Source organism: Culex pipiens, chromosome 3, assembly GCF_016801865.2.
Source record: "Culex pipiens pallens isolate TS chromosome 3, TS_CPP_V2, whole genome shotgun sequence".
Classification (NCBI taxonomy): domain Eukaryota; kingdom Metazoa; phylum Arthropoda; class Insecta; order Diptera; family Culicidae; genus Culex; species Culex pipiens.
In genome coordinates this window covers 30834678-30978856 of record NC_068939.1, presented here as the reverse complement: position 1 = coordinate 30978856, position 144179 = coordinate 30834678, and the positions used below count along the sequence as shown (strand labels likewise).

At 36.6% G+C, this 144179-nt stretch overlaps 4 protein-coding genes across 6 annotated transcripts in view; all 4 read left to right on the top strand.

The window, feature by feature from the left end:
- The window catches only part of LOC120425970 (serine/arginine repetitive matrix protein 2), a 62507-nt gene extending 18144 nt beyond the window's left edge, over window positions 1-44363 (top strand). Inside the window, exons 2-6 of one of the 2 annotated variants that reach the window (XM_039590623.2) lie at window positions 16453-16590; window positions 32734-41324; window positions 41382-41769; window positions 41830-42374; window positions 42527-44363. In XM_039590623.2, the coding sequence (XP_039446557.1) occupies window positions 32751-41324; window positions 41382-41769; window positions 41830-42374; window positions 42527-42793 (9774 nt within the window). In that variant the 5' untranslated portion in view covers window positions 16453-16590; window positions 32734-32750 and the 3' untranslated portion in view covers window positions 42794-44363. Of the gene's footprint in view, window positions 1-16452; window positions 16591-32733; window positions 41325-41365; window positions 41770-41829; window positions 42375-42526 lie in introns of those variants that run through there. The other variant, XM_052710755.1, reaches the window with a different exon arrangement.
- Window positions 44364-55361: 10998 nt separating this feature from the next.
- LOC120425971 (E3 ubiquitin-protein ligase AMFR-like) lies at window positions 55362-130755 on the top strand. The gene is made up of 10 exons (XM_039590625.2): window positions 55362-56117; window positions 69986-70666; window positions 93382-93474; window positions 97850-97933; window positions 98008-98088; window positions 108665-108820; window positions 128113-128203; window positions 128404-128749; window positions 128809-129675; window positions 129738-130755. The coding sequence occupies exons 2-10, from the start codon at window positions 70205-70207 to the stop codon at window positions 129925-129927; spliced, it is 2370 nt and encodes a 789-aa protein (XP_039446559.1). The 5' UTR covers window positions 55362-56117; window positions 69986-70204; the 3' UTR covers window positions 129928-130755.
- On the top strand, window positions 123125-123769 carry LOC120425972 (uncharacterized). The gene is made up of 3 exons (XM_039590626.2): window positions 123125-123263; window positions 123326-123476; window positions 123536-123769. The coding sequence occupies exons 1-3, from the start codon at window positions 123238-123240 to the stop codon at window positions 123767-123769; spliced, it is 411 nt and encodes a 136-aa protein (XP_039446560.1). The 5' UTR covers window positions 123125-123237.
- On the top strand, window positions 123738-124611 carry LOC128093536 (uncharacterized). 2 transcript variants are annotated; one of them, XM_052710767.1, is made up of 2 exons: window positions 123738-123932; window positions 123992-124611. In XM_052710767.1, the coding sequence occupies exons 1-2, from the start codon at window positions 123784-123786 to the stop codon at window positions 124230-124232; spliced, it is 390 nt and encodes a 129-aa protein (XP_052566727.1). In that variant the 5' UTR covers window positions 123738-123783; the 3' UTR covers window positions 124233-124611. The 2 variants fall into 2 exon arrangements, with proteins under 2 accessions (XP_052566727.1, XP_052566728.1); XM_052710768.1 differs by having other exon boundaries at window positions 123784-123932; window positions 124011-124145.
- Window positions 130756-144179: the final 13424 nt, after the last annotated feature.

Here is a 144179-nt window from a genome sequence, read left to right as displayed (position 1 = left end):
GCTCGGTCCTAGGACAAGAAAGACCGAGCGCGTTCGAGGGGGATGAATTGTTTTGAAATTTGATACGAAGTAGCAGCTGAGCGGGGTTCCGACGAGTTTAGACTGCAGCGATTTATTAGGCAAGTTTCTGGTTTGGACGCGTAATTCGCCATTGGCTCCCCAAAAGACGCACTAATTGGACTCATTTCTCATGCAACACATGCACGGAACGACTCCCGGTGATTTCCCGGGGTTTACTTTCGATTAGTTTGCATACGCTGGGCGCACGATTTGCGTCTTCTTCGTTGCAGCAGCGCAATCTTGATAAATGGCAGCAATCAACGTTGACGTACGGGCGGTGCGAATGCCCTTAAGCGTTGCTATATTTAGAGCATTCCACCGCGCGCAGGCAGGCAGGCAACATTGTGTTCGCCGCCATCAATGGACGCGCGATAAGAGAGCAGAACTACAACCTGACACGGTTGGCAACACTGCTGCTGCCGCTCGAAACCGTAAACATCGCTAATCTACCACAGTACCGCGCGAGACTACACAGTAGGCGACGATAATGGCGCAACTTGGTCGTGTGATCGTTTGTTTACAAATACAGCGTCCGCGCAGCATACTACGATGGCGAAGTCGACGAAATCGGGAGCGAGTGGCGTTCTTAGTAGGCGAGTTAAGCGGCAGCCAAAAACCTCGTTCAGGGACGTTGTAATTAGCTGGATGGAAGGGGACTTGGAGTGTGGGCATTGAACCTCGTCAGCTCAATGACAGGGCCAGCCTGAACCAAGATGGCGGCGACCGGTTTTCGGAAGGGCGCAATTTTGACGGAGCTCAAAGTAGGCGCCAGTCTTAAAAAGAAACACGTTCGCTGGGGACACGTGTTGTGCAGTAAGAAACGACGCAAGCGAGAGCTGTCACCGGAGTGGAGGTCGTAGAAAACATGTCGGCACGTGCCGCCTAGGCAAACAAGGGGCTCACCCACCGAAGTATCGACCTATTTATAGCAGGCACAGTGATGTTGGCGCAGCGTTTCAGACTGCTGAGGGTTGTTGTTTTCAATTATGTTGTAGCAAGGAGAGTTTTGACACATCTAAGTAGGCTTTGTTGTAAATAGTTACAACGGTGGGCCAGGCCCACCTCTTTAAGGTTACCGCAGAGATGATTCTCCAAACACCAAGATAATAGTCTGATTTGAGATCTAATCAATTTATTTATGACATTCAAGATGTTACGGTGGACTTCCGATTCCGATTGCGTGAATGCAGCACCGTCAAAGGCAACAATTCGCACCAGCGTTCCGATGGAAACAGTCTCGTCAATAGCGGAATCTTGTCTGTGTTGTTGCCCTCATAAATAATTAAAGTCGCACTTCGTTCACCGCCGCCACCGTCGTCGTTCTCTTTTTATATATTCCCGTGTTGTATCTCGGTTGAAAATGCACATAAATTTCAATTCCGCCGAGTCGCGGTCGCTCTCCCAGGCCGGAGGTTTCCTCGTTCTTGCGCCATCTGTTGGCAGTCTAGCGGTTTGCGCGATATCTCCCTCTGTCTGTGGTGGTATAGTTTCGCGCCGCACTTTAGCACGATAACACCAATACCAAGTAGGTGTGCTGCGCTCTCTGCGTGAGAGATCGAGATCGAGTTCGAGCTGCTGCAACCGGATTTGTATAATCACCTCGGTGGTCGCCCCCCTCCCCGTCGGTTCCACCGGTGAAATCCGGAAGTAGTTGATCGCGCGCATAAGCAATTACGGCGAGCAAGTTATTAAATTCATTTCTTCAACTTCTTCGTTGTGCCACTTTTTCTTCCCACCTCGCCGTTCCGGTGCGCTAATCTGGGCGGTGGGGCATTATTCAACTCCCAAGCAAGTGAACCGGTATTTTCCAACCGGGGGTCGAGTACCGTTGCTTGCTGAAAAGTCGACCTCCATTTTGCTGAAAATGATTCAGCAAGTCTCCGAATAAAGATCGCTCGCACATTAGTCAGCGGAAAGCATTCTTCGAGAAGGAGGAGGAGGAGGAGTAAGGAGTTGGCCTTGACATTGAACTCCTGTCGCGCGACGGTCAACCGGAAGTTGAGGGCGGCGGGTTCCCATGCGTGTGGGGAATGGTAATGAGTAACGGAATCCACTGGCTGGGAGTGCGCTGTCGGTCAGTTGAAACGTTTGTAGGTGGGAAGGAGGCAATTTTCGGGCCTGTTATTGTCGGCGCGGTATCCGGAACAGCTGTTGTGGTGCCGAAAGTGTGGAACAGGTGGGTTTATTCATGGATAATAGTTTGGAAGTATAAATTGAAGGAATCCGCTCGAATATTTCATTTATTTATATTTCTAAATTTATGATTTTACAAATTTTATTAAGAATTGTTTCCCATCGGCCATGGAACATAATCAATCAAACGAAATGTAAATTCTGAAATTTTCACATGATTTGATGTAAATTTTCAGCCACCTGCATTTAAATTTACATTTTTATCATGATACCTTTTTGAGTTTGATTTATCTTGTTACATTTTTTTCTGTGTAGTTGAAGTCGATAGAAGGCAATAACAACATATTTAAAATTTCAAGCATTATTTTCAAAACAAATATCATTAAATAATGGAAAAACTGTTTTGTCTTCTTCTTTGGAATCATGTCTTTTCCTGATTTTTGTTCTTAAAGATCAAAATTTGAAAAAGCATAAAAAATCCAACTTCTATAAACGTATCTGCATCTTGAGACAGGATTGCCAGATCGTCAATACTACGGACTTGTTTGAAAGGCATCAAAAAATACATAAATGTCACTAAAGTGGTCATAACTTGAAACATGGTTGCCAGATCGTCAATTTATCTTAATTTTAAGGCAAAAATCAATCCGGCCCGCGGGTAAGATCGATTTTTCACTTGATATTTAGGCATAAAAACGACGATATTTTTCCAAACATTTGTCAAAATTAATTTCACATGGTGTCATCTGAGAACCGATTCAATCAAATAAACCATTCAAAAATGGGCAATTTTCAAAAATGTGAAAATTTAGTCAAAAAGGTTGGACAGGCCTGTTGTTAAGGTACAAATGTGGGTTTTAAAATATTTGTATTTTTGTTGGTGAAAAATACGTTTTTTTCGAATTTTGAGTACCGTAAACCGGGGTGAGATTGATAGGATTTCAATAAATTTATGGATTTTTTACAACTTATAATGTTTTTCTCACGATTTTTATTTTTAAAACATGTACTGGGGTAGGCTCCATGTCCATGCACTATTTTTGAAAAAAAATTTTTTTCAATAGTGTTTAAAAAATAGTTAATAGCTAAAAAAATTAAAGTTTGAATTTCCGGGTGACTTTGATAGTCAACATTTTTCTTGTTAAAATCAGATTTTAAGTGCTTTAATTTTATTTTTGCAATTCCGTCGTGAAACTACTTACTTTTCCTGTCATTCTTGAACGATGAAATAGCCTACTTTTCTGTACCAATAATAACAGAATCGAATAGCAACACTTTTCAAAATAAATGCTGAAAAGTTCTACTTTTCAGCACTGAAATGGGTGCTGAAAAGTTGAACTTTTCAGCACTTGTTTCGAAAAGTAACACTTTTCAACATTTTTTTGATTCAAATGATTTATTGACAAAATATATGAAATTTTTTTTCTTAAAATTCCATTCAATGGGTGTTTTTCGGAATTGCAAAAAATGTTGTATGGAACTCGTTGCAAAACTTGATTTTTTCAGCACTCGTCGTATTTATCCAACTCGGTGAACCTCGTTGGATAAATGTACGACTCGTGCTGAAAAAATCCTCTTTTTGCAACATGTTGCATAAACTACTATTTTATGTCAAATGTACCATTACAGTCAATACTGGATTATCCGAAGGCCTTGGCAAAATTTGACTTAGGATAATCAAATCACGAAAAAATGTTTTTTTCGTTGTCTTATTTTTAATTGTTGAGCGTTAATATGATCCTTAAACTCCGTAAACTACTCTTAAGTGATTAAGACATTTTTAATCCAGGATGGCGGCCCGGATTATCTTGTTGGCGGCCATGGAACTGTTACAACACCGTTTTTCTATTTCTGATGCAGAAATTACAACTTTCAATCAAATTTAAACTTATGCCGCATGCTTGGCCGAGCACACGAGAGGGAGTTTGGTTTGCCGAATTTTGGCAATCTGGGAAATATTGAGGTTTGGACAAGTTAGAGTAAAAAGTGGTCAGAATAATTAACCAAGGTCATCGGTGCATGGTTTGACATTTCGTTGTGCTTCACACTGAAATGAGTTTGGAGAAACATAATGGAACATAATGAATTGCAAAAAATAATAAAAGCAGAAAAGCAGAAAAGCAGAAAAGCAGAAAAGCAGAAAAGCAGAAAAGCAGAAAAGCAGAAAAGCAAAAAAGCAAAAAAGCAAAAAAGCAAAAAAGCAAAAAAACAAAAAAAGCAAAAAAGCAAAAAAGCAAAAAAGCAAAAAAGCAAAAAAGCAAAAAAGCAAAAAAGCAAAAAAGCAAAAAAGCAAAAAATCAAAAAAGCAAAAAAGCAAAAAAGCAAAAAAAGCAAAAAAACAAAAAAGCAAAAAAGCAAAAAAGCAAAAAAACAAAAAAGCAAAAAAGCAAAAAAGCAAAAAAGCAAAAAAGCAAAAAAAAACAAAAAAGCAAAAAAGCAAAAAAGCAAAAAAGCAAAAAAGCAAAAAAGCAAAAAAGCAAAAAAGCAAAAAAGCAAAAAAGTAAAAAAGCAAAAAAGCAAAAAAGCAAAAAAACAAAAAAGCAAAAAAGCAAAAAAGCATAAAAGCAAAAAAGCAAAAAAGCAAAAAAGCAAAAAAGCAAAAAAGCAAAAAAAGCAAGAAAGCAAGAAAGCAAAAACGTTATTATTAGATTTTTTGAAAAAAAACAAGTAAAAAGAACAAGAAAAAAATGAATAAATAAGAAAAAACACTGAATAAATTTCGAAAAAAAACAAAAAAAAAACAGAATAAAACTAGAAAAAAGACTCTATAAAAATAGATTGCACTAGAAAAATACTACAAAAATACCAGAAAAGACTCGAAAAAAAAATTGGAACAAAACTAGAAAAATTTGTAAAAAAAATCTAGAAAAAAACAGAAAAAAAATCTAGAAAAAATCCAGAAAAAAAACTTGTTAAAAATAAATGGCTAAACAAATTAGATAGAAGAGGAGAACTAGAAAAAAACTAGATTTTTTCTTGAAAAAAAAACTATTAAAAAAAAAACAAAAAACTATGAAAAAATAAGAGAAAAAAACTAAGAAAAACAAGGAAAAATTTTGGAAAATAAGTAAAAAATTAAAAAAAAATAACTAGAAAAAACTAATTTAAAGCTAAAAACATAACTAGAAACAAAAAACTATGAAAAAATCAGAAAAAAAACTTGGAAAAACTAGTAAAAAAACTTGAAAAAACCAGAAAAAAACTAGATAAAAAACTAGAAACAAAACTAGAAATAAAACGAGAAACAAAACTAAAAGCAAAACTAGAAACAAAACACCGCGCCACGAGGCCCAAAACGAAAAAAAAAACTAGATAATACTTAAAAAAAACTAACAAGATGAAACTACAAAATAGAAAAAAAAACAGATAAAAGTAGAAGAATATGAAAACTAGGGAAAGAAGGAACTAGAAAAATGTTGAAAAATAAAAAAACTGGAAAAAAGAAAAACTAGTGAATTGTGAAATTTGATGAAAAGCGATGAAATATTAAAAAATAACAAAACGAAAAAAAAACTAGACAGTACTTAAAAAAACTAACAAGATGAAACTACAAAAAAGAAAAAAAAAACAGATAAAAGTAGAAGAATATGAAAACTAGGGAAAGAAGGAACTAGAAAAATGTTGAAAAATAAAAAAAACAGGAAAAAAAGAAAAACTAGTGAATTGTGAAATTTGATAAAAAGCGATGAAATATTAAAAAATATTTTTTTTTATTTTTCGGGCAATCAAAAGGTCATATAAACATATGAAAGACAATAGCTTATAGAACCTTTTCAAAAAACAAAACTCTGGATTTGTACTCTTCATTTTGTGGAAAAATCTCAAACTTATCAAAGTCACCCCGGTATACGGCACGTCATCAAGATATCGAAAAGGGTACTTCGGATTCGTGATCAGGAACCAAAATTACCTATTAGTGCAAAGTTTCGCGCAAATCAAAGAACAGAAATCTTGGGTTAGCTGAATGTGGTTAATTTGCATCAATTAATATTTTTTATGTTATTCTTAATCTTCAACGCCAAAATCTGTCAGATCAATTACCTCAAACGCCAAACATCTCTCAAGTACATACCTTTCAATTTTCCCACATCTTCTTCAACAAAATTGCAACCCTGTCAGAAAACCCTTTTCCAGTTTTGCACAATTTCTCCGTCAGCCGTCAAAAAAGGCCTGGACGTCAAATCCACATGAGCCATCTAACCTGGAACAATTCTCCCCATTTGTGCGCCACATGTGTCTGCGGGAAAGTGCATCCAATCGATTCCCTCAAAACCCCGACACGAAAACTTCGTTAACCAAACATAGCGAGGGCCAGAACATGACTCAATTCCATGCCGTCTGATTCTTCTTCTTTTCTCTAGATCGAACAAAAAAAAGTTCGAGCGCATTTCCCAAACGTGACGAAGTCGAACTTTCTTTGCGGCAGATTTTCTCCCACACACCACAGTTCACACAAATACATAGGAGAACGTTGGGTGTATGGATAAGGGACAGACGTAGCTGGATTCGAAACAACAAATATGTTTGACCCCGTTTTTTTATTGGGTTATTCCGACTAAATTTGCTGTTTTGCAGACGGGAACGAAGTGGGACTGCTTGGAATCCTAATTTGGACGTTATTTTAACGAACGGTATCAAATTTGGCAAATTTACATGTTCAAAAGTTACCGATCCGTTACTTTACGAGTAATTTCTAAAATTGTTATCGATAACACTAAAGGAGAATGCAGCATATTGACGTAGGACTACGCTTGAACCGTAATTTTCCTTTGTCAAGCATTTTACGAGCACAGGTCATTATTAATTTCTCGCTGAACAGCGGTGAAACCTCCGACAGAACCTTGGCTATTCTCGGAAGCTCCACCCGTAGTAATTCGAAGTTATTCCGGCGAAAACCCGCGCGCACCAACGCCGGACTGACTTTTATTACCCCACTTAAAGTGGCTGCCGTCGGCAAAATCCAAAGTCCTGACCAGCCCTCGTATACCTGGGACAGCTTCTCCGTTGGGTAATAGTTAAACTTTTCGCCGATTTGGCGCAACTTTCGATTCTCGACAAAATGTGACTCTCGCTTGCGAAACCTTGATGACGCAAGCACACTGGTAATGGAAGAATTTTGCTTGTTCTGGACACTTTTTGAAATTTGCTGATGAAGTCCGTAATCGTCGCGACTTGGATTTCTGCTGGAGCAGAGGTTTTATTTCGACGTGGCGTTGCTGACCTAGGCAAATGGAATCGTATTACTTATTCAATTTTCAGACTTTTAAAAAAATCTGTAACAATTCTTTTTAACATCTAAATTCATGAAAAAATGTTGGTGTTACAATGTCACGCTATAACTTTAGATCGGTAATAGACCACCCTGGAAAAAAATCTGGACTCACAATCCAAAGGTCGTCAGTTCGAATCCAGCAGTGGATGGAAGCTAGGTGGAAAAAGAGGTTTGGACTGGCTCACCGTTTCAAGCCTTCGGAAATCTAGTTTTGAGTAGGAATCTTGCAATAGAGAACGCCAAGGCCATGCTGTAAAGCGAAAAACATTGTTTGATTTCTAACAGTTCAATTGGTATACGTCACGTGGTCCTAAGGGCCTTCAATCCCTCTCTCCACCATCGGAGAAAACCGGAGACAAAAACCGAGAGTGAACGTTTTTCGACGTCGCGTCATCGTCGGGGGCAATTAAGATGTCTATCGGAAACTGTCCGACTTGGATTGTCCCCCACCAACCAAACGTACTCACACAGACTGAACAGACCAACACAGCCGGAATCTGAGTGGGGGATCTCGATGAATGAGCTTCACGATTGGACGCGAACGAACGTACTTTGAATTTCAATTGGCTTTCGATGGCAGATGAACGTAATTAACGAAACTTTTTTTCTTCTTTTCTTTTTTCTTGCAGGTGAGGCTTAGTGAATGGATTTATTGTGATGATTTATGGTTTTAATTGGGTAAGTTGCACTAATTGATCTTTAGCACGAGGAAACGAATATTAAATCATTTTTTTAAGTTTTTCCTTAGTACAAAAGATTAAGCAAACAATTTCAAAGTGACTGAGAAACACTTATATTACCAGGAATTCCCACGAACTGTACTCACCTCAGTACAAAGCGAATACATACAAGTTTTACTTCTTACCTTCTCCACTTGAAAACTTACCTTGGAGTTAAGCTCGCACTGCACACATGTCCGTTCACTTTCACTTGCTGTTTCAAAAAGAAAAACAACAACAACAAAAAAGTTGGAAACTAAACGCTTGAGCGAACAACTTGACGTCTCTGTTTGAAGTGGTCAAGTGTAATGAGGCAGAGTCTGAATACTTTGTACAAATCTTACTTGAAATTTCAGGAAGAAATTGAGCTTTAAAAAAAAGTTGCGTTTGAATTTCAAATTTTAGGGCTTTTTTAGTCACATTTTTTTTAGCTAGTTTCAGAACTAAAGAGTTTAAATTGAATTGTTATTATTTTTAAAAGTTGCATAAGAAATAGAAACATTTATCGAAAATATAAGTTTAAACAACTGTTTATTTTCTAGGTTATATTTAATAAAGTTCATTTACATTTTTTATATATTGGGACTTTACTATCTTTTTCAAGAGTTTGGTTTAGGAATCACGTATCAGAAGAGAGGATCGGACTTCGATCTAAAAAAATCGCATTGAATCTGCAAAAAGCATAAAAGTTGAGAAGCCTTTTGTTTAATTTGATGAATTTGCTTTTTCCATGCGGCTTTGGCAATGTTTTGAACAAAAATGTGTTTTGTGGAGGTTGACTTTGGCGGAGTTTTTTTTTACCAATATTGTTTTACTAATTTCAAAATAAGTATGCAGTATTTTTGGTTAAGTCTCAGATCATGTTTTAACACATTTTTTGGCAGATTAAAAACAAATGTTTTAAGTTGTTATGAAAAATGTGAATACGTAAAAAAAAACGAAAAAGTCACTGAAAAATTGTGAAAAACAGCAAATAGGTTAAATATAACGATTTTGAGTTGTAGAAAAAAAACTAAAGAAGAATGCAAGTATAAAAAATGAAAATAATCGAAAAAAAAAAACAAAAAAACATGAGAAGGCAAGTTTTTCGTAGAACAAAAGTTGCTCAAACTGACATCCTGAACACGGAAAAAAATAAATATTTTGGAAAAATGGGCAGAAGTGCGGTTATTGCAAATATATGACTGTAGCCTTCACAGTAAAAATATTAGTAATCTAGCTGCATGTAAATGGCCTGGGTGGAAAATAAATTTTGCATTATTTTATAAAATTCTATGCAATATTACACCCTGAAACATGTAGCCCATCAGTATGGGAAACTTACTTGACCGAAATGTCATGTTTATATATGTATCTATCCTTTTCATTTTTCATCGGCCTGATGGCCGAGTGGGCTAAGGCGCCAGTCCTTACTGTTGGTGCTGGGTTTGAATCCCGTCGGTTGCAACTTTTTTAGTGTTTTAGCTTGTAATTTGAAATTTAAAGATCTATCATGTATATCTTTCACCAAAACCAACAGGTTTTTGTATCACAAAAACTGAAAAATATTTTCAAGAATTCCTTAAAATTTGAAAAAGAATTGTGGCTAGAAGTTTTAGTTAAGTTTTTAACCATGGTGAAGCCTAAATAACTTAACATAACCTGCTTTAAATCTGTTTAGTCTTCAGTAATAATTTTATCAATCTTTTATTTGTATGTATGTAAAATTATCACATAAATCCGTAAAAACTTAAGATATCATAAAAACTTGATATTTTGAAACATTGACTCAATTCAAAGGGCAGAATTACATGACAAAAAAAAAAATATTTTTTTCCGAATTTCGTTAGGGTGGTCCCATACACTTTTCATTTGAAAATTAGTCGTTTTTAGATTCGGATATTTCGAGTTCAAAGAACGCAACGTTCATTTGGCCTTTCTTGATTTATTTCAGTTTTAAATTTGCATCTATTTTACCATAAAATGACTGTAATGTTGAGCCATAAGTCCAAATTGACATATTAAAAATTGTAAATGTTTTTTTTTTAAATTCTCATCACTTTTCTGAAAAACTTTCCACGTTTAAAAAATATATTTTCACAGTTTGCAGAAGACAAAAAGAGTCTAAAAATATGCCTAGAATGTTAGATATTCAAAAACACTCTAATCGTGAACTACCCTAATTTTCAGCCAAAAGTTGCCCTTCCCTTTTGCAACATCTCTTCAATAAACAAATAAATTAAGCAAAAACTTGAAAATTGAAAATTAAGACCTGTAACGTGTTGCATAAAGATAAAAGCCTCGCTATAAAACTTGTAAAATCGATGAAAAAAAAAACTCATTTCAATCTCGATCGTAGATCCCTACACAACAACCCTCTAATTAACATTCCTGAACACGCGCTGAACGCGCCCCGTTCGGTAATACGGTTCATCGCTCGGATCGAGTCACGATCCAGTTCCTGTACCCAAGTCGGCCCTTGCGAGATTAGATCACTGTCAGTTTGTGAAAAAAAGAGAAAAAGTAAGAGGGCCATCGATACTTGACCCTTAAAATTGAGAGGGAAAAAACTCACGAAATAAGAGTTAATCACTTTCGGAGGTTTTTTCTCCTCTCTTTCTTTTCAAAAATGATCAGAAACTAATAGTGGAACGAATTGGGATTAAGAAAGGGTCGGAGGGAATCACCGTGTTCGATAAAAGCATGGAATTAAAAACAAAAGCATATCTTGCCGAGCAGTTCGTGGATCGAAAAAAAAAAACAGTCGGACACCACAATATCTGGTCTCGACTTGTCTGGACAGTATAATCCACTGTGTGCCAGCTTGCTGTTGAGTCGCGCGAAGAGAACCGGTCCCAGTCGATGAAACTTCAATCTTGCTTACCAGAACCTCCTCCTCGCGCCATCCGGTTCTCCAGCTTCTTCTTCATCTTCCTCTCTAACCAGCCAGGCTGACAGAGCCCGAGTGCGGTAGATTTATAACGTTCTCTTTTGGCTTTCGGCGCGTCGTGACCTCGTTTTTTACCTCCTCCATCATTCCTCCAATCGGTTCTTCTCTTTACAGAGTTCGGCTCGCCGGGCCGATGTTGTCTCGGAAAAGTGTACGTTTTCTTTGCGCGTTTTTCCTCTTATTAACGAAATTTATCTTCTTTTATTGGGCGACCGGTCCAACCGGAGTTGAGGTTGAGCAAACTTTTTTTAATTTTTATGAGCTGGTTTGGGCTCGAGAAATTAATGGCCGGGTTGAAATGAGTCGTCGTCGTGATGGGACGATGGCGGAAGAAAGTGAAAATTATGGCGATTGGTTTGAGGTGGGAGCGCCGCGATTACCTAATTGTGAGTTTTTTGGATACACCCAAACTAAAGATCTGTGACATTCAATTCGAATAGCTTATTATAACACTGATTGACAGCTGATTTGGCATCAAGCGCTCATCATTCTTGCAGTCACCAATACAGCTACACCCGGTGTCGGTAAATTGAGTATCTCTGCGTTCTGCCTCTCAACTACCGCCAAGTTATCGTGGTGCCTTGGCAAAGAGACAGTGAATCAATCAAAGAGCTCGGGCTTGAGCCCCGTTTCAGCCATAATGTATTTTTTCTTTGCTTTTGGTTTGGTTTGCTGAATGAGGTTATAACAAAAGCGTTTACTTATTTCGCAAATTTTCCCATTCTATGAAGCTCTATAAATTCCGGTCGTTAACCTCCCTCAAAAAATCAGCACACGCCTCGACTTTCTTCGCTAATTTATGTGATTTCGCTGCCGGCCGGCATTCCGTCCCCGAAAAGTCCCACCCATTACTCATTATTAGCATACCGCGAGCTAGAACTGCCAAATAAACCAACAATCCCTCTCTCGCACAGAACTTCTATCACCTCATTCCGCGGTCGCGGTGGCCGTGGCGGCGAAAGTAGGTCACTTCGTCAACAATTCTGCCTCGTCGCCGGTACGTTTAAAGCCCACGTTGGCGTTGTGACCATCTGTCGAACTGCTTAGAACAAAGTTGATGGCTTACACTCTTTCTCTTCATGATTTTTCACGTGACTTGTCTTGTCTGGTTGTTTTCACCTACGCAAGCACTTTTCTCATAGTGGAATATTACAATTTTTAAGAAATTTATATTTGCTTTTCATGTCGCAACTATTTGTGACAAATTTAAAACATTTCATCAGTGAAAAAACTCACAAGCTAAAAGAGGTATTAGACTATGACAAACAAATAAACAAACTCGCACTTTTCCGTGTTTGACAGTTTGCCAAACTCGCAAACAAATAAAAATGTATGCAGTCTGACGTTTCTGCAAACACATGCAGGTAAACAAACAAAGCAGGCTAACTGTCAAAGAGGTTTGTTTGTCATAGTCTAATACCTCCTTAAAGCGAGCCTACTGCTCACTGGCGCAACGGACGCTGTCACTAATAAAGGAGAAAACCGTGACGTCAGAAATGAACTCAAATCACTCAAAGTTCATTTTGTGAGGGACTTCAACAGTTTGGCCTAGTTTGACAGCTACATTGTCCCCAGTTTTCTGTGGGAGAGAAAAGGAGGCGAATACTTTATGAAAATCATACCTGTCAAAATTCCTAGCCTCAAAATTTTGTCGCGAGTTGCTTTTCTCCTCTATACATCTTTATTACTGTCGCGTAGCATCTGTCAGTTGTAACGGCGGGGAGAAGCGCTGAATGTTGCACCACTAGTGCGTGCATCCCGGGAATTCCCGGGACAAAAATCCCGGGATATTTCCTAAACCGGGAATTCCCGAATCCCGGGATTTTCTATAATTTGTCCCGGGAATTCCCGAAATTGAAAAAAAAAATCATATTTTGGTCTGGAAATTCAGATTTGGTTGTGAAAATAGTAGAACAATAAAATGAATTAAAATTTGTATTCAGCAAATCTCAGCATTAAATTGGCATTTAAGGAAAAAATATTATAATTTGAATTACCAGGTCCGCAAAATGCCTAGTGCTTTACATTTTTTTCTCTATTATTTTATTTTTTTGAAAAACTGGATATATTTACGTATATTTTCGATTTTAAATTAAAAAAAACAATCTCATATCAAATTATTTATAATCAAACACCGGCATCTAGGGCAAATACGTACAAATGTAACGAATAAATACAGCTATTAAAGCAAAAAATATTTGCATGACGTTTTGGATTACTTCGGTTGCAACAGTAACAGAACAAAACAATTTGTACTTCCAAATGTATTGCTCTAAAATCTCCTGTACCTATTAAGACTGTAGTTCTGATTTTCCCTCGGTTGGCGGTAGTAACTTGAAGATAATTTGTAAAATATGTTTTATATAAAACAATGAATTCAAAACTTATCTAAAATTTTACATTGACTGGTATCATTTTATTCATTGTCGTTGTTTGTTTTCTAGCTGTTTTAGTCATGTCATATAAAATATATATAAAAGAAAAAAAATATGAAAGAATTCCAAAGTTTTTTTGAATAGGTCCTATAAACATATTGAAAACAAAAGCTTATTGGACCTTTTCAAAAAAAAAAGAACTATGTAATTTGATTTGCAAATAAAAAAATGATTAATTATACTGGAATTAAAAATAGTAGTTGATATAAAATCCTAAACACCACTAAGACAAAAAAAATCTTTTAGGCTATTTTAAAACTGTCGTCTTTGTTTAGATTGAAGTGAGGATTATAACCATTTGATATTATTATTATTATTAGATTTTATTACTGATTCAAAAATTTCCCGGGATCCCGGGAAATTCAAAACCCGGGAAAATTGGACGCCCTATGCACCACCAAAACGTACCCTGTCAGTTCAATTCGTTTTCTGAACTCGAATTTGATTCGAATTGTGTACGAATTCGAAATTGAGTTAAATTTACTCAAATCATTTCCGAATAGGTTCGGTTTCGCCAAAAACTGAGTGATGTTAACTAGCGTGTAAAAGAATCGGTAATTTTCCGTTGCCAAGAAACTGACAGATTGCGTGTTTCGCTCAAGTCGTTCCTCCCGCACTGTAAAGTAGCGGGCAGCAAAAGGTCAACATCTTCGACGCCGGGTTCATCTCGGAACCGGTTATGTTCTTCCTGTTGGGCTCTCAATTTGATTCAGTGGGGGAGTGTTGAAGAAAGAAGATCAATGTACGCCGCAACAGCAGCTGCCAGGACCGGTTCGACGGACGGACTAATTGTACCGTGAGTTCCGAAAGAAACAATCATAATTTGAACAGAAATATCTTTCCAGAACGAATAATTATCGTAACGGGACTCGCTACTCACGTGGGTTCTTAAATGTCAGTGCGCGCGAGTTTCAACTTTGTTTTGCATTTGACAGGAGAGTGACCTTTTTGGTTTCAGAGGATTTTCATCGTGGGCGTCAGTGACCTGCAACCTTGCGTGACCACTTCGCGAAAACGAGGTTAAAAACTTTTTCAGAGTGTCGATTTGTCACGGAGAAAGGTTCTAGCAGTTTTGCACGCTATTGAGTGCGGATTGAGTGAACTCACGACGCTACCTAAATGTACATGTATTTGTGCAAGTGATCAGGTATCAAAATTGTGTGTGTTAACTCTCATTGAAAGCTGCTCGCAACACCTTTTCGCCGATTGAATCGGCCTCCTAAACCCCACCATTGCACAACATTTGGAAAGTTGAGCTCCAAATTTCTTCCGCATGAATCACCGCACGACAGATCAACACTCACAAATTTCACATGTTCAAGGTCTCAAGTGGCACCATCATAAAACCGATCCAAGTATGCCAAGTGAGCCGTGGTAAGCCGTCAGGGCCTACTGCTGCTGCTTCCCATTCAGACGACTCCGTGTGGCCATACAAGGAAGTGACCATCACATTCCTCATTTCGCGCTGTCTTTCTCTGTCTCTCTTGACCATTCCTCCAAAACCGGTCCGAAAGATAATTACGCGAAAGGTATATGGTTCCACCATACGCAATCGTGCCGTGTTTGTTTACCTCTTGTGTTTGTTGTTGTTGTTGTTGTTTTTGCTTCGCGCTTGAGCGCGCTGGCGAAACTGCTCGGACAGTGGAGAGTTCGCGACGATTCGTCGCATGGCGACGGTAAATGGACCCCGGTCGGTTTGGACCGGTGCCAACCTCTCGACTGGGTGGATGTTTGTAAAGTTTTTTTAATGGCTTGGCAGACGTAGTCCTACGTCAAAGCATTTAATTTTTTGTGTCAATAACGACGATATTGACACCTGTCAAGTCCTTGAGTCTACACGCTCATCTGACACCTGTCATAGCTTGTTGACACTTTAGTCTACACGCTCAAGAGAGATTAGTAAACTGTAACTTCGACAAAATGTTTAAAAATTATCTCGTTCTATTAGTTTCCACTGCTCAGGTCCCAAGGTATGTGTGCTCAACAGGAAGTCACATCGACTGAAGCGAACATGATAATAATAACACCAACAACAACGTCAGTTGTAGCGAATAGCAAGCCAAGCGAAAAAGAAAACCAACAAACTTGCCTCGCTTGGAGAGAAATTGGGTGAAAGTTTTTTAAATGAAACGGTTTGCAAAAACAACAACAACTGCAACTAGCTTGCAAACAAAAACTGTTTTTTGACGTTCACAACGTTTACTGTGCAAACTGGCAACCTTGAACGTTGTCGTAGAGCTATCGATTGCGCTTCCTTTCCCGATCGGCAGAAGGATATTGGAGGCCCCTGGCCTTGGGAAAGTTCGCAACGCCACCTGTTCAAGGTTCGGTAATGGTCGCAGGAAATAAATTTCGCGTTGACATCATCGACGCCATAAATCTACGACGAGTTGCTGTCCGCAGTGGCAACACTGCTTGAAAGTGAAATCGTAGCAATCGATGGCCGGTTGACTAAGTTGACATTGATATTTTTGAGATGTTGTCAATATACGTTATTTTGTTGATGCGTATTCCCACGTCAAAAATGTTTGAAGTCTGATACAAATTATACTTTTCCATAACTTCAATGTCGGTCATGTTTCGAACCCTACAATATATTCAGAAAGACTTACTTTACCGGTTTGGTTTTACTATCTGTGACGAAAATATCAACGTCGATGACGTTCGTCGACCCGCAATAACGTAAAAAAAAGGTAACGCACTACTGTCAGGCGATTTTTGCGAAACGTGCCATGTCTAATTGAGTTCTGTCACGCAAACCCATCTGTCTCCGCATGTCGGTTCTATTTTTTGCCAACTTTGTGCGCGTTTTATCCAGCGACGTGTGTACTTTTGTTTACCATACTTGTTCTCGGAAGTACACGTTAAATAATTCGTTTATTTTTGTTTTGTCTCTTTTTGCAGAAAACTCAACCGACTTCTTCCAGTGACAGGCAACAAAGCAGGCCGACCAATGCGGTATGAGGAAGCCATGTGTAACCGTAGCAGTAGTGTCAGCTTGGAAACCGTCGTGCTCCGCATTAGTAACTGATCTAAAGTTCGGTAAGTAATTTTAGCCCTACACGGCCATTTAAATCCAGCTTACATTGAGTTTAGTCTACTTTTTTGCTTCATGGGCTTGATAAATTGCGTTGTGTTTACTCCGACCTTCGTGGAATTGTTTCGCCAATCTTCCACATGGGAGGAGCCACTGATTGCGTCACAGTACTGTAGCGATATTTTTAGAGAAACTCCAACCCTGTAGGCACCACTGTCTACACATGAAACGACACAAAACCCATTTGAAAGCGATACATTTTCTCGGAACCCATTCTACGCCGTAAATTGCGTCGAAAGCATATCGGAAAATGGTTGTGTTAGACAAAACAACTCCGGAGGTCGTCGATCCTCCTGGAGAGGTTAGATTTAGACCGTAAATGTCATCGCCATAGACAACAGCGCGATGGTGGCGCCGCACGTGGCACAATTATGCAACACGAAGCGATGTGTTGGCACTACGATGACTTCATTCTGTTTGCAAATTGATCCCTACTTACACTGTCGACTTTCCTCAAAGTACCTGAAATAATTACAGCAACAATTAAACGGCCCGTCAATGCCACTGCCGCAGTTTACGTTTGCACGTGTGTGCAAGATTGGTTTTATCGAGCCCTTAAAACCTGTACTCGAACGAAGTGTTATGGGCTGTTGTAAACAAACAAGTTATTATTTACTAGTTTGGCACGTGTGCCCGGTTGCAAACCAGCTCCTGGTTGCACACAACAAGCCATCGCAGTTGGCGTTGGTCCAACCCGGTTTTTGCGGTCTCGGTTTGGATGAGATAACGCGACGCCGTAAACTGTCAAACCGCCATAATGGCGTAGCTGTTTGCGATAAAATCGTTATGACAAACCGTACGCCATAATGGTGCAGCTGTCACCTTGCCATAATGGCAAACTCTATGCATTCTTTTTAGCCAGAACTGTCGGGCCGCATGAATCAGGGCGTTTTACTACGGCCAGGAAGCCCCTCAAGTTACGGCAAAACTTTATCGACCGTGAAACAATATACTATTTTCTCTGTATAGACAAAAAGCCCCCCTCCTCGTTCCGTACTCTGTGCTGGTTCTACGGCTGAGGATGAGAAACTGGAACGCCCCCCGGGGGTTTGCGCAGCAAAGAGATCTTCGAAACGATGATCATCTTCATCAACAGCGGATGGTTTCTATGCCACGTCGAGCATGAACAGCAAACCCCGGGGGATGTTCCGTTAGGTTTTGCTACCTGCGACCATGGTGCCACGCGATTGAAGAAGATCTATTTTGTTGAGGCTTGGATGAAGTTTGGAGCAACGGAAAAATTATAGAAACCTAACCTAGATTTATTTTGACAGTTGGCGAGTCAATGTTTTGTAATGTTCAATGTAAATCAACATTGAGGTAACGTAATTTCGGTCAATTGTCAAATAAAGCACCCCGATCAAATTGTCGTAAGGAAAAACAAGAAAAGGATCAACAGTTGGGTCATTTGTTCGAAATGGACGCAAAATGTGCCTTTCATTCGTTCAGCAGTATCGTACATGTGAAATACGCTGAGGCAACGTGAGTCACATGAAGATGATACGTGAATTTTTCTGAACCCACGTAATGAATATTGATGTGATAGCTTTAGACTTACAGAATAGAGTACTGACGGTGCTATAAAAACTCTAACGTCAAACTCGCTGCACGTTAAATATAAAACACTCAATCCTGAGATTAAGCAGCTTTGCTGCATGGGCAAACACTCTTAAAAATGCATCATTCTTTATCTTCCGACCTCAGTTGGGGACAAAAGTGATAAGCCAAAGTGGTGTACGGTGCAATATCCCAACGAGAGACACTTCCGTTGATGCATATCCCGTATCTATTCCTCGAAGAATGCAACAAACAGAGTCATTACCAGCTATATCACTGTATTACGACGCCCTCGTCCCTCACTTTTAGTACAAAAGAACTTCCCCCATACACGACTAACAAAACCCAAAGAATACACGTACACACCTGCAGTGTGGGGCACATGTGTGTAACGCTATAAATAAATAACCGACACTAGACGAACGTCGGGGAAGCGCACCTCGATGCAACAAAAACAAAAATAATCTCCTCGAAAAGCAGCTACTCGACAAGCAGGAAGAAAAATCGCACCATTCGCACAAATACACACACGTGCCATCAAACACGAGCAAAATTAAGCTAGTGTCCAACCCCTTGCTCCAAGCCGAAACGTCACCTGTCAAAATTCCACAGCCTACTATCGGTCCCTTTACCCTACCTAAATACGTGTCGTTGACAGGGGGATGCTAACGGCAGCCATCTTGGGTGATTGAGATTGATAACGCGCGCAAACTGCGCACAGTGAAAACAAAAATATTTCTTTTTTTAATAATTCAATTTTTGTTATAAGAATTACTTTAGTAAAAGTCAAATTACACAGTAGTTAAGTTAAACGTTTCATGTGATAAAAGTACAACTTTAAATGAGGTCATCGGCCCGATGTGTGCTTAATAATCCCAACTTTAGTAGTTTATTTTGCAAAAAAAATGATAAAAATCACCTCACATACATACACTAACTCTTAAACGTACATTGCGGTAACATTTTACATAGAAACAATAATTACTTTATTTCCATTTTATGCCTGCAGTTTTTGCACTTTTTTTACAGTGCGCAGTTGCTTTGTTTTGGTTCCGTAACGAACAGCTGTTCTTTTGTGCTGGAGCCGAAGTTGACATTTCCCTTTTGTTCTGGTGCCGAAGTTGACAACTTGTGTTGGCTGCGGGCGAGCTGCCTGTAGTGAGATATAGATGTCGCCCCCCTGGTCGTTGACGTCGTTCGAAAAAGGGGGAGAAGGGATCCCAAGGGGGTGGACACCACCAGGAATGCATGCAAATTATCCCCTCGAAACCGAGGGGTACAATTGGGGTAAAACAAGTACTAAAAATTTAGGTAACGCCCCTCGTCGAAACTCTCAAATTCACTTTTTTTCGTGTCGCAGCGTCGAGCCATTGGATTGCTCGATTATTTATGCACGTAAACACATGCAACCCTTGAACTTTGGTGTTACCGCCTGGGGGGCTAAATAATAAAGGATAACTTCACCCCAACAAAAGCAACGGCGAGCCGAGCGAGCGAGACCGTAATAACGCAAACAAAAAAAAACAAAGAAGCGAAGGAGCATCATCGAGAATCGTCGCCTCAAAAAACACGAGCGCACACAGTTAAGAAGAGACTAAAAAGAGCTGCAAATTTAGGTCAACGACCTTGACAATACGTTTCAAGTTCTGTCTGGGCAGAGTGGCAAAAAGGAACGAGTTTTTACCTTCTTCTTCTTTTTCTGCAAACAGCCGTTGCATTTGACGTGACGCCACCTTTAGCGCTCTAATGCCTTGGCGGTGACGTTTTGCGATGCGCTGTCACGTGTGGTGTTTGTGTATACTAATTTGCGCTGATAAACAGCAGAGCTATGTTTGGTGTTGATTTGAGCGATGGCAACACGGTTGTCTAAAGGTTTGCTTGTGGTTTGTCGAGTGTCGTCTTTGATTTTTTTTTCACGAAAGTGAGAATTACCGTGGCTCATCGCGAAAAAAAACTAAAAAATCCTGGATTTGCAGTTTCAACCAGTTCCCAAAGCTGGAAATCCTGCAAAAAAAAAGATATTTTTTTTATTTTCATGCTTTCATAAATGCTGTCAGTTGTCGCAAGCCGTTGATTTTAACCAATGATTTTGGCGCTGTCAATCCCCCTTCAATGATAGGGCTTTAAAATTTAGAGCTTCTTTTGTTAACTTTATTTTTGAACCAATTTTTTGCGTTCACCTACACAATGTTTTTATGCGGAACTGAGATTCTTCTTCCTTCACCATCCCATTATTTTTAACCTAGCCTAAAATAAAAATTCTTAAAATATTTAAAATACTTAAAATACTTCAAATATATAAATACTTAAAATACTTAAATACTTAAAATACTTAAATACTTAAAATACTTAAAATACTCAAAATACTTAAAATACTTAAAATACTTAAAATGCTTAAAATACTTAAAATACTTAAAATACATAAAATACTTAAAATATATAAATACTTAAAATATATAAATACTTAAAATATATAAATACTTAAAATACTTAAAATACTTAAAATACTTAAAATACTTAAAATATTTAAAATACTTAAAATACTTAAAATACTTCAAATATATAAATACTTAAAATACTTAAAATTCTTAAAATACTTAAAATACTGAAATACTAAAATACTAAAATAATAAAATACTAAAACAATAAAATACTTAAATAATAAAATACTAAAATACTGACATACTAAAATACTAAAATACTTAAATACACCATCCCATTATTTTTAACCTAGCCTAAAATAAAAATTCTTATAATATTTAAAATACTTAAAATACTTCAAATATATAAATACTTAAAATACTTAAATACTTAAAATACTTAAATACTTAACCCCTTCCCGCCCAGAGCAAAAACGAGATTTTTTACGTTTTTCTACATTACTCGTAACTGGATCAACCAAATTGGATGAAATTTTAATGGATATATGTTAACATTCTATACAAACTAATGCAGGTTGAACCAGGTTGAAAAATTGCATGGTTGCAGAGAAATTTCATTTTGAAGACAAAAATTAGTGGTGCTCTGGAGTAACCATGGGCGTTAGAGGGTTAAAATACTTAAATACTTAAAATACTCAAAATACTTAAAATACTTAAAATACTTAAAATATTTAAAATACTTAAAATACTTAAAATACTTAAAATACTTAAAATACTTAAAATACATAAAATACTTAAAATATATAAATACTTAAAATATATAAATAATTAAAATACTTAAAATACTTAAAATACTTAAAATACTTAAAATACTTAAAATACTTAAAATACTTTAAATACTTTAAATACTTTAAATACTTTAAATACTTTAAATACTTTAAATACTTTAAATACTTTAAATACTTTAAATACTTTAAATACTTTAAATACTTAAAATACTTTAAATACTTTAAATACTTAAAAAACTTAAAATACTTAGAATACTTAAAATACTAAAAATACTTAAAATACTTAAAATACTTAAAATACTTAAAATACTTAAAATACTTGAATACTTAAAATACTTAAAATACTTAAAATACTTAAAATACTTAAAATTCTTAAAATACTTAAAATACTTAAAATACTTAAAATACTTAAAATACTTAAAATACTTAAAATACTTAAAATACTTAAAATACTTAAAATACTTAAAATACTTAAAATACTTAAAATACTTAAAATACTTAAAATACTTAAAATACTTAAAATACTTAAAATACTTAAAATACTTAAAATACTTAAAATACTTAAAATACTTAAAATACTTAAAATACTTAAAATACGTAAAATACTTAAAATACTTAAAATATTTAAAATATTTAAAATACTTACAATACTTAAAATACTTCAAATATATAAATACTTAAAATACTTAAAATACTTAAAATTCTTAAAATACTTAAAATACTTAAAATACTGAAATACTAAAATACTAAAATAATAAAATACTTAAATCAGGGGTGCTCAAAGTTTTTGGAGGCCGGGCCAATTTTAAAGCTCAAATGAGCTTGCGGGCCAAATTTACAAAAAAGGTTGTTAAAAAAATAAATTACGTTATTTTAATGTAAAAGATTACATTTCTGTTATTTAAAAAAAAAGTGTATTCAAAATAATAGAAACCACAAAATAACTGGTTTCTATCGGTATTGTTGATTTTGTTGTTTCTGGTATTTGAAAAAAAGTGTTTAGCTGATTGTACTTATGTTTTCAAAAAAAAAATAAGTTTTGTTTTTATATTTCGAAAATGGTGGTGACATTACATGTTGAACAATTCATCTATAAGTTAAGTGTGGCTAATGAAAAATCGTTGAGATCCAGAATTTCAACATTCAATTCGAAAATTTACTAAAATTCAAATTATTTTCAATAAACCCAAACATGCTCAAATGATTTTAAATGCAAAGGAATGCATATATAATTAATTTCAGCTAAATGCACTTAAATTTCATTTTTTTAAGTTTTTCGAAAATATATTTTTGCTCCTGGCTTTCGAGCCAATTTTTTAATAATGGTGGAGGGGTGGGTTTATCGACGAAAGCTTTGTAAAATATTTGCTGCAAACTTGATTCTCAGATTTCCACATTTTGTCTGCCTGAGTCAGTTGATAGTCAATCAGATTCGTTATCTAACTGTAATGAGTTCGAATCCCTAAGGAAGAACAATGTAAGTTTGAGGGTCAGTTCATAAAAGGGTCATTATGACTTGCAAATTAATAAAGAAAACTTTTATTTTTGCAACTATTACAGAATTCTACCTAAGACAAACTTGAACGTTTTTTTGATATTTCTAAAAATGTTTGATAATAGTTTTGACGATATTTACTAGTTTCACACACATTGAAACGTGTGAAATTGTTTTAATTACAAATTATTCCCTAAATACTATAATTATAATCCTAAAGTGAGGATCAAAATATTGATAAATCATAAGATATTTTTTATTAACCAAAAAATAAAAAAGATTAGCACAAAAAAGCTCAAAATAAACCTTAATTTTGAAAACGTATATAATCACTTTACAAGTGGTCAACGGGCCATTTTACATGATCATTCAAAATGGGTCCGCGGGCCACAAAATATCACCTCGCGGGCCACGTTTGGCCCGCGGGCCATACTTTGGGCACCCCTGACTTAAATAATAAAATACTAAAATAATAAAATACTAAAATAATAAAATACTAAAATACTAAAATACTAAAATACTTAAATACTAAAATACTAAAATACTAAAATACTAAAATACTAAAATACTAAAATACTAAAATACTAAAATACTAAAATACTAAAATACTAAAATACTAAAATACTAAAATTCTAAAATACTAAAATACTAAAATACTAAAATACTAAAATACTAAAATACTAAAATACTAAAATACTAAAATACTAAAATACTAAAATACTAAAATACTAAAATACTAAAATACTAAAATACTAAAATACTAAAATACTAAAATACTAAAATACTAAAATACTAAAATACTAAAATACTAAAATACTAAAATACTAAAATACTAAAATACTAAAATACTAAAATACTAAAATACTAAAATACTAAAATACTAAAATACTAAAATACTAAAATACTAAAATACTAAAATACTAAAATACTAAAATACTAAAATACTAAAATACTAAAATACTAAAATACTAAAATACTAAAATACTAAAATACTAAAATACTAAAATACTAAAATACTAAAATACTAAAATACTAAAATACTAAAATACTTAAATACTAAAATACTAAAATACTAAAATACTAAAATACTAAAATACTAAAATACTAAAATACTAAAATAGTAGTAATATTGGTAAATTAACCTGATTTTTTTGCGGATTAAACCAAAAAATTAGTCGTTCAACCAATTTTAAGCCAGCTTATTTCAATTGGCCAATTTTTAGATGGTACTCCTTTTCATGTACGTCATGTTATTTAGTGTAAAATGGCCTATTTATGTTTGGGACCATCTATAAACCACGTGGACAATTTTTTGGGAATCTAAAAAAAAAATCTTTTTTGTATGGATCGTGGACAATTGCTTACCCCCCCTAAGGTGTCCACGTGGTTTATGGATGGTCCCTTTGCACTGAATTGAATCAACAAATTGAATTGTTAGCGGGAGCCTTTTCCAGGAATTTCTTGCCACAGCATTCCCGTTGCTCCACCTCGCAAACAAACGGGGACACGTTGAAGCGCGAATGGCCTCGAGGCCGCGGAGGCTTATCTTATCAGCAGTTCCCGGGGTTGTACCGATGGTCCACCTTATATACCATTTAATTATTCGCTTCGCCAATTTCTCACGTTTCGCACACACACTGGCCGTAATTCGTTCTGGAAATTGCCTGGCACACTGATGATTACTGTTTGTTTTGAGGCGGTGGAGGTCGACAATGTTTGAACTAGATTCCCGAGACTCTGCCCCGGCTGATAACGGGAACCTTGACCTTTATTCACTACTGTGTTGGAGGAGGAGCGGAGTTCAAAAATAGATGACCACGAACCGCAAGGTCCCGGCCGGATCAGGTGGCGCAGGGTGTTTGATCCAACGCACGTGACCACATGATGAATAATTTAGCAATCGAGCTCGTTAAGCTGCGATGTGTTCTATATTGGAAGTTGAGCCAAACCGGTTCCAAAACGAGCCCGGACTCAGTGGTTCAGCGCACTTTTGACAAGCGGTTGAAGATGGCAGCACTGCGGGCGGCAACCTTGAGCGGATCGTGTTACCCGAGACTCTTCAACAACCTCTTCTAGACAGCGATCTTCGCGTCATCTTCGTCGGGTATCTCTCGACATTGTACGATGATGGAGAGGTAGACAGAAACGCTCGTTGGGTTTCTCTTCTTGTTGTTGTTTTGTTGTCTGTTGATGATGTAGCACACTCCGGCGAAGGTTGATCCTTTTGAACGACCCTTTTCCGTATCGTTTGTCGGGTCGCGTAGCCCTCTTTGCGAACCCAAAGCGGCGAGCGAACACGTTTTATAGCAGTCGCCATTATGGCAACTACGTTTGACAGCTACCAGTTGTCCTTGAAGCAGCGCTTCCAGAAATTCAGTTTCTCTTTGTTCAATCTGTCAAACAAAGCATCCTCGATATCCAATCCGCAGACTCGCTACGAGTTATCGTCCCCAACGTGCGATTCTCAAAAATCCATTTTTCATCTGTTTTTTTTCCCCTTCACTCTTTTCCTTCTCACTCAACAACAACCGCGGGCTTCACCCCCCGTCGACCTCCTACAACCCGTTTTCCTCCACGGTCTGGGGCGGTTGCATCGTGTACTCTGCGCCGCCGTTGCCGCATCCTTCTATTTTGCCTCAAATTAGAGGTCATTGATCTTGGATGCACCGCGCGCGCACACACACACACACACCGGTGCTCGTGGCCCGCACTCTCTCCCAGGGCGTTCCGTCGGTCGGTCGGGGTTTCGGTTTCGGCATTTGCGGTGTGGTCGGGCTTGGGTGGAGGCCGGCGGGACACACGGTGATGTTGATGCGTCTGGCCACCAGGCCGTTGCGATGCAACCGATCTCGTCGACGGGGTGTTTCATAGAGCGATTTTGTTTGTACTTTTTTGAAAGTTACCTTATACATTTAAGGACCTTGATGCGATCAACAGAACCACAGTCAAAAATGCTAAAGGTGCGCAACTGTCAAATGTATGACGTAAAAAAAAATTCTCCAACAGTGCTCTGTCTTTATCGTCGTTCTATGGTGCAGTGTTTGTGCAGTTCTGATGCAATTTTTCGTTGCATCGGTGCTCAAACAAATGGACAAACATCTACGTAGAAGACATCGAGTTAAACAACAAAAAATCTGCATCCCCTGAAGTTTGATGGCGAGCCACAGGCGAAATTAAGTGAAGCGGTAATCAAAATGTTTTCATAGGAAGCAAAATTGAGACTGGTTGAATTTGGGCTATTTGATGCTGTTTGCAGCGCAATTTCCAAACTTCGGAAGCGACACATTTAAAAAAATTCTGATTATTCATTACTTTAACAAATGAATTGCTACGTTTTTTAAATCATCGGAACCATTAAGGAACGTTTAATTTTGTTTACTTTAATATTTTATTAAACTTTTAAGCCCTGCACTAAAAAAAGTCAATTCTTGAAATCGTGAATCTTGTTCATGAATTTGAGAACCACGAAGTAATAGTAACCACACGTTCATAGTGCAAATGCACCATACTCATGAATAAATTCCTTCGTGGTTCTTCAATTCGACGTCGTCGTGCTCTCTTTTCGCAACCGCCATTTTGACGTTCCGAGAAAAACGCGTTTTAATGTTTGACCTTGCATAAACAAAAACGAAAGCACGCAATGTAAACAATAACAAACACGTTTTGTTTGGCTGACTGTTAACTGTCAAATCGGAACCTTGTTTTTGTTCGTCAGACGCAGCAAGTATTAGGTTTTACAGCGTGACGTCACGAGCGCACACGCACACACATTTTTACTGAGACACACGTGCAAAAAATGTAAACAGTGCAGCCAAGCTGTCAAATTTCTAACCTCAAAACCGAGTCGGCGTAAAACCTAATTGTATCGAGAAATTAAATGTGAGAGTGTGTGCAACATGGAGTTAAACTTTCTGTGAAGTTGCTGTGAAGATTACCATGGCACTTTGAAAAGTTTAACTCCATGTTGCACGCACACACTCTCACATTTAATTTCTCGATACTGAGAGGGAGAAGTGAAGAGGACTTCTTATTGTTATTCATTTTCTTGTTTTTGTTTTTGTTTTTTTTTTTTTGTGCAAGATAATTTCTCTTCCCATATAAATTTCCAGTCAGTCGTCATCTGCCTTTCTTGTCAATTAAAATGTTCTTGCAGCACATTTCAAAACAGTGCTCAAGATCGTGCATGACTCATGTGATGTAACTTTCTCTGCCAATTTTATTTTTCATTCATAACATATTTTTATTAGGTCCTCTTCCGTGCTCAGACCAGGTTAGGACCAGGAATCATGAAAGTTACTTGATCTAATGGGTCTTGTTGAGTTTCAACTGGATGCTAAACTCGTTGAAGATCCTCCACAGCTCAGCCGAGCTGTAGAGTACCGCCTTGCCTTGTTCCTTCGTGGCTCCACAGGCGGGGGGGGGGTTAGTATTTTCTTTGCTGCTTCCTGCCTGTCGAGGGCGATCCTTTTGTTTCTAATCCGGAACCGCAACCGACAAAAAACAAAACTCGAGCTGTGGAGGAAGTTAAGAGCGAGTCCACGAGCAAAGCATACCCATCTCGCATCGACCTCACCAATCTGCCTGAAATTTTCAGGGGTTGTTTGTACATATAAAACTAGCATCTGGCCAAAATATGAGCACTCTAGGTCAACGGGAAGTGGGGCAAATCGGGACACAAAGTTTGAAGGTTCAAAAACGTCAAAAATCGTTAAAAGGCTGTAACTTTGATAAAACTCAATTTAATTTAAAAATTCAAAATGCATCTGAAAGGGCTTATAAAATGCAACAAAATGCAGGGTAGAGCATCCCAATTGGTTGAATCTAAAGGGAGTTATTGGCATTTTAGTGAAAAAATAGCACAATTTTCAAACTCAAATAAAAAAGTGTTCCATCCAGATATCAACTCGGTTCGACCTGCAGCTTGTAGGGGACATCTGGGACTACCATCTGAGACTGAGAACGCTTTGGGTAAGGCAGTTTAACATATTAAATAGACACTTTTACTTTTAGTGAATTTTTTGGTTGTAAATTTTTGCTCGGAGGACCCCTTAGATCCCATTTTCTGATGATAATTTTATCATATTCGTGTTCCTGAGACAATTTCACAATATAAAAATGTTTATTTTCATCCATTTTAACCCTTTGAAAAAAGAAAGTTAAAAAAAAATTAGATGCTGCTTTTTTCTGGTGTCATCTAGTATCCTTGGAAACGAACTTGAATTTCAATAAATGTGAATCGAAGATTTTTTTTAACTTTCTTTTTTCAAAGTGTTAAAATGGATGAAAATAAACATTTTTATGCATGTTTCTATTGTGAAATTGTCTCAGGAACACGAATATGATAAAATTATCATCAGAAAATGGGATCTAAGGGGTCCTCCGAGCAAAAATTTACAACCAAAAAATTCACTAAAAGTAAAAGTGTCTATTTAATATTTTAAACTGCCTTACCCAAAGCGTTCTCAGTCTCAGATGGTAGTCCCAGATGACCCCTACAAGCTGCAGGTCGAACCGAGTTGATATCTGGATGGAACACTTTTTTATTTGAGTTTGAAAATTATGCTAGTTTTTCATTAAAATGCCAAAAACTCTCTTTAGATTTAACCAATTGGGGTGCTTCTCCCTGCATTTTGTTGCATTTTTTAAGCCCTTTCAGATGCATTTTGAATTATGAAATTGAATTGATTTTTGCCAAAGTTACAGCCTTTTTAAGATTTTTTACGTTTTTGAACCTTCAAACTTTGTGTCCCGATTTGCCCCACTTCCCGTTGACCTAGAGTGCTCATATTTTGGCCAGATGCTAGTTTTATATGTACAAACAACCCCTGAAAATTTCAGGCAGATTGGTGAGGTCCAAACGACTTCCCATACAAAGGGGTATGCCCTGTTCGTGGACTCGCTCTTAAGTGATTTCGCTGTGACGTGATCATTTCGATCATTGAAAAACGGTGGCTTAAGTTAAATTGAACGAACCGTGAAACACGGTGGCTTACGAAAACGTTCCGCTTCCTTTCTATCCGTGTCAACCTCCAGCTCGCCGTTTTTCCCCTCATTGTTCCCATTTTCACCCAGAGAATTTGCGTCACTTCCCCCAAAGCTCGGGTTTTATCGAACGATTTAGATAATATTTACGCCGACTCGATTTGGAGGTTAGAAAGGAGTGCACTGTTTACATGGACTTCGATTAGGTCGTCGATTTTGTTCGGGGAAATTCTTCGACAATCGACGAAGACCATGTAAACAGTGCACACGAGCTGTCAAATGACGTCACGGTGTAAAACCTAATATTTAAACACATTGACTAACTACTACCAACCTAAACATATTTTAAACTGAATTTTAATTAAGAAAAATAGCAAAAAATAAATAAACGTTAATTACCTATTTTTTGCTTCTTTTGCATTTAATGAATTGTCTCAGTCCAAAAATACATTTACAAATTGAAAAACTTTTTTAAATTTATTTTCTTTCAAATACAATACTGCTCCAACCAAATAAGAACAGTAACAAAAAATGAAGGCGGCTCTCACTGACAGTACGCAAGTGGCTGACACTGACAACTAGGTGTATTCTTCTCCGCCAGACTCAGCGATTTTCAATAAAAACATACCCGGCAACAATGCCATGCAATTCGAAGAAGAAAATCAACAAAAACAAAACGCGCAGTATGGGATTTGACAGCGCGCATTTGCCGAAAGTGCGGCGCGTCGTTTCGAGGCTGGTTTGCCGCGTGTCCCTCTCGGGAATACGCGCAATAATTAAACATTTGTTTATTTTGAATAGCAGTCAGATACAAAATCTGTTGAATTCATTGAGGACTCGGCAAAATCACATTTTCTGAAACATGAATGATTATTTTGAAAAAAAGCACCGTTTTCAAGTTACAGTCACTTTCAAAAATATCTCAGTAGTTTGGGAACTGATTTTCAATATCAAAAATGAATGAAAATGACTTTTTTTTTGTAATTTGCTGATCTTTACGAAAAACAAATGATATACTAATTTTAAATAGATTTGCAACAAAAATCCAATATTATGCACTCTACAAATGTAGATCTCGATTTTAAAATTTAAAATGTTTTTTTTTCGAAAAGATCAGGAAAGATCTCGATTTATTCATTTTTTTGACATTTTGAGGTCCGGATTATTAGTTTCTGCGACATCTGCTATCGAGTGCTGTTTTTATGACAGGATTTAAATTTAACTGTTTCTTTTTACATTTGAGTAAAACTACCAATCTACAATGTTTTTAAAACGAATTTATCATGGATATGTATAAAAGTTAGCCAGCTCTTTGAAAAATATTTTCTGAAATGAGCACTTATGGGCAATACTTTTCAAAACAGATTTTTTTTTTTAAATCAAACATGGCTATTCAGTCCGGCCCAGATTAATCAAACCTTCAGATAATCGAATCACCGAAATTATTATCTTTTGTCTTTCTTTTGATTGTCGAGATTAAGAATGACCCCTTAACTACTCTAAAATGATTTAGGATTTTCAAATCCATAATCTGCCGTTCTACGCATAATTGTCCCATGTTCAAAAAAGTGCAACTGAGAAAAACGCGATTGAAATTTTTCGACCGATTTCTGTGTTTCTACGCATAATTGTCCCGTGGGTTCCTATTCGCCCTATGTGTCCCTAATCGCCCCAGTTAGCAGTTTATTACCCTTATTTGTGATCCTCTTGCTATACAACAGGTAAACAAGGCATAATGCTTAGTAAAACTAATGATTGCGTGTAAGAAAATACTTGGTGGGACAATTATGTGTAGAAGTTCAACGATGGGACAAACAGACTTGGTGTTGTTTTTGATGAGTTTCCGAACAAAGTACCAGATTTTATGTGTTTTTCTTAAAGTACACATCAGACTAAACTTAAAAATGGCATAAAGTCAAAATCGTCAAAAACTGACATGGGACAATTATGCGTAGAACGGCAGTAATGGGCAGTCAAAATGGCGGCGATGAAACATTAAAAACTGTATTTTGTAGTTTATTAGGCACTCGACCACTCGATCATTCGGCCCTGTCTATATATTTTTGAAAAATTAAAAATTCGCGTGTTTCTGAGGACCCCAAACTTCATGATTCCCCTCGAGTTGAGGCTGCGCAGTCATTTTTGTCAGTTTTTGTAGGTCAGTTGTAATCGAACTTCGGACAATCGAGTCTGGGTTTGATTTCAAATCAAACTTTGAATAAAAATTGCCTTCGGATAAAATAAATTTTTCAAAAGTGAAACTGTTTGATAGAGCTCTAAAAATGTCTAGAACAGCACGTTCCTCTAGAACTTAACCCTGAATTGTAAGGTTTAAAAATATGTTTGAAGGTTTGCTCTGATGCGACGGATTAAATTAGTCGCAGAAGACGTAGATTGCGAGATAAAATGTTGGTATCTTGGACAAAGTTGCTAGAAGTAGCAGTTAACCCCGACAACTTTCTAGATGAGAAAGAAAATTCCAACAATATTCCTAAAAAGTTGGATGTTCTAAAACACCCTAATCGTGAACCACGCCAATTTTCAACCATGCAAAAAGTTGCTTCTTCCAATAGGCAACAACTCTTCTAAATACATCAAAGCTACAAACCTTCCAAAATTTTCGGATAATCAATTTTTCACTAAATTTTTCGATCTGGATCAATTTCTTTTGAAGGAATAAAAATATTTAGTAACATGAAATATTAAAAAATCATGAAAAAAATATTTCTAAAAAAAACATAAACTAATAAAATACCTTGACTGTTCGAATTCGTAAACAGTGTTATAAATCAAACAACCTTACCAGCTGACATAACACACCCCCGCGCGCTGCCGCATTGCTTAGCTTTGCGTGACTTCCTCTCTCGTCAATGAATTGCCAGCCACGGTTGATTGAACTTGCATTATTATCGCACAAAGAGTGTTTACGGCGCCATTGAAGCCAGGCCGGGCTGCCCGTTTTTTGTTTTGTGTATTCTGATGAAGTTTTTTTTTTTTAATTTTCAATTTATTGAAACCTAGTCAAATTAAAGTTGCAAAAATAACATCTTCCAGGTAACTACTTCTTCGCACTTGAAACTCTCGCTCCGCTTTTCCCCTTGGGGGACTTGCGACATTTATTACGTGTGCGCATAAATTTTAAGTGTACAGGGGCTGAACTTTGCGCTACCACCAGCTAGACTGTTTTTGAATCAACTCTTCTACTCAGAGCCAAGTGAGAGCAAAAAAAAGGTGGGGGCCGTAATGCTAATTGCTTTTCCTCTTCTACATGAACTGCTGCGAATCCAACAACTATACACAACTACGACCCAGCTTGAATGAAGTAACTTTGAGCGCTTGCATAAAAGAAAGAAGAAGAAAAAAAACTCAACCTAACCTCACTTCAGGTACCCGAGTGCAATTGCTGGGAAACTTTCTCTTTTCGCTGCGTACAGGTTCAGCCTGGTCTCCGCACGGTTATCAGCACTATATTGAACTATGCGTGCTCTTCGTTGACTTTGCTGGTGATAACACCAGCCGATAGTAGTTATAGTAAACAGTTCAACAAAAACAATGCGACGTGATCGTGCTATCTTGACGCAAGTCGCTTTTTGACGTTCCGGGAAAATCGTGTTTTAATGTTTGACCTTGAATGGAGCACGCAATGTAAACAATAACAAACACGTTTTGTTTGACTTACCATTCTGTGCATTGTCCCAAAATTTGATCGAAGTTTGTTGCCGGATTCTCGAGTTTCAATCAAAAATGTTTAGAGAAGTCGGGCATGCACGTGTGACTAATTCTTATAATTAGTAAGGGATGTGGCAAAATATCCTTTACTCATTTCCGAAATAATGATATTATCATGACTAATGGGTGTCAATTTTTCTCCGTCCCCGTTCACAGAACAAACCAAATGAACCATGGAACCGACGCAGGACGTAGCTTCCCCGCAAGATCAGTCACAACCGGCGACGGATCCGCTGGCGATTGAACAGCCCGGTCAGCCGGAACCTCCGCCACCGTCGGCACCGGAAACGCCGTCAACTACGGGTGTCGTCGACCCGCAACCCCAAACCCCGCAGCAGCCCGCAGAAGCTTCCGCCCAAAACGAGTCGAGCCCGGTCGAGTCGACATCCGGCGAATCAGCCGACAAACCGGCAGAACCACCAGCGGTAGATCCGCTGGCGGACGACAAACCATGTGAGTCGAGCGCGGTTGGACCGCCCCCGGAACCGTCGACGTCTTCGACGTCCGATCATCAAGACAACAGTAACACCGGCGTGAGCAGCAGTGATGGACCGGTTGAACCGAAGCTGCCGGAACCAAGCAGCAGCGAAGTGCCGGCGGAAGCTGCTGTGCCAAAGCCAACGACGGCGAACGATACTCCCACGAGTAGTAACAACAGCTACGTTGGCAGTAGCAGTAATTGCATCAAGGACCCCGTAACTGGTGATAATAGTTTAAAGATAAACGGTATAAGTGATCTTAGCATACTGGACGTTACCCAAGGTAATGACGCCGACGAGATTGAGGTTAAGGTAGAAGGCGGCAGCCTGATGCACAAAGTGATCAAGTTCTCGCTCCTGAACGGGATGCAGGACAGCAGCAAGCGGCTGGAGAACAGCCGGCTGATCATGAGTGGGGTCAGCAGTACGAAGACGGCCAACGGTGGGGAAGCCACTCTGGCGACCACGTCTTCGCTGAGTCTCGGTGGAGGTCCACTGCGGCAGGATGATAAGGCAAAGGAAGAAGGCTTCAAGGGCGGTACACTGGACAGTAAGACAACTCCGCCGGCATGTAGCAGTAGTGGAATGCGACCGGAATCCGTGGAACCGGGTTCATCGTTCAGCACAAGCAGTAACAGTAGTGACAGTAGTGGTGGTAGCCCCGCGAACAACGGTAGTGAAGAGGTGAAACCAAATCGGACAGAAGAATCGCGGTTACGACACTCGGTCGACAGCAATCACAGTGCCGAAAGTGCCACGCCGCGTGAAGAAAGTGCTAGTGATACGTTCGGTCGTAGTGCTTCGCTTGACTTTCGGGAAGCGACCACGGCTGCGGTAGCGCCCAAACCGCCAACCCCACCAACCAAGGAGACTGAACCCGCTGCTCAACCCCCGCAGGCGGAAGCTAAACGGCCTAAAGCGGCAATGTACTACGCAGAGCTTCCCGACTTTAGCAAACCGATGTTCTCCGCCGCCCCGTCAACGGCATCGACAACGTCGACGGCGGCGTCTACCACAACTCCCAGTCCACAACAGCAAGGTCGAAGTCTGAGCCAGCTGCAGATGAAGACGCCCGACTTTAGTCGGATTGTCCAGGCAGCAGCCCCACCATCAGCTCCACAATCGTCACAACCGAGCAGCAGTATTTCACCGGCACCAAGTGTCTCAACCAGCGGTGCGCACCGTTCGCACGAACTCCAAATCGCCAATCCGGACTTTTCCAAAAGCTTCGGAATGGCTTCCAAACCGTCGTCCAGCGAGCAGTCACCGTACAACATGCATCCGACGTCGTTTGCCGAACTCAGCAAACAGCGCAACTACATAAGTGATCTGCAACTCAAGAACCCGTCGGATCCGCATCCCAGCGTTGTCAAGTCAGGACCGTCACCCCCGTCGGCGTCATCCGGACCAAGTTTGAGCAATTTCCGAATTGAGAAACCTCAAGTTCCAAAGCCTTACCCGCCGTACCGACAGGAACCGGGACCAGCAACCCAGCAACTGGAGGAACCCAAAGCTCACGTCATTCACAAGGCTTCCACGTCGTCCACGCCACATCCCGAACCTGCCAAACCTTGGAATCCAGCTGTCGACTACCGAGCAGCAGACAGGAGCCGGTACCCACCCCAGCAGTACCAGAAAGGTCCTCCTCCACTAACCAGTGAGCCACCTCATCCAGGACCGCACAGCTTTCAAGGTTATCCTCAATACCCGCCCAGCAAAGGCAAAGAACCTCCAACGCAGCAACAAACCCCTGTCGCGGCTCATCCCGGAGGAATCATCGTGAACAACGTCAAAACGTACTATCCGGAACCACCCCAGCAGCAGCAGCCGCAGCAGCACCAACCTCCGAAGTCGAAAGATGCCGAGTTCCGACTCGACTACAAAGAGAAGCAACTCCGCCAGGAGGGCACGATCATCACATTGAAGCAGAACGAAAGACAACCACCAGCGCAGCACCAGCAGAGCTATCCTCCGCAACCCCACTCATCGTACCACAGGTCGCGATCACCTTCGGCTGAACGACGCGAAGCCCAGATGATGGCCTCCTCGCAGGAGATTCTCTACCGTGACTTTAAGCTCAAACAGTCGTACGAGATGCCCCCCTCGCCGGCGTCTTCATCGCGATCGCCAGCACCGGTCGCACCCCGCGATCGCTCTCCGTACGATCCGTACTACCGGGGTGGTCCTCCCTCAAAGTATTACCCGGAACAACAGCAGCACCACCAACACCACAAACAATCCCCAAGTCCTTCAGCGACACCCTCGCCAACTCCGATGCACAGTCGGAACCCGAGTCCGGTGTCCAAACCGGTGCCCCCACCGCCCGGTCAGATGCATCCACCCTCGAGTTGGCCAAGCCAGGGCCGAGTAGTGGCGAGTCCACACGGCGGTGGCAGTGCCAACTCTTCGCCTCAATCGGCGAGTCCGAACCACTACCACCCTTCTCAGCAGAAGAACTCGCCGAGTCCAGTGCAGCAGCAGCAGCACGCGTACCAACAGCCACCCGGTCAACACTACAAATCGCCTAGTCCTTCATCGTCCTCGTCGCCATCGCCGTACGGTGCTGGACCTGTTCCGCCAGCAGCTGGACCCGTCACCAAATATACTCAGTACTATCCGAGCGTAAACGGCGAGCGGATCGTCAGCATCGAAGTCGACAAGGAGCAGTACAAGCCCGGGTACAAGGGCCTGGACTTCAACATGGAGCAAAAGTTTGCCGAGGTCTACCAGGCGCATCAGATGAAGGAGAAGCAAGGTAGCACCTCCAGCGTAAGACCACCCGGTCCGGAGTACGCGAGACACCCCCCGGGTGCCCAAGGTCATCACGCGTACAAGCCTCAACAGGATCACAAGCATCAAGATCAGTACCGTGACGAGTACGGTAGATCGAGAGCGCCGATGGTTAACGCACGATACCCACCATCGCAGGAGAATCTCGCTCACTACAGCCAACAGTATCAGCAGTATCCGCCGCGGAGTTTACCGGAAACGGATGTGAGAAAAGCTGAACAACCTCACATGATGTACCCCAAGCCTTCAAGTCGCGATCCTTCACCGGGTCACAAATACAATCCCAGTGAGGTGCCAAGACATCTCGGCTACCCACCGTACTCGCATCCGTCGAGCTCTAAGGCTCCTCAACATCCGGCGTACCCACCAGGACCGGGACCGGCCGCAGGAGGCGAACCCTCGCAGTACAGTCTACCAGCGAAAAGTTCCTACTCTCCGTACGATCGTCCACCGGATAAGCAACAGCAGCAGCACCATCAACAACCGTCTGTGATAAGCAACGCCTACAGCAGCAGCAGTAGCAGTAGTAGTAGTCGTGACGAGCGAGCAGGTCCTCCGCGGGCAGTCTATCCAGAATCTCGCCCAGCTGAGCATTACCCACCCGTTTCTCAATACCAGACACCACCGCAACCAAAACCCTACCCTCAACCGCCGAGAGATCCAAACTGGCACTACCAACAGGCACCTCACCATGGTCAACCACCTCAGGCGCCCCAACCTGGTCCCTCAGGTTACGGCCCCGAGCGACCTTCGATGCGAGACGAACGTCAAGCTCCGGTCATCCAGCCTCCAATGAGCAAAAACATCCCCGTCAAGGTGATCGCAACCGCCAACTCCGTACCGACAGCACCTGCCTCATCAACGACGATCGCACCGGCCACGAGCACAACGAAGCGAGAATCTCCGCTGGATCTGTCGGTCAAGACGGTCAAAACCAAAGCCGATTCCACCGCTAGCGATGACTACGGTCACAGCAGTCGAAGTCGCGAAGTTGTACCGAAGGTCAACTTTAACCCCAACTTTAAGAAGCACATTCCCGAGAGGGCTCCACCAGCGCCACAACAGGCGCAACCAGGACCATCACAGTCATATCATGTTCCGCGTGAGCCACAGCCGATTCCACCGCCGCATCATCCCCACCCGCACTCGGCGAAGGCCCCTTCGGGTCCACCACCACCCGATCATCGCCAGATGCCGGTCATCAATCCGGCGATACCACCCGGTTATGACAAGAAAACTGACGCGTACATGTCGGCCAATTACCGAGCCGTTGGAGGATCGGTTGATGCGCGGTATCCTCACGATAGTCGGTACGCTCCACAAGGTCGTGAACACCCGGTTCCGTACGGAATCCCACCGGGTGCTTACCCCGGTCCGGGTCCCTACCCACAGAGGCTACCCCCCGGTGCACCGATCCCACAACATCCATACCAACTGGGACCAGCACCACCCAAGTCGGAGCCGTACTACCCAAGCGGAGCCAAGCAAGCCCCTTCGGTATCCAGCCGGAGTGTTTACTACCCGCCACACGAAACGGCTCGTAGCTCAAAGCAACAACCCCCAGCTCAAAAATCCCACATGGACGATCCTCGCATCGAAGATCGCAAATTCGTCGAGAGCATGCTCAAGAAGCAGGCTTCACCGTCTGCTGAGGTGATCGCCGATCTGCAAGCGGGCAAGTTCTCCACTCGACTCCCGTCAACGCTTGCCCCAGCTAAGAAGCGACCCGCAGAGACCGTGCCCAAGACATCACCAACGAAGGTTGCTCGAGTCGAGGAACCTTCGCTTCATCGTCCCTACGAGAGCAACTACCGACATCCACAATACCCCGGTCCGGCCGCTCCACGGGATTACTACCCAGTCCCAATCAAGCACGAACCCGCAAGTCCTCAACCCGCCGGAACGTACTACTCGGCAGAAAAGCGTCCGGAAATGCCATCGATAACGCGGGGTGTCCTCAACACCGCACAAACTCATCCTTCCGTTCTCCAGCCGAACGTCCAGCGGGTCGGGTCTCACCCGATCGACACCCATCCTTCGGTCATTACCAGCTATCACGCTGCTGCGGCAAGCAGACCGATCGAGGAACACCCGCGCCCCTCCTACAGCCACCTGGAAGAACGCGGGCAGCCCTTTCGTCACGGTGATCCGAAGTACTACGGAGCAGGGCCGCCACCAACATCCGTAGAAAAGCCTTCGCCTCGCCCGGCCGACCGACCAGACGTCGTCAATCAGACCTCGGTGCTGCAGATGCAGTCTCATATCCAGTACGGTGGACATCTGCCACCGCAGCAGCAGCAACAGCAACAACCGCCGATGCAGTACAAGCGACCGGAAGTTGTTCAGCAGCTGGTACGACCCACGAACATCGTGGAGAACCACCAGGCACGATCGTACGAGAACATCCCAAGGTTGATCAGTGACGCACCCAAAGTGAGCCCGGATCAGAGACCGACTCCGCCGTATCACCACTCCAGCCAGGAATCGCTTAGTCCTTCGGGTCCGTCTCCGCAGCATCGTGGCGCCGATCAATCCGTAATCTCCAAGCTGCGCAACAGTCTGGAACTGAAGGAACAGCGGAACAACCAGCTGCGCAAGCAAACCAGCTCGGAAATGTCCGAAGAGGACAACAAGCCGATGGACCTGAACGCATTTCCACCGTCGCATTTTCGTTCCAAAGGCGCCATGAAAGCGTACACTCCTATTCCGGCCTTTGACGCGCCTCTGGAACAGCCGCAGGAGCAGGCTCCGAAGCCACCTTCTCCGGTCAAGCAGGAACCAGTGGAAATCCCGAAGGAACCGATTGAACCACCGGCGGACATTGAAGGTGCCTCGGCACTGGACATCCTCGATTGGGGCAGTGCCTGCAACGAGTTTGTCGAACAGCTGCAGACCGGCAAGAAGCGAGGTCGACGGAAACGAGGCATCGGCGCTAAACGAGACAACGACGCCGCAGCCCTGAACGATGGGTTTCGTGCTGACCTCCCGGGAACGGCCAACAGCACCCTGTCCGAAGTCCCACAGGAAGTGCTAAGGTCAGCGGCACAGGAAATCGGTGACTTTGCCAGCTCCAGCGATGAAGACAAACCGCTGGTTGTGCTGAAGCAGCAGCAGCAGTCCGGCACGGAGGATCAGCTGCTCGCCATCCGGAACTCGACCATGGAGAAACTGACGGAGAAAATTGCTCGCAACATGCGGGAGAAGCAGCGGCTGGAGCAAGAGCAGCGGCACGAGGCAAAGCTGGGACGATCCAGCAGCTCGGAGAGCGAGTCCGACAATCGACGAGTGGTTCAGCGTGCCAAGATGAGAGCGAGGAAGCTGAGAAATCGGCAGAGCGTGCCGCTTAAAAGTTCAGACGTCAACACCGACGGTGAGGACGAAGAGGAGGAGGAGGATCAGGCTCGCGATCTGCGCAAGCGCAAGAAGCTGGACCAAACGTCGTCGGAGTCGGAACCGGAAGCGCAGTCAAAAAAGTTGAACCGCTGCCAGACGCAGCAGATCAAGCAGGAAAACGGAACCGACATGAGCACGGACGAGGAAGATCCGAAGACGCAGTCGCCCGGCGGCAAGAAGGACAAGCGGCTTGAGGTGAAGTCCGAGAGTGTGAAACAGGGACGAACCGCGTCGGACAGCGAGTCGAACGACGTCAAGACGAACGAATCGGCGGGGACGCAGGCAAAAAACTGCAAAGCGGAACCGCAGTCGAGCGGGTCGAGTGAGTCGGAGAAGAGCGAGGTGAAGCCGAAGAAGCGAGGGCCGAAAAAGTTTGCGAAGCCGAGGACGACTTCGCGATCGAAGGTGGTGGAAGAATCTTCGGAGAGTGAGGAATCGTCGGATGAGGCTGAAACGATGACCCGGTCCAGGAGTAAGCTGGTGCTGGAGAAGCAAAAGTCGAACAGTAAGGTGCTTCGGAACGATAAGATTGTGGGGAATTTTGTGAAGGATCGCAAGCGGCACGACAGCGTGACCCCGCAGAAGGGGAAGAAGGGGATGGTCAACGTGAAGCTGGAGGCTAGCAAGAAGAGAATTCTGGACAGTGACAGCGATGGGAAGTCGGTGGCGGGGAAGAAGCGAATCAGGAAGACGTCTAAGCTGCAGACAACCTCGGCTTCGGACAGCTCGGAAGAGAGCGAAGCTGGCCATCGGTTGAGGACGCGGAAGCAGAAAGCATCGGAATCATCGGCACCGTCGTCGGCTACGAAACGGGGAACCAGCCAGGATGGGAAGGGGAAGGGGCTGGACAAGAAGGGTGTTAAGAGTGAACCACCGAAGAAGCGGGGTCGTCAACCGAAGAAGACTTCCAAGGATTGTGCTACGGAGAACACGAGCGAGAACTTTTATCCGGGGTGGGAGAAGGAGCTGTACGAGTTCAAGCGTTCGCTGAAGGTTCCACCGCAGCTGATCACGATCGGTGGTCGACAGTACGTGCACAGGATTTCGGCTTCGCTGCCGGATTTGGACTCGCACCACAGTGGGGATGAGTCGGAGACGTTCTCGGAGATTGTGAAGAAGATCAACCAGAAGGACGCCGAGCGGGTGGGCAAGAAGGTCAAGACGAAGGCTGCGGCAAAGCATGGCGCGAAGAACAAGGAGCAGCAGGTTGAGGAGAGAAAGATCGAAGGGAACATGAAGTTTTCGTCGATTATTGAGCTGCTGCATGAGCGGATGTTGAGACAGCGGAAGTTGATGGCGAAAGGCAAGAAGGGCAAGAAGGGAGATGATAAAGACGCGGTGAAGGTAAAGTCGGAGTTTGAACTGTTGCCGACGCCGGGAGCGGAGAGTGAGGCACTGTTCAACCGGAAGAAGAAGTCGCTGTTTGATACGGCGATCTTCAAGTCGCGAACGAGAACGGAACAGAAGGTCATGCAGAGCAAGGAGATCATACGGGAAGTGTTTGGAGGGGACGATGAGCGGCCGCAGTCGGCGCCACCGCTGGGCTGTGTGAAGGATCTGAAGAATGTAACGTTCGACGAGGTGTACAATGAGATGTTGAACAAGACGGAACATGTGGCGTCGTTTCTTGCGCAAAAGAAGCTGCAGAGGGACAAAGCGGTCGCTTCGACCAGTGGTGGACAGTCGGCGGTGAAGGTGAAGATTGAAGATCTGGACGATGAGACGCAGGACAGTGTGCTGAAGGATTCTGGGAGGGTGACCGAGGAAGGCGATACGCCTTCGGTTGTTTCTGAGCGTGATCTGGCCACGCCGGTGTCCTTTCGTGGCATCGGGAAGAAGAAGACCCACAAAAGCCGCCGTAAGGGGAGTTCTGGCTTCGACTACATCCGGAAGAAGAAGAAACCGGTGCCGGTGAACAATGGAGAGCACAGCACGCCGGTGGTTCCGAAGAAGAAGATCATTTCGGCGTTTGAGAATCTGCAGACGAAGGACGAGTCGCACATCAACAAGGAGATTCGAAGCTGGGTGCTGAACAAGGGCGTTGGAGAGAGCGTGATGCACAAGGCCGCAAGGTTAGGTTACACGGTGAGTTGTTGGGGAAGATGAGGGGTTGACCAACTAATCAGAAACTCTGAATTGCAGGATGTGATCGTGTACTGTCTGGAGCGGCTGGAGATGGATCCGGATCTGAAGGACAACGCCGGGTACACTCCGCTGCATGAGGCTTGTGCCAAGGGTCACCTCGATATCTGTAACTACCTGCTTCAGTACGGTGCAAGCCACTCGGAAACGGCGCCGTCGGGCATTCGTCCACTGCACGAAGCCGTCGAGAACTCGTTCATCGAGGTCGTTCGACTGCTGCTTGCGTTCGGAGCGGACCCGATGCTGGCGACTTACGCCGGTCAGACGCCGATCCAGCTGGCAGAGAACAACGAGATGGCATTGTTTCTGGAGAACCACCTGATTGACATCCAGAGCTTGAGTTCCACCAAGACCGGCTGGAAGATGGACGGATCGTGGAAGGCGCACGGTAAGTGGAGATGTTTCTAATTGTTGAACCTTAAAATCCTAACAAGTTTGTCTTCTCCAGATTTCGAAGAGAGCGGCTGCGATCTGTTTGCCGACATTCCGGACTTCCCGCACGACGAATCGCACAACAACTCGACCACCACGGAGCGCTCTTCGCTGAGCAGTTCCGGCCAGTCGACCTCGGACCACTGTCCTCCACCGCCACCACCCCCTCCTCCGTCGTCCCAATCCGCTGCGAAGCGTTGCGACTCCAACTCAAACATCATGAACTTTGAGGTGCCCTCGGTCAAGTCGGACGAGTACGGCGAACGCAAGTACAAGGACTGCGCCGTGGTTCTCAACGACATCCATCTGAACGGAGCGACGCCGACCGCAGCACCGTATCTCAACGGGCAGACCAAGCAGGTCAACGGGCGACTGAGCGAGGAGGAGAGCGATGAGGATGGCGAGCTGGGCGGGGAGTTTGTGTTCGAGTACGAGGAGGCGGATCGTCCGCTGCCGCCGCTGTACCTGCTCAAGGACGACACCGCCGGGGACAAGTGGGTGCTGATGACGGATTTGTGCAACTTTCTGAAGCTCAAATCGAAGGAGGCGGTCATGAAGCAGGTGAGTTTTGGCAACACTGACAGCTATCATTTGAAAATGTCAACAACAGCTTTGTTGTTATCGTCATTCATATTGTGATTCGTTCTTGTTCGACCATGGCGAGCGTCTTTTTCCGACCTGTGTAAATAAATCGTACCTCGTATCCGTTCCAGATCTGTCCCAACCCGCCCGCGAACGCAACAACCAACGGAACCACCACCGCCATCAGTCCGCCTAGCAACGGCACCACCACGGTGGTGTCCTCCCGCGAGCTCATCCGGGAGCTCAAGCTGGAGGACTTTCTGACGCGGGCCAGCTGCCTGCAGCTGCTGTGCGCCGGCGAGAAGCTCAACATCCACTCGAACAAGGTGGTGCTGGTCAAGTACAACGACAACGTGCGCAACCTGCTGCAGGTGCAGTCGCACGTCGCCAAGATCTGAACAGGGGGAGGAGAAACGAGAGGAAGGAATCAGACTGAACGGGAACGGAAACGAAACGGATAAACGAACGTCGGAATATGCCTTATTGTAGGAGAAGGGAGAAGCAGGAAGGAAGGAGTAGAAGAGTTGTTTCAGGAGAGAAAAGTGATTTTATTAGGAACAAAAACAATGGGAAACAGGAAAGACTTACCGGAAGTGGGAAGTAGGAACAAAACTTGCTCAGGTTACGATTTATACAGAACAAAGCGAAGCGAAGTGAGGTTAGCCCTCAAAGGTTGAAGTGGTTTTGTTTGCTCGCGCAGCTGTCCGGTTTTAGTTCGCGCTCCGGGTTTGTTACTACTACGTGCAACAATCGTTACGGAAACGGTTACGTCCATTAGCCTTAGTTTTGCTCTTTCTAGTTTGGCTTAGCGTGGCTGAAACGAGACTGACTGAATTTAATAGGAAGTAATAGCAAACTATCACCGCAAACACTCAACGCGCTCAAGAAAAAAACAACCAACAGAAACACGAGAACCGGTGCCTTGTTCCGGAAACACACGTTGCTGTTTTGTTTTTGCTGAGTTTCGCGCAATTGTTTCCTTTTTTTGCGAAATCGACAATACAATTTGCAAGGGGCAAGACACTCATTTTATTATTCTCATGGACGTTTGTAAATATTGCTTTGTAGGCAGACTTTTAAACTAACATATGTTTTCTGTAAATAGCGCAAGAATAGTTTAATTTTTAGTTGAAAGTTTCCATTACCTTTTAAGTGTTCTGTTTAGTGTGATTCGCTTGGCAAGAATATTTATTTTTAGTTCAAATTGGCTTGTTTTTAGTTAATGATTATACTTTAGTTAGGAGCTGTAAACAGTTTTACCGCACTCGTGTATTTTATTACGTTTAAATGTTAAATAAAATAGCAAGTTTTATTTGTTAGTAATGCTTCTATCACCAACTAACCAATGTTTAAATGCAAAACCGACTTTGGAAAACGATGCGCGAACTAATCGCGACTAAAACTAACTAAACCTTATCTACAATGATTATGTGCACCAAGTGCAACAAATTTAAGTAAAAATCTAAAAAAAAACTCTGATTGTTATCAGTTACGAGAGTATCCGCGTGCAGCAGCAGCAGCAGCATTGAATAGAATTAAATTCACTCCATGTTACTTGCGGCCAACTTGCGCCGCCAAACCTAACTCAATCTAAACAAACAAAAAAAATGAGACTTTCAATTTAAAAAAGAAAAAAAAGTTTTGTTCGTGAAAGGATGGTTTCGTGGCTAAGAAAGATAAGAAGGAGGAGGGACAAGACACTCGTGTGCAATCGGCTTAAACTCAATTTTTGTAAAATGTTACTGCTAAGGTAAAACGTGAAAGGTAAACGGTATGCGTGTGTGGAGACAGTAATGTGTAAAATATTGATAAAAATAAACAGCAAAGAAATGTGATTTTCGCAAAATATACAACTTATAATAAAAAAGAAAAACAAAAACTATGTGAGAAAAAGATGGATACAAACGGAAAAAGCGTATGAAAAGTATATTATAATGCAAAATAGAATAAAACTCAAATTAATTACAAGCTGAAAACTGTTTTTATTTGATCCGAAAATGATTTCCTAGTAAATAAGTTGCGAGTTTGAGTTCTTTTCAACTGTTGTTCACTGAATCGTTCAACGTAGATTTTTTTTGCAATTCCAAGAACACTTTTGAATAGGCTCTTCCAGTTAAATCAAAACAGTGTCGAAAAGTATTACTTTACGATACAAATGCTGAAAAGTTGAACTTTTCAGCACTGCTGTTTTTGGTGATGATCAGTAGGCCACTTCGTCAATCAATCATAATCAATCATAATTTTGAGATATTTTAACTATGAATTTGAAAAAGAATCATCCGTTTTGCTCTGAAGTAGCCCTCTATCGGGGTCTAGCGAAAATGTTTCAAAAGTTTCACTTTCAACCCATAGAGTTATCTACGTGCGCATGTATTGCGTGTACGTACACGAAAAAGATTGAGGTTAAATTTTGTACCCTCCAGCAAAACAAATGGCGTGCTAGTGTGCGTGAGATCGGGCTTAGATAACTCTATTCCTTTGGATGTGCACAGACAAACAGACTGGCAGACATTTTTAAAACATGTAAAAATATAAATTGCAAGCTATAATTTCAACATTTCGACGTCGTCGTGCTATCTTGTCGCACCCGCCATTTTGACGTTCCGAGAAAAACGCGTTTTAATGTTTGATCTTGAATATTCAAAAACGAGAGCACGCAATGTAAACAATAACAAACACGTTTTGTTTGGCTCACCATTCTGTGCATTGTCCCAAAGTTTGGTTGAAGTTGGTTGCTGGAGTCCCGAGTTATAATTACAAATGTTTACGGTAGTCTAGCTTGTACGTGTGACAAACGCATACTGACTTTCCTGGCCTCAAATCCCTTTGGCCTTTTGTCGCACTTAACTAAAATTTTCATGGAGTGACAAGATAGCACGACAAGATTGAAACTACTTTCATATGTAAAGTGACAAAAATGCACGGAGTTTTTTCGTTTTTTGTTGAATATCTCAGGATTGAAATCGAATTTTGGGGATCTGTGAAGGTCAAAAGGTGAGGCATTGTGAGCTGCACAAAATGGCGTTCTTAACTCAATTTTGCCCAAAATGCACGTACGACAAGTTAGCACGATGGCGACGATTTGAAATGAAAAATCTGTTTTAAATTCTTTTGAGTTGTTTTGCAATTATTAGTTCCCAAAATATCTAAGCATTGGCGATATTTTTTGGTTGAGATAGTTTTTGCGATGTGAATGTGAAATATTTTTAAACGAGCTTAAACATTCCTACATTTGCAGAATATTGCACTTTACATTGTTTGCGGTTGATTAGACTTCTATTTTCATCAAAATTTTGAAGTTTTTAAAATTAAACTTTTTGAACCCCCGATTTTTCGGACCAATTTTGAAGGCGTAGATGAATAAATCTTTTTCCCAAAGGTTTTATGTTTTTTTCGATGTCAATTTCAAACTTTTAATGTGAGTGAATTGTTTTTTAAATGTTAGCCAAATGTTCATCATATTTCAAGGTAATGTGTTACCAAACGCTCAAATTGATGAATGTAGAATAATGTCAAAGAGTACAGAAATAGAAAAATCTAAACCATATCGAGAAATTAAAAAGAGAGATGTGAGCCGGTAACATGGAGTTAAACTTTCTCAACTATCATGGTAAACTTCACAGAAGCTTGACAGAAAGTTTAACTCCATGTTGCACTTTTAATTTCTCGATAAGTTCAAATGTCACAATATTTTTTTTTCTAACTCGGGATTCGAACTGATGATTACGATTGGATTACGAGTCTGAGTGCCTACCATTTGATCCATCAAAACCTGACCTGGCTTTTTGGTTTTGTTGATTTATCTAAATTTCAATCAATTGGTAGAAAAAAAAAACTGTAAACTGTTGGAAAATTGTTATTAGGTATCTTTTCTCCAGTATTGGAAAGGCGAAAATATCCAACATATACTTCAAACATAAAAATAAAGTCTGTTTTTAGTTTTCTAGATGTAAATAACGTAATTTCATATTTTTTAAATAAATTTGGCCCACAAGTCAAAAATATTGAACACAATCAATTCTAGAGTTTTTTTTTAAAAAAAGGTCCAGCAAACCAATTGTTCAGTTTTTGCTTTTTGGGTGTTTTATAACACCCCTGACCAAGGGCATTTCAGTGAGAAACTCTGGGAGTAACTCGGAGTAACTCTGAGTTTCTCAGCTTCCTCCCGAGTTTTTCAATTCCCACCCGATTGTCGATACCTTGGTAAATGCAACCATGACTACGTCAAACTTGCGCCACACTGTTGTTTACTGTTTACATGTTTTTCCCGGATTAAGGAGTTTTGGTTTTCGGGTCTCCTGAAGAAAATAATAAGAGTTTTTGGTCAAAGATCTACGATTCTAATCCTGGAGGGTATTCTATAAGACGGATGCAAAAAGTGATAGAGGTTGAGGGAACCGTTTCATTGCAGGAAGGAACGTGAATATCAATACATTCACACAATTACATGGGTTGGCAACTTAGCATTGTTCACATAGTCCTTGCCGTTCCGTTAGTTGTCCCGCGAGTTCCAGCACATTGTAGTCACTGAGCTCTAGTTGTAGACAACTTCGCTCAGCTCCGGAGAGAACCGGACCGCCACCCACCCACGATCATCGCCACATTCCTCCAGCTCAGTCTAGTCCGCCTAATCCAACAGGGAATCAAGCAGTTGTTGAATTACATTCACTGATCCCTCCCGGGTCCTCTTCATAATAACTCGGTCCCACAGCGGCTTCCAAAAGAAAGACAAGTTCCTTCCCATAATAATCGATCCGAATCATCAAGGCGTTCCTACAGTCAGTAGCAGAGCAGGGAATTGAGAAGATCCCGGCGTTTCTACCAGAACAAACGAAAATTTGATATTTTGTTTTTACTCCGGTACAAATATCGTTAATGTGGAATATGAAACTCGCAAAGTTTTTATTAAATTTATATTAAATACAATTTCACTATATTCTAAAATGCTTCTCCGATGAACTGAGGGGTTGGAATTCCACCAACATCAACGATGAGGATACTGATGGTTCTGGCCGGTATTTGAAGACGATGCCTTTCAGGAGCGCTTGCATTTCGGGAACAGATATGTGGGTTATTGAATGCTGTACCGGCTGTTTTCTTGTCCCCCTCCCCGACGCCGCCGCGGTCATTCTGGAAGCCCAGGTTGTCGGAAACATGATAGACTTCATTCTTCAGCACACAGACACGACTTTTTCGGGATTGGCAGTTGCATTCGGCCGGCACCAGGATCTTCTGTTATCGGTGAACTTTTCCTGGTGGTTTCCGACGGTGCACTTGACCACGTGGTCAATTTCCACAAAATGTGTGAAAGCCATTTTCGACCGAAGGTCCTTATTCCGGACATTTTTGTCCGTAAACGTAACGGATGTACGGCTTCTTCCGAAACAGACTTTTTCTTGGATTTTTAATCAAAACAAACAGCCTTAGCAACGGCCGGTTGTTAGGCCTGTTGTTATTTCTTCAAACACAAGGTACATATATGTAGGTGGGAATGGTGAGAATCAATCGGAGTAACTCGGAGGAACATTGAGAAACTCTCGTTACTCTTGGCAAAATTGAGGAACTCTTTTGCTCACTGAATTGCCCTTGCCCCTGACTCAAGGTGGTTTCAAAAACACCCAAAATGCAAAACTGGAAATTTGGTTACTTGGATCTTTTTTTTAAAAAAAAACTCCAGATTTGCAAAATTAAACAAAACAAAATATTTTCTGGAATTTATTTGTTTTTCCTCATTTTTTTTTTGAATTTTGGATGGGGAGACAAATCTAAAATTTTTAAAACGGGTTTAAAAATTAATTTTGAATAATAACGCAAAAACTATTATCAAGTCAGCAACATGCATTTCCCGGGTACTTGCTCATCTATTTTCAATGATAATGTTGAAGACATTAATTTTGTGCCTTGTGATTTCTAAGCTATCAAGGAAAATTATACAAATCTAAGCCAATGTAGGGAAATAATAAAAATAAATCAAGTTTAAGTTCCAATTGCGCCAATCGTTATCGACTGTAAACTCAAACCTAGACTTGGGCATTTAATTACAATGTATATATTTACATATGGATTCGTTTCAAGTGCTGATAATAAAAGTCGCGATGTAATCTAGTCATGTAAGCCATAATTTTATATTGATAGTTTGAGAGTATGACCTCACGCTGGGTTTGCTGGTTCAGCAGCAAGGGTGGAGCCAAGAGTGAGTCATTGTTGCAAGTTTGTACAGATGTTTGGTACATCTATAGAAACATTTACATTGCTCTAGGTACATCTCATGAGTGTTTTGGTTTTGATTTGCTAGAATGAAAATGGGTGAATAATGATTAATAAATTCTCAAACAGACAAATTTTTCAAAAACACCCAAGAAGTAGAAAAAAATAAAAAACAAAAAAAAAAACAGATTTTATGAAAATTTTAAACGGTCTTTTGATTAGAATAAACGATTTTAATCAAATTTAGAAAAAAATTGTCAATGTGTAAGTACAGTTAAGTATAAAGGGACAAATTTATTGAATTATTATCAAAGTTACCAACTTCGACAAGTCCAAATACCAAAAAAAAGGACCATAAAAAACTTTACAACTTACATTGATCAACTGGCCGAAAGCCAAAATTTCGCTAAGTTTAATAAATCTAATAAAATTAAGCAAAAAACTCGTGATGATACGGATTCTGCAAATTTTGTAAGCGCCACAACGATTTGTTGAGGTGTATGTTTCGACTATTTTCCCGAAATGTTGGTTCCAAACAAATATAAACTTCTAAATAATTTGTCATGTTTCCGAATTCCCAAAAATCACTGAAGTCCCCAAAAATAATTTTTACTGTGAATTTTCCAAATTCAATACTTTCTTTCGTGACAAAAACAACAGTAGGCTTTAAAGAGAAACGCGATGTACTTTATTTTAAAATACACAGTCAAACATATTCAACTCTCAACGTTTTTCGACGGTTCGGGAAAAGTCTGAGTGACTAGACTCACTTCTTTCCTTGCTGCTCGTTGGTCTTCTGAACGGCGGTCCTCACGGCTTCAGCACGGGCTTCCTGATTTTGCTTGCCAGTCCCAACCTGCTGGACGGCCTCACGGATGTTTTGGGCACGCTCGTCTTTCTTGTCCATGGTTTGTTTTTTTTTTTTTTTTTTGCCGAGAAGTTGAAAGTTTTCTTAAGAGAAAAAGGGTATAATGTGGAAAATTAGCTCTGATCGACTTCGATTACAGTTAGTGAATGCGATGCATCTAGCTTCGTTGGTTTGAAGAAACCTCTTGATTGATGACTAATCTATCACAAGGGTACATTTGAGCAGATAAGAAATTGAAATGTAAGGGATGTTGATGTGTACTAAAAACTAAAAACTAAAAACTAAAAACTAAAAACTAAAAACTAAAAACTAAAAACTAAAAACTAAAAACTAAAAACTAAAAACTAAAAACTAAAAACTAAAAACTAAAAACTAAAAACTAAAAACTAAAAACTAAAAACTAAAAACTAAAAACTAAAAACTAAAAACTAAAAACTAAAAACTAAAAACTAAAAACTAAAAACTAAAAACTAAAAACTAAAAACTAAAAACTAAAAACTAAAAAAAACTAAAAACTAAAAACTAAAAACTAAAAACTAAAAACTAAAAACTAAAAACTAAAAACTAAAAACTAAAAACTAAAAACTAAAAACTAAAAACTAAAAACTAAAAACTAAAAACTAAAAACTAAAAACTAAAAACTAAAAACTAAAAACTAAAAACTAAAAACTAAAAACTAAAAACTAAAAACTAAAAACTAAAAACTAAAAACTAAAAACTAAAAACTAAAAACTAAAAACTAAAAACTAAAAACTAAAAACTAAAAACTAAAAACTAAAAACTAAAAACTAAAAACTAAAAACTAAAAACTAAAAACTAAAAACTAAAAACTAAAAACTAAAAACTAAAAACTAAAAACTAAAAACTAAAAACTAAAAACTAAAAACTAAAAACTAAAAACTAAAAACTAAAAACTAAAAACTAAAAACTAAAAACTAAAAACTAAAAACTAAAAACTAAAAACTAAAAACTAAAAACTAAAAACTAAAAACTAAAAACTAAAAACTAAAAACTAAAAACTAAAAACTAAAAACTAAAAACTAAAAACTAAAAAACTAAAAACTAAAAACTAAAAACTAAAAACTAAAAACTAAAAACTAAAAACTAAAAACTAAAAACTAAAAACTAAAAACTAAAAACTAAAAACTAAAAACTAAAAACTAAAAACTAAAAACTAAAAACTAAAAACTAAAAACTAAAAACTAAAAACTAAAAACTAAAAACTAAAAACTAAAAACTAAAAACTAAAAACTAAAAACTAAAAACTAAAAACTAAAAACTAAAACTAAAAACTAAAAACTAAAAACTAAAAACTAAAAACTAAAAACTAAAAACTAAAAACTAAAAACTAAAAACTAAAAACTAAAAACTAAAAACTAAAAACTAAAAACTAAAAACTAAAAACTAAAAACTAAAAACTAAAAACTAAAAACTAAAAACTAAAAACTAAAAACTAAAAACTAAAAACTAAAAACTAAAAACTAAAAACTAAAAACTAAAAACTAAAAACTAAAAACTAAAAACAAAAAACTAAAAACTAAAAACTAAAAACTAAAAACTAAAAACTAAAAACTAAAAACTAAAAACTAAAAACTAAAAACTAAAAACTAAAAACTAAAAACTAAAAACTAAAAACTAAAAACTAAAAACTAAAAATTAAATAAAAAGTTACTGTCTTCTTATCTTTTGCCTTCACTTTCCAACTCGTTCCCCACCAAAACGTCAAAATTTTGAATGAACGTCACCTTTCCCATCAATGAATGAACTCCATTCACCCTGCCGCCATCTCACAACGACATTCACACGCGCCTGCTGGCGGTAGTGACGGTAAGTAAACAAACATCCACCGCGCGTTCACCGGACGACATGTCGCCTTCTTGGGAGGGGGTGTTTCAACACGGGACTTGCGGGAAGGTTCATTCATTCTGTGTTTTCCTCGTGACCGCGACGGTCGACGGTGTGCGAAATCTTCTTTCTGGGGAGATTTTAAAAGGTTTTTTTTTTCCTGTCCAATTTGCGCACTCACTGTTGTTAGGCCAGTTGTCATTTCTTCAAACACAAGGTACATATATGTAGGTGGGAATGGTGAGAATCAATCGGAGTAACTCGGAGGAACATTGAGAAACTCTCGTTACTCTTGGCAAAATTGAGGAACTCTTTTGCTCACTGAATTGCCCTTGCCCCTGACTCAAGGTGGTTTCAAAAACACCCAAAATGCAAAACTGGAAATTTGGTTACTTGGATCTTTTTTTTAAAAAAAAACTCCAGATTTGCAAAATTAAACAAAACAAAATATTTTCTGGAATTTATTTGTTTTTCCTCATTTTTTTTTTGAATTTTGGATGGGGAGACAAATCTAAAATTTTTAAAACGGGTTTAAAAATTAATTTTGAATAATAACGCAAAAACTATTATCAAGTCAGCAACATGCATTTCCCGGGTACTTGCTCATCTATTTTCAATGATAATGTTGAAGACATTAATTTTGTGCCTTGTGATTTCTAAGCTATCAAGGAAAATTATACAAATCTAAGCCAATGTAGGGAAATAATAAAAATAAATCAAGTTTAAGTTCCAATTGCGCCAATCGTTATCGACTGTAAACTCAAACCTAGACTTGGGCATTTAATTACAATGTATATATTTACATATGGATTCGTTTCAAGTGCTGATAATAAAAGTCGCGATGTAATCTAGTCATGTAAGCCATAATTTTATATTGATAGTTTGAGAGTATGACCTCACGCTGGGTTTGCTGGTTCAGCAGCAAGGGTGGAGCCAAGAGTGAGTCATTGTTGCAAGTTTGTACAGATGTTTGGTACATCTATAGAAACATTTACATTGCTCTAGGTACATCTCATGAGTGTTTTGGTTTTGATTTGCTAGAATGAAAATGGGTGAATAATGATTAATAAATTCTCAAACGGACAATTTTTCCAACTCAAAAAACACCCCATAGATGTAAGAAAAAAAAAAAATGAAAAAAAAAAAAAAAATAAAAAAAAAAAAAATAAAAAAAAAAATAAAAAAAAATTTTATTCATATAAAATATTTTTATCAGATGGTTATGATCATTGGTTTACGAGGACGGGGATGTCTTTTTGACGTAGGAAAATAACGATTTTAATCAAATTTGGAGTGAATAAAATAAAAACATTGTCAATGTGGTATATTGTGGAAGTACAGGTCTGTGATGGAGTTAAGGGACAATTTTAGGGAATGGTTTGGAGGAGCTTATGGGTACTAACTCGGCGTCTTAGTCCCTATTACCTTTATATTTTTTTGGACCGTTTAAATTTCTGGGTACAATCTTACTGTCTGGGTTCATATGGCCGAATGCACCAGCCCCTTATGTCTCTATTTGCGGCGATGTTGTATTGATTTGCTGAGTTTATGGTATAGCTATTAAACACTTCTCTCGTCGTGGATGGTGTTGTGAGGCGGTTTAGGCGGAGGTTTGTAAAGCGCCACACGATCTTTAGGTTGAGGGGGTGGTGGTTGGGTCGTCGAGTGGCCCGAACAGTTTGGTGGGTTGTCCATACAAATTGTAACCTTCGAAATACGTTTGTCATGGGGGTTCCGGAAGTTCGACCATTTTCTACGGTAGGTCCCCAAAAACTTTTTGTTGGGGGTAGGGGCTTGGGGCATTTGGATCCTAGGGAGGGGCAGGTATTTCTTATCCGTGACAAAAACAACAGTTGGCGGGTTTAAAGTGAAACGCGATTTCGATTGTACTTTATTTTAAAATACACAGTCAAACATATTCAACTCTCAACGTTTTTCGACGGTTCGGGAAAAGTCTGAGTGACTAGACTCACTTCTTTCCTTGCTGCTCGTTGGTCTTCTGAACGGCGGTCCTCACGGCTTCAGCACGGGCTTCCTGATTTTGCTTGCCAGTCCCAACCTGCTGGACGGCCTCACGGATGTTTTGGGCACGCTCGTCTTTCTTGTCCATGGTTTGTTTTTTTTTTTTTTTTTTGCCGAGAAGTTGAAAGTTTTCTTAAGAGAAAAAGGGTATAATGTGGAAAATTAGCTCTGATCGACTTCGATTACAGTTAGTGAATGCGATGCATCTAGCTTCGTTGGTTTGAAGAAACCTCTTGATTGATGACTAATCTATCACAAGGGTACATTTGAGCAGATAAGAAATTGAAATGTAAGGGATGTTGATGTGTACTAAAAACTAAAAACTAAAAACTAAAAACTAAAAACTAAAAACTAAAAACTAAAAACTAAAAACTAAAAACTAAAAACTAAAAACTAAAAACTAAAAACTAAAAACTAAAAACTAAAAACTAAAAACTAAAAACTAAAAACTAAAAACTAAAACTAAAACTAAAAACTAAAAACTAAAAACTAAAAACTAAAAACTAAAAACTAAAAACTAAAAACTAAAAACTAAAAACTAAAAACTAAAAACTAAAAACTAAAACTAAAAACTAAAAACTAAAAACTAAAAACTAAAAACTAAAAACTAAAAACTAAAAACTAAAAACTAAAAACTAAAAACTAAAAACTAAAAACTAAAAACTAAAAACTAAAAACTAAAAACTAAAAACTAAAAACTAAAAACTAAAAACTAAAAACTAAAAACTAAAAACTAAAAACTAAAAACTAAAAACTAAAAACTAAAAACTAAAAACTAAAAACTAAAAACTAAAAACTAAAAACTAAAAACTAAAAACTAAAAACTAAAATCTAAAAACTAAAAACTAAAACTAAAAACTAAAAACTAAAAACTAAAAACTAAAAACTAAAAACTAAAAACTAAAAACTAAAAACTAAAAACTAAAAACTAAAAACTAAAAACTAAAAACTAAAAACAAAAAACTAAAAACTAAAAACTAAAAACTAAAAACTAAAAACTAAAAACTAAAAACTAAAAACTAAAAACTAAAAACTAAAAACTAAAAACTAAAAACTAAAAACTAAAAACTAAAAACTAAAAACTAAAAACTAAAAACAACTAAAAACTAAAAACTAAAAACTAAAAACTAAAAACTAAAAACTAAAAACTAAAAACTAAAAACTAAAAACTAAAAACTAAAAACTAAAAACTAAAAACTAAAAACTAAAAACTAAAAACTAAAAACTAAAAACTAAAAACTAAAAACTAAAAACTAAAAACTAAAAACTAAAAACTAAAAACTAAAACTAAAAACTAAAAACTAAAAACTAAAAACTAAAAACTAAAAACTAAAAACTAAAAACTAAAAACTAAAAACTAAAAACTAAAAACTAAAAACTAAAAACTAAAAACTAAAAACTAAAAACTAAAAACTAAAAACTAAAAACTAAAAACTAAAAACTAAAAACTAAAAACTAAAAACTAAAAACTAAAAACTAAAAACTAAAAACTAAAAACTAAAAACTAAAAACTAAAAACTAAAAACTAAAAACTAAAAACTAAAAACTAAAAACTAAAAACTAAAAACTAAAAACTAAAAACTAAAAACTAAAAACTAAAAACTAAAAACTAAAAACTAAAAACTAAAAACTAAAAACTAAAAACTAAAAACTAAAAACTAAAAACTAAAAACTAAAAACTAAAAACTAAAAACTAAAAACTAAAAACTAAAAACTAAAAACTAAAAACTAAAAACTAAAAACTAAAAATTAAATAAAAAGTTACTGTCTTCTTATCTTTTGCCTTCACTTTCCAACTCGTTCCCCACCAAAACGTCAAAATTTTGAATGAACGTCACCTTTCCCATCAATGAATGAACTCCATTCACCCTGCCGCCATCTCACAACGACATTCACACGCGCCTGCTGGCGGTAGTGACGGTAAGTAAACAAACATCCACCGCGCGTTCACCGGACGACATGTCGCCTTCTTGGGAGGGGGTGTTTCAACACGGGACTTGCGGGAAGGTTCATTCATTCTGTGTTTTCCTCGTGACCGCGACGGTCGACGGTGTGCGAAATCTTCTTTCTGGGGAGATTTTAAAAGGTTTTTTTTTTCCTGTCCAATTTGCGCACTCACTGTGGTGACGTTTCGCTGTGGGGAAAAGCAGTATTTTTCCACATTTGCCGGAAAATTAAAACGGGAAAAGTAGAAATCTTGGGTGTTGCAGTTTGTCAAGTTCTCCTCTCGCAGTGTGCCATTGCTGGAAATTGCAATCTTGGCAAGAGGATTTGGGAAGTGTTTCAGTGTGCAGTGGAACGAAACGAAATTAAAAAAAATAAAAGCAAAAAATAAGACGTGGATAAATGAGAATTGCGAAATTGCCTTCGTTTTCTTTCGGAAGTGTGCTAAAATATTACCTAATTTTGCGTTAAATTGAAAAAATCGTAAACAGTGCGTAGTAAGCGATTGGAATAATAATAAACAAAACAAAAAGAAGCCAAATTAAGGTGCGCAAGCAAAAAAGATTCACAATAATCAAAGTGTGACAGGTGAAGTGTTTTTTTTTTTATTGTGGTCAGCAGGCTCTGCTGACACCAGGGGAAAACGGAAAATTGATTTTCTCTGCCTACTGCTGAGGCAGCTGCTTGCTAGCTTGGCTGGAAGAGCCGCCGAACGGGACCTGCTGTCTGTGTACCGTATGGGAGCAGTTGTTGGATCGATACGGGTTTTGGCATTGACTGGTGCGTGTTACTACGGACGGTTTTTTTTTCTTCGGACGCAGATTTTGGATTAATTGGTGAGTCCTGTAAACGATTTCATTTATTTAAGTTTAAGTTAATTTTTTTACCTGGGATAATCTTTTATGTTTGGCATGTTAAGGACTCCATCCTGGTTTCGTCCAATTTGCCCATCATTTGACAATTTAAACAAATTGATTTGCTCCCCTATATCGTGGGTATTTTTTTTTCTTTCGTTCCATGTTTAATATTTTTCCTTACATAGGCTTTTAATGAAAATTTCAAATTGAATTTTGTTCTTTTTAAGGGGTTTTTGCTGAATCAATAATACCGATCTTCGAAAACATCAACTAAAGTAAATAAAATTTAACTTTTTTCACTACTAAAAGTAAAAATAATGGAATTGTAACTATAGATTAATTTGCCTTAAAGTCAGCAATTTCTTGGAATTTTATTTTTTGTTATTTTACTTTCCTGTTTTTTTTAAGGGTTTTCTCTAGGAATTGTAGTTATAGGTAAGAACTATTTGTGAAAAAAGTGATGTCCAACAATTTAGTTAAACCCATACCGTTAACTGGGGCCTATTGGGACAGCAAGTTTAACCATATCAGAGCACAATATTTTTTAATTTTCTGGTTGGTTTCGGATAGAACAGACTCAGGCCAACAAAATGTGTACCTCCATTTCCAAGTTTAAACCCTGTAAGTGCCCTAAACACTGCTGTCCCTATTCAGACTGTAGTCCTGGTTCGCCCCAGATGACAGTAAATTCTTAAAAATAACATTTATTTTGCAAATAATTTTCATATCATCCCCCTTCAAAATTAGTCCAAAAAATCAGGGGGCAAAAAATATTTTTTTCAAAGTATATCAAAATTTCAATGGAAATAGAAGTCTAATCAGGCCAACAAAAAAAAAATCAGAGTCGAGGGACATAAACTTCAAAAAATATATGCAACGGCCTAATTTCAACACAATTTGTTTTCGCAAAAACATAATTTTTGTAATTTTGTGTGTGTTTTAGAGGATAAAACAGACTTCTTTTGAGCTATGACCCTGCAAGGTCAAAAAATATTATCAGCATTGCCAATTTAAAAAAAAAAAACAAAAACATGTTATTAGAAAAACTTGGGAAAAAAGGTATAAAAAATTGCTTAATTTTTAGACGTAAATCCGGTTATGAAATCAAAAATTACATTACAGAAATGTTGATAAAGTGCACTCTTTACTAGGTTAATCCACATAAATTTGTTTTTTTTTTGCATTTTTGGAGCTGTTTTTCAACAGTGCTAATGGAAACGTCAACTTACTGTAGATTTTGAAACTTTCCAAACCATACGTCAAGTTTCTAATTTGATTTCCATTGTAGAAGATCAGATTTATTTCCATTGATTCAAATTCCTAAGCTAAGTGCAAATTTCTAAGTAAAGTCTTCTTTTCAACAAGTTTGAAAATTTCCTTTAAAAATTATTTAAAAAACTTTAAAGATTAGAAAAAGAAATAGGAAATATATAATATTTTGTGTATCACTCAAATTGTACTCAACTTTTAAATGCCGTGATCTCGGCAACTATTGATCTGAATTTTGATGTCAAAAAATGAAACAGTGTAAAACAAAGTTATTTTTTCAAATGATAAAATTTCAATCGTTTTTTGAAAGATTCAAAAAAATATGATTTTTTTCTCAAATTTGTAACAATGCCAAATATAATTTGCCCTTGCTGAGTCATAGTTCTAAAGTTAGAACAATTTGTCACATTCATATTCATTCACGTTTAAATGACAAATCTAATCTAATCAAACACAAGCGCAGCCAGTCCGAAGAGAGCATTCTGGAAGATCTTGAAGTAAGATTACGCCCCAAGTTCTTTCTTGTCATTATTGATGATTGAAGCAATTGCAAGATCACCCGAAATGTATTACACTCATTAAAGCGGCCAGGCTTACTGCGTTGCATTAGCCGCAGATAGGATTCTGTAAACGGATCACATTTTACAGAATCTACAGGGTAGGAAGGATGCGTGGACATACCGTACCAAACGCTCCGAATCAGTTATGGTGTGGTGTGTCGTGAGTGAGTGTTGTTTTAATTGTCAATGTTTTATGTCATTTGATTATTGGGGGTATGGTAGCAAATGGGAGATGAGGGATAGGATAATGATGGTATAGGCGTTGAAGGAGTTCATATAGTAAATGAATAAATAAATATAAACAGCAAATTTAAAAGTGAGCCCTAGCAGCTGTGGAATACATAATAGACGATCCAGAAGGTACCAATGCTGTTAAGGAATGCTTATCAAATATAGTTTTATTTAAATTATGTGCTGAGTGGTAAATCTGAGGGGTGGGAGAGTAACGTTTAAATGACAAATTGAAAGCAAATATGTGTAGAACGGGAGTGCAGCTGATTTTTTTTCAAGTTAGTTAGTTGTCTTTATTAACGAGCAAAACTCCTTGGAACAATATTGATATTCAACATAATTTTCTTATTTCCATTAAAAATTGAGAAAAGATTACCAATTTTGAATTTAAGTAAAAAAATAAAAAAAATACTCCAGGATTTTTATCCAGATGAATATCTTTCAGTATTAGTTTTTTGGGAGAGATCATTTAAAATGTATTTGATGATATTGAATTTTTTAATTAATTTGCTTATTCTACAGTCATGTTACCAATCAAAGCTGGTTGTCTCTTCTTGGATTTTTTTTTCATCGAACGAAGAATGTCAATCAAATTGACTCCCCTGCCTCTTTAATGGTTTCATTGTTCTGCAAGAATGTCGCCAGCACTTTGACCCGTTTCAAAGGCACCAACATCGAAAAGAAAGCAAAAAAACACGAATAAACTATCAAACAATAGACACTTAATTCCGCCATACAATTTAAAGCACGTCTTTCGTTCCTATAGTCAAGTTCTACGTTGTATTGTAGCAAAAAAAATAAATTAAAAAGCACCACCTTCACCAGAGCGTGACACGTCACAATCGCACAGTGCTGTCCTATCTTTACGATGCGGTCTGTTTAGTATGCTATTCTAGTTGATAGCGCAGCGTTGGCATATAAATAACAAGTCAATACAAGTCAAATACACATTCTCATTGATTGTCTTCTTATCAGCTGGGTTACGGCGTTTTGGCGGCCCATGTAATAGGCTTACACTTACAACAAGCTCACACTGTGCAGAGTCGATAATTGGCTTAGTTCTCTAGTGTGGGGAGCCACACCGTGCTAACCTTGATCCACCACACAGTGAGCAGGTTTCCCCCCTTCAAGCTCCTTTTGTTTCCTCATTTTTTTGCCTTTCACTTTGTCGGTTTTTTTATTCACGAATATTCCTCAAATTCTTAATTTTTTTTATTATTCTGTTTACAAGTGCATTCACTTTATTTGCCGCTTTAAAAGTTATTTTTGGAAGCAAGGAAGCTACCCCTTTACCCTGGTGTAATATCCCGGTTTGTACATAGTACACAACACGGTTCAAAACAAACCGCTATAAACACATATACCTACCCGCAGATAACTGAGCAAGGAAAAAAACAAACTTTATTTTTAAAATTTCGCGAGCATTCTCTTTCTTCCCTTCTCTTACAACCCACTTTCACCGCCACACTCTTGTATCACAACCCTTTTGCCAGTCAGTCGCGCCAACTCAACAGTGTGCTGCACACCTTCACAGCCCAGGTTCAGTGGCTTAATTCGCGTTTATTGACAGGTTGTTGATGGTTTGCTGCTGGTTCATCAACTCACGAACACGAACTTGCGAAAAATTGCAGTCGTTACAATTTTGCTGTGCTTCTTTCTGGCTTGATTTGCTGCTGTTTGCAGATTTTGTGTTTTGGTTATTTAAAAAAAAGCAATAATGATTTTAAATTAAATTGGAAGCTCGTATGAATGCTTAAATCAAAACTATGTATTTCATTTAAACTGTGTAATTTGCTTTGAGATTATGCCGAGGATTGCAACTAGATTTTTATTTTATTTTTTGAGTTAAAAAGTATTTTTTAGGTAAGACTATATTTTTTTGTCGTTCACAACTTTTGTGGAGCCTTACGTGTTAAAGTACACAGAAAAAAATAATGTAAATTTGGAAGCTGTAATTGTTGAAGGTTGAATATTACCTCTTTCATGATGTAATTTTACCTCTTTTATGATGTAATTATTCGAAAATCTGTATCTTTTGAAAGAATTCTCTAATCGATTTGGTGTCTTCGGCAAAGTTGTAGATCTGTTCCGAAAAAACAGGTACTCTGAAACAATACCGACTTTTGGAATAACGTGTTTTAACAGAAAAAAATATTTTCCAAAATCCATATTTTTTAATTTTCTATTTTTTATATGTTTTCGGAGACTAACCCTACAACTTTTGAGCTATAGTGGAAAACGGCCAAATAATTTGCCACTGAGATAAAATAATGGAATATCATATTTAAACAAATAACTTCGCTGCATTTTTAATGCTAGATCGAATTTGCAATCCAAAAGTAATTGCACAAATTTTATTAAAGTTAATAATTTGCTGTACAAATTTCATTGTTTAACCCTATACAACCTAACCTCGCCTTTAGACGGGCTTCGATCTAAAAAATCGCCAAAAATCAATTTTCCAACCAATTTTTGATTTTTTAAAAGTATTAGAAAGAAGAACTCCTAAAATTTTAGACAATTTAAGGGTTGGAGGTTTAACTTGTTTTGTGTGCTTTGCCAATGTTTTTAAAAATGTAATTTTTTAGGGGTCAACTTTTGCTGTGTTTTTAATAACATTTCCTATATTTTCAGTAAAAAGAAGTATGCAGTATTTTTTGTTGTGTCCCAGACTATGCATCTACGCATTTTTTGCAATTTAAATGAAGATTTAGCAGAAAACGTGAACACATGCAAAAAATTTAAAAAGTGACTGTAAAAAGTGAAAAATTAGATAGGCAAAATGCAATTATATTAGGTGGTACAATAGGCCAATTACTATCAAAAACAATAAAAACTAAATAAAATAAATGCAAATTAAAATAGTAAAAATAAAACAAGAGAAGTAAAGTTTTTCGTAGAACGAAAGTTGCTCAAAATGACCTCCTGAACACGGGAAAAATAAATATTTTCGAAAAAAAATGTGGAAAGCAGAGGGTTAAAAAATTCAACAATTGTAAAATTTTCAGATTTTTTATAACAAAAATCACGCTTCTTGCAAATAAAAGTTCAAATTTCACGATATTGGGAAATAGATTTACTGTGAAAAAAAATCAAGTGGTGGGTTGTTTGTGTAAAACTTAGAAAACTTCAATTTTCCTGTTTCTTTTTCATTAAGCCGCTGTATCTCAGCAACCAGAGGTCCAATCTTCAAAGTCGCTTAGACAATTTCATAGATTTTTTTTGAACTTTTCGAAAAAAATATTTTTAGAGATTGTCACTCATAGTCACTTTTTTTAAAAATCAACAAACTGCAAATATTTCGCTTAAATCAAACCGTCGGTGGCTTTATCTTGAAACCGGAGCCTTTTATCAAAAAAATCTGTTAAGAGCTTTTCGATTGCAAATTCAATTTTACATAAAAAAAATGTGGTTGAATTTTTTTGCATAATTTTTTATTTTTTTTCCAAAAATCACTAATTTCAAAAAAAAAATCATAACTCGGTGTTAGATTTTTTGACCATAATTCTTTATAATTCAAAAGTTGCGGGTTTTTGTCCTCTAAAACATATCAAAAAATCTCCTAAAACAAAAAATACCTATTTTGGGAAATTGAGTTTTTTGTGAAAATAATGTTCATAAAAGAAACAAATTGCATTTTTTCCGTGTACTTATTTTTTTTCGTGTACTTATTTTTTTCCGTGTACTTATTTTTTTCGAAGACACCAAATTGATCAGAAAATTCACTCGAAAGTTACAGCTGATTCTATATGTACGTACCATTTTTGTATGGACAGCTTCCAAAATTGTATGGAGACTAGTATGGGTGAACAAAGCTAAATGAGCTAAATAAAAAAATACTAAATATAAAAATGGTCGAAATCGGCCGATTTCGTAGAGAATTGCTCATTGTTTTTTTTAGTAATGAAAATATTTGCATCGGGCTAACTTAAAAATTGAATTTCAAACTCAAAAATCATAAAAACTCATAGAAATGGCGTATATTTTTAGTTCAGTGTATTTTTTTAGAAAGTCTTTCAAATTTCCGAGATTAAACAATAATTAAAGTGTGTATCAAATGTCATTCTTGAGTGCAACTTGCTCCATATAGACAAAAATGGCTTATATAAATAGGTATATGAAGTTCTGCCTATTTTATCGAAAATGAAATTCAAAATTGAGATTCGGAATACCCACAAACAAACAAAAAACCGCACTTCAATACTATTTTATCCAGAACAGCAAAACACTGTCTCCAAATTGCCTTTTCCATAATAGGGTCCTAAATCCCTATGTCAATTTTCATGTACAACGGTAGAAAACACACGATTAAAAACTATTTGTGATCACTTTGTTTTTTTCATTTAAACGCAAAAAAAAAAAAAAATTACGCGACAACATTTTTTTGATGGATCAACAATGGTCCCCTTGGAACAAGCTGTCAAGTAGAAACTTTTCTGTTAGGAGGGCCAAGTTGTTACTTTTTTGTTAATTGATTTAAAATTCAATTTTAAATCCTTAGCGGTCGTACAAAGAGTCATTGTACTCAGGACAATAATCTTTATTTTTGTGAACAATAATATCTCAAATTTTAGCTTCATTTTAGGACCCAATTGTGGGATGTTATTGTGCCTCCCACAATTGTGAAACACCTGAACTTAACTGATATGAAAAAAAGTTACCATGCCATGCATAAAACATCACTTAGTTTGAGTTTCCATGGTTTCAGTGTGTAAAGTCATTATTTTCATAAAAATATGTACTCCAAGAGAGATCCAAAGTTTGTTAACATCCTTAATGTTCCGAATTTGTGAATTTCAAGGGTCAATGTTTTTCTTCAAAAACTTGATATAAAACTTAACCAGTTACAACTGGTCGATACATCAATCGAAAGATCACAAGAAAAAAAATATCTATAAACTGTTCTATAAACTGTGCCAAATATGTTGGATGACTTTAGTCTTATTTCCAAACAAAAAAAAAACGTTTCAAATTTCGATATTGGCTTGACAATTATAAGGTTGAAAATAAAATTAAAGAAAACAAATGGCTTAACAAGAAATGTTGATTTCGGCTAAATTGTTAAACACAAAATTCAAAAACTGGACGTTGTCGATGGCGATGTCTGGGTTCGTTTGCAAGGCTTTCATAATGAATTGCCCACGATTGTCTCCTTCTCCGCGGAGCCAGCCCAAGTGGGGGTGGAGCGAAGCGCCCTTCTTCTCTAATTGTGTCAATGAAATTATGGCCAATTGAAGTGGGGTGTACGCGACTGCCCCGACCAGGGTACAAGCGAATTGGCAATTCAGGCCTGAACCGCCTGAGGATATTTTTAGCACGGTGATTTAACCTAATTATTTTGTTTTTTGCTTGTTCGATTTTCTCAAGCAAAACGAACCAATTTAAGCTTCGTTTTCGAGCGTATTATTTTTGTGGTTTACGTTTTGCTTTCCGGTTGAAAGTCGTTATTCCGGCTGCGGTGAAAGCTTTCACGTTTTTTAAGATTGGTTTACATCTGCACAAACGTACCAATTATGGTAATCCCACTTTTTTTAAATAAGGATTGAGAATATTCCAGAAAAGTTGAATTTCCAGTTCTATCTCCACACCCAGTCAAAATACGACCTTGATATTTGCATAAGAAATTAACCACTGACGAAAGATCGGTTCTTAACCATCTTCTTGGCAGAGTTTTGTTCCGATGAGCTTTAGTTGGTGGAGGCGATTCAACCTAAAACTCCCAAAGTCGGTGAAGGTGAGTGAAGGCGAAGGATGCTTGACTTTTTGGCGCTACCGTACGGTTGAAGGTGGACCGGTTTTTTTTCATTTCCATGGCATTATCAGGGGGATTCCAAAAAGAAGTTGTATAATCTAACGAAATGGCTGAATAAATCTGATGCAATCGGAAGTTTGCAAAAATTATAGATTTTGCGTTTTGGAAGCCTTCGAGACTTGATAGATAGATTTTTAACTTGATTTGGATTCGGTTTGAAAGTTGGCTCAAGATTTGTTTGTTGCATTTCCTAATGATTTGAGTTGTGGAATCTATTTATTCATATTTTAACCAAATATTTTACTTGCTAGATTTATCTTCATAGTCCAATTTTTTTTATTACGTTTGAAAAAATAAAAAAAAAGTGTGATCCGAATTAAAAACATTTCAACTATTTTTTATCTTAATCTTTAAAGGGATTATTCTGCAGAAAAAACAGCTAACTCAAAAAAATGGAGGAAAAAATGCAACTTTTGCTAATGCACAAGTTGATGGCCATGGTTTTGTTCAAGTTATGATATTTTGAATAAACAGTGATTTTTTAAGATTTATCAAAGTGCACAGATTCTAGTTGTACACACATTTAGATCAATTTTCTCGATGCAAATGTTTTTTTCCTCTTGAACAAAAGTAATAATTTCCCAAAAACCTTGATTTTTTTTGGTTAATATCTAAAAAATAAAGCTTCAAAGACATTGATGCTCGGATCAATTTTAGCTTAGATACAGATGGAAAATTGAGGTTTTATGAGTTTTGTCAAATATTGGCCAATTTTCCAATGTGGTCAATTGCATCGTAAAGTAGGGAGCGTTTAAACGACTACGATAAACTCCAAATATTATTCCTAGTTTGTCACAAAGAAATTAGCTTTATTGCTTTTTTTTTCTTTTCTCTTTTCTTCCTGAGCAGTTCTCTCAGATTTCGGTATTTTTTCGTTTTTTTTTGTATTTTTTAATCGGACAGAAACTTTTTTGGTGCCTTTGGTATGCCCAAAGAAGCCATTTTGCATCATTAGTTTGTCCATATAATTTTCCATACAAATTTGGCAGCTGGCCTTATAAAAATGATGTATGAAAATTCAAAAATCTGTATCTTTTGAAGGAATTTTTTGATCGATTTGGTGTCTTGGGCAAAGTTGTAGGTATGGATATGAACTACACTGGAAAAAAATGATGCACGGTAAAATATTTTTGGTGATTTTTAATTTACCTTTTTGTCACTAAAACTTGATTTGCAAAAAAACACTATTTTTATTATTTTTTTATTTTTTTATATGTTTTAGAGGACATCAAATGCCAACTTTTCAGAAATTTCCAGGTTGTGCAAAAAATCTTTGAGCGAGTTATGAATTTTTGAATCAATACTGATTTTTTTAAAAAATCGAAAAATTGGTCGCAAAAATTGTTCGATGTAAAATCAAATTTGCAATCAAAAAGTACTGTAGTGAAATTTTGATAAAGTGCACCGTTTTCAAGTTATATCCATTTTTAGGTGACTTTTTTGAAAAAAGTCAAAGTTTTTATTTTTTAAAAATTAGTGCACATGTTTGCCCACTTTTGAAAAAAATATTTTTGAAAAGCTGAGAAAATTCTCTATATTTTGCACTTTTGAACTTTGTTGATACGACCCTTAGTTGCTGAGATATTGCCATGCAAAGGTTTAAAAACAGGAAAATTGATGTTTTCTAAGTCCCACCCAAACAACACACCATTTTCTAATGTCGATATCTCAGCAACGAATGGTCCGATTTCACAGTTCAACAAAAAATCAAATGTTTCTTGTCTCTGAGACGAGAATATGTGTTCCTAGTAGATTTTTGCCTGCTGAATCCGAATCCGCGTCCAGAATTGCTCAAAATGGTCCCAATTTTGAGATACACCCGTTTGAAATGTTACTTTAGGCCAAAATTAGCTACTTTGTCGACTATTTTACAAAAGAACTATTGAATAAACAAATAAACCAATACATGTATCTTAAAGTTCACGTTCTCCCCTTTCTGAAACACCCCTGGTTTTTAAAATTTGATTGTTTCTACGCATATTTATAGACATTTTAAAATTAGAATTTGACTTGCATGCAAGTTGGAAAAAATTGAATGAGAACCAACTGAAAATATAATTTTGAAATGGCTATAAATATGCGTAGAAACAATCAAATTTTAAAAACCAGGGCTGTTTCAGAAAGAGGAAAACGTGAACTTTAAGATACATGTTTCGGTTTATTTGTTTATTCAATAGTTCTTTTGTAAAATAGTCAACAAAGTAGCTAATTTTGGCCTGAACTAACATTTCAAACGGGTGTATCTCAAAATTGGGACCATTTGGAGCAATTCTGGACCCGGATTTCGATTCAGCAGGCAAAAATCTACTAGGAACACATATACTCGTCTCAGAGACAAAATCTTGTTGGACTGTGTTTTCAATGTTAAAACATGAAACATTCGTGAAATTTTTCAATCTTTTCGCAAAAAATATTTTCATAAATTTAAAAAAAAAAATATAACTCGGTCAAAGATGTTTGCCCATTCCGGAAATTTCTGAATAGTTGGCATTTGATGTCCTCTAAAACATATCAAAAAATAAAATCATTTTTGTATGGCCAGCTGCCAAATTTGTATGGAAAATTATATGGACAAACTAATGATGCAAAATGGCTTCTTTGGGCATACCGAAGGCTTGGTGCCTGAAGTATCAGTTGGATTCAAAAATACAAAAATTAAAATTTAAGAAAAAAGACCGATTTCGTAGAGAACTGCTCTCCTGTATTTTTCTTCATTTCTTCCTTTTCTCTTTCTTCTTTCTCAAACATTTTTTTTATTATACAAGGTTCAAGTAATGACATTTTAGACGAAAAAACGAAATTGAAAAAATGTCAACCTGATGTAAATTTAGCAGAAACTGATGAAAATTCACCTGTTTTTGGTGAATACTATACACAATTTTTGTGACCAAAAATCCCTGATGAATTTTACCATCATTTTTTTTTTGTCTGTGTTGTACCATAAAAGGAAGTGTCTTCCTTTTATGTACAAGGACTTTGCCCCCCTGGGCTCCTAAGTATTTGAGTTCGGCACGGAGCGAAAGCGCTGGGTACCGATATTAACGCTTTGAATATTAGAGCGCCCGCCGCGGGATTCAAACCAGCAACCTCTGGATTGTGAATTCAAAGCGCGATTTGTTTGTTTTTTTTTTTAAATAAGCCTTTTTTCCAAAGATTTAAATTCACATCATTTGGTGCCGTTTTCAATATACTGAACTACGTATAATTCAGATTTTTTTTCTTCAGATACTTGAATTTGAACGAGACAAACATTAAATGAAAAGTGCACCCAAAGGAAAAATATATCTCAAAATCTGCAACTGTTGCAGTTACAGTTGATTTGCTGCAGAAATTGTCACATTTTATAACATTTTTTGCAGCAAGCCCGTAGATCATTTTTGCCCGCGTGTAAACATTTCAGCGATCTGCAGTTCTCACCAACAAATATAATGCTGGCCCGTCCCCAAGCAACACTACAAAGTGAAGAATATGTTGGTGTTCTTTCACTATCAAATCATCAAGCGTCCATGGCGTGGTGGTAGCGTGTCGGATCAATAACCAAGAAGTTGGTGGATCAATTCTCGTTCTATTAAGGTTTTTTTGTGAAATACAACCAACAAGCCGTCGGTAATGTCGATAATTGTCGGTAACAGGCAAAAATGTCATACCCCTATATTGCAAAAAATGCATGAGGACAGTTTTCATGCAGATTCTGATATACTTTCATGCCGCCATGCATCACAATCATGCGACCGCCGTTTGGGTGTATTGACAACCGAACCAATTTTTTAGCTAGAACTGATTTTTATTTTTCTATCGTTAAACATTTCTCTCAACAGAAAAACTTAAATACATTACAGCCGTTGAATTACAACACCCAATACAAAAAACACTCACTAGTGAATACCGACGATGACTAATCGCTGCGGCTAGTACCGAACCAGGTGCTGCTGCTAACACAAACAGACAAATTTCACCTTGTGTCATTTTGTACCTTCGGCGTCGCAGGCAAAACAAAATCTACTACGCAAATTAGTCGTCGTCCCGCAGGTTAAACTTTGTAGTAGGTGTTGTAATATTGGCTCTGCTCGATAGGGGAAGATAACCAGTTTAGTGATAAAAGAGTATTTTTCGGGTTGGGGGTAAACATTTGGCTCGAAAATTTCCGACGATATTCACGGTCAGTGGAATATGCCTTCCCGCTGGATTAATGGCGTTGTTTATGGTTTAAGCTTAAATGGTTCTTTTTGTTTACGTTTCCGGTTGGCAATAATTCGACATTTGCCACCTTCTGAATCTTGTATTGGCTATTTGCCTTTGTAGCATAGAGATTTGATCATAGTAAGCCGTTGTTACATGATCATTGTTACCCAAACTAATTACCAGTTAAGTTGACATTCTGGAAATGTTACATTGGCGACGAGGATGAAGAAAATGAAAATTCGTTGAAGCACTTGAAAATTTAAAGTCAAATACAAATGAATATTCGTAGAAAAGAACTCCCAAAAGTTTTAAAAGTGAAATAATACTTGAATGAAATATTTCTGAAAACAATTTCACGGCATTTTGGTGAAAAAAAAAACGGAAAATGAAGCCAATTTTGTCAAAAATAATATTATCCATGTTGTGATTAATGATTAATCTTTATTTTAGCAAACTAGGAACTAGGAAACTTTATGCGACTCGGAGGACTTATTTAAAAAGCAAGTTGCACAATAAGAGGTTGGATCAAGTTCAAGTTTAAAAACACCTTCATATCGATTTGAATAATTTGGAATTTGATAAAAAATTTGAAAACCTAAAACTGTAAGTAAGGTGAAAAACAATATGCTGGTATATTGATCGATTGTTTAAATTGGTAAACTGTATTGGGAAGAAACCAATTGTTTGCTGCCTTTGTGATAATTTAAATGATACATTCAAGGAACCATTCTATATTTGTTGAGATTTTCCTGTGAAAATTAAAAGATAATAAAATTGGTAGAGTGCAAATGAATGTCTGCAAACAGAGTAAACAAAGACAGTTTTACCAGGATAAAACATAATTACAAGAGGTAATTGGAAAAAGTTTTGATTAAACGGTAGGACTCCGGTCTACCGGGGTTGAAACGTATAGCTCGTTTGACCTTAACTGTCGAGACTCCGGTCTGACAAGTAAATCGGTAAGACTCCGGTCTACCGGGACTGGAACGATCCGTCGTTCAGTCTATTTTGTTGAGGCTCCGGCCTGACAAAGAAATCGGCAGGACTCCGGTCTGTCGGGATTGAAACGAATCCGTTCGTTTGATCTATTTTGTCGAGATTCCGATCTGACAAAGAAAGCGGTAGGACTCCAGTCTACCGGGATTGGAGCGATCCGTTCGTTCAATCTAATTTGTCGAGACTCCGGTCTGACAAAGAAAATCGGTGGAACTCCATGTTCATCGTGCCAGATCGATCCGTCGATTGGTGTAGTTGGAATGATCAATTCGCTCAACAGACATCGATGGAACTCGATTTGTTAATAAATTGATTAGTAAATTGATTTGATGAAGTTTCAGTATATGAGATAGATTTGAAATCGAATAAATCGAATCTTTTCTTTTGTTTACTTTTTTTTCGAACCTCTAAACTATAACTTCATATTGGTCTAGATACATTTCTTTAATTTTAGAAGGAAAGAAGAAAGATTATCTAAAAGGATTCCAAAATCAAAAAGAAAATAAACAAAAATATGCGATTAAAAATTGATAGTCAACAATTAACAACCATGAAATCAGTTTTCGGATGAATATGAATCTTAAACAAAAGTATGTACTAAAGCAATTCAAATTCATTTCAAACAAGGAAGAGATGTAGCATAGAGATTTGATCATAGTAAGCCGTTGTTACATGATCATTGTTACCCAAACTAATTACCAGTTAAGTTGACATTCTGGAAATGTTACAGCCTTATCAGAATGTTTGCTAACTGCTTGACTAAACTGTTTGTATTTTTGTTTATTTTTTCATTGCAGAAGCTGTGTACGCGACGTTACGGTTGGCGTGTTCTAAGTGTGCTAAGTGGTGAGAAGAATTCTGGCTAAAATGTGTCTACTTAGTTTGGCCAAGTGCGGTAATATTTTGTGTTAATGTTCCTATCGCGGTGGACCGAACAGGTCGTTGTCAAGTGAGCTGTGTGTGAGAGAGAGAAGCCAAGTCTTCAAAAATTTAGGAAAATATCAGTGTTCCCGAAAATGCCGGTCGTTCTGAACGGGTCGATTCCGTTGCCCAGCATCCGGGTGTACACCAGTGCCAGCATCCTGCTGGTTTCGATATGTCTGTATTACGCGTGTTCCGTAACTAGTGATCCCTTCTGGAGGCAGCAAAGCAATGCCACCGCAGCGGCGGCCCCTACAATCCTGGCCGCCGGAACGGCCACCGCTGGGGCAGCTGGTGAAGCGGCCGCTGGAGCAGCAGCGGCCGGACCAGCAGCCGCAGGTGGCGTCCCCGGCGTCAAGCTGGACTCGGTGCTGACGGTGAAGGAGATTGACGATCTGGAGGAGAAGATCCTGGCGGCGACCGACGCCGACCTGCAGCGGATGATGGCCGATGAGGCCGAGCTGCTGGAGAGTGCCGTCGCGAACGATTCCCGCTCGATCGGGGCGCACCTGAAGGACATTGCGTCCTTCATGGGCAGCGAGCCGGTGTGCATTTGGGTGAGTACGGGGTGGTTTGCGAAATTTTAAAATCTTTAAAATGTCGGTGACTAGGCACGGATTTACAAGAAAGTTAGGCATTTTAAATTTCATTGATCCACAATTCTGTCCGAGAATGTAACAAAACCATCCAATTGAAAAGAACAACTTTAGACATTTTCAACCAAAGCAACACCCGACCATTAAATGTTTGAAAATCCCGATATCTCAAGACATTGCATTCACACCTTGTTACTCATTAACATTTGGTACAGTCCAGACTCGATTATCCGAAGCCTCGATTATCCTAAGTTTCGATTATCCGATATTCGATTATCCGAAGGTTTGTATGGGACTTCGGATAATCGAATCATGAACAAAAATATTTGTTTTCGTGTTTTTTTTTATTTTCTTGATTAAATATTGAAAAAATGCATTTTTTAATTTTATAGGCAATTAACCAGTCAAATTCTAATTTGATGTTAAAAAATTAGAATTTGACTGGTTGATTGCCTATAAAATTAAAATAATGCATTTTTTCAATATTTAATCACCGCCATAAAAAAATACAACAAAAAAATATGACAAAAAGACAACGAAAAAAAAATTATACGTGATTCGATTATCCGAAGTGAAATTTTTACGAGGCCTTAGGATAATCGAGTCTGCGCTGTATTCAAATACCTGTCCAACAATTCAATGAAATGTTTTTCCTGAAGATTATCAATATCACTTTATTACTTATTTTAGTCAGGGTTGCCAGATTTTCAAAAGTAACTTAGTTCATAGCACAGTTTTTAAGTACTTCAACAAACGAAATTTTTTTTAAACAGATATATGGGAAAAATCTCAAAAATGATAAGGAATTTTCTTTTCATATTTTGATCATCAGGTTATGCCGTTTGTTTTCAAATTTGACTGTCAAAGGGAACAAGGGTTTGCGACTTTTTAAACAGAAGTTCTTTTGAAAGAGAAACTTTTAAGTCTTTTGATGTTAAATGTCTTATATTAATTTTTTGCAATTCCGTCGTGAAACTACTTACTTTTCCTGTCATTCTTGAACGACGAAATAGCCTACTTTTCTGTACCAAAAATAACAGAATCGAATAGTAACCCTTTTCAAAACAAATGTTGAAAAGTTCTACTTTTCAGCACTGAAATGGATGCTGAAAAGTTGAACTTTTCAGCACTCGTTTCGAAAAGTAACACTTTTCAACATTTTTTTGATATAAACGATTTATTGACAAAATACATGTGTTTTTTGGAATTGCAAAAATGTTGTATGGAACTCGTTGCAAAACTTGATTTTTTCAGCACTCTTCGTATTTATCCAACTCGGTGAACCTCGTTGGATAAATGTACGACTCGTGCTGAAAAAATCCTCGTTGCATAAACTACTATTTTAATTAGTTATTCAGAACTTGAAATAAAATTTGTACTACCCTAATTCTATAATATGAAATGAGGAAAATAATCTATTTGCAGTACTTTTCAAAAGTTATGCTTGTTTTTTTTAAATTTTGAAGTTATTCTTATAAAAAAGATCAGAAAATTTCACAAAAGTTTCTTTATTAACAAGTGAAAATCGAATCGAAATATCTTCAGTTGAAAATTACTGTCTTATATTATGTAACTTTGAGAATAACTAAATAACTAAATCTTCAAATCTAATTGTCCAATTTTCAAACTCTCAGAGAGAAAATTGTTTTCAGCTTTTCAGAAACATTTTTTTCGGAGCTGCATTTTTCTCAAGTAGTATTTTAAGCCCAAAAGTTGCTAAAACTTGACGGTATATTTTATCAAAACATATTTTTAAGTGCTTTTTATTTCAAATTCGATATTAAAACTTTTTTAAACCTTATCTTCGGAAACAGATACTGCACCATCATGCCCTATGGCTTGAAGGATGACCTAAAACATATATAAAAAAAAATCAAAATTCAACAATAGATTTTGTGGGAATTCAACTTTGTGTGAATTTTTTTTCCTTTTGTCAATTTTTTTCCTAAAAGTACTAATCATAACCTACAACTTTACCCAAGACACAAAATCTATCAGAAAATTCCTTTTCAAGATTTATTATTTCATACATTTAAAACCAATTTTGTATTAACAGCACTCAAAAGTGTATGTATGACTTGGATGGAAGAAAATATTGATACAAAATGACTTCTTTCAACATAGGGAATACAAGGACGAAGTTTTGTCCAAATAAAAAAAAATACAAAGAAAAGTCGATTTGCGAAATTAAAGAGATACTCAATCGAAACTTGAACATAATTTTGGAAATCAAAATTCGTAATGAGTAGCAAACATTTTACACCCAGTTAAATTTTCAGCTATGGAAAAATTAATCTTTTTTCAAACAAATATCCTCAGCAACCTACTTTTAAACTTTCACTAATAAAACTAATAAATGGTACAACATCATGAAGTGTGATTACAGCAGTGCAGAGAAACCAGATTGCTTCTTTTTCTGTTCGACCCGGATTTGCATCAGTTGGACCTTTTTGCGTGTTTTACGATTAAGCATTACGCAGCTATTACCACAAACCCTAAACCTCCTACCAAAGCTTCAGCAAAGGATCCAATATTGGCACTTTTTATTAATTTCCGCCAGCCCAGAGTCAACAGCACTCTCAGCGGCCGCCTTTCGTCATCCACCCATGGGGACACCATACTATTGCGCAATCGTTGCCATCGCGTCAACAACGCGTCCTCTTGAGCTTGAGTTGGTCAAAAAGTTCAACTCTCGAGCGTGCAGAAAAAAGAAAACAATTTTTACATAACGCTCACTTTACTTAACTTTTCTCCCTCAACTTTCTTCACCGGGTTTGCCTGCCTGGCGCACGGAGGAGGACCGCGGAGAGGACCGCAAACCTGTTTGAATGGAATCCCCACTCGGGTAGTACACCCAAACGAGGGAGTGCGAATCTTTGGATTGAAGAAACCCGCTTACAAAGGATGTGACTTACACAGCAACAAAGTGGTAATCCAGCTGCCTGTGCATTATTTTATGAAACTTTTTGTAATATTACACCCTAAAATATGTAGCCCATCACTTCAGAAAACCAACTTGACTGAAATGTCAATCTATATGCGTTTATCTTTTGCATTCTTCTTCGGTCTGATGGCCGAGCGGGTTAAGGCGCCAGTCCTTACTGTTGGTGCTGGGTTTGAATTCCGTCGTTAGAAACTTTTTTTTTGTGTTTTCTAGTTGGTGGTGATATCTTTGGCTGGCAGATATTTTCGGTTTGGGTGTATGTTAAGGGTGCCCCTCTCAGGTTTGGTGAATTAGTGACCAAGTGCGAAAAACTCACTGCAACTCACTCTGGTGTGGCTGTTCTGTTGACAAGAGCAGCACTCACATAGGGGAAATCTACCCATTTTAATCCTAATAAGCGGTCGTGTTTGAATGATGCTGGATAATCTAGAGTCTCCCTTGAATTTTACTAAAACCAAGTACACCAACGAGTAGAGCAAGTTTTTGTGAACATTTCTGTTTATTTTCACTTTCACTAAAAGTTATTCTATTTCTTTACCAAGCATTTAACAAAAAAAAATTCCCAAGGGTATTCTAATCGAAGCGAATGCATTGGGCCACGCCCATTTTTCTAATATCGGCTTAGCTCTTTTTTCTTCCAACACTCTGTCGAGTGTTGCCATTTGCGCTGACAGTTCAAACGAACACTCACGAAAAGTGGCATTTATAGCGAAAGTTTCCTGGCATCGCTGGCTGTGCTGCTGATAGTGTTGACGGCCAGCCTTTGTTCTTTTTTGCCTTCGTCTCTCGCTCGGTTTTCTTCAGCCTTCGATTGGAATGCAAAGTGAAAATTGAAACGTCAAACGACTTGGCGCGTTTGTTTTTTTTTATGGCGCTTGCTAATTTATTACATTTTTCGGGATTATTCTTCAAGTGAGTGCCTTACTAATGATCAAAAGAACATGTTGCCGGTAGTTGGAAGCAATTTCATATCTTAAGCGCCGTGAAAAAGTAAGCGAAAGTGAAAAGTTAATTTTGGCGATATTCATTAAGCGTTTGAGGGATTCTCGTGTGTGTCACTGTGTGTGGCAACAAAATGATGAGAAGTGGTCTCGCAAAATACAAATTATGATCAAAAGTGCATTAAATGTGATCTTTTTGGCCAGTAAGTGGCATACATTTGCGTGCTTACTCGAGGCGGTGCTGTTGCTGGTAAGTTTATAGCCCAAATAGTATTTTTGGAGCTTTAATCGAGCATCAAACTCTCCATATGACGAAGATAGGTGTTTGATTGGAAAGGGTAGATTTCCCCTACACACGCTGTGGCTTCGAGAGAGAAAGTAAAAGCTCATTTCGTGGAAGCCGTAAATGTATGGTCAGAGGCGCAAATGAGAGCTTAGTGACTGTGCTGAAAGTTTTGTACCGGGCAGAGTGCGGTTGATTTGACATACTTTTTTATGTGAAGCAGTTTTCAAAATATGCCTATTATGAAAAAATATAGTTATCTTTTCCTTATTTTATAAGAAATCGGTCGATTTCGTGGAAAATAGCTCAGATAAAATATTACGACATAACATTTAGGGGACATGTAGACTCCCAAAACAACCTAAAAATTTTCACAACAGTAATATTGAATGTTTGGCCCTTTTGAAATGTTAGTCTTGATTTCAAATTTCCAAATATTTTTTTTTCGAAAAGATCATAAAATTTTACAAATGTTTCATTTTTTAACATTGATAATTGGACCATTAGTTGCTGAGATATTGGTATTAGAAAATGTGGGAACGTTTGGAAGAGGCTTAAAAAACATCAATTTTCTTGTTTCTTTTTCTTTTATTCGTTGTATTCAGCAACCAGAGTTTCAATCTTCAATGTCTCTTATGCAATTTCATTGGAATTTTCTTCAACTTAAAAAACATATTTTCAGGAATTGACAATCAAGGAAACTGTTTGAAATAAATCGAAAAACGGGATTTTTTCAGTTCAAATTAAACTTTATTTGGCTATATCTTGAAAACGGTGCACCTCATAAAAAAATCTTTATAACAATCTTATAATTTTCGATTGCTTACTTAATTTTGCATTGAAAACCAGATTGAACGAATTTTATGGCTAATATTTCTATTTCTTCCAAAAACTTTTTTTTTCAAAAAAAAATTATAGCTTGGCGGAAAAATTGTAGTCTATACTTCTCTATGGCTAAAATGTTGCGGTTTATTGTCCCCTAAAAATATAAAAAATCAAAAATTAAATTATTAAAATTAAAAAAATCAAATCTTTGAAAAAAAAAATCGGAAAAACAATATATTCATGTATCTTTTTCTCTGAATGGTCCTCATCAATACCTTCAATTTTGCGGAAGACACCAAATCGATCGGAAAATTCTTTCCAAAGTTACAGATTTTCGAATATTTACGTACCATTTTTGTATCAACAGCTACCAAAATTGTATGGAGCCTTGTATGGGTGAACCAAAGTAATAAAATGGCTTGAACCAAATCCTAAAATATAAGTAAGAACCTTTTCCGGTTTTGGTGGAGAATTGCTCATATTTTTTGAAAAAATTAAAATAGTTTTTATTTTCAATATGGATATCAAACGATGGTATTATTTTAACTTAATACGAGTTTTTTTTCAAAATACAAAAATTTTCATAGAACTCGATATTTTGTAATTTTTTTAGCATTTGATCAATTCCAACTCAAATCAGGAATTTTTCTGGTAGGTACTTTTGTACCCGACCCTCTCCGATTTCAATGAAACTTTTTAGACATGTTATCCTAGGCCTATATAAGCCAATTTTTTGTATATGGAGCCAATTGTACTCGAAAATGTCATATGAGAAGGGCATAAGCAATTAAAATATTTTTGTGTTTTTTTTTAATTTAAAAATTACTGTATCTCAAAGCTGTTGCATCGTATCAAAAAGTGGTCAAAGACAAACTTGTAGGAAATTGGACAGGCTTTTTGAGAAAAAACACACTGAAGGAAAAATACACGTCACTTCCATGAGATTTTTCAATTTTTAAGTTTAAAAGTTAAATTTGAAGGTAATGTCATGATTTTTTTTCGCTCAAAATTTTTGAGGAAATAGCCTAAGATGTTTCAAAAAGACTCACGAAAAATGCAGGATGGTATGTCTCTCCTAAAAAATACAAAAATCGTTTACTAAGTTGTTTTTTAAAGTGGTCTAAACGTCAAAATTTTCAAAAACCGATAGTGGGAATCGATTTTCTAGACAATTTGACATAACAGTCTTCATATTGACCATTGTCCAATCCTTGTGAAGATACAGCGGTTTTAAAAATAAAAATGTTGAAAAAATAGTTTTTTGATGGTTTTTTTGCAATTTCTAAAATACAGACTTGATTTTCCAGTCACGAAAATTTTTTTTTACCGGAAAGCTCGTCCAATTTCCTATAAGTTTGCGAAATTTATCAGATTTTTAAAAGTAGTTTATGCAACAAGATGCAATATGAAGAGTTTTTAATATTTGCAAAGAGTTGAATTCAACATATTTTAAAAAATACTTCTGAATATTATTTTCCTGGAAATCGTTTGTTTCCAGGCTTTAGTTTAGCATTCGAATGTTGGTTCAATTCAATAACCAATGCAGCGACAAAATGTCTTCTTTTATTCAAGTGTTGAAAAGATTAATTTTTCAGCACTGAAATGAATGCTATTTAATTTCATGGTACGCCATTTCGTCACTTTAAAATGACAAAAAAATCTGTTTTCAAAATAACATAGAAAAAATAATTTAAAATGATTACTAAGCAGTGTACTGAAAGTTGAAGTGAATAAGTCTTTCATCTGTCAAATATTTGTTTTTTTATTATGTGATTCCGTCAAGTCATCTTTATTTCCGAAAATAGCGGCGATGGTGGCCCGCCATAAAACTTCTTGCGCAGTGCGACAAACTCGCACCCAAATTTGTTTTGTTTGTTTGTTTTTTCCTTCTTATTAAAGAACACGGTAAAAAAAGTTTGATGTCGAGGGTTGAGCAATTTAATCGTTGATTTTCGATGTAATTTTACCTTACCTCAGCATCTGAAATCAAATAACTCTGTTTACCATGTTTTGATTTCAAAGTGAAAGCTTTTTTTGGCCTTTTATTCAGAAATGTTAAACATAAATTACTACCCTTTATTTTGAATAAATATTTCTATCTTTAACTCTTTTTCAAACCATTCGCTCGAGCTTCCCTTTTTGGCTGGCAAGCATTATTTTATTCGGGTGATTCATTTTCCTAAAATGCCCATATATTAAACAGAACCCCGGCGACCTTGACCTGGGACACCCAAAATCGTTCTCTTCCATTCCGGCCAGACCCGGCGAGACAGCCCTGTTTTTTTTTCGTTTCCCTTTTTTGCGCCAAATTTAACTGCCCCCTTCTTCTTTGACAACTTCAAACGAGCAGTTCTGGTGCTGATTCTGGTAAGCTTTTGAAAGCTTGGCAAAAGAAGGGGCGTTTTTGTGACGCATTGTGAATATGAATGAGGTGGTTTCGTGGGATTTTTTTCTGAATTTATTTTTTTGTAATAAAGTTGCAAGTGTCAGTTTTTGCTTTTTGGTCATTATTTGTAAAATAAATTTTGAATGTGGAAAATTTACCCGAGATGTTTTATACTTGTTTATTTATGTTGAGCCTAGATTTTTTTGTTTTATATAAAAATGTGACACAACCGATCACTTCTGCTTTCCGATCACGTTTCGATACGTTAAAGTTGGCGGCCAAAACTTTGTTCTCCACCGCAAAACCTTGAACGTGAGCCATGCCAGGAGGAATAGCACAGTTAAGGTATCGATCAATTCAAGTATTTCTGGCTTTGCTTTCCGGGTAACATTTTCTCGTTTTGACGTAAATTCTGCGGTTCGTGACACTCTCAGTGTAGATTGTATACCACAGGAACAGACTGAGAAGCCTGAGCCTAAGTATCTCCTTTATCAGTGCATTGCTCTGGTTTGAATTTATTAACCGGATAGTGCACTCCTCTCCGCGTTGTCACAGACAATCAAACAAAACAGTAGCCCTCGCAATTTGTGAAAGAAGTCTGTTTTTTGTTGTCCCAATTATTGTTCCTCGTTTTGTCTGGGATGTTCTACGCCGATTATCATTGCAACGTTTTGTGACAACCGGTTTCGTCGGCGCCGATTCCTATGGAGCAGGACGGTTCAACGACTTGGGTCCGTTCACTTTGCTTGACGGAGAATACTGCACGTACCTTCCACAGATATCTGTGCAAAATTGCAACGCAGAAATCAGAAATGTAGAGGGCTTAGTTATCTGAGAGCTTGAACTAAGAACATAGTTACAAATGTTATTTTTTAACAAGTAAAAATAATTAGGTGTCATTCCAGGTCAACTGAGTTCACTTTTGGACTCGATCTTCATCGATTTGGACCAAACTTTTAGGGAACGTTTATCTATCGATAGTTATCAGAAATCCCAAGTTTGGAGCTTTTTGAGCCGTCCCACTATTTTTGACACCGCCCTCTTTTTTTGAGTATTTTTTCTTCTAATCATAATATTGTAACTATTTGAGAAAAAGACTTTCTACAGGTTGCATTTTATAAAAAATTGTCCAAGGAATTTCACAAAAATAAAATTTTAACCCTTGAATGCCCCCTAATATTATATTTTGACGTTTTAAGTTTAATAAATCACTTTTGATCTATTCCTTATATTTTTATTTTTTTTATCATCATCATAAAAATCAACTTAAACTTCAAACTAAAATGAACTATTGGCGAGAAACAGTGATTTTACTGAAAAAGTTTGATTTTGCGCAGCACTCTGTCCAATAAATTCAATTCCGAAATAAGTTTCCCACATTTAAAACCGAACTATGCGGGATTCCACCCACTTCTGAGTGCTGCGCAAATTCAAACTTTTTTCAGTAAAATCGCTATTTCTCGCCAATAGTTCATTTTAGTTTGAGGTTTACATTGATTAATATGAGCAATTCTCTACCAAAACCGGAAATGGATTTTATTTGTATTTTTTGATTTGGCTCAAACGTTGTGGGGGCCTTCCCTATGACCAAATAAACTATTTTGTGTGATTGGTTCATCCATACAAGTCTCCATACAATTTTGGCTGCTGTCCATACAAAAATGGTATGTAAATATTCAAACAGCTGTAACTTTTGAGTGAATTTTCTGATCAATTTGGTGTCTTCGGCAAAGTTGTAGGTATTGTTGAGGACTTTTGAAAAAAATAGGTACACGAAAAAAAAATTTGCAGATTTTTTTATCAACTTTTTTTTCACTAAAACTCAATTTCCCAAAATATGTATTTTTGGATTTTCGAGATTTTTTGATATGTTTTAGGGGACAAAAATCCGCAACTTTTGAGTCATAGAGAAACCTGGTCAAAAAAATCTACCGCCGAGTTATGAATTTTTGAAAAAAATAGTGATTTATGGAAAAAACGAAGTTACATGCAAAAACAAGTTTGACATTATTTTTTAATGCAAAATTGAATTGATTCGGATCGCAGTAGTCGGTGTGATCGGAAGTGAAAATTTTTCGCCGCGTCGCGTTTTTTCAACTTTTGATAGATTTGAGATATTTTTGAGGAAAATCTTTAAAAATTTATGTGTTTCAGTTAAATTAGTGATTTTAATTCCAACGATTATAAAAGTTTCAATGCGTAGTGCCATAAAAGTCAAAAGAAGAGACTATGGGGAAGTGGCGTGCATTTGCAATCTTTTCGTGTTGGTGCCGTTGCTGTTCGGGAAAAAAAATCAATTCGGTGTTGTTGAAAAATCATTGTTAAATGATAGTGAAGACCATGGTGCTGGGTTAAGCTGCTTGATGGATTTCCAGCGACGAACAACCTCACAGCTGGACACCAGAACTCCGGTGAGAAAGTTCCATTTAGAAACTTGTCATACAACAACATGGCAACAAAGATTTTTTTTTCCTTTTTTCAAATTATGTCAATGTCATGTTTTCCATGGCATGCTTGACTTTTTGACTCACACAATTTGTGGGTAGAATATCAATTTTAATTTGGACTGTTCATGATTTTTCTCATATATTTTGTCAACAAAACTTCAAATTTAGAAAAGTAGTAGATCATGGTAAACATAATTTTTATAATAGTTTTAAAAAAATCATGGTATTTTTTTCTTTGAGGAAATAATAAACTTTTCCTGCTATTTTCGTCTTTCATAACTTCTATATGTCCAAAATGTTAGTTTAGTTTCATATCTTTTTCAGTTCAAAGCCAGCAGTGAGGACCCGTAGTTAATTGTTTTGTTTGCTGATATATAATTGTACATGTCGAGCTCCATAATTTTTCTTAAAAAAATATTTATTATATATTCTAACATTCATACATATTAATTAATGTCAAACAATTATTTCAGCGCTGCTCCTAGCCTCATGCATATTTTTTATTTACATTTTAAGTTTACTAAGTTTTAGTTTAATTTCAATACTTCTAGCTTATAAAGCTTACGGCATTTTGAAAAATATTACCTAGATCCTCAACTAATCTTAATTTTTCAAATTTTGAGTCCAGTTTGTTAGCTTAATACTTTTTTCAGTTTTTCATAAACTTTAGTTTGATAAAGAATTTATTATTTTCGGATCCATCTGGTGTCATCATTTAATGGATATTCTAAAGATCTTTGTTTGGTTACATGTATAATTTATAACATTGAATTTCAGGCCCAAGATTGGAACCATCTGGATGAATCCAAATTTTTTGTTTTTCTTTTGTTATCTTCCAATTTTGGCATCAACAATATTTTTTTATTGTAATTTTACAAAATTAAACTAATAATTTAAATGAATTGTGCTTTTTTAATTGCCAATAGTAACGTATTGTGTTCATTCATTCAGTCGTTCTAATTTTCTTAACAATAAATTACTATAATTGCTGTCAAAATCGGTACATATTATTGAAACTATGCCTTGACAGCTGTTTCGAAGCTTTTGTTCTCTAGACTCCACAATTCCATCTGAAAGAGTTTTGTTTTCAGCCGTGGCACATTTTTCTGTTTGCACTGATATTTTGGTTTTTTTTAATAAAAATTTATGATACTCAAAAACAAATAAATTTTAATTTGCGTTTATTAGTATTATTATTCCATGTTTTATTGCGCAATTCTCACTAACTTGGACTTCGCACTAAATTATTGCTATCGATCGCACTATTGCTCGACTCGTCAAACTGGCTTGGGAAATTTTAATTTTCTCAAAAAATGATCAAAGCGAGCCGATGTTGCTCACCTGTCAATCGCAATTTTAAAGTGCGAATGTCCAGTTTGGTGGAAACTGCGACTGGAAATGTAAATAAACAACTGCTGGTTGCCTAGTTATTGGATTTTTTTTTGTCAAAAGTGCGAGAGAAAAGTGCGGGCCAAATCCAAGTTACAGTGCAAGGATCAATACTAAATTTATCACAATTGCACTATTTTTATTTTATTTCCTTGAGTTTTATAAATTTTAACTGCTAAAATGAATTCTGGCAAAATTATGTAAAAATCAAATGTAGAATGAAAAGGATTCGATCGTTTTATTGCGGTGTAATGGTATAGAAATAATTTAATTGTTATAAGTATTATTTTGTTGCTCCCCTCCCACTAACATTTACACACAAGATCCTCTGTAATTCTTTAAGAAAAATGTCGACTCGGTCCTAACCAGGTCCCAGCACCGAAAAGGACCTAATAAAAATAATTCTATGAAAAAAAAGTATTATTTTGTTGAATAACATTGATTTTTCCAACATCTTTGTATTTTCCAAATAAAAGAATAGAAGCTTCGAAACAACTTGTTGAGTTTTTATAGTATTGTGATATTTGTTTGATTTATTCTCATAATACATTGATATCTCTTATAATTATTAACATTGATTATACATTTTTTAACCATATATGATTATATTTCAAACGCCTAACCCCCCCAAAAAAAATACTAACCCCTCTCAAAAAATATCCCAGGGCCTTCATATATTTTATGGACTGGATGAGGGAGTCGTGGATCGCCTGGCCCAAGTCACATGAATGTCATTGTCTATTTAATCATATCATAACAAATGGTTGGATAGAAAATGATAATCTTTTAAGGTCCTTAAGATATAAGTCGGTTACTAACCAAACCGTCTCAGTTGAAACATACTGTGGTCATGGCCAAGTCCTGCCAAGACGGGGGTACTAATACATACATACATACATACATTTTTTAATGCAAAATTGAATTTGCAATCGAAAAGTACTTTACAGATTTTTTGATAAAGGGCTCCGTTTTCAAGATAAAGCCACCGAAAGTTTGATTTTAGCGAAATATTTGCAGTTTTCAATTTTTTAATATAGTGACCATGAGTGACCGTTTCTAAAAATATTTTTTTTTAAAGTTCAGAAAATTTGCTATAAAATTGTCTAAGAGACATTGAAGATTGGGTCTCGGGTTGCTGAGATAGAGCCGCTTTGAGAAAAAGAAACACGAAAATTGAAGTTTTCTTAATCTCACCAAAACAATCCACCATTTTCTAATGACCATATCTCAGCAAATAATGGTCCGATTTTCCCAAAAAAATATTTTTAGAAATGGTCACTTATAGTCATTTTTTTTTAAAATTGAAAAACTGCAAATATTTCGCTAAAATCAAACATTCGGTGGCTATATCTTGAAAACGGAGCCTTTAATCAAAAAATCTGTAAAGTACTTTTCGATTGCAAATTCAATTTTGCATTAAAAAATAATGTCAAACTTGTTTTTGCATGAAACTTCGAGTTTTTCCAAAAATCACTGTTTTTTCAAAAATTCATAACTCGGCGGCAGATTTTTTGACCATGTTTCTCTATGGCTCAAAAGTTGCGGATTTTTGTCCCCTAAAACATATCAAAAAATCTCGAAAATCAAAAAATACTTGTTTTGGGAAATTGAGTTTTAGTGAAAAATTTTTTTTCCGTGTGCCTATTTTTGCTCAAAAGTCCTCAACAATACCTAAAACTTTGCCGAAGACACCAAATTGATCAGAAAATTCACTCAAAAGTTACAGCTGTTTGAATATATACATACCATTTTTGTATGGACAGCAGCCAAAATTGTATGGAGACTTGTATGGGTGAACCAATGACACAAAATAGCTTATTTGGACACAGGGAAGGCCCCCACAAAGTTTGAGTCAAATCAAAAAATACAAAAAAATGGTCGAAATCGGCCGATTTCGTAGAGAGTTGCTCATAAGTAAAATTGTCCGGGGAACACGATGGTGATAAAATAAAAAAAAATATAAGGAATTGGTCAAAAGTGAATTTTTAAACTTTAAACGATTGAATATAATATTATGGTTAAAAAAAAAAAAATTTTTTTTTATAAAATCGTCAAAAAGAGGGTTGATCTGGAATGACCCATAGATGGTTTAATAAGTTGGAAATACCATCAAAAATACCTTTTTTTCTATTTGTTCTTTAATGGAATGTAATAACAGTGATAACCGTTAGTTATACCGTCTTATTACCAAACAAAAAAGAATCAGGAAGTACTCACGCACTCCTCTTACACGAAAAGCTACCCCTTAACACTATGAATTGGTGATTAGCTGCTTCCACTCCTGAAACTAGGTAGAACCCGGAGTCCAAAATACCCTTCTCGCGTACCATCATAAATTGCTCAATGTCACCCCGCGGTCGTCCACCGCGAGCAAGAAGCGGGCGCCTTAACAATTAGCACGCTCCCCCACACGCTCAGCCGGGTGTCCAGCCAGTCCAAATAAGATTGCCTTTCAAGAAGCTCGTCGTCACCTTTTGCGGAAGTCAGCTCTACCTTTAGGGTGGTTCTCGTTCTAATTTATTGCAAGCTTTTACCGACACCATTCGCAAGAATAATATTATAAATAGCTCAAAATCAACCAGTGGAAAGCACTTCATGGCCTATCTACAATCACTTAACTTAGAAAATTTCACTTAGCTTAGGAGTTTGAATCAATGCAAATGAATCTGATCTTCTACAATGAAAAGAAATAAAATTAGAAACTTGACGTATGGTTTGGAAAATTTCAAAATCTACGGTAAGTTGACGTTTCCATATCAAAGGTAAACAAACAACTGCATAGCAACGTATATCAGCCCAGCAAATTTTCTAAGTTGATTGTGGATGACGGCCGTAAGTTGTGTACATTTTCTAAGTTTTACTTTACTTAACTATTCTAAGCTAAGTGATTGTAGATAGGCCATCACCCTTTAGTACGAAAATACTTCCGCAAACTAGGTAGCAACCAAGCAGGCGCTGATATTGACTTGCATGAGGCTTAAGCGTTTTCCCCCCCTCTCTTCCAAACTCAGTATAGTTGTTGGCCGTGGTCCACCAGTCAGTGCTGTGTGGCGAGCCCCAAACATTTCAAAGTCAAGTTCAACCTCTAACCAGGCCCGAGTCCGTTGCTACCGCGCCGGGCCCATTATCGGTATGTGTGAGGTATAAATACCGCGCAACAACCGGCTTAGCTTGACCGGTGAAGTTCAAAACTCGCACACTCATTGTGAATGTCAGCCGGTCTAGTTTTTTTTTTGTTTTTGGTGTTTTTTTTTCTGGCCAAAAATTGCAACTTTTAGTAGTTTTGAGGAAAAGCGATTTGATGAAACAGATAAACGCATAAATTACTGCTTTTTTACTGGCAAAGGGGAAAGCAAGAACTTTAAGTTCCCCAGAGAAACGTGCACTTCGAATTTTTAAATATTTAGACATTGCCGAATGGGGTTTCTTCAACGTGTTTAAGGATAATTAGGGCGGTTCGTCACTGTTGCATAAAATTCAAGACAGAAATTTTGTTGGTCGTTGTTATCTCAACATGGCGTTTAAGTCACTTTATCATATCAGGGCGAAGTACTATAATTGTCTTGCATTTTTTCATTTGCAGTTTCATTTCTATTTCCTATACAGTGATGCCTCTTTTTACGCGAATGTTGGTTCGCGTAATTTTGAATTTCTCGCGGTTGCCCCTACACCACGGTATCGTTCTTTTTTATATTCTATTTAAATTAAATTAAATAATGGGAGACACTAACCCTAAAAAAATATGTTATTTTTTAAACAGAATCTTTGGAAAAGGATTTTGTCAGCATTTATTCCTCTGATTAAAAAAAAATTGAAACATTTTTGCCTGCTTGAATCAGATGTTAGTCAATTAGAGGATGGTGCGTTAAAACTTTTAAATTATTATGGAATACCTATGTTTTTGCTATACTTGTTTCCTACTTTACTCAATTTTAAATGTTTTATAACTCATTTTCAAAAATCTTTGATGAACTTCTTGACGAAATAACAATTTTCAATAACATTTAAATTTTTGGGACCAAAGCATTGGTAAACCTTTATTTCAAATTTCCAAAAATTTTTTTTTTTTAAAAAGCTAAGCCTTAATTTTAAGAATAATAAAATCAATTTACAGATAAGTCAAAGGGCCTTTTTTCATAATCTTTCAAAATGGGTCCGCGTGCCACGTTTGGCCCGCGGGCCATAGTTTGGTCACCCCTGATCAACCTCATCATTTGAAAAGTTCCCAAACACTTATTTTCAACCATATCAAATGTTGGGGTCGGTGCTTGCGAAATTTCGACTTTGTTTGTGATAGGTGACAGAACACCCCAATCTTCACCACGACGACCTGATTTTTACATTCTACTTTCGTTCGTTTCACACACAAAGGAATGAGTGCTACGCAAAGTCACTCACACAATCATTGACTTCCCTCCTCGCTTAGAGAGCGGTCGTTTGACATTCTACCGAGATTCCGATCATCTCTCCAATGATAGCAATCATATGACTTCTGTCACCACGCAGCATACACTAGGAAGAGAGAGAGAGATAAAAACGAGACAAAGATAAATAGCACGTTGTCTCGTTCGGGCGGCTGCTTGAGTGGTGCTCATTTTTCGTTCGTTTCGTCTTCGTGTTTACGTTCACCGACCGTCGCCAAGCAATGACGATCATGATAGGCGTTGTGTGTCAGCGATCAAAAATCGTTTTGGGAAAATATCGCTGACAGAAAGTTCTATCGAATGTCGAGCAGTCCCATTCAGTAATAGATCCCTTTTCAAGCATTGGCTAGGGTTGATAAGAAAATTTTGTAAATAATTTTATTCGAAAGATCGCAAAATTTTACAATGTTTTTTTTTACATTTAAAATCGGATGCATGTTTGCTGACTTTTTATCGTTTCTTAACAACTTGATGATATTTTAGTAATGTAGAGAAAACTTCATTTTTTTCGTTCGCTTTTCGTTTAGAGGCTATATCTCACAGTCAAAACTTAAGTCAACACAAATGTTCGACCATTTCAACCATTTTCAATAGTCATGATTTATTCGTAAAATTTGCAGCGCTGCACAGTGGGCAAAAACGGGTGAAAAACGGAACTTTTGATGCCGTCAGTTTCTGCCTATCAAAATTGTCATTTTTAATGTAAAAAATTACGAGAAATCGATTGGTGGTTTTCTCATTAGCGGCAAATGAAAAGTGGTCCATTTTACCCAATTTAGCCTTTTTAGGGTGTTTTTCTCGATTATTTTCAACTGCCGTAGTTTGCCGCACTTCTAAAGTATCTTATTTTATGTAAAAAATCACGAGAAATCGATTGCTGTTCATGAGATTGCACCAATAGATTCTACGAGATTTTCTGTATAAAATAACTTTTTTTTTTATTTTGAGAAACCACGGCAATTCAAGATATTAAAGAAAATACATAAAATGGGGTAAATGGTGCAAAACGAGACTTTGCCATCGTTTGACGCTTATGAGAATACCACCACTCGATTCCTCGTGATTTTCTACATAAAATAACATACGTTTAAACTGTAGGAAATTATGTAATTTCAATATATTTACGAGAAACACATTAAAAGGGTTAAATGGGGCAAAATGGACCCATGCCGTCATTTGCCACCAATGAGAATGTCACCAATCGATTTCTGGTGATTTTTTACATAAAATAGCATATTTCAAAGTGTAAAAACACCGGCAATTAAAAATATTGACGAAAAACACATAAAATGGGGTAACTGGGGCAAAATGGGTCCTTGCTGTCATTTGCCGCCAATGAAAATGTCACTAATCGATTCCTCGCGTTTTTGTGTGTGTGTGTGCAACCAACCAAACGGGACCACGCGGTCGCATCTTACAAATTGAGTTGTTTGCATGTGTTTTAGATTTCCACTCTATACATGCAAATAACTCGCACAGGCATTTGGGGTGTTGTTAGCTCTGCCGAGCCTCGGTGACCCATTTCTACGTAGGCTAGCCGTACGCGAGGTACCTCAGCTTGAACCGACAAGCCCCGCTCTAAAGAACGTTTGCATCAATCGGATACAAACGTTTTGAAGAACTTCCGATTTCTTATATGAATTGCAATTTTGTTGGGTGAAAATTCCTATAAAATAAAAAAAAATGTATTTTATAGTGTAATTTTTTCTGAATATATTTAACCTGGGTGATGAAAAGAGAGACGTTCTCGCCTTCAACTTTCTTAAGATTTCTTGACTTCAACTCAACTTCAACTTCCTCAAAAGCCACACATTTTTCATTCTTGGAAAAAAAACAAATTTTAATAACACAGTTCAACAAAAAATCTAATGTTTCTTGTCTCTGAGTCGAGTATATGTGTTCCTAATAGAATTTTGCCTGCTGAATCTGAATCCGGGTCCAGAATTGGGTCCTAAAATGAAGCTTAGATTGCTGATATTATTGTTTACAGCGATAAAGCTTATTTTTCTGAGTACAATGACCCTTTGTACGACCACAAAGAGTTTAAAATGGATTTTTAAATCAATTTTGAAAAATTAACCTCGCGGTCCTTCTTGACAGAAAAGCTCCTACTTGACAGTTCGTTCCAAGGGGACCATAGTTGATCCATCGAAAAAATGTTGTAATGTCAAAAAAAATTTTTGCATTAAAATGAAAAAAAGTGATCAGAAATGGTTTTTAATCGTGTTTTTTACCGTTGTACATAAAAATTTACATAGGACTTTAGTACCCAATTGCTCCAAATGGTCCCAATTTTTAGATACACCCGTTTGAAATGTTAGTTTAGGCCAAAATTAGCTACTTTGTCGACTATTTTACAAAAGAACTATTGAATAAACAACTAAACCAATGTATCTTTTAGTTCACGTTTTCCCCTTTCTGAAACAGCCCTGGTTTTTAAAATTCGATTGTTCCTGTATACGCATATTTATAGCCATTTTAAAATTATATTTTCAGTTGGTTCTCATTCAAGTTTTTCCAACTTGCATGCAAGTCATATTATGCTGGGATATCAAAAATAAAAATCAAAAATGCTTTGCAGAACGTTAAATAAGTTTGTCTCGGTAATCTAATTGATCATATTTCATGTATTTTTGTCTGCTGAATCCATTCCCATCATTAGATTTTTTCAAAAAGGTCAGATTTTTGAGTAAAAATTGAATTTTCGATGATTTTTTCAAAATAAAATCTATTTTATGCTAAAGTATGACTTAGAGATGACTAAATGTCGATGTCTCGTCAGTCTAATTGATCATTTTTAATGTATTTTTGTCTGCTGAATCCATTCCCATCATTAGATTTTTTCAAAAAGGTCAGCTTTTTGAGTAAAAATTGAATTTTCGATGATTTTTTCAAAATAAAATCTATTTTATGAGCAATTCTCTTTGAAATCGTCCGATATCGACCATTTTTATTTGTTATATTTTTTTATTTGGCTCAAACTTTGTGGGGGCCTTCCCTATGACCAAAGAAGCTATTTTGTGCCATTGGTTCACCCATACAAGTCTCCATACAATTTTGGCAGCTGTCCATACAAAAATGGTACGTAAAAATTTAAACAGCTGTAACTTTTGAGTGAATTTTCTGATCGATTTGGCGTCTTCGGCAAAGTTGTAGGTATTGTTGTTGACTATTGAGAAAAAATGTACACGGAAAAAAAATGTTAAATTCTTTATTAACATTTTTTTTACTATAACTCAAATTCCCAAAACACGTATTTTTTATTTTCGAGAATTTTTGATAAGTTTTGGAGGACAAAAAAAAACCCATTTTTTTGAGCCATAGAGAAGTATGGTCAAAAAATCTGCGAGTTATGAGTTTTTGAAAAGGCAGTGATTTTTGGAAAAAATCGAAATTTCATACAAAACAAAATTTGACCTCATTCTTTAATGTTAAATTTAATTTGCAATCGAAAAGTACAGATTTTTGATAAACGGCTCCGTTTTCAAGATATAGCCACCCAAACATTCAATATTACGCCCTTTTAAAATGTTAGTCTTGATTTTTTTTGAAAATTTTGTTTTTGAATAGATCGGAATTTTCGATTATAATCGATAACAACACTCTCTACTTTTGGCGATCAGTAAATTGGTTCCACTTTGACAGTTCAAAATTGAGGCCGTTTTGCGAACCACTATTCAGCACCCAGTATTTAACTATAGAGCAATTCAAGCTCAAATCAGGAAATTTTCTGGTACTTTTGTACCCGACCCTCTCCGATTTCAATGAAACTTTTTAGACATGTTATCCTTGGCCTATATAAGCCATTTTTGTGTATATGGAGCCAATTGTACACTCGAAAATGACATTTGAGAAGGGCGTAAGTAATATAAATATTTTTTTTTGTAATTTAAAAATTACTGTATCTCAAAGCCGATACATCATAGCAAAAAGTGGTCAAAGACAAACTTGTAGGAAATTGGACGGGCTTTCTGAAAAAAATACACTGAAGGCAAAATACAAGCAAACTCCATGAGATTATTCAATTTTTAAGTTTAAGAGTTAAATTTGAAAGTTATGTCATGGTTTTTTTCGTTCAAAATTTTTTAGGAAATGGCCTAAAATGATACAAAAAGACTCACGAAAAATGGATGTCTCTGCTAAAAAAATACAAAAATCATTTACTAAAACTGTTTTTTTTAAAGTGGTCTAAACGTAAAAAAATTTCAAAAACCGATAGTGAGAATCGATTTCCCAGACAATTTTGCATAAAAGTCTCCATATTGACCATTGTCCTATGGCCAATCCTTGTGGAGATACAAGGGTTTAAAAAAAATGTTGAAAAAATAGTTTTTTTGTGGTTTTTTGCAATTTTTTTAATTACAGACTTGACTTTTAGTCTCGAAAATAATTTAACGGAAAGCTCGTCTGATTTTCTATAAGTCTGCCTATGACAGCTTTTTAATTTGACTCGTTATAATATTCACGTAAGCTTATTTACTATCCAGGTTTCTACCACACTGAAAAAATATACTATACTCAGTTATGAGCAATGTAATTAGATCATATCTGGAAGCCCATACATCTAATTCAAATGCTGTTAAAAACAAACTTATAGGAAATTGGACGAGCTTTCCGGTTAAAAATATTTTCGAAACTGAAAAATCAAGTCTGTCATTTAGAAATTGCAAAAAAAAACATGAAAAAACCAAATTTTTCAAAAAAAATATTTTCAAAACCGCTGTATCTTCACAAGGATTGGACATAGGACAATGGTAAATATGGAGATTTTTATGAAAAAAATGTGTGGGGAATCGATCCTCATCATCGGATTGTGAAAATTTTGACGCTTAGACCACTTTTCAAAAAAAAAAAAACAGTTTCAGTGAATGATTTTTGTATTTTTTTTAAGGAGAGACATACTATTCTGCAATTTCCGTAAGTCTGTTTGTACATTTTAGGCTATTTGCTCAACCATTTTGAACGAAAAAAATCGTGACACCATCTTCAAATTTAACTTTTAAACTTAAAAATTGAATAATCTCATGGAGTTGGCGTGTATTTTGCCTTCAGTGTATTTTTTTTTCAGAAACCCCGTCCAATTTCCTACAAGTTTGTCTTTGATCACTTTTTGATACGATGCATCGGCTTTGAGTAACAGTAACTTGAAAAAAAAAAATCAAGAATATTTAAAATACATAAGCTCTTCTCAAATGTCATTTTCGAGTACAATTGGCCCCATAAACACAAAAATGGCTTATATAGGCCAAGGATAACATTTCTAAAATGTTTCATTGAAATCGGAGAGGGTCGCGTACAAAAGTATCAGAAAAAATCCTGATTTGAGCTGGAATTACTCTATAGTTGCAAAATGAAATCTGAAAATGCAAAACAAAAAAATCCTTGTCCGAAGTCTCAGAGTACTGCTCAGCACATAAGTTTCAATTCGTTTCACTCTTCAATGTTCCAATAGCCGTGCGGGCTAAGGCGCAGTCTGTGAGTGCTGGGTTTGAATCTCGTCGTGTTCTATTTCTCACAAAGGTGATGTGCATGTTTTTGCATGCGATTTTAACATCGGTTTTGTTAGTTAGTGAGGATCAAAAACGCTTTTATTTCAATGTTTCGTTTTCGTTTTTTGTTAATGTTAAATTTAAATTTTCTTAATTACAATAAATCTAGTTTATTTTTTCGAAAAGTGCCATCAGCATTTCAAAAATGTACTCTAGAAATTATATTTTATCCCAACTCTCTCCTTATGATTTATGTTTTCCTCCGTTTGACTCGCGGGCGTCGGATCTTGTTTCTGGTTCCGAAAATGATTGGCACAAAATATGTACATATTTGGGCCCGGCCAATCGGCGTTTGCGAAAGCCCCAAAATTACAGCTTGTTGTGCGGTTACTTTGGGTGAGCTTGCTGTTTTTTTTCAGTTCACAGTTGAATGTGGATAAACAGGTTTTTAATGTCAATTATCGGTATCAATTTGAATCGCTTTTTGCCGATCACGAAGATTTCATCATGCTAACATAAGCACTTTTTCAACGCCATCATCGCCTGTTACACGGCGGGAATATTCCAAGTTCACAGGAAGTACATGTCGGTGGAACTGGTTTGAGTTGCTGAGTTGTGGAAGCTTCATGAGCTGCGATGAATATTCTAATTTCGTAATGATTTTCATCTCGAATGGTTGATAAAAAGTCTGGAATAGCACTTTCCCCAAAATGAAATTTATTTACTCATAAAAATTTCATAAAACCTTAAATTTAATGGTCTTGAGTGGACCAACATCAGTGGCACAAGATCCAGTACGAATAGCGGGTTTTTTTCCCCACTCTGCAGTTTGCTTACATGACACATTAACGGGAGAAAGCTACTTTTATGACATGCAAGACACGATTTCCACGTGGTTGTCGTTGCCGTCGACTTCCATCGCAGATGCGTTAATTAAGTAAAATGCTCTGGAAGTTTTGGAAGTTTTTATAGATTGTCGAAAGGGCGTATGTTACGAAACTCTATTCACATACGCCATATGTGTTTAAATAAATCTAGAGTGTAAAAATTGATTTTTAAGGTCAACTACACCCACAAGAAGGAATTGCTACAGAAATTGCCAAACAACTCTTGCTACACTAAATTATAGCACATCGATTCTATGCAATCCCCAGTTGGGTGTAGTGTTTGAACGTTTATTGTATAGTTATAGTGAAAAAGAAGTACTTCCTATCATAAACAAAAAATAGTACTTAAATTCGCTTAGTTTCACCTTCAATTACCCAACCTAGCCATCCCACTAAAGCCATTTATGTTCATCGCTGGTCATAAAATGTATCACTCCAATCGAATCACCTTGTACTTTATAGCGGTGCAAATTACTATCAATTTGTTGCCATCAGCAGCAGCAGCAGCAAAAAACGTCATCACAACCATAAAAAAGTTCCAATTCCTGTTCCTCCATCGACAAAAATCTAAACCAAAAGAAGAAAATAAAGTGATGATTGAATCTATTATCGTTATCTTAATAGTTTCTTTTTTCGTTCTCAATCTTTCCTCCAATTTCAGACACTAATCAACATGGCGTATTGCTGCTTGATTTTGCTCGGGAAATCCATCCAGAAGGTCGTCTTCGGGGAGCTGCGAATATCTGAGCAACAGGTGAGTTCAAATTTTTTATCAAATGGGGATCAAAATTAAATTTCAAGATTCTTAAATAAATCTTTTTTTTTTTTGCGAAACATGATCCCATTCTAATCCACTTATAAAGCTGGTCAAGGTTCCACGTCAGATTGGAAACCTTATCTAAATGATTGATTATAACGTTTGTTTCAAATCTGCCAAAATCAAATCACCCCTCATAACAAGGGTTCCAGTTTGCGGTGGTTTTGACACTGAACTTTGACAAGGACATCGACAGTCGTGAATCATGTTCGGTTCGGCTCAGCATTTTTGTTTTTTGCTAACTGCAGCAAAACTGTGCTACTTAAAATAGAACCCGGTCAGCCGTAAACGCGCTGGTTTTTATTGACCACAGCTTTTGGGCAAAACATTAAGCTTGAATGGCCCCTTAAGCAATTGACGTTCACGCACACACTTACACATGATTGCAAAAAAAGCTTCCTGCACAGATTGTGAGATTTAACTATTGATTTTTTTAAATTTTCGAGAAAATAAAAATAAAATTATTGTTATTTTTCTTATTTGACGTTTATCGCTGAAGTCGCTCCCTCAAACCACTTAACTCAATTTCGTCATAGTTGTTTGCAAGCAAGATTTTCGTGCGTAAATGGAACCGATCGAGTTTGATTATCAATAGTCGCTGGTTGGGTGACTTGTGCTGGTGAGACCACTCGATGACATGGCACAAAATAGGTTCACATGGCCCTCAAATGGGAACGCTTTGGTCACTTCCCTGTTAGGAGATCAGTTCTTGTGGGTTTTGAAATATATCGTTCCAAGTAGGGCAAGGTAGACTTGTGTAAACAATCCTACAAAGAAAATAAAAAAACAGAATAGCATCAAAAATAGATATTTGTTATTTATTCATAGCTGAAAATCTTGCGATCTATTTTTACATGGCTGTGGCTTCACACACCCACAATTTTAAGCCGAGAAAACAGCACTTCCAAAATCAAATGACAGAATAAACCTCTCGCGGGTGAACCTCCACTAAATTGTGTTCATTCGTTCGTTGAAACAGTTCATCCCATTGAGTGGCTTATATCGGCAAATGACCATCCCATATTCATCGAACCGTGGTGGCCGATATGGTGAAGGCGCAGACTTGATGAGTCAAAGGTCTTGGATATGATACTCGGTATCGGCACTTTTTTGAAAAGAGTTTTTTTTAAATGAACCCATGAGAATAACGCTCTCAGCAATCTCGGGAATTATTCCCTGGATAACCGCAGAAAGGAACTTACTTTTGCTTCAACATATATTATTTAAAACTTAGTTGATTTTAAATTAATCATTTATAGAGTTTTATTTAAAAAGCTCTAGGTTAGAATATTTCACTCAATTTTGATCAAAATCACTTTTCTGTCTTCTTATCTTTTAGTGGCTGTTGCAAATATGGAAGTTTTTGGTCCAAATTCATAGAAAATTCGCTACTGAAAAATTCATTAGAAAGATTGGAATATTTCAGAAAGGAAGACAATCTTATGGGAAATTGGACGAGCTTTCCGGTGAAAATATTCATGAGACTGAACAATCAAGTCTGTCATATAAAAACTGTCAAAAATAATCAAAAAATCATTTTTGCAATTCCGTCGTGAAACAACTTACTTTTCCTGTCATTCTTGAACGACGAAATGGCCTACTTTCTGTACCAAAAATAACAGAATCGAATAGTAACACTTTTCAAAATAAATGCTGAAAAGTTCTTCTTTTCAGCACTCAAACGGGTGCTGAAAAATTGAACTTTTCAGCACTTGTTTCAAAAAGTAACACTTTTCAACATTTTTTTGATTTAAACGATTATTGACAAAATACATGAAAATTTGACATAAAATTTCACTCAGTGTGAGTTTTTCGGAATTGCAAAAAATGTTGTATGGAACTCGTTGCAAAACTTGATTTTTTCAGCACTCTTCGTATTTATCCAAAAAAATCCTCTTTTTGCAATTTGTTGCATAAACTACTATTTTATCTACATTTTTATTTTTAAAACTGCTATAACTTCACATGGCAGTGGTCAATATGGAGACATTTATGTAAAATTGTCTGGAGAATCGATTCTCGTAATCGGTTTTTTTTTTAAATTTTGACGTTTAGAGCACTTTAAAAAAAAAAAATAGTTTCAGTAAATGATTTGGAATTTTTTTAGGTGAGTTGCTCCAGCCTGCATTTTTCGTGAGTCTTAGGCTATTTTCACAAAAAATATGAACGAAAAATAATCATGGGCTCATCTTCAAATTTAACTTTTAAATAATAAAAAATAATAATTTTAAGAGAACATATATGAATTTTTTCATTAAACACTTATTTTTTGCTAAAATTTGAAAATTTTCCTTCATATAAAAAAATCAGTTGCAGGTAGATGTAACATTCTTAACCATCACAAATTAAAAAAAAAATGATTGTAATGATTTCAAATCCTCAATACTGGATGAGGCACCTGTTAAGGGGTTACATACATGTAAATCACCAAAAATGTCAGAGGTTGGTTTGAGAACTCAAACATTTTAAATCTGTTTTCAGGACTTTTAAATATACATTTTCAACTATTAACAAAATAAATTTGAAGACATCATTGCTGAGATACAGTTATATGAAGTTAGCATTTTCGAAAAACGGGTGCCACGATATCTCAACACTGCCTTGACTAAATCGGCTCAAAATTTTGGTGAAGACTCGTTAAACCGGTCCTGTGTGCATGACGAAGGCCGATTTTCAAAAAGTTTATTTGAGAAAAAAGATAAAAATATGTTTATGTTTTTCATATAAAAAATCTAAAGTTTTTGATTGTTGTATTTTTAAAAAATGCAAAATTTCAAAATCGGTCTTGCGAGTCTTCACCCCAAATTTCAGCCAATTTGGTCTATCCCATCTCGAGATATCGTGGCACCCGTAAATCAACTCGGTGTTCAGAGAAAAACGCTCGCAAAGTTTGACAGTTCGCTTTGCGCATGGCAAAAATTTCAGCTTAAATCGTCTGTAACTTACTTTAATCATGAAACTTTCAGGAGGGTTTGAAAATCATCTTTTAAGTTGATTTAACAAATTTTCTGTAGTATGAAATTTTGTGATTTTTACATGTATGTAACCTCTTAAGTTTTATTTTTAAATTCAACAGTTTTGAAACAATCTCCATGACAATTATAAAAAAACAAATCTTTTAATTAAATAATTAAACTGCAGCGCTTCATACTTGAGTATCTATCTTGTAGTTCTTCAAGTTTAAATCAGAATTTAGAATGAATCTGGCAGAGTCGTTTATAAACAAATATTTAATTTAGTCAAAATTGAAGTTTTTTTATCTCTTAGATGCTTGAAAAAAATTATAATGATTGCAAGAGTTTTTTAAAGTTTGTTTTATGAGTAAAACTAGTTTGCAAAGAAAAAATGAATTAAAGGTTACCGCTTACATTTTGAAATTTATTTTTATTTAAGAAAAGTTATTTTTCACTTTTTTCCAAATTCGTTTGAAACAACAAAAAATTATGAAAAAAATGATTTGTGCTTGAAAACGGTTTTTTGTTATGCAAAGCTCACATAGCTAGATATCCTTAAATTTGTCAAATAAAAAATACGAGACACATTTTTCAGGCCAAAATTCCTCCTGATCAATTTTAAGCCATTTTGAAATTTTAAGTTCCAATTATCGTATGAAATTGCTGTACTATTTGGAATGTTTAAAAAATTATACTTACTTTTTATTCATTAGTTGTTCGCGAAATAATATTTTTTGAAAAAAATGTCTTTAACAAGGGAAAAGCTGCTAATTCCAGCGTGCCTCTAATATTGCCATATCAGCACTTTGACGTTCAATTACAGCTCATAAAACGCGTTTTCAACTGAAATCGAGTGAAAAATAGCTAAATAGGAAGTGAGCCAGCAAGTTTCTATCGAAAAATTCACAAAATACGTTGTTTAAATAGCGAAAATCAGCAATTTCGATTGAGTTATGTGCGAGTGCGTAACCTGCCAAACATACGTGAATTTCTCCTAAATAATAATTTTACTCCTTGTCAAATTTTTCCTGTTTGTATATAATCGAAATATTTGGGCTGCTCAACTCACACCCACCCACCACTGATTCAGTTGCCCTCTTACACCTGCAACAATAAATGTCCACAGAATCAGCTGATAAGCGACCGTTTAGACCGACTGACTCCGCGCTGTTTTGACTGTTCAAACCACCCAAATCAATCGAATCGATTCCTTTGACGACACCAGAGGTCGGCTCCAAGGCTTTAAAGATACGGTAAATTTGTCACGCAGAGCTGAACTTTGACCCCGTTTTTTGTTCGAGTATCGAAGGAAGAACGCAATTGATTATTAACACTTTTTATTCTTCTTTTATCCGCAGCACATGAAGGACAAATTTTGGAACTTTATCTTCTACAAGTTCATCTTTGTGTTTGGCGTCGTTAACGTGCAGTACCTTCACGAGGTGAGTACCTTCAAATCATTGCGTTTGATTGAATTCAATAAGTGAAGCTTTACCGTTTCTGCTTGTTCGCACAGGTCATCCTATGGGTGTCATGGTTCTCCGTCCTTGGGTTCCTCCACCTTCTGTCGCAGCTGTCCAAGGATCGCTTCGAATACGTAAGTACCTTTAAAAAAGTGTCAATTGCGTCTTACCCCGAAAAAAAAACATTATTCAGAGTTTCGATCAATCATTCTCAATTACCCAAGGTTTGACTTTTTTGTTGTTTGGAATATTCCACCTCCACCGTCGTCAAACTGTAATTATCTCGGGAGTCATCGTCGCCGTGACACCTCGGCTGCGTGAGTCACTCGCAGTCATACGGGAAGATCGTCGACGACAACGCCAACCAACGGTTTTATTAGAGGGCTTTGTTTTGATTGCTCACACACATCATGGCACAGGTAAACACTCGCGCTGGACAAGGTGGATCAACGCGTCATTTCTGACTGTACGGTTAAGCACCTTCTGGGCTGTCGAATGTGCACTTACGTCTTGATTAAGTGACGCGTGCCTCTTCTTGCTGGATGGTTTTATTGGGCTAATGAGGAGGTGTCTTATTGTATGCTAAATTGGCTTGGGTGGGTGGAGTTCATACATAATATGTGAAGTGCTGGTATTGTTCAACAGTTGCACGTGAGATAAGACAGCGAGCTTGCGAAGAGGTTACTAGAAAGGGCGCAACCTCAAAAAGTTTAACGTATCGTGATGATGGAACTTGTAATTTTAGTGTTGAGATAATTGTGAATGAACAAAAGAGGTCACGCGTTCGTGGATTTATCAAGTCCCATGATGCCGAGTGTAATTTTATTTTACGTGAGAATCTTCAACTGTCTAAAAATGGGGTCAGCACACTCTTCAGCTTGAAGTTCCAAAACGTTTGATGGGCGGAACTGATTATGACTGACCTGCAGCGCATATTGCGATTAAAAGTGTCAAATTTTGGCACTCAGCTGACACGGCTGCGAATTGTGGTGAGTTAATTCTTGGACTTTGAAAGATGTTTACGACGCATTTGTGATTAAATTTTCTTTTAATGCAAATGATGCATGGTTCGACATAAATTAATGTTTTGTAATTTTCGGATTAGTTTTCAAAAAGTCGTAAGAGCCACCGTGACCTCTGACACTAATTTTCGTTTTTTGTCAAAAATAAAACAAAATTTCATTTATTTTTAGTTTGGGGCACTTGAAAGACATGTAGATGAGCAATCTCGAGCATTTTCGATATTGGTTTTTCGTAAGTAGGTCGAGTACCGATAAGGCATTCTGTTTACCAGGGTTGTTAAAATATCAAAATATCTGCTCTCAGCAACAACAATTATCCCGCCTGAATATTCATGCCTCAAATACAACTGCTCTTCTCTCCTTATCAAAACTCTCAGCGCCGAAAATAACCGAACACGTTTTCGTGTTTACGCACTCGCGATTGTCATTTTCCCTTTCTCTCTCATTCCCACTTCCACGATCATCCTACCGCAACAGCCTTTACCCACAAAAGCCGCCACAAAATCAATTTCGCCAACGCAGTTTAACAGGACGTCATGCGTGGTCGGTTCCTAATCGCCATCTCGCGTTCTTTCATTGCCGTTTTCGGAGAGATTGATGGACTCAGCGGTGAGTGCGCAGAGTCGTTGAAAAGAGAAGGAGTGATAGAGAGAGAATGCCATTGCTGGGAATCACGAGACACAAGAAAAGATCTCACATGCTATTGAGAGATTCGACAGAAACGTGCACGCATCCTGGTGGCGAGTAGAAGCACTACGCAACGATGTTCGGAATGACAGCTTGCTTGGAAATATTATTTTTTTTTTGCAGTTTTTGATTTTTATTTCCTTCAAATATTTTTTAACGTCGATGAAAGTTATTGTAAAGTGTGGCAATCGCATAAACGAATCGAATGATGTATAAATATCATAGGGGCTGAGTTAATTTTTCATGTTTTTTCCTCAAATTTACCAAAAAGATCTTTTGAAAAATTGATTTTAATAATATTTATTTGATTGATAATGCTCCTTATGTGTGTATTATTGATAGAACAAACTATTACAGTCATATTACAGCATAATTACAATAATTTTCTCAAAAAATTGCTAGTTATTCGAATTTTTCCAAAAATTTCCAAAAAATCACCAAAATGCATTTTTGAGGTCAATATTTTGGTCAAACGGGAAGAAAAGTAAAGTTTAAACACTTTTACATAATATTTCATCATTACTTTTAACTTTTGCAACATTTAACTCAAGTTATCCAAAATATCAATCATCTTTTTAGAAAAATCGTTTAAATAAAATACCAGTCACAATTAATCACTACAAATCACCACGCATTATGATCGTTAGCAAAGTTGCCACACTTTGCAATACCCCACTTTTCTGAAAATGCTTTATTTTTCATTATAAACGCGATTTTTCTCTAAAAACTGCTCAAACTGTATGGGGGCTGTCATTCCGAACACCGCTGGAACAACAGCGAACCTAGCGGAAAAAACGTCGTCGAATTCTTCAATAGTGATGGTCGCGGTACTCTCAGATTTTTTGATGCAAAGATAATCAATTGATATCTTTTTCATCACTCATTTGCAGCACTGCTGTTTATCAATGGCTCTTACGGTTTTTTGATAACTAATCCGAGAATTTAGATTTATGAAAAGTTGAACAGGCTAGTAATCCAGCAAATTAGATTTTTTTTTATGATTGTCTAATTGGTTCAATTTGTTGGTAAATTTCTAATAAAGTCCGATACAAAAATATATGGTATAAAACAAGGATCGATAAAATTATCGTCGATAATAATAACGATAATGGTTATCGTTATCGTTGGGACGATGCGTATTTTGAAAATGTGAGTATTTTCATCATTTGCGTTTCTCTTTGTTTCGTCGTCGTCGTCTGTCGCGGGTGGCAATGAACGGCCATGATCGACAACGACCGACTCCTTAAAATCAATGGTAAAATCACTATATAACTCGTGTTGGTTACAAGCAAACCCCATATGTTTATGTATCAAAATTTTTGTAATTGTCTGCTCTACAACTTTCTATAACATTGCTACACTCTAAAAAATAATCCTGCACGAAATTTTAAAATGAAAATTTTTATTTTAGATGAAAAAAATATCCTTTTAGGTTAATGTGGATTCGAAAAGCACATTAAATTTCTCTTAAAATGAAATGTTCCGAAATTTTTTACAGTCGAGTAACGGAAAATGGCAGAGTTAAGAAATTTTTTAATGTTTTTTCGATGAAAAATACGTTTTTTTTCGAAATTTTTAGTACGCCATCAAATCAAGCGTTTGATTTTACATGAAGGTCCCTTTGACACCAAATTTCCATCTCATCACCATTTCAGGTTGCATATTATTGAAAAACATGTCCATGTGGTCAAAAATGGTAGGGGTCGTACCGCCCCTACGTCACGAGATATCAAAAAACGGACCTCGGATTGGTGATCAGGGACAAAAGTTACCCCTTAGGATAAACTTTCACGCAAATCGAAGAGGGGTCGGGGCAACTTTTTCCGATTTCGTGTGAGTTGGAAGAGAATTACTCATTTAAAAAAAACTCTAATAATGTGAAAAGCATGCAAAATTTCGCTTCGTTTGAAACGCATTTTGCAAAACTTTCGAAAAAATACGGTATCTTGTGAAAATTTTAGAATAATACAAAAAAAAAATAAAAAAAACATTCAAATTTTTGCTTTGTTTGATACCCATATTGCAAATTATGAAAATTTGAGTATTTTCGGAAAAATACGTTTTTTTGTGAACAATTTGGAGTACATATTCATCCCCCGAAAATTGCTAAATTTTCAGAAAATATATTTTTAGTGTAAGCATTGAAATTTTGCATGATATGGTTGAAATAATCGATTTCTGAAAGATTTTAAAAATAAGTTTTCGCCCATTATCCATATGATAACGATATATTATCCTAATCGTTCCGACGACAACAGCAGAATTATCGTTATCGTTATCGAGCCTTGATAATTTTATCGTTTACAACCTTGGCAGAAAAAATTAAAAAAAAATGATTTCTAAATAAATTTCTAATAAATGTGAATCAATTGTACAATTTAAAGCCGTAATAAACTTACTACTTGTGTTTTTTTTAATTGAATGTTAAATTTTATCACACTTACTTTCAAAATGCCCCAAAGATCCTGATATTTCAGATTTTTAAAATTGATCAAATTTGAGTTGACTTAAAATAATTTAAAATATATTTTGCTGTTTTTTTACATCTACATTTTAGCGTCAAATTTAAAAAAAGTAATTTAGACTTTAAGAGCTTTTTGCCTTCCTCACCTTACTGAGGAAAGGCTATAAAATCACTCGAAAAATGAACTTCTTAATTCGACCTCGTAGACCCACCTTCACGTATACCTATCGACTCAGAATCATGTTCTGAGCAAATGTCTGTGTGGATGTGTGTAGGTGGGTGGACAAAAAAATTGTCACTCGATTATCTCCAAACTGGATGAACGGATTTTGACCGTATTAGTCTTATTCGATCCGTCTTGGGGTCCCATAGGTCTCTATTTAAAATCAGCAAGTTTAGTTAAGTACTTCAAAAGTTATGCTAAAAAAACGATTTTGGCGAATGTCCGGAAGATTGTAAAAAGGGTGGTTTTTGCAAGAAACCTTTTCATGTTATACATTTTCAGAAAGGTATTAAAAAGACCTTTCCAATGAGCCCAAAACAATGAAGATCTGACAACCCTATCAAAAGTTATTAGCACTTAAGTGTTATTTATACACTTTTTGGAGGCCGGATCTCAGATATTTCTGTAAAAATTATGTCCGGGTTCATCATGCGACCCATCGTTAGTTAGATAATTGAAAGACCTTTCAAATGAGCCTAAAACATCAAGGATCTGACAACCCTATCAAAAGTTATTGGCAATTAAGTGTTATCTATATATACTTTCTGGAGGCCGGATCTGAGATATTGTGATAAAAATATTGTCTGAATCTTCCATGTGAACTTTCGTTGGATAGGTTTTTCTTTTTATCAGACCTTGCCGATGAGCCAGAAAAATTGAAGGTCTGCGAACCCTATCAAAAGAAATCAGTAATAAAATTGATTTGTTAAACATGTTAAGGGAATGTTGCTATTTTTACTGAATGTATTGACTTTATGAATGTGAGGAAGGCACCAACCACCTAAAGGTGGATTAAGTATCGTTTTTATTCTTAACATTGTTTTTTTTATAAATAAAATTGTCTACTATCTTATTGAAGTTTTGCAGCGCGACTGTGTTTCAAATGTAGGTGGCGCCAAAATGAGGTTACTTGCCAAAAATCGTATTCCTTTCTGCTAGATTGAAAAACAAATTCGCTTATTTCTCATGATTCCCTGCATCAATCTTAATGAAACTGGTTGCAAAAGACGAGAAAATCTTTTTGCTTTAAAATAATGGACATCAATTTTTGGGCGCGCAAAAATTTGTGACCTTGTTCTTTAAAAAACATGTTTTGGAATACGAAAAAATGAGTTTCCCCGTATATATTAATGAAAATAACAGTTATATAGTTGATAACAGATGTGTTAACGTATATTCAACAATTTTTATTGATTTTAACAGACTTTCTTGCCACTTTTTACTATCTTTTTCTAAATTTACAGTTTTCCATAGAAAAATCAAACAAATATTGGAAAGTTGTACACCAAATTGTTGGAAATAATTATTCTCATATGAATCCGGAATAAGTTTTATAAAAATGTTGATTTTGAAGGAAAAAACAAGTTTTTTTTCAAAAATTATAGGTTTGCGCTATTTGTTCATAGGTGGCGACATGTGTCTTTCAGCTTTGCTGCAAATCCTCTATACTTCAGATTTTTAAAATTGACCAAATTTTAGTTTACTTAAAATCTGGGTGCTGAATAGTGGTTCGCAAAACGGCCTCAAGTTTGAACTGTCAAAGTGGAACCAATTTACTGTTCGGCAAAAGAAGAGAGTTTTGTTATCGATCATTTAAAAGTTTTGTTAGCAAGAATGAAAAATATGTGGCTTTTGAGGACCTAAAGTTGAAGTCGAGAAATTCTAAGAAAGTTGAAGTCGAGATAGTCCTCAGCCAGAAAATTTATCTGCGACATCGCAGAATGACACTCTCGCCGTAGTTCTTCGTCACCCGTAAAAAGGAAAACCCTCTTCTAACCGTTCAATACTTGAAAACACACGCAATTTTCCAGCAAAAAATGTAAAAAACTAGACAAAATAAAACACATTCTACTGATTATAAAACAGCTCATTTATCAGTAAGAAAAAAGTCATGCTTGTGCTTGAACATCCTCCTTCTTTATAGATGTAAACAAAGTGGGATCATTCGAAAATCACGTTACGCATTCTCTCTATTCATCACCCAGCTTAAAATAATTTAAATCATCATATTACAAAAAAAATACGGATAATTTTTATATGTTTAAAATATAGTTCATTCAAAAACAAAAGAAAAACATTAAAATTGTGTTAGCTGGAAATGGAACGGAAATTGTGTAATCAAAAATAGGGAAGAAATTAAATTTGATTGTTCTAGCTCTCTAAAATATGTGAATAATTTTATTTTTACATCTAACAAACAACTACTTTTATATGGTGTTGATGGTTTTTTTTAAACTTTTAAAAAATAACTATTGATAGGGTTGTCAGATCATCAATCTTTTGAACTCGTTGGAAAGGTTTTTTGAACACCTATCTAACGACAGTTGGTTAGACCCGGACAACGATTTCATTTATTTCATCATTCAATTTAAATACCGTTCTTAAAATGTATTATATGATACGGTAATTTGTGAATATTTTATTTTTTTCATAAAAAACTCTAATAAAGTCAAAAATCATGTAAAATTTCGTTTTGTTTGATTTTTTTTACCATTCTGAAAATGAATAACATGGTGGGTTTTCGTATAAAAATTAACCTTTTATCAATCTTTCGAACTTTTGCTAAAATCGTTTTTAGCATAACTTTTGAAGCGACTTATGGGACCCCAAGGCGGATCGAATGAGACCAAAACAGACAAAATCGGTTGAGCCAGTGCCGAGATAATCCAGTGCAAATATTTTGATCAATATCCCACCACACATACACAGAGACATTTGTTCAGAATTTGATTCTGAATCGATATGTATACGTGAAGGTGGGTCTAGGACGTTAAATTTGGAAGTTCATTTTTCGAGTGATTTTATAGCCTTTCCTCAGTAGGGCGAGGGAGGCAAAACAACTGAAGATGTCTAGCTAGTGAAAGGGTTTTGTGATAAAATGTTAGTTTGAGACCTTTTTTTGTGTAAATATTTTTTGACTTCAAATATCTATAAGAGCTTGTAAGTTAAATAGAAGAAATTCCGATCCAACAAAGCTTCAATTTGTCATTTCAATGCTTACCAGCCAAACTATTTATTTTTTGTCCCGTTTGCACAAGGTGCTAATCTTCGCACGTATCTTTTTCGCACCTCAACTTTTCACATGCACCAGCTAACGCGGACGTCAATTTTCTACAATGTCTCAGCATGAAACGTTACATGGAAGACTCCTACCGGCATAGAAAAAAACTTCCTGTATATCAGCCAGAGGGTGGTGATGGGCCTCTTTTCACCTTTTCTAGATTGTCTAGCTAGCTAATCATCATCCTTTGGTCTAGTGGCTTTAGGCTGAGTAGTTAGTTGTACTTAAGATCAACAGTAACATTTGAAAAGAAAGAATTTTGAATTCTAAAGTAACATTGGTTGAACACTGAATACTGAGGATACTAACTTACTAACAAGCGGCATCGCGAAATTGTTTACATTCGAGCAAGCCTTTGCTGCCGCAGTGCTACCGACGTAAATAGTGGCATTGAAAGCTCATCATCATCATCAAGAGGGCTGTTTATATATAGGTATGGAGAATGGAGGTTCTCACACTGGACATTCCGAACAATACTTGTTATTATGACTAAAGTGTCTAAAGATTTGTGTATTTACAGAAATTGCCTTTTTTTCTTAAAAATACTTAATGTAAAATAAATAAATAATTGTCGTTGTTTCAAAATTAAAAATAATCAAACTACGCAAAATTACCTACTTTTTACCTCCGTGTCAATTCGTCTGGCAAAATGCACGTAAAACACGTGGACGCCGACCGGCAGCATGATGCCGGCTGTTCACGTGCACACGTCCCGAAGCCTCAATCATCGAGGCTTGCAATATGTGGGGTGGAACAATCACCCGGTGATTTCAACTCCTCAAGATATCGGATGTCAAAAAGCACTAAGCTATTCAGCGAAGCAGTAAAAATTTCGTTTCGCTTGTTAAGCTGGAAGAAATCTGCCAAGCCGTTTGTCTCAAGAATTAGATCACAAATCTCACAGAACAAGTTGACTTAGGGCAGAAAGCATGCCGGAAAGGGGCAATGAACTGGCTAGTAATGGAAGTGTCTTGTTTTTTTTTGAGCTCGACCTTCGCAACAGGTTTGTTGAACTTTATTCGATTGACAGGTTGGTAACAAATTCGTCCAGGAAATCGCTCAATAACGTTTTTTGTTTTGCCAGAACGGGTTTAAAAAATCTTGATTCTTGATTGAACTTGTTCGTTCAATTGCTTAGATCAGTTGCTCCACTGAAGCGATAATCCTTTTTGAAAGGTATTAACATGATTAACATGATGTGAATCAAAAAAAAAATCAAACCATCCACATTAACGACCCCCGGGTCTTTTGTGATCTCTATTGCAAGTTTCTGCTCGAACCTAGGAGTCCGAAGGCTTGAATGGGGAGAGCACCCAAAACCTCTTTTTACTCCAAGGCCACCCCCACCCCAGTGTTCGAACTGACAACCTTTGGATTGCGAGTCCAACCGCCGCCAGCGATTCCACCGGAGTAGGCTTGGTTTGGTGTGTTGTTTGTGCTTATGGCATGGAGACAACTCCTACACCTGGAATGACTTAACGGTCTAACAACCAAGGCCGGGACCGACATTTTACTTCCTCATCCGATGGAAAGTTGCAGCAGATGGGAATCGAACCCAGGATCATCAACTTACAAAGCGGACAGCGTAACCATTCGGCCACGCACTGCCAACATGATGTGACAAGGTGTGAAAAAATAAAATTCAGGCTGAGCAATTCTCTGCGATTTTGAAAGTCGATATTTCATTGTATTTTTTAAATTGGATTGTCCATCGATTCCTTATGGCCATAAAATTCATTTTGCATAATTGATTTTTTTACATAGCCCTTAGATTCATACAAAAGTTCAATTACATGTAAATTTTATATCCCATTTAAAAATCCTTTAAAAGAAAAAAGATTTTTCTAAATAGCCCTTAAGTCCATACAAAAGTGCTATGTAAATTTACATACAATTACATGTAAATTTTATATCGCATTTAAAAACATTTTAAAAGAAAAAAGAAGTCGAAAAATGATATTATTTCTTGACAAATTCGATAAAAAAGGCAAGTGACAGATTTTCCAATGTTTTCATATAATTTTTATAAGGTATGCTCTAAAAATTGTCATGTCGACGTCGTCGTGCTATCTTGTCGCACCCGCCATTTCGACGTAAAACGCGTTTTAATGTTTGACCTTGAATAAACAAAAATGATTGCGCACAATGTAAACAATAACAAACACATTTTGTTTGGCTGATCACTCTGTGCATTCTCCGTAAGTTTGGTTGAAGTTGGTTGCTGGAGTACCGAGTTATAATTACAAATGTTTACGGTAGTCTAACTTGTACGTGCGTCAAAAGCGTTCTGACCTGTAATCCCTTTGGCAATTGTCGCACTTGCATCAATTTTTAGGGAGTGACAAGATAGCACGACAAGATTGAAACTACTTTCATATGAAAAGTGACAAAAATTTTCGGAGCTTTTTTGGTTGTCATTGAATATCTCAGGATTGAAATCGAATTTTGGGGATCTGTGAAGGTCAAAAGATGAGGCATTGTGAGCTGCACAAAATGGCGTTCTTAACTCAATTTGGCCCAAAATGCACGTACGGCAAGTTAGCACGATGGCGACGATGTTGAAAAAATCAAATCATTCATCGTTGAAATCAAAAGAACAAAAATGATTATCCCTTTTTTGCGAGTAATAGAGATCTACTCAAATTGTGGTCACTATGAACTGGATTGGGTTTTTGACATTTTCCGCCTAATTTGTTTCCTTTGTCTTTCGTAACCAGGAACAACCAAATAAAAGTTTATGATTATACTCGCAAAATAAAACAATCTCACGATACCTCCATCTGAACTAAGCTCTCCAAGATGGAATACCGTAGACACGCAAATGTCCTCAGGCAAATTTCAAGTCTGAAGCCGCTAGTATCGAGTTTGACATTGAACTTGAGCTCGCACAGCGCTTGCCGCGCACGTTTTGCCGCCAGTTTAGTCTGGTCTCTACACTGTCTGATTTAGTTTAGGGTTCTTTTTGCCGAGACACACCTCCTACACACCTTTGCCCAGCCTATTGTTGGCGTTTCACGGTGCTGTAGATATTATCTCCGCGTCCGTTCATTTCGGAATCCCATTTGGTGTAATTACATCATGAGTTGCTAGGTAGAGCGACTAGCTTAAAGGTTAGGTTAGAATCGCATTAGCTTAAGTTAGACATGGATACCTATAAAGGAGTGGGATTGATTGATCGATCTTTGGCTCCAGAACTCACCGTAATCAAATCATTTTTTAATAAAGATTGCTTTTCTTCTCCTCTTCCCCCCAGCTGTCCTTCTCGCCGACGACCCCGGGATGGTCCCACTTCCGGCTGATCGCGCTCCTGTCCGCGATCCTGACCCTGTCCGGCTTCATGCTGATCGTCTCGATCGGAGTAGGCGTCTTCGTCAGTGGCGTCAACACGTTCGCCTTTATGGCCGCCGAGGTAAGGCTAACTAGATGGATTGTGCTGCTAACTAGACGGTGGTGTTGGTGTGTGGAAAAGTAATAGTTGGTTGGGGCCTGTTCGTGAAGCACGTGGTTTGAAAAAAAAATCAATAGTTAATTTTTATCATTTCATGATATTTTGCCAAAATTACAGAAAATGTGTTTTTTTTGTTAAGAAATTACATAGATTATGGATGGCCCCAAGTGGGTTCTGTTCACGCAATCGTTGGGTTTAAGCAAGGTTTAACTTCCTACAAGTTTTTTTTTAAATGACGATGATGACGAAACGACGAGTGACCACTAGATCGTGAATGACTGGTTTTTCTTTGAAGTTAAACGACTGACCATCGATTAGAAGGGGAAAGGCTTCTAGACAGGTTTTTCTTTCTTTTAGGGTATTACCTGTTAAACTGGACTTTGTGAGTTAAGTTTTTTTTATTTATACTGATTTGTTCAGTTTTTTTTCCTCTGAAAAGCAAATTATTAACCTCTCCTTGTAACCTTCTGTCACAAATTCCTGTCTAAGAATCATTGTTATAAAATTTCTTTTCGGATCAAATTCAATTTTGATTTAAAATCAGTTGCTTTTGATATTTGATCATTTTTAAATATTCTCTTGCATAGGGGAACAGCATCTAATTCCAGCGTGCCTCTAATGTTGGCAGGTCAGAACTTTGACATTCAATTAAAGCTAATTAAAAGCGTTTTCAACTGAAATCCAGTGATAAATAGCTCAATAAGAAGTGAGCAAGCAAGTTTCTATCAAAAGTTTTGCAAAATTAGTTGTTTAAATAGTGGAAATCAGCAAATTGGATGGAGTTAGGAGCGAGTGGTTAACCTGCCAAACATACGAGGATTTCCCCTACATATAAAAAAATCTCACAAAATAATGTATTTTTAGCTTTGTTAGTTTCCCATTCTATAAAGATCATGTATTCTTGTTTAAGTATTCTTGTGAGTATTTCAATTCTTTTAAACATAAATCAGAGTTCAGTTATCTCATGTAAAAAAAAGTAATTTTTTCCTGTGACCCATGAAGACTATCGCCTTCCCTATGGAGTCAAGATAAGGTCCAGCTTGTCATGATGAACTATCTTCCCTTTACTAAGCAATCGAATCCAGAAGAGAAAAGATCACCAGTTGTGTTGGTCCGAGCCGGGATTTAAACAGCGATCTACTGCTTACGAGGTGGAAGCGTTACCACTGGGCTACGTGGCTCGGACTTAAATCTTATGATTTTTTTTTCATTTTTTTTTAACTTAAACAGATTTTTTATTTAGGAGCAGTTCTCTTAGATTTCGGTCATTCCATTTTTTGTATTTTTTAATCCGACTGAAACTTTTTTGGTGCCTTTGGTATGCCCAAAGAAGCCATTTTGCATCATTAGTTTGTTCATATAATTTTCCATACAAATTTGGCAGCTGTCCATACAAAAATGATGTATGAAAATTCAAAAATCTGTATCTTTTGAAGGAATTTTTTGATCGATTTGGTGTCTTCGGCAAAGTTGTAGGTATGGAAATGGACTACACTGAAAAAAATGATACAAGGTAAAAAATTTTTTGGTGATTTTTTATCTAACTTTTTGTCATTAAAACTTGATTTGCAAAGCAAAACACTATTTTCATTTTTTTTCATTTTTTGATATTTTTTAGAGGACATCAAATGCCAACTTTTCAGAAATTTCCAGGTTGTGCAAAAAATCTTTGACCGAGTTATGAACTTTTTAATCAATACTGATTTTTTCAAAAAATCGAAATATTGGTCGCAATACTTTTTCAACTTTATTTTTCGATGTAAAATCAAATTTGCAATCAAAAAGTACTGTAGTGAAATTTTGATAAAAGGCACCGTTTTCAAGTTAAGGCCTTTTATAGGTAACTTTTTAAAAAATAGTCGCAGTTTTCCATTTTCAAAAATAAGTGCACATGTTTGCTCACTTTTGAAAAAAAAATTTTTTTTTAAAGCTGAGAAAATTCTCTAAATTTTGCTTTTTAGAACTTTGTTGATACGACCCTCAGTTGTTGAGATATTGTCCAAACAACCCACCGTTTTCTAATGTTGATATCTCAGCAACTAATGGTCCGATTTACAATGTTAAAATATGAAACATTCGTAAAATTTTCCGATCTTTTCGAAAAAAATATCTTCAAAATTTTTAAACCAAGACTAACATTTTAAAAGGGCGTAATATAAATTAGGTATCCCTTCAAAAAAATTTTTTTTATTTCTGTGATATTTTTCAGAGTTTTTTTTCCATTAGTTCAGACAGTAACAACTCTTCAAAAAGTCTTTAAACAAATTTAAATTAAAAAAAAACGGAGATGGATTTTATTAATGTTTTCCAATTTGATTCAAACTTTGTGAGGGGCCTTCTCTATGACCTAAGAATTCATTTTGTGTCATTAGCATTGGTTCACCCATACAAGGCTCCAGAGCGTCCAAATTCCCGGGGTTACAAATTTCCCGGGAAACGGGAAATTTTCAGCCAATTTCCCAGGAAATCCCGTGAATTCTCGGGAAATTTTAAATTTATTGAAAGTTGTTATGATCTTGGTTTTAATTAATATAATGCAACAAAATTGTATAGGACATCAACATCAATGGTATTAACAGCTTGACTGCATGTAAAAATCATTCAACTACTAGAAAATGTTTTTTTTTCTATTTTTGATGATTAATTTTAAGCTTGCCTCTGTGACCAGTTTATTTAAAAAGAGAAAAAAAAACATACAGAAATTATGTTTTTCATGACAACTACTGATTTTAGCTCTTGAACAAATGGTAAAGCTTTTCAGTGTTGGTTTTACTCCAAACAACCCAATGTTTTCAATAATTTGAAGCAAGCTTTGAATTTATTTTTGCATTTTTTGAGAACAAACAATAGAAAGTAATTGTTCAATGATTTTTTTTTCGATTATTATGCATCATGATTTAAATTATACGATAAATTAACATCATTCCACAAAAAATCTTTTATTTTTTTAATTTAACCCTCAAACACCTGTAGTTGCACCAGTGCTCCATTGTTCTTTTACTTCAAATAGTAATTTCTATAGTACTAGGTATTCAACCAATTGAATTAATTATTTTTGCACAAATTCGATTTTCAAACAAAAGTGTAAAAAAAATCTCAATTTTAATTTGGGGGTAAGAAGTTAATATTGTTTTGATGAAATAACATCAATCTGTTAAAAGCTTACCTGTTTGTAATATTTTAATACTCATTAAGCAAGATCTATTCCCTGGTGCTTCAAAAATAAATATTATCCGAAATAATTCGATATCATAATTTCTGATAATTTTATTAATTATACCAAACAATACATTTAATTGAAAAAAATCATGTTGAGTTTACTCATTTATTATTTTTTCAGAGCAATTTCTACAAAAAGTTCCAAAAATTTAAGAAAATGTATACTTCCGCTTGAATTTCGGGAATTCCCGGGAAATTTACAAATTTCTCCGGAAACGGGAAATATATTTTTTCGGGAAATCCCGGGATTTTTTCCCGGGACGGGAAATTGGACGCTCTAGGCTCCATACAATTTTGGCAGTAAAAAAATAAATGAATTGGAATCACTTGCCCACCCAAAGGAAAAATATATCTCAAAATCTGCAACATTGGATTTGCTGCAAAAAATGTCACATTTTATAACATTTTTTGCAGCAAGCCCGTAGATCATTTTTGCCCGCTTGTAAAAATTTCAGCGATCTGCAGTTCTCACCAACACATATAATGCAGGCCCGTCCCCGAGCAACATTCCAAAGAGAAGCATATGTTGGTTCTCTTTCACTCACTTTTCATCAAGCGTCCATGGCGCGGTGGTAGCGTGTCGGATCAATAACCAAGAAGTTGGTGGTTCAATCCTCGTTCTGTGAAGGGGTTTTTTTTTTGTGAAATACAACCAAAAAGCCGTCGGTAATGTCGATAATTGTCGGTAACGGGCAAAAATGTCATACCCCTATATCGCAAAAAAAGCATGAGGACAGTTTTCATGCAGATTCTGATATACTTTCATGCCGCCATGCATCACAATCATGCGACTGCCAGTTGGGTGCATAGTTGCTAAATTTCAATGAAAAAAGTATTGTAATATGCATTGAATATCAGTACAGTTGTTTTACAATCTGAAAACATTTTTTTTGCGGATTTGTGCATCGAAATTTTACAAACCTTAAAAATATGTTTAATCTTTTTCAATCATGTTCAAGGTGATTATCAATGCAGGGAAATGCATGTAAAATTGTTTTCAGTTAATTGCACGTCTAATTTCATGAAAATTTTGAAGTTTAAAAAAAATCCCCCCTGCAACGGTCTTTGTATCTAAAAAAACCTCTTTTTTAAAAAAAAAAACATGATAACTCTCAATGGCTCAAAAGTTGTGGATTTTTTTCCACAAATACATATCGAAAACTTTCAAAGTCAAGTTTTTTTAGAAATTGTTTTTTGTAAAAAAAATCAATAAAAAATCTTTTTAAAAATTCCAGAAACCTACTTATTTTTAATAGTTTTCCACATCTTTACCGAAGATACCAAATCGATAAGAAAAATCCTTCAAATGTTACAGATTTTCGAATATTTACGTACCAAAATACAGGTTTTTTAAGGCCTCCAAAAAGTTTGAGCCAAATAAAAAAAAATACAAAAAAGTAAAAATTGATGAAATCAGTCGATTTTATAAAGAGTTGCTTACCTTTAAAATCAAAATCATCTCTATCATTTTTTGTGAGTTTTTCCATGCCTTATTCAACAACCTAGTTGGTAGTTTTTTTTTTTCATTGAAATTTATTTCATTTAAAAATTCTGTTCAGTTTTTTCTAGGTTTTCTTTGCAAAAAAAAAAACCATCAAATATCCCTGCTTAACCCTTTAGGGTCAATTTTTTTTCCAAATGAAAAAATGTTTTTTGTTTAGGCGATCGTTTTGAGACATTCTCTTGTTTTATGTTTTACTTCGTTAATTTTTAGTGTTTTATTTCTATGTATATTGTTAAGTTTTTGATTTGTACTGGTTGTATAAGGCAAATGCTGCACAGACAAAAAAAAGTTTAATGTTGGAAGGTTGAAATGTAGGTTGGTTGGATATTACCTCTTTTTTGAGTAATATTACTTTAAAAATCTGTAAAAATTGAGCAATTCCAGCTCAAATCAGGAATTTTTCTGGTACTGGTACCCAGAAAAAAAAATGATGGAAATATTCATCAGGAAATGGTGACAGATTTTGTGGCTAAAAAATGATTAATTTTACCCCAGAAAATGATGAATTTTCATCAGTTTTTGATGAATATTCATCAGGTTCACATTTTCACACATTTTTGATGTAACATTACTCAAAAATAAGAGGTTATATTCACCCTACCAAATTTTCAACATTCCAAAATTTAACTTTTTTTCTGCGTACCATCATATTTTTCTGTGTGCAATATTTTGTCTATTTGCTGTTTTCAATAATTTTCCAGCTAATTTGCCGATTTTTGTCTGTTTTCTATTTTTATCATGTTTCAAAATATTGTCTGGCACAACACACAAAGCCACATAAATCAAGTAGACCACCAAACCCGTAATTTTATTTAAATAAAAGAAGTTTTTCTTTCTCATGTGTTTTGCAGATTCAAACCTGTTATTTATACCGAGAACCTATACGGTTTAAAAAACAATATTTGATTATCAAAAAAGAAAGTTTTTACGAATAAGTTTATTGAGGCTGTCAAATACTAAAATGAGCCCAAATCCCAAATATGAGCTTGATGAGACGTTACAGGAGCTAACTAAACTGTTGATACATCTTTTAAACTTCTTCAAATACTCGATCCCCGATCTTGGAGAGGTAGTGTACATGTCACGAAGCGTAAAATTTAATTTATTTCAATCACGCAATTTTTCGTTAACGTCGCCGTCCGCTGACGTGCTGTCCAGTCAGTCGCGCATCAACCCACGCACGAACCTGAAAATAGGGGTGGTCAAAGTCACGGGAGCACGTGGCCGGAATAAATCGTGTGTCTATAAGTCTCTGTAAGTCAGGAGTGCGATTTTGACTTTACAGACAGGGCTAAAAATATTTTAAATGAAAATTTATTTTAAAAATGTTCACATTCAACTGAAAAAAAAATATATGCCACAAATTGAGTAATTTTCCAATATCAATGCTTGAGTCATTTCCAATCAGCACACTGCCCCATTTAATGACATCGTTTTACCAATTCAATGTCAGTGTCTAAAGCCCCTTTTGACGACCTGCGCGCGTTGGGCGCAAACTCCTCAACCCCGTTCAAGGTGGTGTAATTATCATTTGCACTTGCGGTTAAGGTTGCAACGCGCGCACACGCCTCAGACAAAAAGGGAAAAGAAAAGACAGTGCATTTCTTCTGATTTCTTCCCACCTCGGAGACGTGCAAAGCCTACTTTGAGGATTTCCTTGTTTTTTTTTCTCTCTCTCCATGACCGCCTTTTTTCATGCTGGTTGCTGCTGGTCATGTGGTGTACCTCCTGAAAAGGGGTCACCAACAAGAGAGGAAGGAATGCAGCATCGAAGCAGGCCACGACGAGCCTTGAACTTTCGCCAAGACATTACCATCAGGGGAGGAGGGCGAGCTGCATGTCGTGCCGCCATCTTTTGCCTTGACGTGGCGAAAAGGAAGAAAAGAATTTCTCGGGCACTGCCGGCTCATTACACTGGATGGAGATGAATTTTGGATTTTGAATTGTAAAAATTGTAATCAGCTTTAATGTATCTTTTTTCTTTGCTTAATGAAAAGCTGATTAAATTTGACCAAACCTGTAACTGGTTCAGCGAAAAAAAAAATCCTGTCTGGCAGTGCAGTTCCGCTAGAGCAAGCCATTTTTTCCAATTTCAAGCGGATTTTTATTGACTTACGCGTTGGAATAGTTCACTTTTTTTATTAACCAGCACATTTGAACTCATTCAATGTCACTATACCTATCTACTTTACATTTTTGCTGCAATATAAAAATTTTATTCTCAAGAAAAAACCTGTAGAGTTCAGTCAATTTTTACTGACATGAAAATGACAACTGTCATTCTGTAGTGACACGTCTAGTTGATTTCTTGCAAGAGTAGCAAAAAATTAAGCCAAGACGACAAAATATAGCTAGATTTCCTGTTGTCAGATCGTCGTTGTCGTGATATCTTGTCGCACGCGCCTTCTTTAATGTTTTTTTCTTCTATTTTTTACTATTTTTTACATTTATTACTCAGAGTAATAGAATCAAAGATTTGAATTAAATTAAAGTTATTCTTATTTAAGTTTTTTATTAAGAAAATTTCTAAAACTACTTTTATTTTGTATTTTTTGTTTACTTTTTCAATTGTAATTCTTCAAGAATTCTTTTTATTTTTTTATTTGGATAAACATTCGTCAAAAGAAGTAATTTTGCATCATTATATTTTTCATAAAAAAACAAAGCAATCCTTTTTAACGACCCCCGGGTCTTTTGTGGTCTCTGTTGCAAGTTTCTGCTCATTTCTAGGCGTTCGAAGGTTATGTGTGGTGAGTCACTCCAAACCAAACCTGTTTTTTTTAAGAAAAATGTTAAAACGGACAACAGAAATTGAAAAATCAAATCAAATTCACATTTTTTTTATTTAATGAGCTGTATTCAAGCTGTTCCGTTTTTTTAAGTACATATTTTTCTTCGTTTTTGATTTCAAAAATGCTTCTTGAAAGAAACCATAAAAATATTTTTGAGAAGCTGAGTAAATGAAATAATAAAAATATTTTTGCGAAGCTGAGTAAATATTAAACAATTTTCTCTATGAGACTATGCAAAATGGAGAATAAGTTCTGAGATAAACTTCACAAAAAAATTAATCGATGAATACTATTGTTTCGATTTGCAATGTTAAAAAAATGATTTTTTTTATCTTTTCATTAAAATAAACTCAAAATTCATGCATAACTTTCCAAATTTCTTTTTTCTCGCATACTTATTCAAAAGGTCCTACCAACATAGGAAACCCATGGCGCATTGGTTGTTTTGAACAAGTAATCTAGATTTCAGACCGAATTTCAACATTATGAAATTATTTGTATTGAAAAGATTTCACAAAAGTTTCATTCTTTAGCAATGAAAATCGAACTAATATTTTTAGAGATTTTCTAATTGTCCGATTTTTAAAGTCTTAGAGAGAAAATTTGTTGGAACTTTTTTCAGTTTTCAAATAATGTTTTTTTTTAAGAAAAATGTATTTTCCGAAAACTACAAATTAAAAGGAATGATAACTCCAAAACGGTGCACTTTATCAAAAAATCGGCGAAGTTTTTTTTTTTCGATTAGAAATTAGATTTTTAATGATGTTTTCGATGTTGTTCAAGATTATTTTCTTTTATGAAATTCATGGCTTTGAAAACATACACAGCAAAAAATCCGATAGTAAAATCGCATGCAAAAGCATGCACATCACCTTCGTCAAAAAAAATACTTAATATTACACACTGCATGTACAATTTTTGTAAACACAAAATAATGTTGCAACCGACGGGATTCAAACCCAGCACCAACAGTACGGACTGGCGCCTTAGCCCACTCGGCCATCAGATCGATGAAAAATCGAAAGGATAAACGCATATATCAGCTTGACATTTCGGTCAAGTAGGTTTCCCATACTGATGGCCTACATATTTCAGGGTGTAATATTACATAGAATTTCATAAAATAATGCAAAATTTATTTTATTTTATTTTTAATTTTTTTTTATTTTTTTTTATTTATTAATTTTTTTTTTGCTGTGTAGTTTGTACCGTCATGCACTATGACTCAAAAGATGTTTTTATTAGTCCCATAAAACATTACAAAATTAAAAAAAAGAAATAATTTGCGAAAATCTATTGTCAATTAACGTTTATAAAACAATTAATTTAAAGTGAAGGCTTTGAGATTTTTTGCAATTTTTTAATGAGTTTTCATACACTTTTTTAGTTTTCAATTTTTTTTGCTAAAACTCTTATTCCAATTCTCGTATTTCAAAAACGCCACTTTCGATTCTCTAGAATTTTAAAATCACAGGGTTCATTGCTCTGTACTTGCATTATTTTATTATTTGCGGTATATTTATACAGCAATTCCATTTGAAAAGAGCCTAAACCGAAAAAAAGTTCTCGATCGGGCCCAAAATTTTTCTGGGGGTTCCTTGGCCTAAATAATTAGACCCGTATTTTTTTTGTTTGGCCGTTAGTGTGACCTACATCGTGCTAAGGTGGTTCAAAAATGGCAATTTTCGTCATTTTTCGAAAAAACCTCTTTTTTTTCGAAAAGTCATATCTCCGCGCCATTTCATCCGATTTTAGCTGTCGTAGACGCAAAAGAAAGGTGATGAGTTTGGCTATTTGAGAAAAATGGTAAGAAGTTTCAAAAATCTAGCTTACCATTTGAAAAAGTCGCATGAAAACTTAAAATGGCGTTTTCACCGTGTCTGGACCTAAGAGCCTATGTCTGAAAATATTTTTATCGGATTCCTCGGAAAATTTCACATAATTTTTCCAAAAATTGGCGATGTCGAACCATATGTTTCGAAGATATGATTTTTTGAAAATAAAAACTGAGTTTTTCGACGCGCCACGCGCAAAAATGGGAAAATGACGAAATCGACAAAAAATCAACTTTTTCAACTAAAACTGCGATAACTTTAAAATTTCAGCGAGGACCTATAGATGTTATGGTTCCAAAATTTGCGTCTTTCAATAACGAAAATTTTGATACCCAAACATCCATAGGTCATCGCTAAAATTTTATCGCAGTTTTAGTGAAAAAAGTTGTTTTTTTGCCGATTTCGTCATTTTCCCGTTTTTGCGCGTGGCGCGTCGAAAAACTCAGTTTTTATTTTCAAAAAATCATATCTTCGAAACATATGGTTCGACATCGCCAATTTTTGGAAAAATTATGTGAAATTTTCCGAGGAATCCGATAAAAATATTTTCAGACATAGGCTCTTAGGTCCAGACACGGTGAAAACGCCATTTTAAGTTTTCATGCGACTTTTTCAAATGGTAAGCTAGATTTTTGAAACTTCTTACCATTTTTCTCAAATAGCCAAACTCATCACCTTTCTTTTGCGTCTAAGACAGCTAAAATCGGATGTAATGGCGCGGAGATATGATTTTTCAAAAAAAGAGATTTTTGCGAAAAATGACGAAAATTGCAATTTTTTGAACCACCCTAGCACGATGTAGGTCACATTAATAGCCAAACAAAAAAATTACGGGTCTAATTATTTTGGCCAAGGAACCCCCAGAAAAATTTTGAGCCCGATCGGAGAACTTTTTTTCGGTTTAGGCTCTTTTCAAATGGAGTTGCTGTATACAGCAATTCCCCACGAAAACAGCATGGAAAAAAAAACAAAAGTCCTCGGATCGGGCTCAAAATTTTTCTGGGGGTTCCCAGGCCGAAATAATTAGACCCGTATTTTTTTGTTTGGCCATTAGGGTGACCTACGCCGTGTTAGGGTGGTCTGAAAAATGGCCATTTTCGTCGATTTGCGCAAAAACCACATTTTTCGAAAAATCATAACTCCTCGCCATTTTAACCGATTTCAATTGTCTTATACGCAAATGAAAGGTGATAAGTTGACCTTTCAAAGAAAAATAGTAAGAAGTTTCGAAAATCTAGTCTAACATATGAAAAGGGCTTATGAAACTTTAAAATGCCGTTTTGACGGTGTCTGGACCAAAGAGCCTATGTCTGGAAATATTTTTATCGGATTCCCCGGACATTTTTACATAACATACTACAAAATTGGAGGAGTTCATTAACGGGATTCCGAGATATGATTTTTTGAAAATAAAATCCGTGTTTTTTGACGCGCCGCGCGCAAAAACCGGAGAAAGACGAAATTGGCAAAAAATCAACGTTTTTCACTAAAACTGCGATAACTTCAAAATTTCAGCGATGACCCATACATGTCTGGGTACCAAAAGTTGCGTCTCTTAATTACGAAAATTTTGGTACCCAAACATCTATAGTTCATCGCTAAAATTTTAAAGTTATCGCAGTTTTAGTGAAAAAAGTTGATTTTTTGCCAATTTCGTCATTCTCCGGTTTTTGCGCACGGCGCGTCAAAAAACACGGATTTTATTTTCAAAAAATCATATCTCGGAATCCTGTTAATGAACTCCTCCAATTTTGTAGTATGTTATGTAAAAATGTCCGGGGAATCCGATAAAAATATTTCCAGACATAGGCTCTTTGGTCCAGACACCGTCAAAACGGCATTTTAAAGTTTCATAAGCCCTTTTCATATGTTAGACTAGATTTTTGAAACTTCTTACTATTTTTCTTTGAAAGGTCAACTTATCACCTTTCATTTGCGTATAAGACAATTGAAATCGGTTAAAATGGCGAGGAGTTATGATTTTTCGAAAAATGTGGTTTTTGCGAAAATCGACGAAAATGGCCATTTTTCAGACCACCCTAACACGGCGTAGGTCACCCTAATGGCCAAACAAAAAAATACGGGTCTAATTATTTCGGCCTGGGAATCCCCAGAAAAATTTTGAGCCCGATCCGAGGACTTTTGTTTTTTTCCATGCTGTTTTCGTGGGGAATTGCTGTATATTAATATGAGTTATAATAACTTATTTCGAGCATACGTGTATTTAAAAAAAATCTTGACCTGGTAACGATTTTAATCGATTTAAAAAAAGGAATATTCATATTTAGAAAAAAAAGTAAATCTCAACACCCTGATGAAAAAAATGCGCTAACCAGTGTCGCCGCGACGATCACATAAATTTCCGCACCGATCTCACGGGCCAAAGTTGAACCGCGGCGCTGCTGGAACTGCCAGGGAAGTTAAAGAAAAGAACCTGAAGCAACTGTGTGTGATTATCGAGAAAAGGTCAACCTTGTGGCGGGGCAGCAAACAGAAAAAAGTGGCAACCTCTCAAGAACCGCGGGAAATTGATGGCGTTCCGGAATTAATTCTGCGCGTGCATTTTCAATGAGGTCCACGCGAGAAATGGAGGGCAAAAGGGTCACGGACTGCGGCAGGTCATCTGGGACTCACGTGTGGTGGTGCTTCAGATAATGATCTTCAGAAATGTGACTTGGAGTTGCGGTCGTAAAAGAGCATTGGCGGTACCATTTGTAAGATTCCTTATCTCTGCAGTGGGTACATAATTTACCCATTGTTGGCGTGGTTGGATGTGGGTTACCTGGTTATTCCGAGCCAGACTCAATTGTGTATGCGATCTGTCGTTTGTCCTTTTATTTGTGGGCCAGGAACGAAACGAGGTCGTTCTGTCTGGCGGACTGCATCCATAATTTAGTGATCCCATTCGCTTTCAGGCAGTTTTTTGAAATTTTAATTTATTTTTGTAAATTGCTACAAAAGTAATAAAAACAGATAACGATTTGAATAACCAGTTGAATTCAGCCAAGAATTCTGCACCAGCCGGTATCAACCAGCTTCTCTCTAACAGTATCTCGTCTCGTCACGCCAGCTCTGACTGACCGACAAGTCAACTCGATAACTCGTTTAACGATGACGATCATTTGAATAGTGAACGAGTTTCACCGGTCGACAACGTGACGCGCGTTGCGTTCCAGGGAGATCAACTAAGTGCCGACCACGAGAGCCCTAAACTCCTTGAACAAGTGCCGATTAGCTTACTCAATTTGTTCTTGTTGTTGTGCAATGACATTTGGAGAGAGAGAGGGGAGGCTTAAACTTGACGAGAGTGAAGTGAGATGACTTAATCCATCATTCTGATGATGGGGGAAGTGCTTTAAGCAGCTTGCGTAACCGTACTTAAGTAAGATTAGCGTTGACCCAGCAGGGGCGGTTCAACGCTGTTGGATGATACCGGCTGGCTTGGAGCCTCATTTGTCAACAGAACAGAGGGCTTCCGGACTCTTTCGATGGCTAGAATCAACAGCAAAACTGACCGTTTATCACCTAACAGTCAACGAACTAACACAAAATCGAGTTAGAGCTGAGATTTAAATCTGTTGAATAATGCATTTTGCTTTTGTTTATGACCAATGACCACCCCTCTAAGGGAGATTGGTGACAAATGAGAAATAAACAACAATTCGATTGGAGCGTTAATTTAAGGTTGTAAAAGGTATGATTCCGTTAACACTGGAACGCCCAACGCATGTCCAACTTACACGGACGCCCAAGCCTCCCAAAAAAGTTGGAACGGTAACTTCAACTCGCTGGTTCTCGGGCCTAACTCAACCAATCAAGATGATTCTTCTTTCCAGTGATTTGTAAGGATGTCTAGATCATTCTAAAACTTTGCAGAACTTAATTTGATCAGATCTGTAATTTCTGCGACCGAAAACATCGTTCCACCTTTTTTAAAAAGATTGCCTCCGCGGAATTTTCGGCGAATTTTTTTTTACACCCGAAAAAAAAAGTTGGAACGATGTTTTTGATCGCAAAAATTACAGATTTGATCAAATTAAGTTCTGCAATGTTCTAGAATGATCTAGACATCCTAACAAATCACTAGAAAGAAGAATCATCTTGATTGGTTGAGTTAGGCCCGAGAACCAGCGAGTTGAAGTTACCGTTCCAACTTTTTTGGAGCCTTGGGCGTTGGAATGTTAATCAGGCATATTTGTTTTTGAAAACCAGTAATATATTGAAAAATCATCAATAAAAAGGGTTTTCTACCAAGGTGTTTAACGATAAAATTATCGAGGTTCGATAACGCTAACGATAGTTCTATCGTAATTGTCGGGACGATAACGATAATCTATCGTTATCGTTATATCGATAATTCTATCGGCAATAACGGACGATAACTTAAATTTAATATATTTCTAAAATTAACTAAATCCAACCAAATTTTGTTGAATTTTCAAGCTTCCTCTGAACAATTCTCACAGATTTCAGTCATTCGTATTTTTTTAATCCGACTGAAATTTTTTTGGTGCCATCGGTATGCCCAAAGAAGTATCATTAGTTTGTCCATATAATTTTCCATACAAATTTGACAGCTGTCCATACAAAAATGATGTATGAAAACTCAAAAATCTGTATCTTTTGAAGGAATTTTTTGATCGATTTGGTGTCTTCGGCAAAGTAGTAGGTATGGATACGGACTACACTGGAAAAAATGATACACGGTAAAAAAATTTGGTGATTTTTAATTTGACTTTTTGTCACTAAAACTTGATTTGCAAAAAAAACTATTTTTATTTTTTTTCATTTTCTGATACACTCAGCCAAAATAAGTTTTGAATTTCATAAGGCCAGCCATATAAATGCTATCAAAATCGTCGTTTATTAAGTCCATATGTTTACTATATGACTGATTGCTGTTCCTATACATTTTATAAGGTTGGCGTATGAAATCTATTGAAATTGTTTATGTGAAAAAGTCATATGAAAACCTTATAGAAATATATTTCATGATGGCGAAAAAAGCAGACCAGTCGAAGCAAGAGGATGGTGAACATATTTGGAAAAAGAAAGTATGTAAGTGAATTATCTCGTTTTTATTGCAACTACATAATATGTTTTATTATTGTTTCAGGACTCGACCGCGCTATTTATCATTCCAACGATCAAACATCTCCTCAAAACCCGGCCATAAAGTCAGAACCGGTAGCCATGTCGATGAGCGGCACGACGAGTTGCGCGATTTGGTTCTGTGCCAGGGCAGGTCAAACCCGAACTTTAATTTGGTAAGTTATTGTAACCTTAGGTTTCAAACTAAAGTATTGAATATTTCCGACCGGACTAGCTTCCAGGTCTTGAAGGCGCAGCGCAACTCATACCTGTTCTTCGACGCGATCCGTTTCCGGCGTTATCAGTGAGCAGCTGGAGCAACCGGCTGTTTAAAACCAACGACAAGATTAACCATACACTTTTGCCGTCGGAAATCTACGAGTCGCAACAAGAGGTCATGCTGCAGATTTGGAGTTTGAGGTGGTGCCGTTTCCTTCACACTTCCCGATGTTCGTCTTACATCCCTTAGTCTCGTTCTGTTAAATGCAGCAGCAGCATCACGATAACGATTTCGTTATTAACCGGAAATTTACGACAAAGCCACCAGTAGTGACGCAACGTAATAGCGCAAGCGAACGGCCCAAGCGAGTGCCACCGCCACAGTTACAAGACGTCAACCAGGAGCATATTGTGTAAGTTTCAGGGTTCAACGATTTATAGATTTAGCATAGTTTAGATTTTTTTTAAAAAGTTTAACCCTTTTCATCCAGGATCGTGATCAATTCGAAGGAAAAGCAGAAGGTCATCAACGAGAAGCGGACGATGCAAACATAATCGAGATCACCTTCGTATGTATGCAGTTAGACCACGTGTCCGACCACGAGCGTTCCAACAGTTCCCGATCGACCCGAGACGATCCTCACCCATCGGTCGAAGGAACGATCCGCGTACACCGGTGCCCAAGCAACATTAACAGCGACTTGGGGGACTGAATGTGAAAACTAGTTGATGCGTCCTAGATTCAAAAGCGGCCACGACCAGTAGTGAGACTCGTATAATCTGATCTGTTTTTTGTAATATAACGGAAATAAACTTTAAAAAAATCTTCAAATCAATACAGTCACAATTTTAAGTGAGAAAATCTAGGAATAAATCCTATTCATAAGTTTGCCATATAGACACCAAAATCTGCCAGCTTCACAACATTTCCATTTTATAAGGTTTGCTTATGAACGCAACAGAAATTGTACATTAAATTCATAAGGTCTCCTTATGGAAAAATATCCATTCAGTACACCTATGAGATCTATATGGTTTTTGTATGGAAAAATAATATATGGTATCCTTATGGCTGGTAAAGAGTGTTTTGGCTGAGTGTATGTTTTAGAGGACATCAAATGCCAACTTTTCAGAAATTTCTAGGTTGTACAAAAAATCATTGACCGAGTTATGAATTTTTAAAACATTACTGAATTTCACAAATCAAATTTGTGAAATTTTGATAAAGTGCACCGTTTTCAAGTTAAATTAACTTTTAGGTGATAGTCGCACTTTCATTTTTAAAAATTAGTGCACATGTTTGCCCACTTTCGAAATTTTTTTTTTTGAAAAACTGAGAACCCACCATTTTCTAACGTCGATATTTCAGCAACTAATGGTTCGATTTACAATGTTAAAGTATGAAACATTCGTGAGGTTTTCCGATCTTTTTAAAAAAAATATTATTAAAATTTTTAAATCAAGACAAACATTTCAAAAGGGCCAAACATTCAATATAACGCCATTTTAAAATGTTAGTCTTAAATTAACCATAGTCATCAAAAATATTTTTTTCAAAATGTGGCAAACAAGTTCACTAATTTAAAAAAAATGAAAAACTGCGACTATTTTTAAAAAAGTTACTTTAAAATGGCTTTAACTTGAAAACGGTGTACTTTATCAAAATTTCATTAAAGTACTTTTTGATTGCAAATTTGATTTTACATCGAAAAATGAAGTTAAAAATATGTGTGACCAATATTTCGATTTTTTGAAAAAATCAGTATTGATTCAAAAATTCATAACTCGTTCAAAGATTTTTTGCACAAACTAGAAATTTCTGAAAATTTGGCATTTAATGACATCTAAAAGATATAAAAAAATAAAAAAGTGGTTTTTTTGCAAATCAAGTTTTAGTTAAATTAAAAATCACCAATTTTTTTTACCGTGTATCATTTTTTTCCAGTGTAGTTCGTATCCATATCTACTACTTTGCCGAAGACACCAAATCGATCAAAAAATTCCTTCATCAGATACAGATTTTTTAATTTTCAAACATCATTTTTGTATGGACAGCTGCCAAATTGCTTTGGAAAATTATATGGACAAACTAATGATGCAAAATGGCTTCTTTGGGCATACCGAAAGCACCATAAAAGCTTTAGCCGGATAAAAAAATACAAAAATAAAACTTTTTAAAAAATTCGATTTCGTAGAGAACTGCTAATCTTAATATCTTAATTTTTTTTTTGATATTATGGTAAGTTTCGAAGTATAAATACTGAAAAAAAAATCACAAAATACCGTATTTTCTCGAAAATACACATTTTTTTATAATTCGCAATATGGGTACAAAACGATTCGAAATTTTGCATGCATCTTCACTGTTTTAGAGATTTTTGAATAAAATACTCAAATTTTCACAAAATACTTAATTTTCTCGAAAAAACTCAAATGTCTATAATTCGCAATATATAGTTGTTTTTTTTAAACACCAAAAATTTATTATTTTACGATAATGGTTATTTTGCACAATTCCATTTTTTGTTTGTAAATCATGTTATGAAACGGATTCAATCGATCAGAAATTACGTTCTCAAGGTACAGATTTTTGAATATTTTAGTAACGGTTATAGGACGTTTGCAAAAATGCTGAAAGTACACACAAAGCTTCATCCAAATAAAAAACATAAAAATTAAGTTTTCTAAAAAAAATGCTCATTCTTGTGAGGATTGCCTAATGGTGTAAAATTTCGCAGCTTATTATTTTTCACAGTATCGCCTTTTCATATTAAAATATTTGTATATTGAAACTTTTCTTAAAATTTTAACCAAGATGCCTATAACTTGAAACAAAATTTGATAGCAAATTTGATTTTACATCTAAAATTACTGTTTGAAATTTGAATGACATGTAATTTTTTAAGCATTATTTCAAAAATGTATAGCATCGGTACCAGATTTTGAACTATTGCCATCAGTGGTCACATTGGGTGAGATTGGGTCATACAAAAATGCTGAAATTTGTGTGACCCAATATAATTCCCCAGACCCAATGTCACCTTTGAGGACGGTATTCTTAACTCTGGTTTTAATAGCTCCCTTTAACTTATCGAAAATCACAGAAAAACTCAGAGTTCATCTTTTAGTGATAAAAATTAAAATTAAAAATTGGAATTTTTTCCGTGATTTTTTTCACTGTACAAATTTTAACTTTAAATTTTGGCGAAGACACCAAATCGATCAGAAATTAACTTCACAATAAATAGATTTTAAAAATTCAAGTACTAATTTTTTTGTATGACCAACCCTCAACTGTACATGGGGAGTTATATGGATAAACTAATGATGCAAAATAGCTTTTTTGGCATAAGGAATGCTTGGACAATCTTTCATCTAAATCGAAAATTATAAAATTAAAGTCAATCTTGAAAACATTTGCGAAAATTTTGAAATTTACTTAGAACTAAAAAATGCGAAAATCAGGAGAACTGCTCCGGGGATAATAACAAAACCTTTTTTCCAGCACATCAATTTTCCAGCTTGGGTAGGATGAGTTTAGTGCTCACATTGCCCAAAGCGATTCAATTTTGTATGGGAATTTGATACTTTTTAGAATTGAAATTTAAGAAATCACGTTTTTGACCAAATTTAGCCAGTTCGCTTGGTTTTTTTTTCTGGCCAAAGGTATATGACATCGCGCTTTTGGCGCAACCCTTCCAAACTTCAAACCGCTGAAACTTTTTTTGTTGTGAATGAATTTGGCTGAAATTTTGAGTAATATTAATAAACTATTTCAAGATTATGTGCTCAAAATATGAAATTGGTCCGATAAATATTTTTAAAGATGTCGTCAAAATAGTGAGTGTCGGTAAAAATCGCATTTTTTACTAAAATGTCAATAACTTTGAACTGATAATAGGTAGCTATGTTTTTAAAAAAGCATCTGAAAGTAGACATTCTTAAATACTTATGCTGAAAATTTCATGATGGTTGGTCGAAACACGAGCGAACACCAACAATTTGAATTTGGAGTTAGGTTTGAAAAATCTTCTACTTTTGACCAGTACTGTATACATGACGAAATCCAGTCTGCAACCCGCTAAGATCACCATCTCCATGCGAATGTAACGGAAGGTCTTGCAGAGCTAAGCCGTCACCTTTCGCGTGACTCACCACCACAAACTGGCGTGTTCCTAAATAAAGTAGTAGGATTAACACCAGGTGATTCCTCACTATAACCGCGCCCTCTGTGCTGGAGCAAATTAGTCGAAATGTAAATGACGCATGGCCTACTGGTATACTGGTCCAAGGTGTTGTTGGCGCAGAGGTACGATATTCTAATAGAATTCAGACGTCACTGAATTCGAGGTTTCTATCGGTTAGTGTGGGCCCCGGGGTTGATACATTATTCAATACCCTCTTTTTTGTCGCAATGGAAATGTCTCGGGACAGGTACCGGCTACTGTATAGAAAGTGACTTGACTCAGGACGTCGTGTTTGTTGAAGGTGGTGGCGTTTGTTGGAGAATTTTTCCCACACCTTATTCAATGGCATTTGGTGTTAATAGATTCGTAGCTGATTATTGATGTTTTTTTTGGTTTCTGATTTCAGTGCGTTTTACTATCGATCCGGACACTGCATGTGCTGATCCGGTACGCGATGTTCCTGTATGATATGCGCCAGGGAGGAATCACTCACGAGTGTAAGTAGCTACACGGTTTTTGCTTTGATTTAAGAAGAGCAGCTAACGGACTCACAAAGTAGGAAAGCTCGCAAAATAACAGCAAAAATGATAATAGACTTTAGAAATCCATTAATCATGCTTCACGCAGTCGTAGCCGACTTGGCACGTGCTCCATCTTAATTTGATTTCTAATCAGTTTTGATTTTCTCAATTTACAGCCATTTCATGGGACAAGCGGGGCCCGGTGGCGTACTACATCGAGCTGTCGTTCGAGGTGGCCGCCCTGGTCATCGACTTTGGCCACCATCTGCACATGCTGCTGTGGAGCAACATCTTCCTGTCGATGGCCAGTCTGGTGATCATCATGCAGTTGCGCTACCTGATCAACGAGATTCAGCGCAAGTTCAAGAAACATCGGAATTATCTGTGGGTGCTGAACCACATGGAGAAGAGCTACCCGCTGGCGACGGTGGACGACCTGAAGCAAAACTCGGACAACTGTGCCATCTGCTGGGAGAAGATGGAGACGGCCCGGAAGCTGCCCTGCTCGCATCTGTTTCACAAGTGAGTGGTTTTGAGTACGAGTTCTTGGAAATTTACTGATTGTTTTCAAACCCTATTAGCTCCTGTCTTCAGTCGTGGCTCGAGCAGGACACGAGCTGCCCGACCTGTCGGCTGGGACTGAGCGTGCACCAGAACAATAGCAACATCCTGCAGAACGAGATCCGCATCGACGACGCCGAACCGGCAGGCCGGACCGCCAACAACCACTTCTTCCACTTTAACGGCTCGCGGTACGTGTCGTGGCTGCCCAATTTCTCCGTCGAGGTGACGCACATCAACTCGGTGCTGCGTACGGAGTCGCTACTGCGCGAGGCCACCACCGCCAACCACACGTCCCAGATCCGGAACATGGCCCGGGACGTGCAGGAGATGTTCCCGCGCTTTCCGCTGTCCACGCTGATCGCCGACCTGACGATTTCCCGCTCGATGGAGGTGACCATCGATAACATACTCGAGGGACGTCTGCAGGTGCCGGCACGGTTCCAAGAATTTGACGAACTGCTCGAAGACGAGCCGAACACGACGACCACGAACACGTCTACGACGACAACGCCCGTGACCACACCGAGCGATCCTAGTTTAAGCAACAGCCATAGCTTCAACGGTAGCAGTCAGGCCGCTGGACCGGTCTCGGCCTTCCCCGCCATAACCGCCAACGATTACTACGTCAACGCGGACGAGTTCAACCCGAGTGGCCATTACGGAACGAATCCGTCCTCCTCGTCGACCTCGTCCTCGCCAGGTGGAAGCAGCAGTGGCTACGAGGTCGAGCGAAGTACCAACATCTTTGGAAACTTTGACAACCTGCTGCGGGACGACAGCACCGACGACATTCCCCTCGGGGAGCGCTTCTCGAAAAGCTCGGAAGAGCGGGAACGAATTCTACAGCGGCGCAAGGAACAGCTGCTGCTGATCGCGAGGAGAAGGTGAGCGTTGCGATGAGACATTCAACCATACAACTAACTAACCCTAAATAACTCTCTTCCAGATATCTCGAAAAGAACAAATCCGAACTGAACCAGTCCTCGCCGGTGGCCGGCTACAGCCAAGGGGACGCCATCCGGCATCGAAACAAGAGCTGCATGGACGAAGTCGTGCCGCCATCCTCCTCCTCGACAGAGCCATCCACTTCCGCATCCAGTGAGCACGTGCACCAAGAGCAACTGCGGCCAAATTAAGCTATCCTCCTCCTGCTCCTACTCCTCCTCCACTTCCCTCCTCTATAACTCTATCAAGAAAAAAAAACTAGGGCAGAACATGTGATCATTATCAAGTAGAATACTGTAATGCATGTAGCGAAAGCAACAACAAAACAAACTTGTAACAAAAATAACAAAACACAACATTAACAGAAGGGCAAGCTGTGTAGAAACAGAAGGCGTGGTAACAAAACAGTATCGACTTAGTGAAAATTAAGGAAAGCAAGCAAAAATATAAAAAAAGAGAGAGAGGTAAGATTTTAGTGTGCTCAGCTCGTTGGATTGAATCTGCTAAATAATACATACTAGACTGCCCACCATTGAAAAAACGGCTAATATCCACTTTTGGCAAAAACGAGATATTAGCACCAGGTGGTATAGGATGTTCCAACGCATCTCCTGGAACTTGAATTTCACTGAAATAGTGTATAGACTTGGCTGCCGATGCGAAAAACCAAACGGCTAATATGCCACTCTTATGGGAAATTGCCTTGACGGAGATTTTGTGACAAACACTAAAACGCGTTTTTCTCGGAATACTTGATTTGGCATAATAGCCGTATTTTCAATTATGGGCAGTAGAGCAAAAGGCTCAGAAGAAAGATCGTGGTTAAACGACAGTCGAAAAAAGAAAGCTAGAGCAAAATGAACTGCAAGCGTTGTGATGTTATTTATTTATATATCGTAATGTAATGTGTAGCAAAGGAAAAAAAACAGCAAAAACAAACAAAAACATATTTTAAAAACAAAGACGCGATGATAAAAAAAAACAGTAGTCTTACTATAATAAAATCATTGAGTTGTTAATTGTTGTGTTTCGGTTCTGTTTTGAAATATCACATCAATGAGTTCCCACTAAACTTACTGAGTTCCGGTGGAATCAACAGTTTGTTTCAAAACCTCTAACTTGGAACAGTTGGAATTATCAGTTTGTTTCACAACCTCTAACTTTGGGCAGCTGGAATCTTCAATTTGTTTCAGAACTTCTCACTTAAAACAGCTGGAATCATCAGTTTGTTACAGAACCTTTAACTTGCGGCTATGTGACAGCTGGAATCATCAGTTTGATTCAGAACCTCTCACTTGAGACAGCTGGAATCATCAGTTTGATTCAGGACCATTGACTTAAGACAGACGGAATTATCTGTTTGTTTCAAAACCTCTGACTTGGGACAGCTGGAATCATCAGTTTGTTTCAGAACCTCTCACTTGAGACAGCTGGAATCATCAGTTTGTTACAGAACCTTTAACTTGCGGCTATGTGACAGCTGGAATCATCAGTTTGATTCAGAACCTCTCACTTGAGACAGCTGGAATCATCAGTTTGTTTCAGAACCTCTCACTTGAGACAGCTGGAATCATCAGTTTGTTTCAGAACCTCTCACTTGAAACAGCTGGAACCATCAGTTTGTTACAACTAGAATCAACAGTTTGTTTCAGAACCTCTAATTTGGAGCAGCTGTGAATCCTGTGACTGGATCTGAAAAGAAAAACAACGCCAAATGAATCAAAACTCACGCCTTTTTGACCAGATCAAAACAAACCAAACAAATTTGTCACATTCTGCTTTTCGTGTTCGCCGTTTGGTGCCGCCACCGGCATTGAAGGGGAAGTGAATCTTGTCGTCCTGCTTTCGCGCTCTTCTCGCAGCCAAATGAATTCATCAAGCAAGGTGAATTCTAGCGAAGGTGTGCCACATCTGGAACTGATAAAATGTTACAAATTGAATATTTTTGTATTGTTGTTGTAAACAGTAATAATTTAAAACTATCGCTTCAAATTGATCTCCTTTCCAGAAAATCCCAAATCCCAAAAAAAATACTCACCTGTTTCCCTCCCGCGTCCATACTGCACCGTTCCCACCCGACCATGCGTCAAGTGTTTCTGAACGCTGCACTTGACTGACAGCTCGCGTGGCCAGCGTGTGTTTGTGTTGTCTGCGCACTCACCAACACACCCTCGGAAAAAGCGCGACGGTAGCGGTTCCCGTCTGGCACTTCCCGAGCCGCGGCGGCCAGTCGCGGTTTCGCTCTGGGCTGCCGTACACCGGGTGACGTTTGTCCGTCAAAAATTTGAAGACGCGCGCCGGTAAACAAACGCGATAAACACTCACACACGCAGTAGGCCGCTCTCGGGTCGTAGTCGGCTGCGGTCGGGTCGCGCACGCGTTTGTGTTGGTGCATTGTTTTGTGCGTCGCGGTCGCGGTCCCGCGGCCTGCTCGGATGTTTTTGGAAGAGTGCGTGATTTATGCATTGTTTGTGTACCGGATGCGGGGGACCGGAGAATTATTGCAGAACGATTGAGTTATTGACGGGGCAGGTAACGTCCGGAGGCGCATTGTGCGCGGTCGTTTATTTTTGTATTGGGCAAGGCGGAGTGGGAGTTGTATACGGTGGAGAAAGCGAGAAAGCGAGCAGTCCCGAAACACCGGCTAAATTTAGACGTAAATCGTGCGCAGGAAAAAAGGTAAACAAACGGTTAATCGAATTCCGGTACAGAAGGCCACTTGAGGGTGGAATATTTTTTACAAACATTTTAAATCAATTTTGAAAACATCTGTTTTCAATTTCAATAACGAGACGCTTAAGAACCTGATGATGTAATTGCTAATCAGACGAAGCAGCCTACTGCGACCGGACCGGCACGTGCGAAACTCCGTCACCACGATTAATCACGATTTTAAATTTTGCCTCGTCAGAAGGTCACGAACAAGTTCACGAAACGAGCGATAAGAGTGCGAACACTGCGACAAAAAAAGTCAGTCTTTCGATGGTTTTCGGTCGCGCGAACCGAATTGATTGAAGATCGGCGTCTCGTTGTTTGGAATGAAAATAACAAAGAGCAAAAGAATAGACGATGACCGCGAAGAAAAATATCGAATTAGATTCGGGCGTTTTTATTTTCCCGGCGGGTTGTGGTCGATTTATACGTGGATTGATTCTATTTATTTTATTCTGTTGTTTTTTTTCTTCTCCGAATCAGGAACGTGAAGTGAATGATGATAAACTTGGAGCGCGCGCGATTCGATGTTTATTTTTATTTGTTTGGAAATTTAAGGCAGAGAAGACTTTGATTTTTTTTGTATGCCTGACTTTTGGCTGGGATTTAAACTCTCAATATTTGAACCATCTGTGGAAACGGCGCCATAATTTTATTTTTAGATTTTTTTTTTCTTTTTGATTTCAATTATTTTTTATGGTAATTATTTTCCAACAAAATATATAGTTTAAACAAGTAAGAGGTGTTCAATGTAATGTCCACTTGAACGAGATGACTTGGCAAAGCATGTAGGGTAGGGTAGTCATCAATGAGACACTTTTGGTTTTTAAACTTCAACGATTTTTGTATTTTTTTCATTAGCATGTTTTAAAGAGCTTTTTGTTACATTTTCTTTCTTTTAATGTGTTCTAACACTGACCAAAATATGAGATCGATCCGACCTCTACAGCCAGAGTTATTCAACTGTCTCATTGTAGACGCACTTGGCAGGTACAATGAGACAGCTGGGGAACAATGAGACACTCTATGAAAATCAATAGTTTTCTAGTAAAATATCATGTTTTGTATTGTTCCATTGCAGATGACTTGCTTTGAACATTTTCAAGCAATTTTGTCAACATGAAACTTCAAATAACAACAGTTATACTAAAAAGTATTTAACTTTTGTAAAATCCATATATTTTACCAAATAACTTTATATTTTTGGTTAAATGAAATTCAAACTCACTAAATATGCCAAAATTCACTTCCAATTCATGTTTTGAAAGATTTCCATAGATTTTGAAAAGTTTAATGAAGAAAAATCAAAGTGTCTCATTGTTACCCTTGGGCTGAAAGGAGTGGGGAACAATGAGACAGCCCTGGATTCTGGGTATATTTTAAATTTTGGCCAAACCTAATGAAAGGACATTGTAGCCCAACTAATGCCCTGTGAAATGACGAAAGAAATTTGGAGAAATATTAGTTTTTGTGTTAATGGCAGTCTATGAGTGAAAATGTAATTTTTGGTCATAATTTACTTTTACACCCCAGAATCAAACATGTATGAATAACTTTGCAAGGGAGCGTCCATAACCAAAGCCACTATTATGGCAGACGTGTATCTAGTAGACACACCTTTCCCCCAAATATGAGCCTGATTGGTTGAAACTACGACTTGTGAGAGCTATTTTATCATTGTTCCCCGTGTCTCATTGATGACTACTCTACCCTACGCAGTTCAGCAGTTATGCAAATGGTCGTTCGGGCAAGCCTTTTGGGATTGAACGAGGTCGTTTCGGTGAAGTGGCTGTGTGTTGTTTTAACTTGAGACCTCAAGTGGCCACACACAACTGCGGAACGATTGGAACTTTGCCTGCTGCGCTAAAGATTCTAGACATTGTAAAGTTTGACGGTTCTCCTATATTGTGGTCCATATCCAAAACATCGAAAAAACTCCTTTTTATTTTGTAATTTTTGGCTAAAAATTATAAGTTATTAATTATAATAAATATTAATATATTAATATTATTTATGATATCAATGAGAGAACTATGTGATGTTTGCCTTTAAATGAAATCTCCAACCACATACACACACACGTAATTCATTGAACATTTTTATCAAAAATCCGTCCATTATGAAGTGCGCAACTGTCAAACGTATGATAATGAGTCGTGGTGAATTCAAAATTGCTGTGGTGAGTTCCTCATTTTTTTAATAGACCGTTGTTTGTTTTAATCGTGGAGTTTGAAAGAGATTTACGCCTGTTTGTCTGTGCCCGAAGATATTTGGTTGATATTTTTTTATTTTCAAAATTTCAATGGAAAAGGCAAAACAAAAACCTTTCACAATAAATAAAAATTATAACGAATTATTTCAACAAATCAGTAAAGATGCTCATTGTAGAGTACAGTGCCGTCTCATTTTTGGCAACACGACTTTTAGTTTCGTCAGATGAAGAGCACTGACTTTAATTTTCCTCTAAATGGTTTATTAATTTCTCGTCTAGAACTTCTTAAAACATATTTAAATAAAATTAAACGTCGCCTTTTTCGCAAACATCGTGTTTCCAAAAACGGGAAGGAAATGTTACATTCAATTTAATCTTTTCAATCAAATTTTGATCAATAAAACATTTAAAAAAAATATCTATCACATTGTTTAGTTAAAAAAATGCTTCACATTATGTTTTACGCCATTTCACTGCGCTATTTGAGATGTTGGCCTGGAATATTGAAATGGCAATGATTTTGAAAACATTTGTATGAGTCATTCGTTTTAAAACAGAATGAGTTTTGAAATTTTTGATTGCATTTTTTAGTTCTAAATTTTTGATCAATTAAATCAAAATTATAACATAGGTTAATAAAAATTTAATTCATATTTAGAGCCAAATTTTCTTTTTTCAACAGATGAATCACAAAAATGCTTATTTTATTTTGATTTCAATGTATCTATCCACGACAAAATCTCTTTATTTTTGCGTCTTTTTCGGTGTTAGTCCACAAGTTTAAAATTTGTAAAAATATTAAAAATACAATATTTGGTTAAAAAATACAAAAAAGTTAAACAATCTATTCAAAATAGTTTAAAGTCTATTAAACAAGTTAGATTTTAAATGTAAATTTTAATCTTTTACCAATAATTTTTTCGTCCTTTTGAAAAACAGAATATTACAAACAGAATATTCCGAATATTATCACTTGAAAAAAATTAAGTTTAAATCCTGTTCTGTTAAATTTTTATTCGCATAATTTTATTTTCTCATGTTAAGCAAGTCATTTTCTGAAACCTTTGTCTTACAAAAAAATCTTCACTTGTCTTGTATAAGGCCATTGCAAACAATCACAATTGATTGTTTGGGGAACAATTGATGTAAACTATTTAAGAATCACTGTAGAACCTTTATTTTTGTAGTTTTAATCAAATTGAAGCAGTTATACACTTTTTGCACATTTTATATTTTGGGTATACACATCGGAAAAAGAAATAAAACTTCAAGACAAAAAATCCATAATTTCATAGAAATGATGCAATTTTTCGGTAGTAGCTGAACGGTATAGTTTTTGATACTGTTATACTTTTTTAAATTTCAAAAGTTAGGTTGAAATCATTACTTTTTTAAATTGTTACAAAATGTTTAAGGCACACAACAAAAATTACTGCATTTAAGTTTTTACTTAAAAAGAAGTGAGTGATATTAAAAGACGTAACAAAGATTGACCTCTCAAAAACTTAATTTTTCGAAACGTTCAATTAAAACAAGTAATTTGACCAAACCCAAAGCTTTTCTCAATGCATTTTGGAAATCTTATATTGAATCAAAAATAGATTTTTAGATCGAGATGGTTTAAATCAGTTGAGCCAGTTATTAATTTTTAAAATTACAAGAAGTTTATTTTAAAATAAAAAAATTACTTGATCCTTATTTTTTCCATAAATTGACATGTGTACCTGCCCGTTAAAAAAATCACGGTAATGTTGCATAGGGGAATGATAACAATTTTGTTTTGTCAGTAAAAAAATAGATTTTGGTAAATTTACATCTTCTTCGAACTTTAAAAAAGAAAAACCATAAAATTGTTCAAGCTTCCAACACATTTTTTTACTGTGAGGTCTGCTGAGACCTGTACAATCATTTTTTTTTAAATAAATTGACGAAACTCTGTTAAATAAAATGCTTTTGAGTTGAAAACAACTTAATTCACGGTTGATTTATTTCACGAGCTTGAGTTAAGATTCTTAACCGAATTTCAGCTTACCTCGAAAAAGTTAAATTTAATGTGAAAAATGTTATTCATGAAATTATCGAAATTTTGCCAATATTCAATTCATTTTGTTTGAACGTTATGATAGAAGCAAGATAGAAGCATATTTTCTGATTCTCTTCAATTACTGTTGATTTTCGTCCTTTTGTTATTGTGTATTTGAATTGAAGGAATAAAGCAATATATTTACGCACAGCCTTATTAAAAGAAAAATAAGAATTTAAGTTTAAGACGAATATTTTTCAAGAACAAAATTGTAAAAAAAAAACATCTTTTCAAATCACAAGAAGACAAACTCAATTTCATGAACTCAATTTCTCAACAAAAGTAAATTCCTCTGATTAAATCAACCATGGTCGTTCGTTGCAATCCTGCGCGCAAATGAAATAGACAAGCTCCAACCTAGACAGTTTTATCTGGACAACTTCCACTTCTATTTGTCCCCCCCTCCCACATTGTCCGGGGTCTGCATTTTTCAGCGTTTCAAATTTCAGGACTTCATTAAGTTCATTTCGACATTTTTTGTTCTCTCCTCACTTTTGTTATTCCTGTCGGACTTTGCCCATTCACTTAATTAAGATTTATCAGGTTGAGATTTCATTTTTGTACTTCTTCTTTCGCTTCAGCATTTCCAGTTGCGACGTTCGTGATTAAGATTTTAACCCTGTCACGTGAAATCCTTTTTTTCCTGGTTCCCCTCTCAAGAGATGTTTTTTTTTCCGACTGGTGTGGTTGGTTGGAAAATTGCTTTCATCTTGCTGTCAGCAGTTGGTGAAAGAGATTTCTGCGCGGAGATAGGCACAAGTTGGGGTGACATTTGGGAGTCGTGGGGTTAAAACTGATTTTTGTTTAAAATATTTGTTGCAAGTTTTAAGAAATCTGAAGATTATGTAATGCATACATTTTACAATTAAAATAACAATTTCTAATGAATCATCTCTCACGATAACCACTTTACCCCACTTCTCCCTTTCAAAGTCCCGGAATTCCCGGCTAGTTTTCACCTCCGAAGATCCGCGGCAAGTACAAAAAAGCGGGGTGTGAAAATGTCGCGACCCGGCTGGCTGCGGTCGGCGGCGCCTCGAACGTGTTGGAAGCTGTTAAATTATTTAATTTCCAATTTCCAGCTCGCTTAACAATTCATTCTTGGCAAAGGTTTTCTGAGACGCGGCAGCGATAGCAACTTGCAAGACAGCAGATAGGGAAGGGAAGGTGAAGAAGGGGTTTATTAGTGTTGCGCGGAAAAATGAGGCGACATCGACACGTTTTCCGCCAAAGTAAGGGTAAGGTGAGGTGTCGAATCTTGATGTGGGACGCAAACCCACCCTTTTTCTTGCTAAGTGTAAAACGCTGGAAGGAATTAAATCGAGGGTTTCGAGGCAAAATCACTCCATTTATTATTAATGCTGTGTAAAGTCAAAAGTGTAATATTTTGTTTCCAACCCAATGAGCAAAGACAGCATAAGTATTTTTAATTTCGGGTAGCAATCAATACCAAAAATCTTTGTAAAATTTGTGTACACTCTTTGATTCAAACTGCGAAGTTTCTAAAAATACAACCGGTGTAAAATGTGTTTCACAATTTTGTCTCCCACCAACACAAACAGCATATTCTTAAAAAATCAGACTCAAAAAACATAAAAAAAAATCAAAAGAAATTTACGTGCAATCAACTGAAAACAATTTACCGTAAAACGGGGTGACTTTGGTAGCCGGGGTGACTTTGATAGGTTTGCGATTTTTCCGCAAAATTAAGAGAACAATTCAAATACGTACGGAATTGTTGAGAATCATACTGACCGTGGTAGAGAAGTGTTCAAAGTACCTCAAAAAGCACTTTTCATATAACTTTGAAAAGTTTAAAAAATTAGCTAACTATAGTTAAGAAAATGTTGATGAAAGTCATTATTTTAAACTTCTCAGGGTCATGATTTTCTCAATGAACATGATTTTGAATCGGAAAACGGAATGCATTTTCGGATACTTTGAGCAATTTTCCATTAGGAGAAGGTTAAATAAGTTTGCAAACAATAAAAAATATGTGTGTTTGAAACACAAATTTAAAAAATCTCCAAGTTTATAAGCAATTTCAGTTGAACAAATTTCATGTAAAATGTGAAAACTTGTGATTCGTGCTTCAAATTCAGTATAAAATGCAATATAAATCGATAATTTTATAAACAAAACTAGTTTTAACAAATTTCAGGCAAAATTCCGACTTTTTAACAATTTTACCTGAAATTTATATGTATTTTGTTAAAAAGCTTATAAACTTAGTTAACTAAATATAAACATTGATTTTTTTCTTAAAAACTTTATCAGCTACTTTAGTGATGATACATTTAACGTACAAATAAAATTTGATCATCTTAAATATTATTTTAACAAGAAAAACTATGACTATCAAAGTCACCCCGGAATTTAAACTAAGAATTTTTAACGTAACTATTTTTCTTAACACTATTGAAAAAACTTTTTTTTTCCAAAATAGTACATGGACTTTGTGTGGCCTACCCCAGTACATGTTTTAAAAATAATAATCTTGAGAAAAACCTTACCTGTTCGAAAATATTCCAAAAACCAATTGAAATCCTATCAAAGTCACCCCGGATTACGGTACTCAAATCCCATTTGCGAATTCTCAACTTTTTTCCGACTTTTCCAGAACCTTTAAAAATAGACATTTTTAAAGGTTGCAAATTTCTTGCAATTCTGATTAACAATACGATTTCACATTTTTACTCATTATGTTATTTGAAATTACTCAGCAAAGAAGTGATATTCAACCAACTGAAATTTTAACCTTCCACAGTTCGAAAATGAACTGAAGAGACTTAAGTTTTAAACATATTTGTGGCTTCATTGAAAATTTCTTGATCTTTATCTGCTTTTTTAAATAAAACAATAAAACAAAATAAAAGCTCTACACTAATTTTAATCCGTCATAATAGTTGAAATTTAGCACTATTTACATATTGGGGTTTCAAAAGCTTTAAATTACAACTAAGTTTAACTAAGTCTACTTTAAATCGAAATCTGCAAAATCATTACCCCTTTTCATTTTCTAATTGATTAAAATAGTTAAAAAGATATTAAATTTGAAGTTAAGTACTCTGGAGTGAAATTAATTTAAAAGCTGTACAAAATTTTTAATATTCTTCAAGAGTTAGAAAACTTTTATTTATAAAAAATCTAAGGATTCTCGATTTTTCCGGACTTTTTGAATTTGTTTTTCCAATTCTTGACCTTTCCCGATTTTTGTGGATTTTTGCAAATTCCCGGCTTTTCCGATTTCCTGTGAATTTAAAATGCATTTTCCTGCATTGATAACCATTTTGGAATATTTGCATTAGTATTTAAATATCTAGAATTTCAGTGAAATTTCAATAGTAAAATAAGGTTTTTTTTCGCATAAAAAATCGACAAATCATTTTTTTTTAATTACACGGTAAGACAACTGAACTGTAGAATGCATTTTACAATACTTTTTTTTAAAACCGTGGCTTTTAACTTCATTTTAAATTATTTTTCAAATTAAAATATTTATTGAACAATTCGTACAACCGATTCATCCTATACATAATGTATAATGAATCGTTTTTTTCTGCTTAGGTTCACATTTTTTTTAATTTGACAGGAAACACATGAAACAAAAAAAAACAACAAAAAAATTTGATTTGCTTTTGAATCATATCAAATGAATAAATTAAAGCTTGCAGAAAAAAAATTGCTGATGATATACCTTTTTCTGCAAATTAGTGTTAGTTTATTCAATTTCCTTTTTTCATTGAATTGTAAATATTTTTCCTAAAATTTTTTTAATTTTAACCTTAATTTTGGAAAAGAAATTGAATCGGGTGGAGGGACAAACCCCTGTTTTGCATCACCCAAAATTATTTGTCAACGTAACTTTTCGTGTCCTTGAACAATCTTAATAAATCGGACCCGAATTAGTGGACCTTAAAAACAAAAAAATAATAAAAAAAATGAAAAAAAAAACGCAAGCCTAATTATTAAAAAAAAACTTATGACAGATAGAATGTCACTGATCTGGATTAAATTGATCCCACGAGTTCCGAGATAATCGAGTGTCAAAAAAGGGTACATAAATCCACCTACTCATAAATTTGCTTAAAGTTTAATTCTGAGTAGATGAGTATACATAAAAGTGGGTCTGGGACGCTTACTGAAGAAGTTCATTTTTCCCAGTGATTTTAAATTCCACTGAGGAAGGAAGGGACAAGGATGGCAAAAAATAAGGTGATTCAATTTAAAATATTTTTACTTTAGTAATGTGTTTGATGAAAACACAAATCATAAACGTTATGTAACTTAAATGTATCGCAGATTTAATCACTTCAAGTGACACCGCCGAATCAAGGCTAATGACAAGCTACGACCCAAACTATTCAGTGACCAGTAGCAGTACTCCGATTCGAATGCTAATCCTGATCCCCATCGACATCATTATCATCATAATCGCAAATGAATAAGAAGCAAGCAAGCAAGCGAAAATCAGCAGCAGAAACCTGCCATAATCCATGCGACAAAAATTAAGAAGTTGCCTTCGCCTTTTTTCTCTCTCTGTTTTCGATGCAATCTTATAATCCACTCCACTCACTCCTGAGACCCCGGGACAGGCTTAAACTTTCCTCTTATCATATCTTTATTAATAAATGCACTTAAATATTAAGTAGGCAGTCGAACGAGGCAAAAAACCGAGAGGCTCCTCCCCCTCCTCCCTCTTTCCTTTTCTTGCTCACTCTTACACTTGAATGTTGTCACTCGAAGGCAAATGTCGCGGCCAAACAAGTGTAGTAGTGGTGAGAGCAAGAGCCAGAGAGGACATGCCTAAGCAATTCATATCGTATTCAAGCGCGGCGCAGAGAATGAATAAATTACGCCTGTATTTATAAGCATTTGCCCCACCCTCACTTCCCCGCTCCACTGCGATCATGAAGCTGAGCTGGAGTGGGAAGCTCTCTGGCCTGGCAGTTCCGCCACGATTCCCGTGGACACTTTTCAACTGTGTGGCTGTTTGGAATTTTTGTTTCGTGGCGTAATACATAATTGAGTCACTTAGAAGTGATAACAAAATTTAGTTGAGTTGAGTTGAGTTGAGTTGAGTTGAGTTGAGTTGAGTTGAGTTGAGTTGAGTTGAGTTGAGTTGAGTTGAGTTGAGTTGAGTTGAGTTGAGTTGAGTTGAGTTGAGTTGAGTTGAGTTGTAATCTTACATTTGATTTTCTAGTTTTAAGTGAAAAAAAATAGAAAAATGTTCAAAATTTCAAATTTTAATTTAAAAATGAAAATTGATGCACTTCTTAAATTGTTTTAAGAATAGAAAAAAAGCAAAACAACCAGATCAGCACTCGCCTTGACTTCTTTATTCCCAAACTCATTTCGTTCTAACTGGTCCAGCAAGCCCAGCATCCACTTCTCCAGCCTGTTTTCCTCACCAGACTGCGGACGGGCTGGCTTCGAAATGTATGCCAGCTGAGGTCGTCTTTACTTATGCAATCATAACGACACACTACGACACAGTGACGACGACGACGAGGCAAGGGATGATGACTGGAAAAAAAAGGATAAAATCAGCCAAAAGTCAGATGGGGCCAAGCCGAGGGAGGAGAAGAGATCATGAGTGAGGGTGGCGGGGCAGAAAAATTATAATAACAAGTGTGCAGAAGGGAAAAAGTATGATGCTTTTGGCCCTCACACACACACACTTCTTTTCGCTCATTTCGCCGCATTCTTTCATCTTTCTCCGGCTGCTGCTGCTGCTGCTATGTTCTGCAGAGGGTAATAAAAATTCACCCATCCACCACCACCACCCACGCGGCACTTGACTTGACTCGCACCCTCTTTTTTCACCCCTCTTCCAACTAACTAACGATGCCCTTGGTATTCTGACGATTCTGGAGGTTCTGGTGGAAGAAGACATCCCCACACAGAGTGTGGATTTTTAGGGGTGTTTGAATATATTTTCATTAATTATGAGTTTTGAGAGAGAATGTGCTAAAAAAAATCAAATGATACCCAATAGTTTATAAAATTTTGATTTTATTAGCCCAAAACACTCTTTTTCAATTTTGAAACAGTTGCATTTGAATACATTTACAGCAGAATTTTGCATTTAAATTGAGTTTTTTGTTCTTAATGCTTCAAAATTAACTAAATGTCAACCTAATCGAAGTTGCAAATCAAACCATTTTCTTTCATTGCTATTGCTGTAGGTCAATCAATGGGATATCAATGATTAATTTTTGCCTTTATTTACTCAGATTTTTTTTATTTTTCAAATAAATTTCGGAATGCTACACTCACCATTTTCAAAACATAAAAAACAAATTAAATATTTCAATGAAAATACAAGTGCATTCAACTAAGTTCCATTTTTTCTTTTCCAAATACCTAAAACAATAAAATCATTAGAACTGCTGGAAAACTGTTTTTATTTGTTTTCTGTTATTTTTAAATGACAAAAATGTTCAAAAAATAAAAAATAAAAATTCAAAAAACTTCAGGTGATAGATGTATTTTTTACGTCCTTAAAATTAAAAAAAGCGTAATTTAATTTTTTGAATAAACTCGAAATTGCTTGAGAGCTCATTAGAGCTTTAAATTTGGCATTCCTAGTATAAAAGATCAACTCAAAAATCCAAAATTTAGTAACTTCTTATCAGTTTGATACATAAATCGCAATCAACTGATAACTATCATAAGTTTGTTTCTAATTTTGGATTTGGAAACCTTATTATGTAAACTTTTATGTGGATTTTTTGTTTTAACAGTTGGAAATTAATATTTTTTACACCAGTTCAGTTGATTTGTAATCATAAGTTTTCAAAATATCTAAGGTCTGACTAAAAATTTTGTTTCGTAAAAAAAAAACTTTTTGCGATCCTGTACATTGTAATCTCACAAAAAATCCAAATATTTTTAATCGAGCCCAATCATGCTAAATATGATTTATAATGCAGGAAAATGCATTTTAAATTATTTTCAGTTGAAATGACTTCTACTTCAAATAAAATTTTGAAATTTTCCGAAAAAAATGTCTTTGCTTCCCTGAATTTTTGGGCCGATTTTGAAGGAATATTGAAGAATATTTGCAACGGCTTTAATAAAAAAAAACAAAAACAAAAAAAAAGCTTGAGTTTTTGAATTCTTCGAAAATGTTATAGAAAATGTAAGTTTCTTTTAAAAAAATATTTGGCCAATGCAAATATGTTTTGAAGTTTATGTCCCTCGAATCTAATCAAAGTCAAAAAAAAATTATAAAAAAAGTTTAATAATTTAAATTTCAGGCCACGGTGTCAACACTTAAATGAAAAAAGTGTTTAAAGATGCTTTGCAATTTCCAAAATTTCCAAGTATTGACGAAAGCTTTTTTTTTTTTTGAAAAAAAGTGTTTGCGGTGCTGTACATTGTAATTTCATAAAAGTTGAAGTAATTTTAAACGAGCCCAAACATGCTAATAG

What these genes read in the sequence shown, in the direction of transcription:
- LOC120425971 (XM_039590625.2), top strand. Translation starts at nt 70,205, where the DNA reads ATGCCGGTCGTTCTGAACGGGTCGATTCCGTTGCCCAGCATCCGGGTG. An exon ending in CCAAGGATCGCTTCGAATAC is followed by an intron (nt 98,089 to 108,664) that starts GTAAGTACCTTT and finishes TCTTCCCCCCAG; the next exon opens with CTGTCCTTCTCGCCGACGAC. An exon ending in GGGAGGAATCACTCACGAGT is followed by an intron (nt 128,204 to 128,403) that starts GTAAGTAGCTAC and finishes CTCAATTTACAG; the next exon opens with CCATTTCATGGGACAAGCGG.
- LOC120425972 (XM_039590626.2), top strand. Translation starts at nt 123,238, where the DNA reads ATGGTGAACATATTTGGAAAAAGAAA. An exon ending in AACATATTTGGAAAAAGAAA is followed by an intron (nt 123,264 to 123,325) that starts GTATGTAAGTGA and finishes TTATTGTTTCAG; the next exon opens with GACTCGACCGCGCTATTTAT. An exon ending in CAAACCCGAACTTTAATTTG is followed by an intron (nt 123,477 to 123,535) that starts GTAAGTTATTGT and finishes CGACCGGACTAG; the next exon opens with CTTCCAGGTCTTGAAGGCGC.
- LOC128093536 (XM_052710767.1), top strand. Translation starts at nt 123,784, where the DNA reads ATGCAGCAGCAGCATCACGATAACGATTTCGTTATTAACCGGAAATTT. An exon ending in GTCAACCAGGAGCATATTGT is followed by an intron (nt 123,933 to 123,991) that starts GTAAGTTTCAGG and finishes TTTTTTAAAAAG; the next exon opens with TTTAACCCTTTTCATCCAGG.